Source organism: Miniopterus schreibersii, assembly GCF_964146895.1.
Source record: "Miniopterus schreibersii genome assembly, chromosome: 3".
Lineage (NCBI taxonomy): Eukaryota > Metazoa > Chordata > Mammalia > Chiroptera > Miniopteridae > Miniopterus > Miniopterus schreibersii.
This window is the reverse complement of record NC_138103.1, coordinates 436,881-570,182: the sequence shown is the minus strand read 5'-3', so window position 1 is coordinate 570,182 and position 133,302 is coordinate 436,881. Positions and strand designations below refer to the sequence as shown.

The 133,302-nt window shown below is 51.7% G+C and overlaps 5 protein-coding genes and 1 pseudogene across 27 annotated transcripts; 2 read left to right on the top strand and 4 right to left on the bottom strand.

Annotated features, from left to right (window-relative positions):
* Positions 1 to 26,623: 26,623 nt before the first annotated feature.
* AHSP (alpha hemoglobin stabilizing protein) lies at positions 26,624 to 27,656 on the bottom strand. Of its 2 annotated transcripts, none has more exons than XM_081131952.1 (3): positions 27,394 to 27,656; positions 27,199 to 27,277; positions 26,624 to 26,995 (listed from the first exon to the last, which is right to left on the bottom strand). In XM_081131952.1, the coding sequence occupies exons 2-3, from the start codon at positions 27,271 to 27,273 to the stop codon at positions 26,792 to 26,794; spliced, it is 279 nt and encodes a 92-aa protein (XP_080988078.1). In that variant the 5' UTR covers positions 27,274 to 27,277; positions 27,394 to 27,656; the 3' UTR covers positions 26,624 to 26,791. The 2 variants fall into 2 exon arrangements, with proteins under 2 accessions (XP_080988078.1, XP_080988079.1); XM_081131953.1 differs by having other exon boundaries at positions 26,632 to 26,995; positions 27,199 to 27,233; positions 27,394 to 27,513.
* Positions 27,657 to 33,029: 5,373 nt separating this feature from the next.
* On the top strand, positions 33,030 to 51,466 carry RUSF1 (RUS family member 1). 3 transcript variants are annotated; one of them, XM_081132477.1, is made up of 13 exons: positions 33,030 to 33,288; positions 33,372 to 33,486; positions 41,296 to 41,341; positions 42,977 to 43,009; positions 43,082 to 43,187; positions 45,645 to 45,746; positions 47,553 to 47,623; positions 47,702 to 47,886; positions 47,965 to 48,022; positions 48,434 to 48,504; positions 49,165 to 49,308; positions 49,410 to 49,487; positions 49,980 to 51,466. In XM_081132477.1, the coding sequence occupies exons 1-13, from the start codon at positions 33,046 to 33,048 to the stop codon at positions 50,075 to 50,077; spliced, it is 1,350 nt and encodes a 449-aa protein (XP_080988603.1). In that variant the 5' UTR covers positions 33,030 to 33,045; the 3' UTR covers positions 50,078 to 51,466. The 3 variants fall into 3 exon arrangements, with proteins under 3 accessions (XP_080988603.1, XP_080988605.1, XP_080988604.1); XM_081132479.1 differs by lacking the exon at positions 41,296 to 41,341 and having other exon boundaries at positions 33,043 to 33,288; XM_081132478.1 differs by lacking the exons at positions 33,030 to 33,288; positions 33,372 to 33,486; positions 41,296 to 41,341 and adding an exon at positions 42,070 to 42,130.
* On the top strand, positions 35,632 to 37,272 carry LOC308554797 (thioredoxin reductase-like selenoprotein T pseudogene; annotated as a pseudogene). The gene has a single exon. The product of its transcript is annotated as a thioredoxin reductase-like selenoprotein T pseudogene (transcript).
* On the bottom strand, positions 49,726 to 57,486 carry SLC5A2 (solute carrier family 5 member 2). 15 transcript variants are annotated; one of them, XM_081132462.1, is made up of 15 exons: positions 56,443 to 56,575; positions 56,074 to 56,143; positions 55,810 to 55,881; positions 55,629 to 55,733; positions 54,706 to 54,792; positions 54,315 to 54,420; positions 54,066 to 54,146; positions 53,715 to 53,944; positions 52,806 to 52,941; positions 52,466 to 52,573; positions 52,194 to 52,344; positions 51,909 to 52,077; positions 51,619 to 51,834; positions 50,708 to 50,837; positions 49,726 to 50,622 (listed from the first exon to the last, which is right to left on the bottom strand). In XM_081132462.1, the coding sequence occupies exons 3-15, from the start codon at positions 55,876 to 55,878 to the stop codon at positions 50,396 to 50,398; spliced, it is 1,815 nt and encodes a 604-aa protein (XP_080988588.1). In that variant the 5' UTR covers positions 55,879 to 55,881; positions 56,074 to 56,143; positions 56,443 to 56,575; the 3' UTR covers positions 49,726 to 50,395. The 15 variants fall into 15 exon arrangements, 13 of the variants coding, with proteins under 13 accessions (XP_080988588.1, XP_080988586.1, XP_080988585.1 ...); XM_081132460.1 differs by having other exon boundaries at positions 54,706 to 54,870; positions 56,443 to 56,574; XM_081132459.1 differs by lacking the exons at positions 56,074 to 56,143; positions 56,443 to 56,575 and adding an exon at positions 57,112 to 57,486 and having other exon boundaries at positions 54,706 to 54,870.
* Positions 57,487 to 58,519: 1,033 nt separating this feature from the next.
* On the bottom strand, positions 58,520 to 65,873 carry TGFB1I1 (transforming growth factor beta 1 induced transcript 1). 4 transcript variants are annotated; one of them, XM_081132454.1, is made up of 11 exons: positions 65,825 to 65,873; positions 63,647 to 63,762; positions 63,469 to 63,521; positions 63,225 to 63,386; positions 62,969 to 63,056; positions 62,747 to 62,852; positions 62,440 to 62,634; positions 61,283 to 61,456; positions 60,982 to 61,063; positions 60,648 to 60,796; positions 58,520 to 60,541 (listed from the first exon to the last, which is right to left on the bottom strand). In XM_081132454.1, exons 2-11 carry the CDS (start codon positions 63,760 to 63,762, stop codon positions 60,275 to 60,277), a joined length of 1,392 nt encoding a protein of 463 aa, XP_080988580.1. In that variant the 5' UTR covers positions 65,825 to 65,873; the 3' UTR covers positions 58,520 to 60,274. The 4 variants fall into 4 exon arrangements, with proteins under 4 accessions (XP_080988580.1, XP_080988581.1, XP_080988583.1 ...); XM_081132455.1 differs by having other exon boundaries at positions 63,225 to 63,367; XM_081132457.1 differs by lacking the exon at positions 65,825 to 65,873 and adding an exon at positions 64,763 to 65,063 and having other exon boundaries at positions 63,225 to 63,367.
* A 1,985-nt stretch (positions 65,874 to 67,858) lies between these two features.
* On the bottom strand, positions 67,859 to 74,444 carry ARMC5 (armadillo repeat containing 5). 2 transcript variants are annotated; one of them, XM_081132614.1, is made up of 6 exons: positions 73,942 to 74,444; positions 72,325 to 72,432; positions 71,437 to 72,223; positions 69,827 to 70,326; positions 69,058 to 69,190; positions 67,859 to 68,953 (listed from the first exon to the last, which is right to left on the bottom strand). In XM_081132614.1, the coding sequence occupies exons 1-6, from the start codon at positions 74,414 to 74,416 to the stop codon at positions 68,134 to 68,136; spliced, it is 2,823 nt and encodes a 940-aa protein (XP_080988740.1). In that variant the 5' UTR covers positions 74,417 to 74,444; the 3' UTR covers positions 67,859 to 68,133. The 2 variants fall into 2 exon arrangements, with proteins under 2 accessions (XP_080988740.1, XP_080988739.1); XM_081132613.1 differs by lacking the exon at positions 73,942 to 74,444 and adding an exon at positions 73,486 to 73,540.
* Between the last annotated feature and the right edge of the window lie 58,858 nt (positions 74,445 to 133,302).

Sequence of the window (133,302 nt, the reverse complement as noted above, 5' to 3'; positions counted from 1 at the left end):
TGTGTTTTTTCCGAGAAAGGGGGGTTCTGGGCTTTTCAGTTACACAGGTCGCTAGGCGAGATGGGAATGTCAACAAGGAATGAGGATCTTCCCGAGTCCTGTCTGCCTCCCGCAGGGGAGAATAGCCTAGAAGATGATGGGCCTCCTGCATGGCCCTAAGGAGGCACTGTGGGCCTGAGGGCCGCAGGGAGGCACCCAGCGTGGGGCTCGAACCCCCGCCCTGAGATGAGGAGTCTGCGCCCTACCGGCTGGGCTGCAGGGGAGCTGCCTTCGGGCCCAGAGGCATCCTCACCGCCAGCCGAGGCCTCTTTTCTCCGTCCAGTTCTCAGCCTCCCTGGGGGTGGGGGCGGGAAAGGGGGGCGCGGGGCTGGCTGGGGCGGGATGAGACAGAAAATGAGAAGGAAAGGAAAGAATTGAGTCCCAAGGGGGAAGAGAGACAGAGACCACCCTGGAACACCAGGTCCGTGACCCAGGACAAAACGGACTCGACAGAGCGGGAGGGCGGGCTAAGCCAAGAAAAACCTCACCAAGCCAGACAGACAGTCGGTCAGGACACAATTCCTTCCTGCGCTCCCGCGCCTGGTAGGCACGTCCAGGCGAACAAGGGGAAGGGCAGCTCCCGAAGGGACCCTCTCAGGTGCCCGTCCCCTGCCTCTCGGCGACCCGGGTCGGCCTTGACTAAGGTGCACGCGTCCAGGCCCCTGGTCAGCGGCGCTGAGTCCCCGTTATGTCGTTGTGGCCGACACGGAGGCGGGTCGGGGCGCTCAAGTCCCCAGCTAGAGCCCTGGGACCACAGACAGTCACTCTCACGCTCCTCAGAGGCTGGTGCACTGTCCTCCTTTTCCCAGAGTGTCCATTACACAGAAAACCAGAACCCGGTCAAAGACCAGGACCAGAACCAGGAGGGGGGATCAGCCCGCCCCCCGCGACCAGAACCAGGAGAGGCCAAGCCCCCCCCAACCAGGAGAAGCCAAGGCCCCCCCCAACCAGGAGAGGCCAAGCCCCCCCAACCAGGAGAGGCCAAGGCCCCCCCAACCAGGAGAGGCCAAGCCCCCCCCAACCAGGAGAGGCCAAGCCCCTCCCCCAACCAGGAGAAGCCAAGGCCCCCCCAACCAGGAGAGGCCAAGCCCCCCCCAACCAGGAGAGGCCAAGCCCCTCCCCCAACCAGGAGAAGCCAAGGCCCCCCCCAACCAGGAGAGGCCAAGCCCCCCCAACCAGGAGAAGCCAAGGCCCCCCCCAACCAGGAGAGGCCAAGCCCCCCCAACCAGGAGAGGCCAAGGCCCCCCCAACCAGGAGAGGCCAAGCCCCTCCCCCAACCAGGAGAGGCCAAGGCCCCCCCCAACCAGGAGAGGCCAAGGCCCCCCCCAACCAGGAGAGGCCAAGGCCCCCCCCCAACCAGGAGAGGCCAAGGCCCCCCCCAACCAGGAGAGGCCAAGCTCCCCCTGGCAACCAGGTTCCCCTGTCCCCGTCCTGACTTAAAGAGGAATGTCCCACAATTGGAATGGCCACGTCTGGCCCCAATTGGTGATAATCCAGAGACCAGTCTTACCAGGAAATAACCAGAGAATTTGAAATTAATTTAAAATTATTTCTTACCTCCGGAGGTGTTCTAAGGGACTCCAAACTGATATATAGGGCCATGGGGCGTCCACTCTCTAGTCGCAAGGGCAAAGTCCTCGTCGCGGGGCCCTGGAGCATCATCGGGGGTACCCCCCCCCCCACGGCGGGACGTCCCTGGCTCGCCGGCTCGCAGAGGCCCGGTGGCTTGGAGAAATTTTAGAATTAGATCTCGCTGGGGCCTCCAAACGTTATACCCAGGTTAGGCGGGACTAAGTCACACAGGGACCAAATCCAGTGTCTGGAGATTTATTTTGCGGGGGGCAGTGGCTGCCAGCGGGCCTGTGCCCTAAACAAACTCGCAGCCCCAACGGTCTTTGCAGGGAGAATATAAAGGCAGAAAAACAAACTACATTGTGTTGGGTGGAGGGGGAGCCTTGGGTCACGGGGAGGCAGGTGGGGACCAGCGGGGCAGCCGACAGAAGCTAAGAGAAGCGTCAGTCAACTTTGCACGGTTGTCTGTCCTCTGGCTTCGGGGGCGGCACTGCGCCCCACTGCGCCCCACTGCGCCCCACTGCGCCCCACTGCGCCCCACTGCGCCCCACTGCGCCGGGAAGGGGGGCGGCCGCTGTTGCTCCGCTTTATCTCACAGCAGCGGGTCAGGGTAGAAGGTGGGGCGCTGTGCCCCACGCGTGGCTAGTGAGTCCAGTATTGACAGAGCAGGGCTAGGAGGTCGTTTTGGCCCAAGCGCCACTTAACTGTGTCCACGCGGAGGGGCGAGGTCAAGACGCAGAAGGACGGAGGCAGAGAGAAGAGGGGCGCCCGCGCCCGCCCTGCAGGAGCCGCGAGGGGTCTAGGGGACCCGGGAGCTCAGCCCCCCGCGGGGCTGAGGACGGCGCGCGTGGCAGAGCCCCACGCAGGCGGGGGCGGGGCCTGGGAAGGGGCGCGTGGCAGAGCCCCACGCAGGCGGGGGCGGGGCGGGGCCTGGGAAGGGGCGCGTGGCAGAGCCCCACGCAGGCGGGGGCGGGGCGGGGCCTGGGAAGGGGCGCGTGGCAGAGCCCCACGCAGGCGGGGCCGGGGGCGGGGCCTGGGAAGGGGCGCGTGGCAGAGCCCCACGCAGGGGGGCGGGGCGGGGCCTGGGAAGGGGCCCGTGGCAGAGCCCCACGCAGGGGGGCGGGGCGGGGCCTGGGAAGGGGCCCGTGGCAGAGCCCCACGCAGGCGGGGGCGGGGCGGGGCCTGGGAAGGGGCCCGTGGCAGAGCCCCACGCAGGGGGGCGGGGCGGGGCCTGGGAAGGGGCGCGTGGCAGAGCCCCACGCAGGGGGGCGGGGCGGGGGCGGGGGAAGGTCTCCGCTGACCCGGGAGCCGCCAGGGCCACTGATTTCAGACTCGCCACACCCTCAGCCTCGAATTTATAAAGCTTTTTCTTGGAGGTGGGATGCTTTAATTTTGTTTCTTTTTTTTAACATAAAACGATTTTTTCTGATCGCTAAACTGGCGTGTGCCAACCTTCTCCGGCTCAGAGAAAACCTGAAGGTATAAATAGGAAAGAGAAAACCACCGGCAGTCCCATCCTCCACCCCAGCGCCGGGCACCCTGCGCGCGTCGCGAATGAGTGTTTCTGAAGATGTATCTGCCCGTTTACATCCTGTAGAATAGCCTCTGATATTATTTTCCTACAAAAGGTACTAATTTAAAAAAACAAAACAGCCAGGGAGGCGTGACCTCACCGGCTTCTCCCAGCAGCAGAGACGCACGTGGAACTTGCCCATGAGGCACCCTAACTCCTAAGCGCCGCTCCCCCACGTAGTCTTACACCCTTTCACAGGCGAGAACAAACGCTGAGACTCTGTCTACCTCATCCTGCCTCCGTTTGAACCTGCCTTTGCCAGTGGAGCTGGGTGACCATGGGCAAGGTGCTTGACAACTCTGGGCCTCAGCTTCCTCCCCATCAAAACCCAGTAAGAGAAGTACCCTGGGGCCGCAGCGGCGGGCGAGGAGCAGACGTCCCGCTGGGTGCCAGCTTGGCTAAGGTTCCTGACAGCAGCAGGACAGTGCCAAGGCTTCCTCAAAATCCCGCGCTTTCCACTATTGACCGGCTGCCCCGGGAGAGGCAGGCAGCGTCGGATGGGCTGGAGGCCGTCCCCTCGGTCCCTGTTGCCCCTGGTGGCCCACTCTGGCCCCAGCGCCTGCTCAGTCACAGAAGCTCCAGGTCCAGGTCCAGCCCCAGGGCGGTGCCAAGCCCAGAAAACTAGGCCTGGGAGGTCCCCACCCATGGAATCCCACCCTCTCTTTCATCTCTGCCTTTCTCCCCCACCCCGTCCAGCACCTAGCAAAAGGGCTTAGTGGACATCCATTAGGAGCTGCAGGTGCTCCAAGGTCCAGCTGTGTGACGAGGGGCCAGTCGTGTAACCTCTCTGTGCTTGCTTCCTCATCTGTAAAATATGAATAATAACAGTAACGACCTCGTGGAGACATTGTTAGAATTAAATATGTTAATATATATAAGGCTCACAACAGGGCCTGCACATGGGTAATGTTGCCCAAGTGTTTGCTGGCATTCTTCTCATTATAAAATGTACCCAGCACACATCTGGGCTACCCTCCAACAACAGCAAGCCTGCCTCTCCATTGTCCAGTGTCGATGTAAGAATGTCCAAACCTATAGAGAAAAAAAAAATGCCTTGCTGGTGAGGCCCAGTAATTGAGGTCCCACCTATGAATGAGGAGGTCACAGTTTGGTTCCCAGTCAGGGCACATGCCCGAGGTTGGGGGCTCGATGCCCAGTAGGGGGCATGCAGGAGGCAGCCAATCGATGATTCTCTCTCATCACTGATGTTTTTCTATTGCTCTCTCCCTCTCCCTTCTTCTCTCTGAAATCAATAAAAACATATTTTTAAAAATTTCTGAGTGTATTAGAGTTTATTTGAGCCAAACTGAGGGCATTCATGAAAGCAATATCTCAATGGATTGAGAAAACGCTATGGAGAATGGCAGCTTTGCAGTTCTTTTGTAGATTTAGAATCAAAGGAGAAAATGTAAGGAAGATCCATGGGCAGTAGATTTAAAAAGCAGGAGAGAGCAAAGCAGAGAAATCTCAGGGACTGGAAAAAAGCAAAACTGAGAGACACATGCTGATTTTACATTGGTGGGCACAGGTGGGTACATTTAACATTTACAGTGAGTAGAGATGGTATATACGCAACAAGAGAACAATGAAGTTTGGTGTATGTGCTCTAGTGAGGGTCCTCACGTCCCCGAGGGGTCTGGGAAAGAAGATCACTGCTCTGGCATAGCCAAGGTGTATTAACCTAGATGCGCAAGAGCAATGGACAGGGCTTACTTAAGGCAAAGATTAACCTTTCACTAAGGAAGCTATAGGCCTGGGGTGTTTACTACCCACCATGACCTTCCCAGTTACAAATTTATAATCAGATCATCCTGTGTGGTTAATTTCGGTCACTGAGCTTGTCAGGCCTTCCAGGTAGCCCCCTAAGCTCGCCAGGTTTGCTACATAACCTCTTTTTCATTCACACCAGAGACCCCAGGGAGGTACCCGATGCCCCAGTGAAAAAGCAGAACCTGAGAAGGCAGTTGGGCAGCCTCACTTGGGTGTCTACACAATGAACACAGAAAAGCTACAGTGGTATGGCAGGGCAGAAAGCAGTGACTGCCTCGTCTATGTCCCAGAAGGGGGCTCACTGCTTCCCTGTGTCCCAGAGGGGGCTCATCACCTCCCCCATCTCCCAGAGAAGACAGGTTCTTGGTTTCAGCAATCAAAACACTGCACACCCTGACTGCTTTGCAAACATAATTACCCTTATTATAAAACAGTAACATGAGTTATCATCTTAAATATAACCTTGAAAGTTTTCTTTAAAATATATGGAATTTAGTTACAAATACTGTTGGTGTCATTCAGCTCTAAATGGCAGGCAGGGGTTGCAGCATCCTGTTGACTGAACTACTGCTCTTGAAGACACAACACCTGTCAGGCTCTGTTTTGCTGGTTCTGGGCGTCTCTAACTATAATTGTACCCCATAGCATCCAGGGCCTCAGAAGCGCAAGTCAGACTGCATTTGCCACCTGATGTTGTAGTTTGAATCTGCAGATGGCAGAGCAGAGCCACTAACCCATCAATGGATGGTATTTGGTGGGCTCTGTGTTAGTTTCAGAGGCAGCCCGACCTTCCATCTAAGAATGTGCTGGACCAGCCTCTGTAAGAAGCTGTGTCTTGGATTAAGTGATGGTTTTGAGATAGGGTACATGACAAAACGGCTGGAACCAATAAGGGCTACAGGGGTTATCATGAAGACAGTAAGACCAACCCCCAATGGGTTTATGATTTAGAGCTGGCAGAAGACCTGCCCGGTACAACATGGAGACTGATTTCACCTTCTGGTAGCCCCAGCCTCATTATACACTCGTTATAACACATCAGCATACTAAACAGCACACCTAGACCACATGAATGGAAATGGAAAGCCCACAAAAGGACACAACCTGGCCGATGGGGTTCTTCGTTGTCCCTTTCCAAGAAAAATCCTGAATATTCCTCCCCTTTACTGAATGCCCTACCCCTAGATTAAATGAGTCTCAACAAAAGAAGTAAATCCCACAGGAGGGTCTGCTCTGTCTGTGGGATAGCCCCCTTTTGGTCTCACTGTTTCACTAATAAACTCACTTTCATTTTAAACTCTTTGCTGGCCTGTGTTTGATTCTTTCCTGTGTGAAGTGAAGAACCCACAGTGGGTCAAGGATCCTGGGGTTCCCAGACCCCTGGAATGCCTGTATCATCTCAACCCTCATCTCTGCTGCTCTTAAGCCTGCCTTTGCCATGGATGTTGGCAGAGCACTGCTCCCCCCTCCTCAGCCTTGGCCAACTGTCTGGACATTGGCTCTCCATCCAGTGCATCTATCATCTGGATCTCTGCTCTTTTCTCCCCCGCCTGTGAAAAAACCTATACATCAGCTGGTGCTCCCAGTCTGCTCTAGGCCTGGAGGCAGCAGGATTCGGCTTTTGCTACTCACCTTGGCTGATACCTGGAGGACTCTTACTGCACCCCCCAAGCCAGTATGAAAATATTGACACCAGCTGGGAGTATCAGCACTTTCAGATGTCAGCACTGACTTCATGGGGACCTCATAGCATCCACGCAACTCAGGAGTCTATGGCAGGATCCGCTGGCTGGGTGGGGCAAATACCATGGCTGCTTCTTTCCCTCCTGGTAGGAGTACTCACACCCAGCCTCTGTGGCATTATGGGACTGGAGCCCCTCCTTCCTGGGGGCCACTTCCCTGCTGCCCCTTCTTTGTTTAGATTGTAGGGCCTCAGAACAGGCCTTCCCAAAATGTGCTTGCGGGGAAAGTGAAAACACTTAGGCTTTCTCGCCCCCTTCTCCAGGCGAAGACCCCAGTTATGTAAACATGATATAGCAGTGTCCTAACAGATGCCGTGTTAGCTGACTAAGGTCTGACCCATCCTTGGCTGAGAGCCACTATCGTCTTAGTTCCTGTAAGACTGGCCTGGGACTTTCAGAGATGCTGTTTGTTCCCCGGGGTGCGGTTTATCCCCCGGCGTGCGGCTTGTCCCCATGTACTGTCTAGCCCTGCTGCCGGTTGAATCAAGGGCACGGCTCACTGTCCTTTGGCTCCACAGTTTTTCTCCCTTGTGTTGGGGTCCAGTGTGAGCCTCCCCAGCCTTAATCATTTGCATTACAGTGCCCCTTTGGCATGTGGATTATTTCGAGCTGAAGGCAATTAAGATCTGGTAGACTCACAAGAAACATTTATCTCTTCCTTAAAAGAATTTAAATTTGAGTTATAATAAGAGTTAGGACCAGAAATAACTTTTTCTGACCTATGTACAGGGCAGGGCAAACTTCTCATTGTTCTGAATGACCTTCCTCCCCTCTGAAGCTCCAAGGCCATCCTTAGCTCAGAACACCACATATACCTCATCTTTCCTTTCTGTCTGAACCTCTCGTGTGTGGGGCCTCATACTCCCGCATGTGTGTGGGGATCCCACGTGTACATATTAATTAAATTGAGTTATTTTTCTCCTGTTGATCTGTCTCATGCCAATTTAATTATTAAGTCAGCTGAAAGAACCTAGGAGGGTAGAGAAAGTTTCTTCTTTCCCCAGAGTTGGCACTGTGAGCAAGACACCTCACTGGCTGGACACTGCTCGCCCCAAAGCTGCTGCAGTAGAAAGATCCTGGGACCTCTCACATGAGCAAGCAAAGGTAAGAATTCTTGCCAAGTCACAATCCCAGATCTCTACCTTCAGAGTGGTATAAAAAATTTAATACAAATGGAGCTGGGGTCTGAGCTGCCATACTAGAGGAACTATCTTGCATGTGTCACACCACAAACTTTTGGAATGTTAAACCAGGGCAAAATAATCTCTAGATTGGGCCTAAAGCAACATTATGTCCCAAAGTACTATTTGCAAAGATAACAGAGCAGAGACACTATGACTACCAGACAGATGACTGCAGGACAAAAAAAAGTGTCACTACATTGTTATCTGCACCAATACACATGCCTTCCTGCTGTTGATGCAATTGTTCCCTTTCCCTTTCTCATAAATTCCTATTGTCTTTGTCTCCCAAACAGAATACTATTTGTGCTCCTGCCTGAATCAGTTCTTCTCAGTTATTTTTTTTAACTCTCAAATAAATGCTTGTTGCTTCTCATTTTCATCTTTTCTTTTTATTTTTTAAAATATTTTTATTTATTTTTTAGAGAGAGAGGAAGGGAAAGGGAGAGAGAGATAGAAACATCAATGATGAGAGTCACTGATCAGCTGCCTCCTGCACGCCCCCTACCAGGAATTGAGCCCGCAACTCAGACATGTACCTGGAGCGGGAATCGAACAGGTGATCTTTTGGTGCATTGGATGACTCAACCAACTGAGCCACACTGGCCAGGGCTCATCTTTTATTTTTAGATTATCAGTGGTGAGAGTCCTTTTTTGTCTTTTCTAAGTTTGATTAGCAGGAGAAAATGTTTGTGAAACTAGTTTCTTGGGCTTATTGGTGCTTTGTTGTTTGGCATGAGTGCTCATGGGTTTTGTTAGTTCTGTTTTTCTCTGTCTCTGTCTGGTGTGTCTCCTTTCATCTTGTTATATGTCCTGAGATCTTGACTTTTATGACAAGTCAGATATTTTCTCTGGTCGCCATCATCTACGAGGTGTACTTACTGGGGTGTATCCGGTGGCCTGCCAAATAGACTAGGTTTCCAAGGTCTTTGTCTGGCCATGTCAACCTTCAGGGGAGTTTGTCAGAAGGGCCATAGCTCATAAGGGGCCTTTGTCATCTCAGCCTTTATTACCTGTTAGTACTGGAAAAATTCCATTTCAATAGTGCCTGCCTGGTGCTGTGAATTAGCAGGTTTGTAGTTGGAGACGTATCACCATGTTTGTGGGATGCTGGAGCTACACCATCCTCACTGCCTGTGAAATGCAGTTTTTGCTTTGTCTTTCTGCTTCCTTGGTTAAACCATAAAGGGCTTATTGGTTCTAGTCTCTGTTGAGACCCTACTGGTCAGGGCCAGACAACGGACCCTTTGAACTGGGAAAACTTCTAACTTGAAAAGAAATTCTTTTTAGACAGCTCTCATTTTGTTTTAACAGTAACATTCCCTGAATAAAAGGGAAGACAAAAAGAGCAGAGGTCAAAGTCCACTCAGACCCCTTCCTGTTTGCTTTCAGACTTTTACAGATACTGTAAAAAGAAATTCAGGATATTGGGAGTAGAATTGTCCTGCACTTAAGAAGAAAAGAGAAAGAAAAACAATGACAAAATCTTACTAAAAGGCAATCTAGAGATTTTATGTCCTAAGAACTTGGCTTGGTAACTTTCAGTTGGAAGCTCCAAAGCACAGCCAACAGGAGTGTGGGCTAAACGCTGGTCATGATGAGGGCTCTTCCTGACGGCCGGCAGCCCTCAAGGAAATTATGAAGTTACAATGGCAATTTTGAGAAAAGGTTCCAATTAGATTAGAGTATTTAAGGATTGATGCAATTTTGAAAATGTAATGTTTAAACAAGCATATGTAGAGAAGTCATGTGAACTGGACCTGATATGGCAGGCCAGCAACACCTCCTCCCTCAGTCCTTTCCTTTGCCTGGAACAGGGAATGTTCTGGAAAGTAATGACCTTTGCACCCTCCTGAGACCATGGAATGGTTTTATACCACCAGAAATATTTACTGCTTCTCTTAACCGAAACCTGACAAGATATTTGAAAAAATTTAATGATGTTTGGAAAAAATTCAGCAAAATTGGAAGCTAAACATTCAAAGCCTGATAGAAGCTTTTTAAAAAATTCCTCTTCCCCTAAACTAAAATAAAACTATAAGCCCAGAGGGAAAGAAGCAAATTAGGGATTATGTACTTATACTGGTAGGTCAATGTATGATGTTGCTTAAGTTACAACCCCATTTTGAGAGCAGTTGTCCTTACCTTACAAATACTGGTGAAACCAGATATGCGGCTCCAGCAGCAGGTCAAAGCCAACCTATTGTTACCATCCGATTCCCAAGACTAAAGGTAAAAATGGGAGACGAAGGTTTTCTTTTTTAAAGCACAAACTGCTTCTCTGGCTCCAAGACTTCCTTGCCAAGTACAAATACAAGTCTTAATCATCTTCTCCACAAATATTAACAATAAAAAGCTTCAGCCATCTAATCAGGTAACCTTAATTTATTCCATCTGCCAGAAACACCGGTTGGAGCCAATATCTTTTTACATTATCACACCCTCCTTACAGCAGTAATTTAAAAACGAAGTCTGCCTGGCCAGCAGGGCTCAGCAGTTGAGCATTGACTTATGATCCAAGAGATCCAGGTTTGATTCCCACTCAGGGCACATGCTTGGGTTTTGGGCTCAGCTCCCAACAGGGGGCGTGCAGGAGGCAGCCGATCAATGACTCTCTCATCATTGATGTTTCTATCTCTCTATCTCTCCCTTCCTCTCTCAGAAATCAATAAAGATATATATATTTTTTAAAATGTTCATACTACCCAAAGTATGTTATAGATTCAATATGATTCCTATTAAAATACCAACTGCATATTTCACAGAACTAGAAAAATATTCCAAAAATTTACGTGGAACCAAAAAAGACCCCAAATAGCCACAATCATCTTGAGAAAGAAGAACAGAGTTGGAGGGATCACACTACCTCATATCAAACTGTACTACAAAGCCTGGTATTGGTACAACAACAGACATATAGCTTAATGGAACAGAACAGAGACCCCAGAAATGGACCCACGCCATTATGGTCAGTTAATATTTGACAAAGGAGATAAGAGCATACAATGGAGTAAAGACAGTCTCTTCAATAAATGGTGCTGGGAAAATTGGACAGATATATGCAAAAAATGAAACTAGACCACCAACTTACACCATACACAAGAATAAACTCAAAATGGATAAAAGACTTAAATGTAAGTCACGAAACCATAAAAATCCTGGAAGAAAACATAGGCAGTAAAGTCACAGACATCTCATGTAGTGGACTTTTCACTGATCCATCTCCTAGGGCAAGAGAAACAAAAGAAAAATTAAAAACATATGGGACTACATCAAACTAAAAAGCTTCTGCACAGCAAAAGAAAACAGCCTCAAAACACAAAGGAACCCCACGGTCTGGGAAAACATATTTGCCAAGGATGCATCTGATAAGGGGCTAATTTCCAAAGTGTACAAAGAACTCATACTACTCAGCAAGAGGAAGACAAACAACCCAATTAAGAAATGGGCAAAGCACCTGAATAGACACTTCTCCAAAGAGGACACACAGATGGCCAAGAGACACATGAGAAAATGCTCCACATCGATAATCATCAGAGATGCAAATTAAAACCACACTGAGGTATCACCTCACACCTGTCAGAATGACTCCATCAACAAGTCAACTGAACTACAAGTGCTGGCGAGGGTGTGGGGAAAGGGGAACCCTAGGGCACTGCTGCTGGGAATGCAGACTGGTGCAGCCACTAAGGAAAACAGTATGGAGGTTCCTCAAAAAGTTAGAAATGGAGCTGCCTTTTGACCCAGTGATCCCACTTCTAGGAATGTATCCTAAGAATCCTGAAACACTAATCAGAAAGAATATATGCACCCCTATGTTCATAGCAGCGCAGTTTACAATAGCTAAGATCTGGACACAGCCCAAGTGCCCATCAGTAGGTGAGTGGATAAAAAGCTGTGGGACATTCACACCGTGGATACTACGAGCTGTAAAGAAGAGGATCTCGTACCCTTTGGGACAGCGTGGAGGGACTTGGAGAAAATTAAGCGAGGCGGAGAAAGACAAACATCACATGATCTCACTTAAACGTGTAATCTAAAGAACTTAATGAACTGATGAACAGAATAGATTCAATGACATGGAAGCATGGATTAGACTGACAGATGTCAGAGGGATGGAGGAGGGCGGGTGGGTGGAGGGGGAGAGAGTAACCAAAGAATTCATATGCATATATGCACAACCCAAGGACACGGACAATGGTGGGGAGAGGGACTGGGGAGGAGGGTGGGGGAGGGAGGAAGGGATCAATGGGGAGAAAAAGGGACATCTGTAATATTTTGAACAATAATAAAAAAAGAAACATCAATGATGAGAGCCATTGATTGGTTGCCTCCTACACACCCCCTGCTGAGGATCAAGCCCACTACCCAGCATGTGCCCTAACTGGGAATTGAACCTCGATCTCCTAGATCTTAAGTCAATGGTCATCCACTGGGCCATGTCAACCAGGCCCAGCACCATTTATTGAAGAGACTGCCTTTACTCCGTTGTGTGTTTCTGGCTCCTCTGTCAAAATGTATCTGCCCATCTATATGCAGTTTTATGTACTGGCTCTCTATTCTGTTCCACTGACCTGTGTGTCTGTTTCTGTGCAGATACCTTGCTGTTTTTATTACCATAGCTCTGCAGTATCATTTGAAGTCAGGTAGCGTGATACCTCCAGCTTCCTTCTTTTTTCTCAGGATTGCTTTGGCTCTTCGGGGTCTTTTGTGGTTCCATACAAATCTGATGATTTCTCGTTCTATTTCTTTAAAAAATGACATTGGGATTTTGATGGGGATTGCACTAAATATGTATATTGCTTTGAGTAATATGGCCATTTTAACTATGTTGAGTCTTCCAATCCATGAACACGGGATATTTTTCCATTTTATTATGTCTTTTTCAATCTCTTTTAATAATGCTTTGTAATATCCAGTATATAGGTCTGTCGGGCTCTTTAAGTTTATTCCTAGGTACTTTATTCTTTTGGTTGCAATTGAAAAAGGAATGTTTTTTTCATTTCTTTTTCTGAAGTTCTGTTGTTAGTGTATAGGAAGGCAATGGATTTTTGTACGTTGGTTTTGTATCCTGCAGCTTTACTGTACTTGTTTATTGTTTCTAACAGTTTTTTCGTGCAATCTTTAGGGTTTTCTAAATACAGAATTGTGTTATCTGCAAAAAGTGGCAGTTTTTCTTCTTCTTTCCCTATGTGGATGCCTTTTATTTCTTTCTTTTGCCTGATTGCTCTGGCTGGGACTTCCAGAACTATGTTGAATAAGTGGTGAGAGTGGACATCCTTGTCTTGTTCCCGATCTTGGAGGAAAAGCTTTCAGGGTTTCACCATTGAGTATATTAGCTGAGGGCTTATCCTATGGGGCCTTTATTATGTTAAGGAACTTTCCTTCTATTCCTATTTTATTGAGTGTGTTCATCATAAATGGATGTTGTTATCTCATCAAATGCTTTTTCTGCATCTATTGATGAGTTCATATGATTTTATTCTTTCTTTTCTTAATGCAGTGTACTACATTGATTGATTCACAGATGTTGAACCACCCTGGAATGAACCCCACTTGATTGTGATGTATTATTTTTTGATGTATTGTGGTACATGATTTGCTAGTATTTTGTTTAGGATTTTTGCATCTGTAGTCATCAGATATATTGTTCTGTAGTGTTTTTTTGTGTTATCCTTGCCAGGTTTTGGTATCAGGTTATATTGGCCTCATAAATGTGTTAGGAAGTATCACCTCTTCCTCAATTTTTGGAAGAATTTGAGAAGGACAGATGTTAAATCTTCTTTGAATGTTTGGTAGAATTCACTGGTGAAGCCACCTGGTCCTGGACTTTTATTTTTTGGGAGGTTTTTGATAGTTGTCTCAATTTCCTCACTGCTGATCAGTTTATTTAGATTTTCCATTTCTTCATGATTCGGTCTAGGAAGGTTATATATTTCTAGGACCTTATACATTTCTTCTAGGTTATTGAAGTTGGTGGCATATAGTCTTTCATGATATTCTAGTATGATCCTTCGTATATCTGTGATGTCTGTGGTGACTTCTCCTCTCTCATTTCTGATTTTGAATATAGGGGTCTTTTCTCTTTTTTCCTCAGTGAGTCTAGCCAGGGATTTGGCAATTTTATTAATCTTTTCAAAGAACCAGCTCTTTGTTTTATTAATTTTTTGTGTAGTCTTTTTGTTCTCTATTTCATTCAATTCTGCTCTAATTTTTATGACTTCTTTTCTTCTGCTGGCTTTGGGCTGTTTTTGCTCTTTTCCTAATAGTACTTTAAGACGTAATGTTAGGTTGTTTACTTGGGATTTCTCTTGTTTCTTGAGATAAGCCTGTAATGATATTAAACTCCCCCTTATCACTGCTTTGGTTGCAACCCAGAAGTATTGATATGTTGTATTGTCATTCTCATTTATCTCTCTATATCTTTCGATCTTATCTTTTATTTCTTCTTTGACCCAGTCATTTTTTAGTAGTATGTTGTTTAATCTCCATGTATTTGTGGGTTTCTTTACTTCCTTTTTACAGCAGATTTCTAATTTCAACGCCTCGTGGTCAGAGAATATGCTTGGTATAATTTCATCTTGAATTTGTTGATGCTAATTCTGTTACCCAACATATGGTCTATACTTGGGAATGCTCCATGTGCCCTGGGGAAGAGCGTATAATCCGATGTTCTGGGACGAAAGGCTCTGTAAATTTCAACTATGTCCATTTGGTCTAGCGTTTCATTTAAGGCCAATATTTCTTTATTGATTTTCTGTTTCGTTGATCTGTCTAGAGCTGTCAATGGAATAGTAAGGTCCCCAACTATGATTGTCTTTTGATGTGTTTCTCCTTAGTTCTGTGAGTAGTTGCTTTATATGTTTTGGTGCTCCCTGGCTGGGTGCATGTATATTAAGGAGTGTTATGTTTTCTTGATGTAGTATCTTCTTGTCTTTGCAGCTTAGATGTGTCTCTTGTGGTCAGCATATGGTTGGGTTTTTGGTTTTGTTTTGTTTGCTTGTTTTGTTTTGTTTTTTGATGCACTCTGCTACTCTGTGCCTCTCTATTGGTGAATTCAGACTATTTACATTTAGGGTAATTAGTGATGCAAGAGGATTTCCTGTAGCCATTTTATCTTCTGTTTTCTGGTAGCTCTGTGCCTCCATTGGTTCTTCTCCTTTGTACTTCTGCCTGTTGTTTTGTTTGGTGGTGTTTCATACGTCTTTCCTCTGTGTCCTGTTGTCTTAAGCTATGTGCCCTGGTTTGGGGATTTTTGAGTGCGGTTACCATTAGGTTTATAAAAAATAAAGTTGCACATATACAATAGTTTTTTTTCTTTCAAGTTCATCTGATGTTGATGGTCCTTTTCTGGTTCAGGCCTTTACCCGCTCCCCTTTTATGTTTTTGTTGTCACAAATTACCCCTGTTAAGCTATATGTATTTTGGTGATCTTACTGGTAGTGTTGTGACCTTATGTTCTTTGTTTCAGATAGAATAACTCCCTTGAGTATTTCTTGCAATGGGGGTTTTCTGGTGATAAAATCTTTCAGCTTCTGTATGTCTGGGAAAGTCTTTATTTCTCCTTCATATTTAAAGGATAATTTTGCTGGATATATTATTCGTGGCTTGTAATTTCTCTTTCAGATGTTTGAATATTTGGTTCCAGTCTCTTCTGGCTTGTAGAGTTTCTGTTGGGAAGTTGGATAAAATTCTGATGGGTTTTTCTTTGCAAGTCACATCTTTTCCCTGGCTGCTTTGAGAATTTTTTCTGTGCCATTAATTTTTGACAGTTTCAATACAATGTGCCTTGGAGAGGACCTCTTTGGATTGAGGTAACTAGGTGTTCTGTTTGCTTCTTGGATTTGAGGATCTAGTTCTTTCCATAGGGTTGGGAAGTTCTCACCCAGTATTTGTTTGAATAGTCTCTCTGTTCCCTTCTGCCTCTCTTCTTCTTCTGGAATGCCTGTTATTCTAATATGCTTTTTCTGATGGCGTGAGATAGTTCTCTTAGAGCTTTTTTGTTTTTCTTTATCCTCAGGTCTCTCTTTTCTTCCCTCTGCATCATTTCTAGATTCCTATCTTCAGTATTACTAATTATTTCCCCCATCTGGCTGGCTCTGTCTTCTATGCTCAGTAGCTCATTGCTAATCTCCTTAATTGCATGCTTCATTTCCAGGACTTCTGATTTGTTCTTTTTCAAAGTTTCAATCTCTTTGTTAAAGCACTTGTTTTGTTCATTGGTTTGTTTTCTGAGTGCACTGAATTGCCTGTCAGTATTTTCTCACATCTTGTTGAGTATTTTCAGAACTGCAATCCTGAAATCTGTTACTTATATCACATATTTACATGTGTTCCAGCTTGTTTTCTGGGGCTTTTTTTTTTTTTTTTTCATTTTCTTTCTGATCATCCTCGTTACTGTGGTCGTTTATGGTATTTGCTCCTCTCCTTTGTCTAGGCATAAATGTCCCTTCTATAACAGCATTTTGCTGAAGAGATCTTTCTACTATTTTCCAGTAGATGAAGCTGTATGGCAAGATTTAAGAAAAAAAAATTTTTTTGCCTCTATGATCTCCCAGACTTGACCTCCACGGCTTCTGTTAGATAGTACAGCTATGCTCCTTGGGGGTGGGATTTGTTTTGCTCTCACTGTAATGGTGGCCCCAACCTTCGGCCTCTGTGGGGTCCCGTCCAAAGCACCAAATCTGGGGATCAGTCACAGAGGGAAACAGCAGTTCCACTGCAGTAGCTCTTGATTTACAGATAAAATATTCCTTGACCTGACATCGAAGGCAACGGGAGGTGAGTTATGAGAGCCCAAGGGGCAGCAGGGCTCTGTGGTTCCCTTTCTTTGTCAGAAACACCCCTGCCTGACAGTGGGACAGCCTCAAGGCAAAACCCCGTGCTCTGTCATATGTCTGCTGGCTCAGTCACTGTGCACTCCATGCACCCTGCTGGATTGGCCCCTGCAGCTCTCTGTTCCTCCCTGCCGGCTGAAGGAAGTGCCTGTTAGTGCAGGCTTCCTCTCTTCTCCCAGCCAGGCTGTGAGCTCCCAGTTGCAGGGCTGCATTTGAGGACCATCTTAACTTTTTTTTTTTTTTTTAAATATACCTTCATTGATTTTAGAGAGAGGAAAGGAGAGGGAGAGAGAGAGATAGAAACATCAATGATGAGAGAGTCATTGATTGGCTGCCTCCTGCATGCCCCCAACTGGGGATTGGCCCTCAACCAGGGCATGTGCCCTGACCAGGAATCGAACCCCGATGGCCTGGACCCTAGGTCAACGCTCAACTGCTGAGCCATGCCCAGCTGTGCCCTCCTTTCTTTCCTCCTGACTTATTCCTGGTTGCCCACCTTTAGATGTTTCAGTGGGCAGGTCTCTCAGGTGTGCCTCTGTGTTGACTAGGGAATTCTTTGTTGAATTATTGTTGGTTAATTTGTTGAAATTTCAGGGGGAGAGGCCACTCCTTGTGTAATATTTTGTAACTTCCAATGACACTGTTAATTTATAAAAGAGCTCTATTTACTTGGTTGAACAAACAAGCACTTATACAGGAATTCTCAAAAATATAATAGAAACTAACCCAAATGCTTTTCAGAATCATGTGATCTTGGAAAATATTTTATATTAAAGCTTGTTTGAATTTGGTTTGTTAAATAGGCATATCTTGAGGGTTATTAGCTTTAAGTATAATACTTTATTCTTTCTGGATTTCAAATAAATTTACGTTACCTCTGTTGTAAAATTTGTCAGCAAGAAAAATAACAGTATTATAAAGTTTTCATAAGTAATCTAAACATAATTGTTAAGAGCAAGTAAAGTCAATGTAAGAAGGATGAAGAGGTTCTGGGTGAACTTCCAGCAGCGATCATGGTTCTGATGCGCACATTTAAAATAGCTCTCCAAAATCTTTCGGTAATTTGAAGCCTTACAGTTTTACTAAATTAAGTTAAAAGATAGAAATTATTGAATATCTAAAGCATTTCCAAATAAGATAAAATAATGAAACATCAATTACTGAACATAGGTTTATTTACTTTTTGTTTCTTGTTATAGAAGAACTAATGGTATTTGGAACTAATGTCTTGTGCCACATTAAGAAATATTGTTATAAGGAAATATATATATATATATATTATGAAAGATGTTCATAAACTTGTCAGTCTAAAAGAATACTGATGAAGCACAGTTTACAATTGCTTACTTAGTTTTCACAGGAAATTAAGGAATCTAAGGGTTAAGGAAAGTAGAGTGCATATTTTGGCACTCTGTAAGGCAAAAGGTGTAAAGAATACACCTTTAAGGAAAATGAAGTAATTTTGTCCTGATTATTTCTGAATTGCGTAAGAGAACAAGAGACAAACTAAAATGAACACAGAAACTTGTAGAAAGAAAAAGAAATCCTGAGAAAGGAAATTTTATGTGTGGTCAAGCTGAATAAGGTTGAAATAAATATAATCAAGTAAATGAATATAAATATTAAAAGTAAGCTGTGGGATAGAGCATGGAAGGGTGGCGGGCTCGAGTCCCAGTCAAGGGCATGTACCTGCGTTGCAGGTTTGACCCAATTGATGTGTCTCTCTCACATCCATGTCTCTCTCTCTCTCCCCCTCCCCTTCCACACTCTCTAAAAATCAATGGAAAAAATGTCCTCAGGTGAGGCTAACAAACAACAACAAACAAACTAGAGTTTGGTTCTCTCTCTGCTAAAAGGGAGTCTGTATATTGGTCTGCTCCTGATATGATATTGTGAAAAGCTTTCTCCCTAGAAAACAAAGATTCTTTGTTTTATCAAAATAATTTTCTGTGTTTTATGTTGTCTTAATTGGGCTCTTGATTACTTAATAAAACTGAATCTTCTCAATTATAGCTAAAGTCTGAGTAACAATCATGTAACTTTCTGTATTTGTCTTTTTTTTTAGTTTCAGAGAGAGGAAGGGGGAGAGAGAGAGAGAGAGAGAGAGAGGGAAACATCAGTGATGGGAGTCACTGATCAGCTGCCTTCTGCACACCCCCTACTGGGAATCCAGCCCAAAACCCAGGCATGTGCCCTGACCTGGAATCTAACAGTGATCTCCTAGTCTGTGGGTGGACGCTCAACCACTGAGCCACACCGGTGAGCTGTTTTTGTCTTTGAAATCTTTTATTATCATTTTGGTTAAGTGGATAATTAAGTATTATTTCATAATAATATGTGATCTTTTTAGTCAAATGTCCAAACCTTTTGAGATGTTTGACAAACCTCCCAAAATCATATTCTAAATGAAGTCTTTTTGACCCAAAGATAACTTTGGGGGGCTCCAAAAGACCCCTGGAATGCCTCAGAAGATTTGTTCTCTCTCCTTATAAAAGAGAAATATTAAACTAATTAGGCTTATATGTTATGTTTAATTGCATGAGAAACATTGTCAAATAAGGGGTGATAATCTTCTAGGACATATTAAATTAGAATCTGGGTAAGGGTGATAGTGAAGCTGAAGGTCAGTGTGAGGTGAAGGTCATGGTCAAGCACACGTTCAGGATGATAGTCAAGGTCAGAGTGAGTGTGAGCATTAGGGTGTCTAAGTGAGGATCAGGGTCAGTGTCAGAGGCAGGCTGAGGGTTATGGAAAAGAGTCCGGTTGGAGCCATTGTCAGCAAGAGGGTAAAAATCAGAGTCAAGGTGAGGCTGAATGTGTTTCAGGATTAGGCTCAGGGTGGTGATCAGTGTGAGCATCAAGGTGAGGGTTAATGTCAGGGTCATGGTCAAAGTGAGAGTGAGGGTCAGTTAGGCTTCGGTGAAAGTCTGGTCAAGGCGGCAGATCAGGTTCAGGATGTGCATAGGTTCAATGATCAGTGAATGGTTTGGATAAAAGTAAGTGTGATGGTGAGGATCAGAGTCATGGTCAGGCTCAGAGTCACAGTGCATGTCATAGTGAGTGGCTCAGCGGCTGACCATCCACCTAGGATCCAGGAGATTGCAGTTTGATTCCTGGTCAGGGCACATGCCTGGGCTGCAGGTTCGATCCAGTACGGGGCATGCAGGAGGCAGCCGATTAATGACTCTCATCATCGATGTTTCTGTCTCTCCCCTTCTCCCTTTCTCTCTCTGAAATCAATAAAGACCTATATTAAAAAAATAAAATAAAATAAAACAAAGGAAAAAAAAAAGTACTAAAAGGGAAGTCATTTGTTATCTCTAGGATTAACTAGCCCTGGAAAGGGCAGTCTCTCCGAGGTCAGCAAGGCTCCAAAATGTCAAAGTATCATAAAGCACAGAAAATAAAAACTATGACTGCTCTGGCCAGTGTGGCTCAGCTGGTTGGAGCTTGGTCCCGGTCAGGACACATACCCAGGTTGTAGGTTCGATCCCTAGTCAGGGTGTGTACAGGAGGTGGCTGATTGATGTTTCTCTCTCTCCCTCCCTCTCTGTTCCTCTTTCTCTCTGGAATCAATAAAAACAATATCCTCTGGTGAGAATTAAAAAATATATATATGATTAATACAATGTGTCAGGCCTGGCCGGCGTGGCTCAGTGGTTGAGCATCGACCTAGGATCCAGGAGATCACCGTTCAATTCCTTGTCAGGGCACATGCCCAGGTTTTGGGCTCGATCTGCAGCAGGGGCATGCAGGAGGCAGCCGATCAATGACTCTCTCATCACTGATGTTTCTGTCTCTCTTTCCTTTTTCCTTCCTCTCTCTGAAATCGATAAAAACATATTTTTTTAAAAATACGGAGTGTCAGGGATGGTGAAGATTAGGTTCAGGGCAAGGTTCTCATGATAATGGTCAGGTTTAGGGTTAGGGTGGGAGTGAAGGTAAAGATAGCATCAGGGCACAAGTCAGATTTAGAGTAAGATTTAAACCAAGGTCAGGGTTAGGATAAAGGTTGATGCAGGTCAGGTTCAGGGTGAAACTGGGAGTCAGAGTAAACGTCCAGGTCAGAGTAAGGGTAATGGTGATTAAAAAGTTTAGGGTAAAGGTCAGGGTTAGAATCAAGGTGAGGGTAGATCAAGGACAAGGTAAGTATGAAGATGTGGTGAGACTGAGAGATCTGAGTAAGTCAGGGTGTTGGTCAGGGTCAAGTTGAAGGTCAGCTTCAAGGTGAAGATGAGAAACAGACAGAGTGTCTACACGAGGACCAGGTTTCAGTACCAGTGTGGTCATTAGGGTCAGAATTAAGGTAGAGTGATAATCAGGGTCCAGATAGTGGTCATTGTCAGTGTCAGTGTGAGGTACAATTTCAAGGTCAGGGTGAGCATGAGACATAGTGTACAGATGACTTGTTGTGGAATTGTGCACCTGAAACCTGTATAATTTTGTTAACCAATGTCACCCCAAAAAATTCAATAAAAAGGGGAAAGTTGTAAACCAGGGTGAGGTGAGAATTAGAACCAATGTCAGGGTTAGCCTCAGGGTCAGCGTCATGGCGATGGTCACATTCAGGGTCAGAGTTTGGATCATAGTGAGGGTAAGGAAGAGTGTGAGGGTCAGAGAGAGTGTCAAGTAAAGGTTAAGGTAAAGAGGAGGGTGAGAATCAGAATCAGCGCCAAAGTCAGATTTTCAATGGGAGAGTCAGCGTGAGGGTCACAGTCAGGGTCAGGGTCATTGTGAGGGGCTCCCATGTAAGTGAGGATAAGCATCTGAGTTGCTTGTGTCAGGGCGAGCAGTAGAGTCCAGTCAGGGTGATTATCAGTGTCAGAGATGTGATCAGTGTTAGAATCAGACTAAAGGTCTGAGTAAAGGTAAGTGTCAGGACTGGGTGATAGTGAAAGTCAGGTCAAGGTCAGTTCATGATGAGAGTCAGGTCAGTGTTAGGGTGAGGGTGAGGATGGTCAGTTTCACAGTGTGAATATGTGAGGCAAAAGTTCATAGACAAGATCAGGGTCTGAGTCTGAGTATGAGCCCATGTGAGTTGATTCTTGGTGAGGTAAGGTTCAAAACCAGGATCCAAGCTATGCTCAAGGACATAATGATGGTCAGGGTCAGTCTGAGTGTCAGAGTGAGGTTTCGGTTAGGTTGACAGATTAGGTTGGGAGTGTGGGTCAGGGTCAAAGTAAGTGTAAGGGTGAAGGTCATGTTCAGGGTCAAGTTCAGGACATGGTAAGAGACAGGGTGTGAATCAGAGTATGATTTCAGGTTCATTTAGGTCTGAATCGGGTACACTTAAGGATGAAGATCAGTGTCAGGTTTGGGGTTATGATCCATGCGAATTAGTGGGTCTTGGTGAATGTAAAGTTCATGCTTAAGGTGAGGTTGAGTCATTGTGAGGATCAGAATGGGGTCAGTATCAGACCCCATTCTGATGAAAAGTCAGGTGTGTGAGGCAAAACTTCATAATCATGCTCAGAAGGAGGGTCAGGGTCAGGATCAGGGAGGGGTGCCAACCTGGGCCAGGGTGATGGGATTGGTGTCAGGGTCAGGCTAAGAGTCTGGTTCAAGTTAACCATAAGTTTCAGATTCAAGGCAATTTCAAATACATAGTGAAGGTATGCGTGAGAGCCATTATAGAGTCAGGGTGAGGTCAAGGTCAAGGAGAAGGTTACGTGGAGAAGGTCAAGTAAGGGTAAGTGGAGAGTTAGGGTCAGGGTCATGTAAAGGTCAAGTTTATGGTCATGATGAGAGTTATGGTGAAGTTCAGGGCCAGGATAAAGATCAGGTTGAGTGCTGGTGTAGGGTTAGCTTCAGCTACAGGATCGGGGTAAGGATGAACTGGAAGGTGAAGGTGAGTGTGAGGGTCAGGGTGAGAATGAGATAGAGTGTCTGAGTGAGAATCGGGATTAAAGTCATGGTGATTGTCACGGTCATGGTGATTGACACAAGGTGAGAGTGAGGTTCAGGCATAGAATAGAAATAGCATCAGAATTAGAGTGAGAGTGAAGGTGTACTTCAGGGTCAGAGTCATGATCATGATCAGCATGCAGATAAAACTGAGGGTCAGTGTGGGGGTCATGGTGAGTGTGAGAGTACAGGTCAGTGTGAGCATTGACTAAGGGTCAGGTGGCATAGAGGCTCAGTGTGAGTGTGAAAGTGAGGGTCAGGGTAGAATTAGCATCAAAGTAAGGTGAAAGCCATAATGCAGTCACAATCAGGGTCTGTGTCAGGTTGAAAGTAATTTCAGTGTAATAGTCAAGGTCGGTTTGAGGGTTCAGGTTAAGGTGAATGTGTGGAAGCAGTTCAGGGTCAGGGTGAGGCTAAGAATCAGTCAGTGTCAGGATTAGCATCAAGAGGATAGTCAGGATGAGGGTCAGGGTCAGAGTCCTTATAAATTTCAGGGGCAGGGTGAAGTTCAGAGTCATGTACAATGTGAGGTTAAGGATCAGAATCTGAGTCAGACACAGGGTTAGGTTTAGGATCAGGGTACTTATATGTGTCAGGGTCAGTCAACTTCAGAGTCATTATTTTGTCAGAGTATCAGGGTCAAACCGAAGACCAAATTCAGTTCAAATTTTGAGGGGTGGTAAGTTTAGAGTCAGTGTCAGGGTCATATCAGAGTCAGATCAGTTTGAGGGTCAGGGTCATGGGAGGTGAAGATGAGCTTCAAGGACGGAGTAAGAATAAGGTTTAGAGCCCGACTCAGGGTCAAGATCAGGTTGCTTAGGGTCAGCATGCGGTTCAGAGTAATAACCAGTTTAAGGGTCAGTGTAAGGGTGAGTGTGAAGGTCTAGGTCAGAGTAAAGTTGAATATTAGTGCTGTATTGGTTTATATTCACACTGCGGTCCAGATAAGGGTCAGGGTATAGGTCAGGTGTACAGTGAAGTTGAAGGCGAGGGTCTGAGACAGGTAAGCTTTGGGGTCAAGGTCAGGGTATGGATGAGGGTCAGTACAACTGTCAGATTTTTAGTGACAGGATCAGATTGAGGTTGAGTGTCATGGTCTGGTTAGAGTCAGAATGAGGGATATAGTGGGCTTCAGAGTATATTTCATGTTCACAATCAGGGTCTGGGTGAAAGGCAGGTTCAGGGTAAGGGTAAGGTTGAGGGACAGGGTCAGTGTCAGGATGAAGGTCGTTATCGGGGGAGCTTGAGAATTAAGGTCAGAATCAGAGCCCTGGTGGTAGTAGTGTCACGATCAGCTTTAGGGTAAAAGTCAGAGTGTCAGGCTGATTATCAAGGTCAAGGTGAGGATCAGGTTCAGAATCAGAGTCAGGATGGCTTCAGGGTGTTAGTGAGGGACTTGGTCAGGGTCAACATGAGGGTGAAGATAAAGATCATGGTCACAGTTAGGGTCAGGGACATGCTAAGGGCCAGTTAGTGTCATGGTTAGTGTAGGGTTATAGTGCTGGTCAATTTCAGGGTAAGGGTCAAGATAAAATTCAGGTTGAGGTTGTCAAAGTCTGGGTCAAATTTGGGGTCAGGTAAGGTTCAGGGTCTAGGTCAGCATCAGGATCACTCTGAGGATGAGAATGAGAGCTGATGTCAGTGGGTCAGGTTATTAGGAGGGTAAAGGTGTCTATCATGGCTGGGATCCAAGTCAAGTGGGATGGGGTAAGGGTCAGGGTTTATACTATCACCTCTGAGGTTAAAGGTGAGGTTCAAGCTTAGCATCAGCCCTAGGGCCAAGGCCAATGTCAGGGTGAGGATAGGGCAAGGTGATGGCTGTAATAGTCCACCTTTGGTTTACAATCTTATTTCTAGTATTCATTCAGGTATTTTGACAGGTACTAATGTCAAAGTAAAAGAAGCATTATTCTTCCTGCTAACTCTGGTTAATTTTTCTGCAGAAACAGTAATGGATTTAGGGTACTCACTGGTCCAGTAATTTTTTTTAAATTTATGTTTATTGTTGAAAGTATTACAGATGTCCACATTGACCTCTTCTATCCCACACTGCCCCCCACCCCCACCCCCTTCACCACACTGTCGTCTGCGTCCATGGGCTGTGCATGATGTATATAAATTCTTTGATTAATCTCTCCCCACCCCCACCTGCCCTGAGATCCCTCAGTCTGTTCCCTGGGGCTATGTCTCTAAATCTATTCTGTTCATCAGTTTATTAAGTTCTTTAGGTTCCACGTATAATCGAGATCATGTTTGTCTTCCCCTGCCTGGCTTATCTCACTCAGCATAATACTCTCCAGGACCCTCCACACTGTCCCAAAGGGTAAGGGGTCCTTTTTAATTTTATTATTATGGACCATCAGATCCTGATGGTTTATACTATCACCTCTGAAAAATCAAAATACCCCAAATTTTACTGCTTTGTAGATTCAAGCCCAGATGCTCAGGGGATCAGAATATGAGAGCATGAAGTGAAGTTTAACAGGTTTCTGTTCTTAAGAAATTTTGTTTGTAATTTCTGTTTCGTGCCGCTGGTCAGAATGGGATTCGGATGCTGAGCTCGCGGTCTCGCCGCAGCGCGGGGCAGCCGCCCTCCCCGCGCCGCCGGGGAACCACCGCCCAGGCGCCCAAGGCTGCGTGATCCGAACTTGCGGGGAGTCTGATGTTTTACCCGCACCCGAGGTGCGTTTGCATCGGTTCTTGAGAGAGACCCGGACGTGAGAGGGCGGCCCCCGCACGCCCCGGGGGACCCCGCCGCCCCCGCACGCCCCGGGGGACCGCGGGGCCTGGGCGCCGGCCCCGACCCTTCCCGAGCTCCCTGCGTCCCGGCTGCACCGGGCACAGCGGTCAGGTCCGTTCGCAGAGATGTTGCTGACCACGGACCCTCCTAACAGGCCTGGGCCCCTGAACGGGCTGAGGCCTCCGGGGCGCGGCGGGGGGCCTGCCGCCTCCTGCCCGCCGCACTTCGGGGCGCCCCGGTCTCCCGGGAAGGCGGCCGCGCTCTCGCTGGGCCCGGGCCGCCGCGCCCCACGCTTGGGAGGACGGTTGGGGGCGCTGGGCTGGCTCCCTTTGGACCTTGAACCAGGCTACAGAGACCCCAAAACCGAAAGCCAGAGTGGGAGTGACAGATCCCGCATGCAGGCGCGCGGGGGGTCGGGCGGGAAAGCCCCTCGGCCCCAACCGCTCCCGCCCGGGACGGCCCCGCCCCCGCCCGCGGCCCCCCCCCGCCCGCGGGGCCCCCCTCCCCCAGTCCCGCCCGGCCCGCGGCCCGCAGGCCCCCGCCCCGCCCGGCCCGCAGGCTCCCGCCCCCCCCACCCCCCCCACCCCACCCCCCACCCCCCACCCCGGCTCCCCGGCAGGACGGCGGGTCCCCCCTCGTTCTAACAGCTTCATTAAGTTTTTAAAAAGCGCGTGAGCCTGGGCCGGCCCTGGTTGCGCCCCGAGACCTAAAATGAGCTCAGGGTCTGGAGGCCGCGGGGAGGCGCGGCCGCAGCGAGCGCGGGGCGGGAACGGCTGCCTCCCGCACGGGTCTGGGGCTAAGGAATGAGGGAGCCAGAGGTTTTCCCTTCTGAAAACAAGGGATGTAATAAAGTTTCCAAGACCCCCTCCACTCTGAGCCACAGGCGCGCTGCGGGGAAGTGTCGTGTGGGGTCGCTAGGGTCAGGGCTGGATCTTTGCTCAGGCTCCGTTGGGGCAGGAGCCGGGGCAGCTGAGGGGTGGATCTTGCTTGATGCCATCCAGCACGGAATGAACAGGACCGGGACTTCCAACAGTTGTCTTCCAGACAAGCGCTCACAGGCCGCAACTCCTGGAGAACTATCTCCCTCTTTTTCCAACCGCCCTCCCGGAGCACTTTCTCTTTAGTGCCTGTCTCCCTTGCCCCTCTTTTAGGCTATTCTAGTACCTGCCAGTGGTTACTTTATGAAATCTCCAAGATCCCATCTGGGAAGCAGGACTGAAGGGAGAGAGACCAACTCCTTCCACAAGTCAAGGACAGACAACCGTAGGAGAGCCAGGAAGACCAGCAAAGCCAGTGTTGGTCTTTATTGAGGCGTCAAGATAGAGCAACACCAAGGAGCTGAGCCCGAGGACTTGAAGGGTACAGAGGCGGGTTTCCTAGAGGTGCCGGCCTTGGTCCCCAGGCCAGGGGAAAAGCGGTGGGTGACTTGGTGCTCACAGGGACCTCAGGAAGGCCTTATACTTGTCCAGGAAGGGGATGGCCAGAGTATTCAGCTCTTTCTGAAGTTCCTCCAGAGCCCTGTCCTGCTCTTGCTGCTCTCCCATCATCTGCTGCCTATAATAGTCGATGTAGAATTTCACCCAGTCATTCACCACAGTCAACATGTCTTCTTCAGAGATAGGAGGCTCACTGAAGACCTGGGGGTTGGGGGTCAGCAGTGTGAGTCAGAACAACCCACAAACTCTGCCACCCTCTTTTTTCTGATCTGTATTTCCTACCTCTAGTTGTTTCTGTCACCTCCACCGTCACTCTCCCAGCCCCAGATTCTCCTCCCTTCTCTGCCCTCACCCACCACTCAACACACCAGGCCTGCCCTTTGAGACAGAGTACCTGGGCTTACCTGCTGATTCAGCAGAGCATTAAATTCCTTCATTCCTGTGGAAATGAGAGCTTTATTAGCTGGAAGAAGCGCCATCTGCCTGTTCAGAGAAAGAAAATGTAAGTACCCTTTCCCCCCATCCTTGGGTATTTCCCCCAATTCTCTCACTCTTCTTAAAGATTCCTGGTGCCCTGAGGGGTCACCTCCTTCCAATACCTTTCAGATCCTGCCCTGCTCTGAAATCACACAGGTTGGCTCCCACAGGTTGGCTCCCCTTGAGGTCCACCAGTGCTATTATGTCTCACCCACACGTTCAGGATATGGATGTCCCTCTGCGCCAAGCTAGATGCGGGGAAGGAGTTAAGTGTGGGGCTAAGAGGGAAACGCCCTGCATCTGGATCCTGAGGGAGGGTGATAGGTCAGCCAGGGAGGGGAAGGAGGGAGAGGCTTCCCTGAAGTTAGAATGATAGCAAGGCCACAAAAAACAGATAAGTGGAGAGACCTAGAAAACCAAACAGGGCCAGATCCTTGCCCTCTGCCCCGCATCCCAGTACCCAGGTTGCAATTGCTAACAAAACTAACATTAACTGACCCCCTGTTACATGACAGGTACTTTGAAGTCATCACAGCAATGTGATGGCAATTTTCTCCAAATTCATAGATGATGCATTAATAGCAGCCTACATTATATTTATCACGGATGCCAGGCACTGTTTCAAGCATCTGTTAAAGTGTCTATCCTTATATAGGCAGGTACTAGTAATGTCATAATTTGCATGTGAGCCATCTGTAAGACCTGGGGACTGAACTCTACCAGGCTGTGCTCTGCAAGAATGGTGACATAGTTGTCTTGTTCTCTAACATATTGTTAGAGAACAAAGAAGAGATACTCTTTTCTTCTTTTTAAATATTTTCCTAGTGTTCTCCATTTTTAGTAGATGTTTTTCAAATTTTGAAACACCACATACTACTTGAGATAAGTGAAACATTGCCAAACATGTACCCTGAAAAAGGTGATAATTTTTGCTCCCTTCCTCTACAAAGTAACCAGCATTAAAGACGTGTGTATTTCCTGTGACATCTTTCATTCAAAAGCCAACATTCATACTTCATAGGTACCTATACACTCACAGACATTTGTTTTTCCCTTTTTTATAGCATTTTCTTAACATACAGCAAAATTGACCTATTTTTGGTGTACAATTTATGACCTTTAATACATAGATTCATGTAACTACTACCACAATCAGGACACAGAGCATTTCCATCACCCCCAAAAACTTCTTCATGCTACCCCTTTGTAGGCACCTCCAGTCCCATCCCTAAACCCCACCAGGCATTGACCTGTTCTCCACCATGGAATCATATAGTATGTTACCTCTAAGACTGGCTTCTTTCTCTTAGAATAATGCCTTTAAGGGAGCTGTGGGACAACACGAAATGTAACAATATTCGCATCATAGGAGTACCAGAGGAGGTCAAAAGTAAGCAAGGGATAGAGAACCTATTTGAAAAAATAATGGCAGAAAAATTCCCTAACCTGGTGAAGGAAAATGTCACACAAGTTCAGGAGGCACAGAGCGTCCCAAACAAGAAGAACCCAAAGAGGCCCACGCCCAGACACATCATAATTAAAATGCCAAAAATTCAAGACAAAGAGAGAATCTTAAAGGCAGCAACAGAAAAACAATCTGTTACCGACAAAGGAGCTCCCATGAGGCTGTCATCTGACTTCTCATCAGAAACTCCACAGGCCAGAAGGGAATGGCATGAAGTATTCAAGGTAATGAAACAAGGATCTGAAACCAGGACTATTCTATCTGTCAAGGCTCTCATTCAAAATAGATGGTGAAATAAAGAGCTTCCCAGACAAAACAAAGCTAAAGGAGTTTATCACCACCAAACCAGCATTGCAGGAAATGTTAAAGGGCCTGCTGTAATAAGAAACAGAGAGAGAAACACAGGCAATAGAGAATTAAAGTGGCAATAAATAAGGACCTATCAATAACCTTGAGGACTTTAAGGGAGAGATCAGCAGCAATACTGTCATACTCGTGGACTTGAACACCCTACTGACTTCACTGGATAGATCTTCCAGATAAAAAGTCAACACTAACTCTACAACTTAAAGAATTAGAAAGCACCCCTGTGAAGCTGCCCAGACTAGGGCTTTTGTTTGTGGGGAGTTTTGGGTTTTTTTACTGCTTTGATTTCATCAGTTGTTATTGGCCTATTCAGGTTTTCTGATTCTTCCTGATTCAGTTTTACATGATCTCACTGATATGTGGAATCTAATAAACAAAATAGGCTGAGGAACAAAATAGATCCAGAGACATAGAAGCATGGAACAGACTGAGGGATCTCAGTGGGAAGGCGGGGGTGGGGGAGTAGGTGGGGAGAGATTAATCAAAGAGCTTATATGCATAACCGATGGACACAGACAATAGTGTGTGAAGACCTGGGAGTAAAGGGGGTCAATGGGGGAAAAAACAGGGATATCTGTAATACTTTCAACAAGATAAATTGAAAAAACAAAACAAAACCATATGATTTCACTCATGTGGAATAGAAAATAACCAATGAACAAACAAAATAAACAAACTCATAGACACAGATAACAGCATGGTGGTGACCAGAGGGGAAGGGGGTGGGGGTAGGATTAACAGAAAAGGGTCAGGTATAAGGTGATGGAAGGAGACTAGACCCTGGGTGGGAGCACACAATGCAGTATACAGATGACGTATCATATGAAACTCGTGTTATTAACTAACACTGCCCCAATAAATATAATTTAAAAGAGGAAAAGCCTTTGAAAGATTTGGAGGAGGATGTTGCAAACTTCTTCCATAAAAATAATAGGTAACCATGAAAGGTTTTAAGCAGGGGGTCGACTGGCTGAGTTTTAGAGAGAGAGAACGGGAGTGGGAGAGAGAGGGAGAAACATTGATTTTTTTCCCAATTATTCATGCATCATTAGTTGTTTCTTGTATGTGCTCTGACCGGGAATTGAACCTGCAACCTTGGTGTCTGGGGACGGTGCGCTAACCAACTGAGCTACCCGGCCGAGCCTTAAGTGGGGAGTTTTAAGCTGTGCGGAAAATGGACTGTAATATGTGTTGACCATGTAGGGGTTCAGAACCGTCCCAACTTAACTACCTAGTAGGGGCCCTGCCCGTAGTAAGAGATTATCAGAGATAACATTCTAACATATCTATAGGGCAGGGAAAACTAATTACTAAACATCGGCCCTTCCTGCAATAATCCTTTGAAGCCCCCAAGGTACTTTACCACATCCTTACTCAAAATGTCATAGATAGTACATTGTGGATGGAAAGGGGTGCTGTAATAAATCATGAATTCATCACTGGACAGGTTATAGTGGGTAGGCACACCCCAGGCATATAAGTTCTTTAGTGAAAGTTTAAGCAAACCTTGTCCATTGTTACAGTGCATCTAGGTTAACACACCTTGGAAATGCCAGATCACCCCATAAGGTTACTTTCCATCACTGGACTTGTCAGTTTTATTACAGAACCTCTCTTTTTTTTTTTTTTTCTTTGTCCACAGTAGCAAGTACTATGTGCCAAACAGTTTAAAAGCTTCAGACTCATATGGACAAAAAAGGGGTTCTATGGAAAGCAGCTTCACAGGGGGATCTGATCATAATTCCTAACTGGGCAGGTCATGGTGGGTAGTCACACTCCAGGCAAGCCCTGTTCATTCCTCCGGGCATCTAGGTTAACATACCTTTGAAATGACTCAGCCTGTAATCCAATTCCCACCTTGCTTTCTCCCACCCTCATGTAATCTTATGTTCCCTCCTTTTAAAAATGATTTTATTTTTATTTTGAGAGTACATTTGTTAAAGCTGGGAAGCGAGTGATACAAGAAAGGACTTAAGCGAGAGAGTAGGCGGGGCTGCTTTGGTTCTTTACAAATGTTATGGGAAAGGAGCCCAGGCTGGGCTGCTGTCAGCTCACTGGGAAGTCAGAGAGAAGGGGGCCTTGGGGACTGGTTCATGGGTTAGCCCAGGATGAGCTGCTGCTGCCCATTTCTCCCCTGGTTGCAAGTCTCAAGGGGACTCTTTGAGTTTAGGAGAAAGAAAGTTCACTCGAAAAAGAGATTTGAGTGGGTGCACCCCAAGGAGGGCGGGTCCTATGTTCCCTCCTTAATCCCAGGTGTATAAAAGAAGCTGCAAAATGACATTTTCTCTCAGTCTGTTGAGATCTTGCTTCTAGGAGTATCCTCTGTTTGGCTCAAATAACTTTTTTTAAAAAATATTTGTGCTGCTGAAGCCAGCAATCAAATAGACATGAGACGGATTAGCAAGAGAAAATAACCACATTTAATATATATATGTATGGAAATCCCACATACATGAGAAAGTCAGAGACGCCCACATGCAGGAGAGGTTCAGAGACACCCCCCCACACACACATGCAGGAGAGGTTCAGAGACACACCCCCACACACATGCAAGAGAGGTTCAGAGACACACCCCCACACACATGCAGGAGAGGTTCAGAGACACACCCCCACACACATGCAGGAGAGGTTCAGAGACACACCCCCACACACATGCAGGAGAGGTTCAGAGACACACCCCCACACACATGCAAGAGAGGTTCAGAGACACAGCCCCACACACATGCAAGAGAGGTTCGGAGACACACCCCCACACACATGCAAGAGAGGTTCAGAGACACAGCCCCACACACATGCAAGAGAGGTTCAGAGACACAGCCCCACACACATGCAGGAGAGGTTCGGAGACACACCCCCACACACATGCAAGAGAGGTTCAGAGACCCCCCCCCACACACATGCAGGAGAGGTTCGGAGACACACCCCCACACACATGCAAGAGAGGTTCAGAGACCCCCCCCCACACACACACACACACACAGGCGCGCGCGCGCGCGGGAGGGGCTCTGAGCCGGGAGGGGGACCTGGGAGTACAGGACGCCCCGAGCTGGGGACCGGTGAGGCGCCCCGGGGCTTTGCAGGAGAGGAGGCGCCGTGTATTAGGGGAAGTTTCCTGCCACACGGGAGGGTGGGAAGGGCGTCGCTGATCCTCTCGCGACGGGCAGGGCCCTGGATTCAGCTGGGGGGGGGGCTCCCGAGGCAGGAGCGAGCCGCCTCCGCGCAGCGGTGCCGGGCGCCGGGGCGCGTCCTCATAGGCCGGGGAGTCGGGCATTTCCCGAAGACGGGGTGCCTTTGGCGAGGGTCCCCGTCGGAGCCAGCACGCTGCGCTGAATGGGGGGGAGGGAGAGGGGCAGAAAGGTGAGCGGGGGAGAGAACCCCGTCTCGTTTTCCGACACTGTTCTGCAAGCCCGGGACGGTCTCCTCTCGGGGGCCCCTGGGTCCCTTCGGAAGCAGCGCTTCCCGCTGGGGAGGCCTCGGGGAGGCTGGCGGGAGGGCGCTCCTGGGCGCCTCGGCCGTGGGCAGGCGGGCCGCGCGGCGGCAGGCGGGGGAGACGCGGGGCCGCGCGGCGGCAGGCGGGGGAGACGCGGGGCCGCCCCGCGCGGAGCAGGGCCGCGGCCCGCGCCCAGGCCGCTGGAGGGGCGGGTTCCAGGCCGGGCACGCAGGCGGCACGTTCCGCTCCACGTGGAGGTTTCTCTCCCCCCTCTCCCTTCCTCTCTCTAAAATCAATAAAAATACTTAAAAAAACGAAAAGATAAACGTCCCGCGGCCCTAGGGTCCCCGTGGGCGCGCGGGCAGCAGCGGCCGGGGAGGCGGCGCGAGGCGGGCCGAGCCCCCCCCCCCCCGCCCCTCGCGGGAGGACGGGCCCCGCGGCCGCCGTAGCCGACCGGAAGCGGCGCCGTGCGCTGCCTGGGGGCGGGGCGCGGGGACGGCGGGCGGCGCGGGGATGGCCGGCCGCGCGGGCGCCTCGGCTCCGCTGTGCTCCGAGCGGTTCGGGTCCGGGCGCGCCCGCAGCTGCCGCGCCGCCGCCGACGGGAGCCTGCGGTGGGAGAGCGGGGCGCGGCGCTGGTGGGGGCGCCCCGGGGCCCCCGCGCCGCTGTCGCGCCTCCTGACGGTGCTGCTGCCCCAGGGCTTCCCCGAGAGCGTCAGCGCCGACTACCTGCCCTACCAGCTGTGGGACTCGGTGCAGGTCGGCGCGCGGGCGGGCGCGCGGGCGCGCGGGCGGCAGGGCTCGGGCCCGGCCGCGCCCCTCACCCGGCCCTCTCCCTCCAGGCCTTTGCCTCCAGCCTCTCGGGCTCCCTGGCCACCCACGCGGTCCTGCTGGGCATCGGGGTGGGAAATGCGGAGGCCTCGGTTTCAGCGGCCACGGCCACCTGGCTGGTGAAAGGTAAGCCGGGCGCCGCCCCGCGGCCGCGCCGTCCGCGCCCCTCGCCCCCCCGCCCCGAAGCCCGGCCCCTGCCCGCGGTTCTGGCCTCCGGCCCGGGCTGCGGGGCCGTCGCTGGGCCTGGGCCGGGAACCGAGTCTCTCTAGCGCCTGGAACGGCGCCGTGCGCCTGCTGAAGAGAGAAGGGAGCCCAGCTGAGTAACAGGGAAGGCTTTGCCCGCCTTTCCTGGGGGCATGAGCGCCCCTGCGGGGCCTCCCCGCGCCTGCCCCGCGCACGCCGGGCGGGCCCCAGTCGCGGGCGAGCCCCCGCGGGCCGCCCCTCGCCCCCGCGCTCTCTGGGAGTGCCGGCTGCCTGCGGCGTGGGAAATCGGTTAGTACTAGAAAGAAGGATTTGCACTTGGTCTTGAGTGGCGGACAGGAGGTTTTGGGAAGGATGAAAGGCATTTTAGATTTTCTGGAATACCCATCGGGATTACCTGTTAAATGTGTACAGCTTCTTGGAAAACCACTATAAAAAATAAAAGATACAGTTTGGTACCATGCCACCCAGAGAGTGAAGCAGAGAAGAAAAGGGACACTGCCATGTGCTCCACACCTGGAGAACCCATGGCTCTCTCCACTGTCGTTTGTACTTCACTAGTGCTCCCAGTGAGGATTTAAATGAGAGCCAAAGTAAGGCTCGGTCTGCTCCTAGCATCAGCCTGGCCACATCTCTGGTGAGCCTCCCTGGATCTTTTGGAGAATCAGGAGGCTTCTGCTTACATCCTTACCATTAAGACTGAGCAAACTGGCCAAGTGGAGTTACCTCTGGAAAGTTCTCTGATGGTGCATATCAGTGGAGAAGTGGTGGTCTGTGGCTTGCTGTCCTTGTTCCCAAGAATAATAGTTATGTGCCAGTCTTTAAATGTACTGACTTACCTTCATTTTATAGAGGAGGAAACTGAGGCACAGAAAAGTAACTTGCCCAGGGTCATGGCCAATAAGTTGTAGGGCATAGATTTAAACTCAGGAGGGGTAGTTCAGAGTACATTTTTGCTACCTATATGTCTTTAGATTAATAAAAAAAATAAGACCACTTTAAGATATAAAATATAACCATTTACTTTAGAGCCTGTTGTTATTTTTCTAAGGCCCTCTTAATTAGAAAGAATTTTATGGACTCATTTTCATCAAACATAGGAAATTTGTATGTAGAGCTTTATATCAGAAACTCCCTTGGAATTTTTTGATGCCATTTTAAGCTACAAATCTCTTAACGGAACATGTTACTTGTCATACGTAGCAATAGTAATATTGTTAGCAATTAATATTTTTACAGCCTACTGTATGCCAGGCATTTTGCACACTTCCATAGTACATCACTTAATCTCTATAGCAGCCACATTAGGTGGATGCCATTGTCAATACTTTTTTCAGAGGGGAACACTGAGGCACAGGAAGATTTAGTGACTTTCCTGAGATAACATAAGGTCAGGATTTGGACCCAGACCGATTGACCCTGTGTCCCACTCTTAGCACCACACTCCTTTGCCAGTTAAGATTTTAGAGTAGAGCTAAGTGCAATTTGTGGACAGCTGATCCCTTACTGGGAAAGCTCCTAGATCTTACAGCTCAACTAATTGTAAATGAGGCAGAAACAAGCAGGTAGAAATTAAATTTCCTAGTCTCTTGGACAGTGCTGACTTTTAGATAATAAGTAGGGTTTCATTGCATCCTACTGCCAACCTCCAGATTCTAACAGGAGCCTTGCAGACTGCTTCTGATGAAAGATAGAGCTGCCCCCCGTTCTGCTACGTGACCCTTGTATGCAGGACATACACCTGAGTGGTTATGAGTATGTAGTCAAGGGAAGAAAAATAAGAGTCTGGCTCAGTGAGCTCTCTCTCTCAAGCAGTAAAAGTAATCTTGCTATGTTCAGAGCCACTAAGTTGATCCAGTACAAGAATCTTAATGGAATAGTGAAAATTTTGTGTAGAATAAAATGTACTTGAAGAGGGTAAGGAGAGTGACAAAGGGAGGGTGCCTACACAGCCAGCCTGTGGGTATTACTTGCAGGGCAATACAGGAGACGGACCCGGAGAAGCAGGGCAGGCTGAATGGGAAACGTGTTGTACACATGCCTGTGAATGAGGTGGCCGTGGCTCAGCCCCAGCCAGTTGTGGTGGTAAGGGAAGACAGGTCCAGTGTTGCCATGTCTTCAGGTTCTTTCAGAAAAACTGGGAATTCCGATTTTCTGTAAAAGTCCCGTTTTTGTTCACCTGTCTTCAAGCTTCAGTGGCTTCGTCAGTGAAAGGAAATGATTCTTCTCAAACTCAGGACCGCTGTGAAGACTGAAAGGCATATATATTTCAGGTGTCCACCAGGATGCTTAGCAGTCTCCCTCAAGCCCAGGACTGGGTAAAAGATGTCTAATTAGAAGGCATCAATGCCTGAGGAGGGAGGCTGTGACAAAGGATCAGTATATCTGTTCCAGTGGAGAATGGGGAAGGCCAGTACATATGTATGTTGTGAGACGCTCCCAACCCTCCTTTCCACACCAGCTTCCCTTCTTGCATCTCCCACTTAAGGGTCCATGCCCTTAAGCTCAGACAAGTTGGGAATCCTCTGCCCTCTGTATCTGTCCTTTCCATTGCCCTCTTTGAGGTCTTTCCAGTTGTTGGGTTCTCAAAGGGTCCTTTGTGATCCCCCTGCTGAACTTAATGAGTGCTACTCTCAGTATAAGGTATAGTCTAAATCAGGAGTATACAGACTTTCTATAGAGGGCCAGACGGTAAATATTTTACACTTCACTTGTTGTATAGTTTCAGTCACAGCAACCTGATTCTGCCATTGTGTCACAAAAACACCCATAGACAATCTGTCGCTAACCTGCAAATAGAAGGCCTCTCAAAGTGAGAGGCAATAAGCATTTATTCAAAATCAATAAGAATAACTATTCGGGATTCTTGTCTCCCTCCCTGACCTTTGTGGATCATGCCTGCTGTGGGGAGCAGCTTATAGCTCCTGCGTGGCCTTGGGCTGGCTGCAGTCTTAGTTTGAGTGTGGGTGAAGTGTCTGGCTCCAATAAGATGAGACTTTCACTGCTGCTCCAGGTGATGGCTTGGTGTTGCTCCAGAGCGACATCTCTGCTAACCTGGGCGGCGTGTCTAGCAAGAGATTAAAGGTGCAGTAGGCCGTGGGGCTGCTGCTCGAGTTCCAGATTTGTGTTTCCTGAGGTTATAGGCGAGTGTTTGAGGAGTACATGCGGATTATTAGCCAGCAGTACCCAGACATCTGCAATGAAGGAGAGAATTACCTCCCTCAACCAATATATAGACACACAGCCTCTTTCCTGTCAGTCTTCAAACTAGTATTAATAGGCTTAATAGTTGTTTGCAAGGATCCTTTTGCTTTCTTTGGCATGCAAGTCCCTAGCATCTGGCAATGGGACCAAGAAAATAAGGTCTATGCATGTAGGATGGTTTTCTTCTTCAGCAACATGGTTGAGAACCAGTGCATGTCAACAGGTGCATTTGAGACACCTTTGAATGATATACCTGTGTCGTCTAAGCTGGAATCTGGTCACCTTCCATCCATGCAGCAGCTTGTTCAAATTCTTGCCAATGAAATGAAGCTCAATGTGTATATGGATTCAGTCCCGTATCATTGATCATAGCCCCACTTATCAGCACTGAAAACTCTTTTACATTAAGGATTTTTTGCAAGAGCAGCGTGACTGACAATATGAAGGCCTGTACTGAAGACAGCAAGCTGTTAGTACAGGCTTTAGTTCCTTTTTTATTGATTTATAGAGGGAGAAAGAAAAAAAAATCTCTCAGCTGCCTCCTGCATACCCCTTACCAGGGATTGAGCCCCCAACTGGGGCATGTGCCCTGACAGGGAATCAAACTGGCAACCTTTTGGTGCATGGCATGATTCCCAGTCAACTGAGCCACACTGGCCAGGGCAGACCGGATGGCAGACCAGTTGTATCTCTTGGAAAACCTCAATGCAAGACAGTTTTCCAGTGCTGGCACATTTCAGAATTCTGCACATTCGTGGAGTGCAATAATACTGCATAGTTATTTATTTCTCTCCCAAATCCACTCGGTGAATAGTTTTTTGAAAATGCAAGCATTATTACTTGTACCTTTTTCCTTAAATGAGTTAGAATTTGATTTTTTCTCAAAGATGTTTGTTAAATTTGTTGTAATTTTATATGAATTCTTTTTTATAGTTTAGAATTGATCTTTTTGGGAATACAGGTGAAGTTCTCAAACACTTTATAAGAGTCTATCAGACATCTCTGATTTGGTCACATCCAAGTTATATAGTTTCAAAATACTGCAGATTGTGAGCAATGCATTATACAAGATTTTAGGGGAGATTGTGTGTGTGCGCTCGTGCACGCGTGAGTACCAGAAAACTACTAAAAGAGCAACAGCTTTTTTTTTTTTTTTTAATTGATTTTGGAGGCAGAGAGAGAGAGAAACATCAATTGGCTGCCTCTGGCATGCGCCCTGATGGGATCGAACCTGCGACCCAGGCCTGTGGCCTCACTGGGAATTGAACTGGTGACACTGGTGCACAGGGTGATGCTCAGCCAAGTCTGCCACACCAGCCAGGGCAAAAGACCAACTGCTTTTTTTTTTTTTAATATGTTTTTATTGATTTTTGGAGAAAGAGAGAGAAACATTGATTGGATTGAACCCACAACCTGGGTATGTGCCCTGCCTGGGGATTGAACTTCTCGGTGCACAGGGTGGTGTTCAACCAGCTGAGCAACACTGTTATGTAGTTCAGGTGTCTTGCCTAGACCAGTCTAATAAGTTGATTAACTGGGCCTTTATACTTAACTCAGTAGAAACTTAAGCAGGTAAAAGTTAAATAAAACTTTGAATTTATTTCCCAACCTAACCTTTAACATTATATTTAACAGTGATCTGCTTAAATTTTTGTTTTTGACTTACAGAAAATTTCATAAGGTATACACTTTAGATTCACACACAAATAATAGATCATTTACCATTTTTAGGATAATTGAAACTCGCCTCACCATAACGTTTAGTTGACCTTTACAACATTAATAATAGATGAATGGAGATCACGTGTCTAATTTAACTTGCCTCACATATATTAGAATTTTATTATATTTGAGAAACAAAATTGAAAAATTTTTTATTCAGTGAATTTAATATATTTTCGGAGTTCTAAAAAGACTCTAAGAGTAATTTAGCAGAAATATGACCATAATGTAGAAAAATAGTCACATAGCAGCAGTCATAACATCCTTCGGTCTCCATATAGGAATAGAAGTGGGAGGTCCAGATTTGTTAGTAGAAGTAAAGGGGTTTAATGGGAAAGTGAGGAAATAATTCAGCATTGAGTCCACCGAACACTTAGCACAACCATATACTTTGTTTGTCACAGATTATTTGTTGAATGCATGTCTAGTATGATCATGATTGCACAGCCTCAGGTGGAACATGCTGCAGTCTCTGGCTGACAGGAAGTTAGTCTGCAGAAAACTGATTAAATGCCTTATCCTTTTAATGTAAGACTGCAGAACTGTTCATCGAAGTTCATATAGTGAGCTTAGTATTGACAAGAGGCAATTCAAGAGGCAAGTTAAGCTGGGAAGTTACATACAGGTTATTATTATAGCATTGATGACATTTTGTTATCTTTGACTAGGGCTAAAACCTTGTCAACTTGATTTGTACCAGCTCAGACTTCCTATCTTCTGCAAGTTCGGAACTCTGCTGAGTGTGTCCAGGGTCTTTCTTCAGCTGCTGGACATCCCACCAGTGACAGATAACTTACGTGGTGTTCCCGTGTATCTGACAGGTCAACCGTGAAGAACCTAAGATTTGATTCTGACTTTCCCATGTTCGCCTTAGGTGACTCAATTGTCTTTTAGAGAATAGCTTTAGGCGGCTTAGACCCTGGTAACACTCAGCTATTTTGTTGATACCCATCTCAATGTTGTTGTTTTATCTTTGGCCATATTTAAATCTAGGAATTAATGGAGTTTAGTGAAAAATTAGTGGGAAGCACGAATATAAAAAGGGAAAAGGGAAAGTTTAAATGCAGCTATTTAGAATATAGTTTTATTCTTAACACTTCAGAATTTATTAGTTGCTTACAAATTTATGTGGCTCTGTAGTTTATAAATGTCTGCGTACTATATTAATTAGAAAATCATAGACTATGACAGCAAGTTCGCTAATGTTATTGGGGTTTTTACCAAAGTTGCTATTGTGGAAGAAATTGTTAGATTAAAAAAACAATAACTTTTTGGGAAGCATTGATTCAGGCAGAAGCCCAGATCTAATTAGGAGACAAATGCAGTGGGTGTGAGAAAGGGAAGGGAACAAGTGCATCCATAGAAGGAAGGCATTTCCGTTAGTGCAGGTAACAACGTGGTGATGCTGGTTCTAGATGGTGGCTTTAATTTTCAGTCATGTAGCCATAGTATCGGCTTTCTTGTTATCTTTGCAAACAGTTCTTTGGGGCACAAGGCTGCTTTAGGCCCAGTCTAAAGCTTATTTTGCCCTGTTTTAACATTCCAGAGATTTGAGGCATGCAAGGCAGCTCCCCTGGGACGGCAGCCTCGGCCACATTGTAAAGCGGCTTGTTTTTTCTTTCCTTTTCTTTAACATTGTAAAGGAAAAGGCACAGCTGTGTTCCAATAAAACTTTATTTACAAAAACAGATTGGAAGCCCACAGACCAGTTAACTGATCCTTGAGCTAACACAGTGTTTTTCATACTGATTGCTGTTTGTTTTTACACTGAATTTGGAGCCTGTAACCATCATTTTTGGGGGGTCACTTTGGTATCCCCCATGTCTCAGTGCCTGGCACAGAGTAGGTAGCTAGTAAGCATTTGTTGTACAAACGAAGGTCTAGCTGATTCCAGAGACTTCTCTCACTCTCCCTAGCCTGAGGAGGCCTCTCCCTCAGCCCCACACCCCCAGTTCTCTGTCACCAATCTGCAGTTCAAATCCCTTTTATTTATTTGTATTCTAATAACCACCTGTGAACCTGCTGCCCAGCCTGAGAGCCAGAATATCCACAGTAACCTCTGAATTTTCCACACAGGATTTCCTGCTGCTTATAGTGGTTTTACCATATAGATTATACCTAAACACTGTATTATTTATTTTTATTTGTTTTAGAGCTTTGTGAAAAGTGTACTGTGCTGCGGCCTGGGCATTGTGGCTCAGTTAATGGGGCATCCTCACCCTGGGCACGGAGGGGTTGCTGGTTCGATTCCCAGTCAGGGCACATACCCGGGTTGCTGGCTCTATCCCTGGTAGTGGGGTGGCAGCAGATTGATGTTTTGCTCTCACATTGATGTTTCTCTCTCTCCCTCCCCCCTCTCTAAATTTCAATAAAAACATTTTTTGGGGTGGGGGGAGTATACTGTACTGTACACAGTCTCCATGACTGACTGTTTCATGTCAGGTTTTCCCAGGAGTCTGCCGTATTGATGTGAGTAGCTATAGTCCATTGGCTTTTCACAAAGAGCTGTCTAATATACCCCTGGGTGAATGTACCAGAATTCATTTGTGCATTATGTTGATGAGCATTTGCATTTTTCTCAGCTTTTGCTGTTGTGATCAATGCCACAAAGACAACTTCTGGTCCAATTATGTACACGGCATGTGGTTCTGGGTGCACACAGCAACTGCTAAATCCAGGCATTTCTGACTCTTCACACACCTATGTCTGCCTAAACTCCCAAGGACAGTGATGCCAGGTGCCAGGGTCTGCCAGGCCCCATTGGTCCAACGCTCTCCCTTGTTCCTCACCAATGCCTCTCTCCCCCAGATTCAACTGGCATGCTGGGTCGCATCATCTTTGCCTGGTGGAAGGGGTGAGTTTGTCTTCCAGGTCAGAGACTTCTGGCCACTCTCCCCAGATAGTGGTCATGTCTGTCTCAATCCTGGCTGCATTTTCAGCTCTTCCTCCCTCCTACCAGTTTCCAGGGTAGAGATTTAGCGTTTACATCGTTAGTGCTAAGGAGTCTTTAGATAGAGTGCTCAGTACAGGTGGCTCTCCCAGGGTCCCCTAGCAGTGAAGCCACATACCACATAGCCATTGCTGTCATCAGATTTGCCTTCAAGAACACTGATTTGCCACTTGCTGCCTATCATGGAACAACACAGAATCACAAAACCGTGAGTGTCCTTTGCTTGCTTGTTGAAAGAGAAGCCTGAATGAGACAGTGCTTAGCCCTAAAGGAATGACTCTACTCCAGAGGCTACTGTGGTGGTCCACACACTTAGTTGGACTTTGCTGAGCAAGTCATCAGGATCCCTATCTCACATGGAATCCGTGGCACCATTTGTCTGGAAGGGATTGAGGGTCTTGTGCTGACTGCTTCCTCCTCAGGTCAGTATTGGGCAACCTCGGGAGTGATCGAGTATCTTCTGTTAATTGTAGTTGTGAGGTACAGTGAGATAGTGTATGCTGAATGCTTAGCACATTGCATGGTGCATAATATGTGCTCAGTGAACATCAGCTGCTATTAACAACTCTGTTTCACAAGCTCTCTGTATGTCATCTCTAATTCTCATAACTTTTTAGAGTAGGATTGAATGTGTACATTTCACAGATGTGAAGCAAACCTAAGAGGGAAGTTACTCACCATGTCACATAACTTGTGAGTAGTGAGGTGGGGTTTGAGCCTCAAGCCTGTAGTCTTTTCGTGGTATCAGGCTGCTTTATGGGGCAGAGCCTTAGACCAGGCCCATGTGTTCCAGGCCTGCCTTTGCCATATATCCCCTCAGGAGTTCCCCATGTGTGTCCCATTGCCCACTCAGGAAAGCTCCTTTTCCCTCTAGGAGATTTCAGATGAAGGGTGAGGGCTAATGCTGCAAATTCTGAGCTGTACTGGGCGATGCAACGTCTCCTGCCATTGGGGAAGTGGTCCCAGGTTTGTGCATGGGTCAGGGAGTCACTGCCTGGCAGAAGAGGTGGCCATCGTGGAGGTGTGTAACAGAAATATCCTAGGCTTGGATGTCAGAACCTGGCTTTTCCTCTTGGCCTATCCCCTTACTCTCCATGTGATCCAAGGGAAGTCATCTCCCTTCTCTGGGCTAATTATCTGTAAAATGCAGGGGGATACACTAAATGTAGTGTTTACAAGTCCAAAATATGTGGACTTCTTGCTGGATACCCTCAGAGCAAAAGGAAGGGAGGAGATGGCAGGAACCCAGGGGTAGCCTCTCTCAGAAGGCCAAAGGCTGGGGAGCAGCCATAAGACGGTTTTATGCCTTCATGTGTCATGAGTTAATAAGGGGAAACACTAAATGACCACTGAAGGTCCTCCCAGCTAATGGTGGCATTTTAGGCAGCAGGGACTGGGTGTGGGGACAGACATCTGTCTGGAATGTGGGTTTTCCTGAGCCCTTCGGACTTTACCATGGCCTAAGGATGGCCTGCACTGCCTGCAGGACATGTTTTCTTCTTGAATTCAAATTGCTAACCAACCTCTCCTTTCCAACAGGAGCAAACTGGACTGTAATGCCAAGCAGTGGAGGTGAGGAGCTGGGACTAAGGGGAGGGGAGTCTTCTGTTATGAAGGTCTCTAACCTCTGACCCTTTCCCCCAGGCTTTTTGCTGACATCCTCAACGATGTAGCCATGTTCCTCGAGATTATGGCTCCCATATACCCAATCTGTTTCACCATGACCATCTGCATCAGTAACCTGGCCAAGGTACCCACCTCTGGGGCACCCCTATAGCCAAGATACTTGTCTTAATGGTGCTCTTTGTGTGGGCTCACTTTGGGGTCTACAGGTGAGCCCAGCCTGAGCACTGTGTTCAAGGCACTTCTAGAAGAGTGAAAAAGTTCAGATGTTCCTACTCAGACCCAACCATACTTTCTGATCCTTCTTCAGCCAGCCTCTGGTGACTCATAGTCTGCGGCAGTGTCTGGAGCCACAGTACTGGTGAGGGAGCTCCAGTGCCAACATCCTGAGACCAGCTCCCTGACTACCTTTCATTCTCTCAGTAAAATATTTATTGAGTGCCTACTGCATGTTTGGCACAGAATAGGGGCCCTCCCTTCTTTGGAAGAAAGCCACACCAAATTAAACAAATATTTATAGAATTACAGCTCCAGCTGTTCCAGGTGAGAAGTGTCGGGCAAAGGGCTCAGCAGGGAATGTGGCCCAGTGAGGAGATGGAGGACATCCCCCTGGGGCTGGGTCCTGAAGAATGGATTGAAGGTGCAGGGTGGGTGTTCTGAGTGGAAAGAACAGTGTGGGTCAGGGCCCAGAGGCAAGACAACACAGGCCGGATGGCGAGGCGAGGGGCAGGTGGGGTGAGCACGAGCGCTTCGTCCCGGCCAGGCTGGGCACCCTCCCAGTTGCTTTAGGCCTCAGCCAGGTGAGAACATGGAAGCCCAGCAAGGCTTGGGAAGGAGCTTAGCTGGGCTTCACAGGGGGTGCAGCTAAAGACAAAAGACTAAAGACTCCCAGACTAAAGACTCCTAAGAAGACATGCGAGACCCATCTCAAAGGCCCTCTTCCATTCACAGTCATGCTAGAGCAGTGCTGCTCCTGGACACTACTGGCATTTCAGACCCAGCACCTCTTTATGGTAGGGCACACGTGGCTTCCCTGGCCTCTGTGCTAAGGGTCACAAGCATCCCCTCAGCCCCAGGGAGGAGACTCAGGGAACATCTCTGCTGTGGCTGTGGATCAGGGATTGTGGCCTCTGCCATGTTTCAGAGTGCACTGGATTCCTCCTTAGGGGCCTGACTCTCTTCATGTAAGGGAATAGAACAGGGCCCTGAACTTCCTCCTCTCGCCCCACCAACCCTCTGGAATTCTGGTCTCAGTGACCAGCACCTCTGTCCCCCGGTACACTAACCAGAAGCCTGGCTGCCATCCGTGCCTTCTCCCCCCTCACCTGTCACCCTCAGCTAAATCTCCATTCAGTTCTGTTTTCCCTCCTGAATCTCTCCACCCATTAACTCCTCCATCTCCATGTCACCCAGCGGCTCCTCACTGCTGAAAAAGCACAGTTGCTTCCTAGGTGGTCTTCCTGTTTCTATTCTGACCCTCTTCAGTCCTCTGACAGCGCAATCATCCTTCTAATAGTGGAAATGAAGTCAGCTCATTTCCCTGCCCCATTGGTCTTAGGATAACGACTTTCTTACAAGGTTCGCGAGGTTACACGTGATCGGGACCCTGCCAGTCCCTGCAGCTCGTTCTGCACCTCCTTCCTCTTGCCTTTGAGCAGACTCTCCTCTGCCCACATGACAGCTGTTTACTTATCACCTATTGACGTAAGCTTCCCGAGGGCAGGGGTTGAGTCTGAATTGTACACTTCAATCTGCCTAACATCTAAAGGAGGTTTGGTCAGCCGGTGTGGCTCAGTGGTTCAGTACTGACCTGTGCACCAGGAGGTCACCAATTTGATTCCTGGTCAGGGCACATGCCTGGGTTGCGGGCTCGATTCCCAGTAGGGGGTGTGCAGGAGGCAGCCAGTCGATGTTTCTTTCTCATCAATGTTTCTATCCCTTATCCCTTTTCCCTTCAATTCTCTCTAAAATCAATAAAAAATTTTTTTTTAATAAAAAAAGATTTGATAAATAGGAGATGAATGAGGGTGATTAGTGACCATTTGCAATGAGCTTTAGATCTCAGAGGGAGAGATCCAGGTCCCTTTTGGAGGGCAGGGCCACCTGTGTGTGTTTTGAACTGTCCTAGAAGGCTTGGCTAGGCCTCCACTGGGACAGGAAGAGAGTGGATTTAGTTACAGGTGGGCAGAATGCAGGCATGAAATTGGACATCAGACTGGGCCTGGGAGCTTGGCCAGAGGGGTTGCAGCCAGAGTAGAAATTGGAGTGTGGGGAGTTCTGGGCTAAGAATGGTCTTTGGGCCTCCACCTTGGAGAAAGAAATTGAGTTTCCTGGGGCGAGGTCTGCAGGGTGCTATGGCAGGCAGAACTTGAGTATTCTCCTGGATCAAGGCTGGAAGTGGGCCTAGTGGAGGCACAGTGAGAACCAATACCAAGGACAGTGTTCAGGTTCTTGGTGTAGAGTCGCCTGAGGCCTGGTTTTCTCAAGATGGTTTGAGCCATTTACTTGGCTCACCCACAGAAGTGCCTGTGTTTTCACAGCTCAGGGCCATTCTGACCTTCACTCTTCCTCTGTCCCCACCTAGTGCATTGTGAGCGTGGCTGGCGGGGCTACTCGGGCTGCACTGACCATGCACCAGGCCCGGAGAAACAACATGGCTGACGTGGCAGCCAAGGATGGCAGCCAGGTGAGCGACCAGGATTGGAGGGGCCGGGGGTGGATGACACACCTGAGTGCTCCTGGGGGTAGGGCGGGAGACACGCAGGAAGAAATGTGGGTGCTCTCTGCTCTCACTCTCAGGACGGGTGATCAGGTGTGAGGGCACAGGCTCGGGGGGCAGTAAGTCCAGACTGACCATCCCCGCCCTGCCCACTGCCTATGCAGGGAGAATGAGCCCTGGCCCTGGCCCTCTCTAGGCTGTGATGATCCCCACTCAGGGAGAGAGATACGCTGATCATGTGAGGCCCCACAGTTTAAAGCACTTAGCAAGTCAGAAATTGCTTAGCATGTGAGGTGCCTGGGGTCACTGACTGGCCAGAGGCATCCACTCAGCAGTTTAGCAGGCCTTCTGACCCACCTTCTGAGCAAGGGAGCCTGTAGTAGGGGTGGTGACCCCCCAACAGGTTGAACCCTGCAGGTATTGGGTCCCCCTAGGCCCCATGCCGAGTGCTTATGTGCACTGCATCATTTATTGTCCACCGGCCTTGTGAGGTCCACACTGTATCCCTGTGTTACAGCTGGGGAAAGTGAGGTCTAGGGGTCAGAAGTGCACCATGGTTTTCTTTGACAAGGAAGCGATTTAGGAACCTCTCTTCTCTCCAGTCCTACTTTCTGGCCTTCCCTTAAATTGTTTTGCTCGATTTCTAAATAGAACATTTTTTTTTATTATTATTAAAGTAACTTCTTTCAATAATAATATTAACACAAACTAGATCTGTTAAGCATTAACCATGTATTTCATTTGTCTGAACTCATCAGACCCCTATAGTGGTCTTCTCCCTGGGCCTCAGGATCTGGTGAACTGGGTCTTCCCCAGTATCTCCTGTAGGTTGTAAGGGGAGAAGAAATGAGTACAGCCCAAGCCTTGCTCTTCAGGGTCTCCCAGGGGTCGTTCCTGCTCTCTCCTCCACTTGCTTTCAAACCCCTCAGCCCTCCCCCACCCCCAAGCTGTATTTTCCAAGGCTCCAGGGCTTACTCCATCCACAGAGGCAATAATACTTGACAGGGGCAACCTGGGACAGGTTCAGTCCTATAGCAACACCTGCTTTCTGCTGGTGTGGCTTGGGTATCACTTTATGTGGTTGCTGGATGTGACTGTTCCCACCCAGGAAAAAGGAGGCTTCTGGTCTCCAGTTTACTGTCACACCCACCCCCTTGCCAAGATGGCTGGGTAAGAAAAGCTCTCTAGCCTCAGGCCCCCTCCGTACCAGGATCAGCTCTCCTGGAGACCCTAGTAGTAAGGGGCACTGATCCAGACTCCTCCTCTGTCGTGATGAGTTGGGAGCACACGAGCTGGGGTCTTTTCCCCTAGGGTAAGCTCAGTCAGGCCATCAGAGGGATTTAATAGCATTGATTCTCGAGATAAGAGGTTTAGATCATGTGCCTTTCTTCCTAGGTCATTCCTTGACCCCTTTGCAAGTGTCTGCCGGTAATTGCATACCCAAGAGACTGGGGGGAATTCAGCCTTTTTTAACTACCAAAAAAATACTTCCCCACACTTGGGACATTTGCTTGCCTAAGCATAGGGCTACTCAGGTGACTCTTGCAAAACAAAGACAGGGTTTCAAGGGCATTGTTGCTGCCTAGGCAGAGAAGCAGCTGGTATCTTTTAAATGATGGCGCACTCACCAACAATACTAAAAATTTACCAGCCACCCTCATCAGCATGTGGACCCCAGGTGGTTCTGGGGCAGGGAGCAATGTTGTGAAAAGCACTCTGGGATATTCAGTCTGGCCTGGATATCCAACTCCCCACCCCTCTGCCGTTTTCCAGGAGACGCTGGTAAACCTGGCTGGTCTCCTGGTCAGCCTCTTGATGCTTCCCCTGGTGTCAGATTGCCCTAGGTAAGCCGAGGCAGGCGCGGGGCGGAGGTGCCCGGCTGGCCCTCTGCACCTGCTGACCACCTTGTGCTCTCATTCCAGCTTCAGCCTCAGTTGTTTCTTCCTCCTCACTGCCCTCCACATCTACGCCAACTACCGGGCAGTCCGAGCCCTTGTCATAGAGACCTTGAACGAAGGCCGGCTCTGGCTGGTCCTGAAGCACTTCCTTCAGAGGGGAGAGGTACTTGACCCCACTTCAGCCAATCAGATGGAGCCACTATGGACAGGTGACCAACCCTTTGGTCTCAAGTTTTATGTCTCAGTCTGTTCCCCTGCCTGGAATTCCTGACTTCAACTTCCCACAGGTTTCTGGCCATCTCTGTCTCTGTCCTTGGGGGTCCCCCTACATTGCTTGGTTTCCAGGTAAGTAGCCCAGTGTCCCACTCATCACTACTGGCCCCCCACTCCCCACACATGCCCCTTGTTCCAATTACACACCAGCCTGCCTTGACCAGGCCCCACCTCTGCTCTAGGTTCCTTATTTCTGAACAGACTTGGGGTCAGTGTGGGTGCTTGGGTGCAGCCAGTGTGTAACATAGAGTAGATAGGATGTATTTGTTGGATAAAGGAAGAGTGGATGGATGGGGCAAATGAACGACTAGATGCAGAAAGAAAGGAAGGTGGCAGTGGGGTGCGTGGGTAATGGCTAAGGGGTGGTGGGAAGTGGGTGAAGGACAGATAATATGGGCAGTTGTGGTTCGCAGGTGGCTCTTCATTGACCGGATAGTTACCCTGCCTTTGCTCCCTCCTCCCCCACTGCACTCTCTCCTTCAGTGTCTTTGAGCTGCAGCAACTGGTTGAGGGACACCAAGAACCTTACCTTCTTCACTGGGACCAGTCACAAAGTAAGTGTGTTGTGTTCCCCCAGCCTTAGACTCACCCCCGGTGTCAGCCTCTCATTCCTCCAGCTCCAGCCCACAAGGCCTGGGCAAGCCCTGGACAGTTTGGAGTCTGCCTGGTGCCCTGCAGGGAGCTCTGGACTAAGACTCGATGCATTCAAACTATAGCTGCGTGCTCCAGTGATCCTCCCTATAGCCCTCTGTAAAATGGAGCCAGCAGGACCTGCCTTATTACCCACAGTGTTTTTTGAGGATCAGATTAGGTGATGTGTAAAAGCACTTTGTACATTGCGACACATTGACTTGAATAAGGCTATGACCTTTAGTTACCTCAGGGGAACCACTTTTCTCTCCCATCTAGAGCCACTTGAGGAAAAAAGTACTAGAGTTGACTGCTATGCTGGTCGTGTATTATTCTCACTAGCCACTAAAAACATGCAAAATATACCCGCCTCTGAGCTGCTGTGAAGTTGTATTTGGAAATTGGGCATTTCAATTTGACCAGAACATTGGGGAGCAACAGGAGGTGATGTTAGAAATGGGTGAGAGATAGCCTTTCATGCCCGAACGAGGCCTCTGGGCACAGACAGTGATGAAGCAGGGTGCTGGGTTCAAGAGTGTTCGGGGGTGGCCCTCCCTGGTACCAGTCTGTCTCTGGGTCTTCAGATCAGGTACAGGTTGTTCTGAGCCAGGTGGCAGGCCCTGAGGCTGTCCTAAGAGCTGCCACACACGGGCTGGTGCTTGGAGCCCTGCGGGAAGATGGGCCCCTCCCAAGAGAGCTGGAAGAACTGAGGAACCGAATATGGGCAGGTAAGAGCCTTACTACCTAGAATGTTGATGACTCGAAGTGGGGTGGAGAGAGGATGTTCAGCTTGGGGACCCAAGAACTCCTGTTTCTGCACCCCATCCAGGTCCTAACAAAGAGAGCTGGGTCATCATCAAGGAGACACACCAGGTGTTAGACAAGCTATTCCCAAAGTTCTTGAAAGGTAACATCTTTCAGGCTCCTCTGAGGCCTTTTCCCCAGGAGCCCTGCCTGCCCCTGTCCCCTCCACCTGGGAGTTGGTAGACTTGAGTTCTCCCTGTGAGCTTAAGTCTGGGTCTCAGTTTCCCTGCCTGCAGGATGGAGGGGTTAGGATGGTCCCTGAGGCTGTCAGTGTTGAGTCCCTGTAATTAATCCCAGTTGGCATTGAAGAACTGGGAGTGAAGGGAAGCTCACAAATGACTGATGCTAATCTTTTATTCAGCACTTATTCCCTCCCATCCCTTCCCCATGTTTGAGCTCAGTGAATTCTTGCTGCAAACAGAAGAGGTGTTAGCCTCATTTCATTCCAGAGATCACCCAGCAGAGGCAGGGGAAGCCAGAGCAGGGCATAAAGCCTGTACCCAGCCTGTGCCACTCCTTACCCCTCTCCGGGGGGTCAGCCCAGACTCCTCCCCTAGCAGTCCCCTAGTACCATTCTCCCATGACCTCTCCCCAGGACTGCAGGATGTGGGCTGGAAGACTGAGAGGCACCAGCTGGAGGTGGATGAGTGGAGGGCCACATGGCTCCTGTCTTCAGAAAAGAAGGTCTTGTGAGCAGCCCAGATGGAGGGCCAGATCCTGGGCTAAGAGCCTGAAGCAAGAACACTTTGGCTATAGCAGGATGTGGGAAAGGCAGCTTTATTTTTGCATGGGGGAACTGCCATGGTGGGTTGGCCAAGGCCTCACAGGAGGTAACTGCCAGTCAGATGGATTGGGCCCCAGGAAGAGACAAGGTAGAGAGAAGGGGAACCACAGTCTTCCTCCTCCCCTTCTGCCCCACTCCCTTCTCACCACTGCAGGAGTCCCCACACACACATTGTGAGGCTGAGCCCTGCACAGGCTGTGGCTCGTGGTGCCCCCACACAGTTGGCCTCAGGCATAAAAACCCCAGAGGAATATGGCCACGGCCATCATGAGCAGGGCATTGAAGTTGACCACGCGAGCCCAGTGCGGGTCCTCACTGATGTCCTCCAGCTGCCTGGCTGCTGCATCCACCTCCTCCTGGGTAGGTGGTGGGGTACCACTGGCCCCAGCCCTGCTCATCCCACAGAACCAGAGCAGGCACTGGTGGAACAGGCCTGGTGCCAGGGATTGGGGCTCTGGGAAAAATGGAAGCCTTACAGTTAGTTTGAGGGGACTTGGCTCCCCCAGCTCCCCGGCCCTACCTCCTGGGCAGTGCCTCACCCTCCATCTCCACTGCATGCTCCGGATGCCCATTCTGTACAGGGGGTGAGGCTGGCCCTTCCAGCTCATCAGTATCCAGGTCTTCCCGCTCCTCCTTGCTGTGCCGGAGACTGAAAACCAGGCGGTGGAGCTGGAGAAGGTGGGAGACGGGACCAAATGGGAGTTCTCTTCTCCCACCCAAGACCTTGATGTCTTGTCCACACTGGCACTTCCTAGCCTCCCTCTTCCCAGCCTGTACGCTGAGCCCAGGCTCAGCTCACTCAAACATGACCCATAGCTGCCCTTTGCCCTCAGGCTAAACTCAAGCTCCTCAGCTAGGTGTTTAAAGCTCTTCGCCCTGCTTTATCACCCCAACTCTCTTGTCCACTCAATTGTGTGCTTTAGACTCCAGTATAGTTCTGCTAACAGTGTCCCTTCCTGCTGGTATTTGCTCCTGTTTCCTCCTGTTGCCTTTCCCCCACTTTTCCACCGTGGAATCCTGTCCATCCTTTGGGCCCAGCTCTTTGATCTGGCTCCCCAATCAGCCCTGACCTGGGGCACTTGCCCTGCAGCAGAGCAAGACCAAACACTTTTGTGGACTTTCAGGAAAGTGCTCTGTCCTTCTCAGCCACCAATCATAGCCTGTGTTTTGAGTCCCAAGGCCATTCCAAGGACTTTGGGGGCTTTAATAACAATCTTCAAGTCACATCCCCCAAACCACCTCAGATAAATGTCTTTAAATAAAAACATTGTGATTGCTTTGCAAATGCAACTTCAAACTGGACTCCCAGCCTCTCCTCACCAGCCCTCAATACAGGAAGGCTGGTCCTCTCCACAGGATGTTTGTGGGAGCGGATTGGCCAACTGGGTGGCGAGGGCTGCATTGGCCCACGTGGTCCATCTTTGGTGCCTGCCCCGAAGCTGACACTCACGTGCTTGTGCGGGATGGGTGCTGTGCACAGTGAGACCACCAGGGTGAGGAGGCCGGAGCTGACGAAGAGCACGATCGCAAAGTAGAGGTAATGCACCCCGCAGAGGAGGGCGGGGCACGCGGAGGGCCGGACGCAGCTGCCGGCGCCGAAGGAGAACTCGGGAACAAGGCGCGCCAGGCCCATCAGCAGGCCCCCGATCAGTCCCCAGAAGGCGCCCTGCGGGGTTGGGGAGCGTCAGCCGTGCCTGATGTCCAAACCTTGCCCCACGCTTCCTGTGCACGCACGCTCACCTTCTCGTTGACCCGGGGCACGAAGAGCGCCAGCACAAAGACCGCGGACACGGGCGGCGCCAGGTAGCTGGACACGGCCTGGATGTAGTCGAAGAGCTGCCCGCCCTGCGCCGCCTGCACCACGGGCAGCCAGGCCACCGACACTGCCACGATGAACACCACCCAGAGCCTGTGTTGGGCGGCCGTCAGGCTTCAGGACCCCATCTCGCCCGCCCTTACCAGGGCTCCCTGTCCCTCTCCCGGGCTGATTCATGGGGCGGGGCGGGGGGCTCAGGCCGCACCCACCGTCCTACTAGCAGCAGCTCGCGGTCACCTGCGCGAGGCCGCAGGCGCGTGTAGATGTCCATGGTGAAAAGGGTGCTGCTGCTGTTAAAGATCGAGGCCAGCGAGGACATCAGCGCGGCCAGCATGACCGCCAGCATGAGTCCACGCAGACCTGTGGGCCAGTGGGGCCAGTGAGTCCCGGGACAGCAGGGTGTCCGAGGAGGAGGCGGGCCTGGCGACCGGGGGTTCTCCCGGCGTCGGCCCCGAGGCCCGCCCCGCCTGCGCGCCCTCACCGTTAGGCATGAGCTTCACGACGAGCCGCGGGTAGGCGATGTTGGAGCAGCCCACCTCGGTGCCGCAGACGCGCTTGCACACCTCGGGCACCACGCACGCCACTTCGTCTGCGGGGCAAGGGCACACACCTGGGATGGGACCTGGTCTGGCAACTCGGATCCCTGAAGTGGGGGCTGGAAATTCTAATGGAGGTGGGACCCCTGGTGGGGGTGGGACTGGGTGACCAGACTCCCAAGTCTTAGGACCGCGACAGATGCAGGAAGCAGGCACCCGATCCATACACAAGCAGGGGCCTGGGTGGGGTACAGGACCCTGCCCAGGACGGGGTGCATTCATTACCCGGATAAAGAATGCGGCTGATCATGCCTGGCATGACCATGAGGAACATAGGCAGCAGCTTCAAGTAGCCACACAGAATGCAGCCCGCCTTGATGTGGGTCAGGTTCTTCCCGGCCAGGCAGCGCTGCACGATGACCTGTGACGGGGGCGCTAGCTGCTCGCCAACTCGGCCCGGCCCCGCCTCCTCCGCCCCGCTCCTCCCCCGGCCCCGCCCCGCCCCGCCTCCTGGTCCCGCCCCGTCAACTCGGCCCCGCCCCTCCGCCCCGCCCCGTCTCCTCGGCCCCGCCCCTCCGCCCCGCCCCGTCTCCTCGGCCCCGCCCCGCCTCCTGGTCCCGCCCCTTCTCCCGGCCCCGCCCCGCCTCCTCGGCCCCGCCCCTCCTCCCGGCCCCGCCCCGCCTCCTGGTCCCGCCCCGTCTCCTCGGCCCCGCCCCTTCTCCCGGCCCCGCCCCGTCTCCCCGGCCCCGCCCCGCCTCCTCGGCCCCGCCCCTCCTCCCGGCCCCGCCCCGCCTCCTGGTCCCGCCCCGTCTCCCCGGCCCCGCCCCGCCTCCCGGCCCCGCCCCGTCTCCCCGGCCCCGCCCCGCCTCCTCGGCCCCGCCCCTTCTCCCGGCCCCGCCCCGCCTCCTGGTCCCGCCCCGTCTCCCAGGCCCCGCCTCCTCGGCCCCGCCCCGCCTCGCGCTCCAGCTCCGGCTCCGGCTCCGGCTCCGGCTCCGGCTCCGGCTCCGGCTCCGGGCTCGGCGCGCCGCAGCTCCGCCCCGCACAGGGCCCCGCGCGTCCGACCGGCTTCCTCGGGCTCAGCTCCACCCGCACGGGTCCCGCCTCCTCAGCGCAGCTTCACCAGACGGTCTCGGGCTCCCCCCGTCTCCGCCCTCGCCCACCCTGGTTCTGATCCCACCCAAACCCTGCGCGCACCTGGTCACTGCACCAGTACCAGCCTGAGACGATGGTGAGCCCCAGGAGCAGCGCGGGCCACGGCAGGTCCCCGGTGACGGGGTCCCGGAGCAGGTGGTAGGAGTCAGGCCGGGGTTGGTAGCAGGAGCTGGAGATGTTGCCCACGGCCGGGTCCTCGGACACAGTCAGCGACGTCATTGCACCCAAGTATTTGTCGAAAAGCCCGGAATACCCGCCCACCTCGTGGAAGGCTGTGCGGGCAAAACCGTCAGGGGCGGCACCCGCGCCGAGGCCCTCCCGGGGACCCGCAGGCCCGAGACACGGGGCGTCCCGGCTGCCAGAGCGAGACCCCGCGCCGCCCCGCGGGCCTACCGTAACCCATGAGGACGAAGGCCCCTCCGAGGATGACGAAGGTCTGCACGGTGTCCGTGTACATCAGCGCGGCCAGCCCGCCTGCAAGCGGCCCGCGTCAGCGGCGCGCGGACACCTGCTCCCGGCACAGCCGCGCGGTGCGGGGACGCGGAAAGGCGCCTCTTCCCGGAGGACGCGTCTCGGGCGGCGGCGGGGCGCGCGCTCCCGCCCTCCCCTCCCAGCCCGCCCCTTCCCGAGGCCGCGCGGCACCTGTCACGGTGTAGACCATGGTGATGCCCAGGAGCGCGATGACCGAGGCGTAGATGTTCCAGCCCAGAGCCTGCTGGATGAACACCGCCCCGGAGAACATGTCCACCTCGGGGAGGGGCGGGCACGCAGGTCAGGACCGGCACCCAGCGCCACCTCCCGCCCGGCCCCAGGCCTCGGTGCCGCGCCTCAAAGGCTCCCTCACATTCGGGCGGCCTGGCCTTCCCAGGCCTCGCCCACGTGGCCGGGGCCCCAGAAGCCCGTGACTCCAGCCCCCCGCCGTTAGGTCCTGCGCCCGCCGCCCCTTGGTCCCGCCCCTCCAGGGCCTCCCGGGACCTGGGTCCGGGACCGCGCCCCCCCAGGGCCCGCCCGCCCGCCCGCCCCGGGTGCACACCGAGATCTTGGTGAAGATGTACAGGAACAGCGAGAGCACCGACAGGTAGAGGCGGATGCGGCGGCCGCCGAAGCGCTTGCGCAGGTACTGCGGCATCGTGATGACGCCCGCGGTCAGGTACACGGGCGCGAAGAGCCAGCCCAGCAGCAGCACCACGAACAGCGCCTGCGGGCCGGGGCCTCAGCGCCGCCGCCGCCCCCCCCAGCCCGGAGGGCCAGGGCCTCCCCCCGGGCTACTCTAACGGCCAGAGGACTCAAATGAGAGGACGACCCTGGGCGCCGTCTGGGCATTAAGGGACATGGTCTTGACACCTTTTTGGGCCCTTAACTAGAGCCTTCCTTGCCCTCCCAGGCCACCCTGGCCAGTCCCTCCCAAGATGGCCCCTACCCCCCAAGCATCTGCCAGGAAGGGCTCCTTCTGCTCTCCTCCACCCACGGAAACCATCAAGGCTCAGCTCAGAGGCCTCCTCCTCCAGGAAGCCCTGAGCTCAAGGCTGCAATCTCTCCAGCTTTCCAAGGTGAGTCTCAGTCCCAGAGCCTTGTCTCCCTCCCACTTCTGCAGTGGGCCCAGAGATCCTCACAGGCCACAACTTCAGAGAGCATCAGAACAACTACTTCACTATCTTTGAGTCTGTTCACCCCACTTTGGAGAGTAGTAGGTCAAGGCCACAGGAGGTAGTGGCTGGTCCAGGCTCACACAGCAAGGCAGAAGCAGGACCGGCCCCTACTCTGAAAGTGGTCATTTCCTACATCCCTCTGCCTCCATGCTGGACATGTGACCCTTGCTTGAAGCCCAACCACACCCCACAATCAGGAAATTCCATGTCCAGTCTCACACCCCTTCTGCCTAGAGCCTCCATAGGTGTGACCCTTCCAGGGGTTCCCACTGGGGGGGTGGGGGTTATTGGCAAAAGGGGGCCTCACATTCCACTCAAATCCAGCCACAGCCAAGCCGCTTGCAGCACCAGTTCCTGCCAGGCCCACAAAGTGGCCACTGCCGATGTTGCTGGCAAAGAGAGAGGCCCCGACCTGGGTGGCCAGAGGTATAGGTGAGCCAAGATGCTTCTCTAGGCCCCCTCCCACTCCACAGCCCAGGCTCTCTCACCGGCCACCACACCATGCTTCGTCCGGCCAGGAAGTAGCCGCCCACAGTGCCTCTGTTGGTTCTGCACATGGACTGGGGGACAGGAGTTGGGGAAGACCTGGGTTCAGGTCACGTCTTTGGACCTCATTAGCTTCCTCAACACATTCCTCAGCCTTGTTTCAGGCTGAAGATTAACCCGTGCTCTGCTCCCCGATGGTTCATACCCCACCCCCACAACCTCTTCCCAGGCCCCCAGAGCCACCCATGCCCTGATCTGGTGCCCACCTACTGAAGCCTGAGTGTAGCTAGATTAGGCCTGACTTTCCTGGGGTCCTTGGATTAGGCCTGTGGGCTTCTGATCAGCCATAACATAGACAGGGGATAGAGGCCTCATTTAGAACGCTGTTCCTGAGGAAAACACTAGCCCAATCCAAAGGTGGAAGACAAAGAATGAGTATTGACCAGGCCCCCCTAAGGCTATCAAAAGACTTACTTGGAGGGGTGGGGAGAAGACTTACTTGCACTCTCCCCCAGCTCCTGGTTTCTCCCTCAAAGATCTAGGCATCCTGCCCCTACTGTCACCTGCAGTATCCCTGAGACTTTCCTCCCATGCCCCAGAAACCTTACTCCAGGAGCACCCCCTCAACTTCTCACCCACAAGCCGACACCAATGACAAGCAGGAAATAAGCAGCAATGACCAGGATGTCAGCAGGGTTGTCGATTAAGACCCTCTGCTCCCCCAGCTCTGGTGCCAAGCTTGCCTCTGTGTGTTCCTCCATTCTGTCCAGGATCTGCCCCTCAAGGGACCAGCTCCTGGATTCTCCCAGGGGGGAGATTAATGGTTACCTCAGGTGCAGTGAGCTGACAAATCGGCCTTGTCCCCTCTCCCTGGCTTTGTTTAGCTGAATCAGGTCATATCAAGACTGAAGGCTGGTCCTGGGGAGGTGGGCCCTTTCAAGTTCAGGAACACTCTTTCCTGGGCCTTAGCCCCTACCCCCTTCCCAGTGCCTCAGGCTCAAAATCACTTCAGTCCCTAAAAATGCCTACTTTTCAGCCTTGACCTAAGGAGCCTGGTTGGGCCAGCCCCCTGGTTCTGACTAATCCAGAGGGATCATTTTCAAGCCATAATCTGACATTGTCACTCCCCTGCTCTGAAACACTTCATAGCTCTCCATCACACTCAGGAGGAAGTGGAAGTGTCTCAGCCTGATGTTCAAGACCTGCCATGCGCCAACTCCTGCCCACCCTCTCCCTGTCGCCCAAACCAAATCTAGAGTTTCCTTCCTACTCCTTTGCCCTGCCCAACTTGTATATTTTCATACCTCCAAACTTGTACAAGTTGTGCCTTCTGCTCAGAGTGCCTCCCTGCCTCTCCAATGGCCAACTTCTACTTAGTCTTCAGTATCCAACCCACGTTACTTCTTTAGGAAAGACTTCTTTGACTTTTCTGATACAGTTCCCAGCACGTTGTGGGCCCTTATCTGGGTCCAGCTCTGTCTCCCCAACAGGCTAGAGCCTCCCCAAGAGCTGGAAATGATCTGGTTCATTCCTGGAGTTCTATTGCTCAGCACAGGGCTGGATACAAGAAAGAAGGGGGTGATGAGTAGCTGTGCCTCTGCCTTTCTTCTAGAATTGACCAGACTTGGATGTCTGACTATGGCAGTTGGGTTCATGCCTGAGATGCAGTAGAGAGAACACTATTTCAGAGGAATGTAGTGAGTTTAGGGAATGCCTTAGAAAGCATACCCCCCAGTGAGGATTAGAGAGCATGAACCTTACTGGGGAGGTGACCTCTGTGAAGGCTGTGGAGTGAGGAGGCAAGACAGGAAAGGAGACAGGCTGGTGAAGGGCATGTCCACTGCCAGGCACCGCTGTGCACACCTGGAATCCAGCCCCAGTGGGGAGCCCCTAAGACTCTGTGGAGAGCAGACCTCAGGACTGACCTTCAAGTGGCCAGGAAGGTGGGGTGTTTCTTCTCCAATTCTTGTATCTAACTAGTTGGAGATTACAGAACCGCCCCACTTCCAGCCCTGTGGGTACAAGAGCACACTCCCTTCCCCAGAGAGCACCCTCCCACAGAAGCTCCGGAAGCAGCCGGGAGACCGGGCATCGGGCATCTGTCTGCAGATGACTTCCCAGGTGGGCCAAGCAGATATGGGCAGGGCACCCACAGTGTCTCTTCAAGGGGTGATGAATTTGAAGTGCCTGAGAGAAATGCAGGGCCAGTACCAGAGGACGCATGGCGGCCACTGTCCTCACTGTGGCCTTCAAAGCCCTTCATGACATGGCGCGTTTCCTCTGGGATCTCGTCGCCTGCTACCCTCCATCCAGCCACACTGGCCTCCTTTCCTTTCTTCCAAGAGGCCAAGCTCTTCCTACCCCTGGCCTTTCCATTCGCTACTTCCTCTACCTGGAATGCTCTCCTCAGGCTCTTCGCCTGGCTGGCTCTTTCTCAACCAGGCTTCAGCTTAGGTATTATCTTTTCACAGAGGTCTTTTCATTCTGGCTAAAGTACTCCCCTCCCCTCTCTAAGTACTCTATTTTTTTCCTCCTCACTTTCCCACCTTTCCTTTCTTCCTCCTTCCTTCATTAACAAACATTTATTGAGCACTTACCACATGCCAGATACCACTCTGGACACTGGAGAGACAATGTCACCTGACCAATAAATATGTTACCTGACAGGCTCTCAGGAGCTTGCATTCTAGTTTCAGAAACAGACACAAACAACCAAGAAGTAAACATGTATTCACAATAGTGATGCTGCTATGCAGGGCTAGGGGGGTGCTGTGGGTAGAAACAGGGGGGATGAACCAATTTTACCTAGGCTTGTCAGGGAAGCCTCCTTACTTCATCACAACTGTCACGTGTCACCTTTCCCCCCTATTAGATTTCAGCTCCGTGAAGGCAAGGTGCACATCTGCTCGGTTCCCTCAGGTCTCCCCAGCACCTGGTACAGAGCCTGGCACAATAAGTACCAATAAACACTTGGTGGAGGAATGAATGGGGACTGGAGATGGCCAATTTGGGGCCAATCCTCAAAACAGGAGGTGCTTACAAGGCAGAGGATGGATAGCATTGTTCAGGGAGACTATGTGGAAGGGGAAGAGCAGGAGGCCTGGAAAGACCAGGGAGAGGAGCCTCAGAGAGGAAAGGATCTGGGGGTCTGCCTGAGGCAAGGACAGATAACACTTCACCTGTCTCTTGCTTACACAATACTCTCTTTGGCTGCTAGCTCCTCCTTAAGCTGGAAGGGGCTCTGAGGGTCCATCCTTTCTATCCTCAAAGTCTCCCCTATAATTTGGACCCAGGAGTCCATGCCCCCTCCCTAGGGAACTGCAGAGCTCAGGAAGGCCCCTGGGGCTTGGGGATTCAGATGGAGTCTGAACTTCTCCACACCTAAAACTTCCTGGCCCCACCCTTCTCTGTTGAGGCTTAGCTCAGGTGTCACCTCCTTCAGGAAGCCTTCCTTGACTCCCAGTTAGAAGCCTCCTTCTGGCTCCTCCAGCCCCCAGTGCTTCCCTCAGCCACTGCCTTGACCACACCAAGTGTCGCCCTCGGCCTAGAGATATTATGAGTCAATACTAGTAAGCGGAAAGCTATGCCTTAGTGCCCAGACCCAAAGGGTGGGCATACATTGGCACTTCTGGATGGAGTCCTATCTCTGAAGGTCTTATCGGGAAGGGGAAAAATCTGGAAACCAGACAACATGGCAGGGGTTGGCGGAATTGGGGAAGGAACAGACTAAGTGCTTATTTCAAAAATACAGAGAGCTCAAGGGGGCGTGGAGGGGGTGGAGGCGGGAAGGCTGCGGGGGCTGGAGCGCCCATGCGGCTCCGCCGCTCTCCGCCCGCCCCGTCCGGCCGCTGCCGGTGCTGCACCGGGCTCGCGGGTCGTGCACTGGGCTGCGCCCCGCTCCGGCCGCAGGGGCGCCTGGAGCCCGCCGCCGCGAGAACCGGTGCGAAGGGCGGCGCGGGGCGCGAGGCCGTCGGGCGCACGCGGCACCGCGGCGGGGCTGCGGCTTCGTCCAGGTGGGAAAAGTGCACGGAGCGGAGAGGGAGCGGGGGGGGGGGGGGGGGGCACCGTCGGCCCGGCCTCCGATCAGCCCAGCTGCGGTCGGGGCTCCCTCAAGGGCGGGAATCCAGTGAAGGACTCGCGAGGGGCCGCAGTCGGCGTGCGCCGCACTTTGGGGGCGCCGGGCCTTGTGACTGGCGGGGCATTTTCTGAATTTGCCCGCGGAGAACCGAGAGTGAAGTACCTTAGGGGCGGGTCTCCAGCGGGTGGTGCTCACAGGGCGGGCCCGGGGGCAGCCTGGGGAGGGCGCAGCGCCGGGTTCGGGGGCGGGCCCGGGGGCAGCCTGGGGAGGGCGCAGCGCCGGGTTCGGGGGCGGGCCCGGGGGCAGCCTGGGGAGGGCGCAGCGCCGGGTTCGGGGCGGCCGGGGGCAGCCTGGGGAGGGCGCAGCGCCGGGTTCGGGGCGGCCGGGGCTCAGCCGAAGAGCTTGAGGAAGCAGGGCTGGCAGTAGGGCTTCCCCGCGCGCTCCTGGAAGGAGCCCTTGGTGAGCGCGCGCAGGCAGAAGGTGCAGGTGAAGTGGTCCGGGTGGAAGCGGCGGCCCAGGGCCGACACGCAGCGGCCGGTCACCGGGAGGCCACACGTGGCGCACAGCGAGCCACGCCGCGCGTGGAAATGGTTCTCGCACAGCGGGCGGCCCTCGTGCTCGAAAAAGCTCCCTGCCGAGAAGGGCGCGAAGCATTCCTGGGGAAGGGCGGCCACAGCAGGAGGGGTCAGCGCCCAGGCCGCCCGCCCCACGCCCCACCCGAGGCGAAGCCTCGCCCCCGCGCCCGGCCCGCCCCCAGCGCACCCTGCAGACGAAGCAGTCGGGGTGCCAGAGCGCGCCCAGCGCCGAGATGTAGTTGTCCAGGATGGGGCCCTGGCAGCCCTGGCAGCGCGGGGCGAACAGCTGCAGGAAGTCCCGGCGGCAGTAGGGGCGGCCCTCGCGCTCGTGGAAGCCTAGGAGCGCACGGCCTGAGGACGCGGCGGGGACCGGGGCGCAGGGGCGAGCGCCGAGGGGCGGGGCGGGGCCGAGCGGGAGGATGGGTGGGACCCGGGCCGAGGGGCGGGGCCGAAGGGAGCGGGAGGGCGCGCCCCGGACTCCCGAGGGCGCAGCGGGCGGGGCGGGTGTGAGGCGCGCTCACCCTCATCTCCGAAGGGCTCCCCGCAACTGACGCAGCAGAAATGCTCTGGGTGCCAGTGGGTGCCCAAGGCAGTAACCATCTTCTGTAGGAAATGAAAGTGGACACTCGTTATGACCCTGAAGCCGGCGAGTGAAGGCCCGGGAAACCTACGGAGGAGCCTGGGAATCAGAGAGGGGGGTGGAGGCCGAAGGACATGGCAGAGGCCCAGGGGCAGGGCCACGGGGGGGGAGGGCAGTCGGAGGGGGAAGCTCAGCTCCCAGGCCCCGGTGGACACCCCTCGGCGTGGCCAGGCAGGGCTCACGTGTCGGATGGGCTGACTGCAGAGGCCGCACCGCGGGGAGAAGCGCTCAAAGTAGCACTCGGGGCAGAAGGGGGCCCCCTCCTTCTCGAAGAAGCTGCTGCCTCCCAGGGCGGCGGAACAGCCGCTACAAACGAAGTGCTCCGGGTGCCAAGCATGTCCCAGCGCAGTCACCACCTGCGAGTTGGGGTGAGGCCAGGGTCAGAGTGGCCCTCGGGCTACCATGCCCCCGTGAGCTGAGGTTTACACTGCACTTTTCAGGTCACTCAGTCTGTAAGTGACATTCGTTCAGCGAGGTCTTCCGGCACAGAGTGCCTAAGGCCCAGGGAACTTTTTAGTCTTTTAAAATCAGAAAAAAAATGAGCTAGAAGAAAATGATTTCACATGTAATATTAATATATTCATCTGTATGCTAACACAGTCATAAAATATAATTTTTAATATTTTTTAACGGAGGAAGGGACCTATGAAGGCAAAGGCACTTAAGGCCCATGAAAGTCATAATGCCACCTGATTTGCTCAGATTGGAAATTCTGGGGTGGAAGCAGGGCACTTTATTTACCAGAAGGATCTACATCAACCACTTGGCACAGTTATTGTCAACAATATCTGCTCAGTCAATAAGCTAAGAACCAGAGCTCCCTAACCAGACTGTGGTGGGGGAAAAACAGTCTTGTGCTGGGTGGAGCCGAGTGGGCTTTTGTGAAGATTAAATGAGATGAAGATTTGTGAAGGAGCTGGTAGCACAGTGCCTTACTCATAGGAGGACCACAACAAATGGTAACTGGATTGGAATTCTCACCCTCCCACTTACTTGCTGTGTGATTCAGAGCTTCAGTTTCCTCATTCATAAAATATGAATAACAATAGCCCGGCGGTGGCTCAGTGGTTGAGCATTGGCCTAAGACCCAGGAGATCGAGGTTCGATCCCCAGCAGGGGGCATGCAGGACGCAGCCCGTCAATGGCTCTCATCACTGATGTTTCTCTCTCTCCCTCTCCCTTCCTCTCTCTGAAATCAACAGACATATTTTTAAAAACCATAACAATAATACCAACTTTCTAGAGTTATTTATTAATTAAAGGGAACAGCACAAAGGCTGGCTCTCAGTGAAGATGGGTCTATAGGTCTCTATTTCGCTACTCACAGAGCTTCACTTACTTGCCCAGCAATGGGTTTATTGCAGGAGCCACAGAGGCCCTTGGCCTGGGTGGGAATGCCACGGCGGCTGAGGTCGGACTGCAGCAGCCCCAGCATGGTGTCTAGGCTGCCCTTGCTAGTTGGCCCTGGTGGGGTTGGGGAGCCCTCATTCACTGAGTTTGGCACCGGTGGCTGGGTTGGCCCAGAAGCTGGAAGCTGTAACAGGGAGGACATGAGTTGAATCAGCAAGGACAGATGTGGAAAGGTCTAAAATGGGTTAGGGAGCCACAAAACCACATTGCTCCCCCCGCCCCCCTGCCTGACTCACATGGTTCTGGACTCGGAAGTCAGAGAGTGAGGCCATCAGTCTATCCAGCTCCAGGGTGGCCGAGGTGGCTGAAGGTTTTGGGAGAACAGGGGATGGGCTGGGAGGGCTATGAAGAACAACTCGTGTAAGCTCAGAGCCTCCCAGAGTAACGTTCCCTCCACTAACTCAAGCATCCAAGACCAATCACCTCTCTCTCACCCCTGCCAACTGTGCCAAACTCACGGGCTGGGCCTTTTCTTGTCCTCAGATTGGTCCTCCTTCTGCTCCTCTGCAGTCTCCTTGCTAGATGGGAACTGAGACATTATTTCATCTGCAGAGAGGAGAGAAGGGCACTAGACATAGGGCCATACTCTACCCACCCTCCCACTTAAGGCTTTGTGTCCTTTTACTGCTATTCTGGGACATCTATGCCCCTTAATCTCTGCCCTTCCCTCCCCTTCCCCCATCCAGTCAAGGCCCTTTTCAGAAACCGTGGTACCTGTGATGTTGAACTGAGTAGCATTAAGTTCCTGAAGCAACCGGTCTAGCTCACAGAGCCCTGTGCCCAGGACACCACTGGAAGAGGAGAAGGGGGGAGCCGCAGGGGCCGCAGGCTTTGGGGACTGAGGCTTGCATACGGTACTGGGAAACAGGGTGGGAGCTTGGGTTCAGGGTGGGGAATCCGAGACTCTTCGCCTGAGTCTCAATTGGCTTCCCCATCCCTCAGTTTCCAGGCCTCTTACCTGTATAGGTGGTCCTTGTCCCCAGAGGCTCCTGAAGACTCCCCAGACCCCACCTACAGAGAGATGGACACGTGTGTGGGGTGTCAGAGCTGTACTTTGCCCCACTCGGGCCCAGATTCCCCTAGCCTTGGCCAGACTGGCCCTAGTGGTTGCCCCAGTCCACAGCATCTGATCTCACCTGTGGCTGGTGGCCGTAGGGCAGGGGAGACGTGAGGGGCTCTGGGGGTCGCTCTTTTGGAGCCCCTGCCCTTGGCATGTGTGAGGTGGTAGTCTCCAGGTCAGAGAGCAGGGCATCTGCAGGGAGAGGCCCATCAGGGTGAGAGGTTGAGAGGTCAGTTAGGGGGAGACAGGGCCTTAAGATAGGTATCAGAGAATAAGGGTTCCACGTGGGCAGTGCTTGAGGACAGAAGCCAGTATTAAGAGCAGAGGTCAAGAATCAGAAACAGGAGGCCAGACCGAGGCAGAGAAGTGGAAGGGCAGTAAGGAATACTTATGACCAGAACATCCCAAATGGTCATCCTGGGAGTCATACACAAACCCAGACGCCTGATTTTTTTTATTGTCAAAATCTTTCCTAATGCAGTCAAAATTAGACCTTTACTGGAGCCAAAACTGGCTCCACCCCAAATTGCTCAATTGGCTACATGCCTGGCACCCAGCTTTCAGACTGGATACTCTCCTGCCGCGCCCCCTGGTTCCCCCGGACCCGCGCAGGCCCACCTCCGGGGGGCCCGGGTCCCACACCACGCACCCACTGGGGAGTCTTCGGGACCTGCTTTCTGATTGGCTCATTCTCCACAGAACCAGTGCCCGTTGCCCCTGCTGGGCAGCACCCCCTAGTGGCGGGTGCTGGAACCCCTTCTGTCGCCCAGCGCGAGGGCTCGGCTCGCGGCGGGTTCCGGCAGACGCGGCACGGCGCGCCCCTCCCGCCCCCTCCCCCCGCCCCCCCGCCCCCCGTCCCCCCCGCTGCCCCGGGCGCCGCGGCGGAGCCCTCCCCCTCCCGGCCTCTCCCGGGGCCCCTCCAAACGTAGGGACCCTCAGCTCCTTCCGCCCCGAACCGGCAGGTCCCGTGTTCTCCAGAACGTGGAGTCCCGGGCTCCCCTCCCGCCGCCTTTCCCCGTCCCGCACCGCGCCCCCGCCCCTCCCGCCCGAGCCCAGGCGCCCGGGCAGCGCGCGGGCCGGCGGCGCGCGGGCGCGAGTCGGAGGGGAGGCGGGAGCGGCGCGGAGCGGGAGGCGGGGGCGGGCTGCGGGCGCGGGGGCGGCGGGGGCGGGAGCGGGGCCCGGGCCCACTCACCCAGGTCCTCCATGGCGGGGCGCGGGGCGCGGGCGGGGGCGCGTCCGGCGCGGGCGCGGGCGGCGGGGCGGGGAGCACGTCCGGGAGCTGCAGCCCGGCCGTGACCATGTAAGGAAGCCGCGATCCGCTGGGATGGGGCTGGAGGGAAAGGTGGGGGCAGTGGGGGCAAGGAGCGGGAGAATCCTGGGTGGGGGCGTGTGAGGAGGGCGGGCCGCGGTCCACGCAGGCCCAGCGCCCTCCCGCCCCGGGGAGGCGGCCACACCCCAGCTTCGGCCTCGGCGGCACGGCCGACGGGGAGAAGTTCTGCGGGCCGCGCCCGGGACCCTGCGCCCGGGGCCTCCCAGACAGACCGAGGCTCCCCGCAGACGCCTCTCGAAGCCGGCACCCCAGCCTCAGACAGAGCCCCTCCCGTCAAGCCTTTCCTGAGAGACCTGCTCCGGGCAGAGTTTGGGGGCTGGGGCCAGAAATGATGTTCTGAAATCAGCCAGGCGCCGGGTCAGGGCCCTTCCCTTGGAGGCCCTGACAGCGCCGTGCGGAGACCGGGCCGGCGCCGGACACAAAGGGCGCGCGGTGCGGAGACCCGGCCGGCGCCGGACACAAGGGGCGCGCGGTGCGGAGACCCGGCCGGCGCCGGACACAAGGGGCGCGCGGTGCGGAGACCCGGCCGGCGCCGGACACAAGGGGCGCGCGGTGCGGAGACCCGGCCGGCGCCGGACACAAGGGGCGCGCGGTGCGGAGACCCGGCCGGCGCCGGACACAAGGGGCGCGCGGTGCGGAGACCCGGCCGGCGCCGGACACAAGGGGCGCGCCGTGCGGCGGGGCCCCTCCCGGGCTGGGGACAGGCCTGCAGCTGCACTGACACCCGCGCACGACCCCGTGCGGACTCGGGAGACTCGCGGGCAGCCAGGCCCCAGCCGGCCGTCAGGACGAAGCCCCTCCGAGGAAGGGCCAGACCTGCGCGCGGAGAAGCGCCTCCCGCGCCGCGGGTGGGCGCGAGAAAGGCCGGGCTCCCGCCGCCGGAGGAACCAGAGGCCCTCCCGGACTCGGGGCCGGGCCGCTCACCCCAGAAATTAAGGCTGAAAGGCGACACCAGGGGCGGAAGGCGACGCTGCAGACGCTGCGGACGGACGGACAGCCGCGCCGCCCGACGGCGAGTCCCACCCGCGCGGAGGCCAGGCGGGCACCTCAGTCTCCAGCGCTCGCAACGTGCGTGTCGACTGTACCACGAAGCGTCACCGCAGATTATTCCACACGGAAACACAGGCTCCGAGCTGGATGTGTGATTTTTATTTATTTATTTTGTTAATCTTCACCCAAGGATGTTTTTTCCATTGATTTTTAGGAAAGTGGGAGGGAGGGAGAGAAAGGGAGGCCGCAGTGTGAGAGGGACGGCGACTGCCTGCCTCCCACGCGGGACCAGGCCTGGGGATGCAGCCTGCCCGGGGCTGGAATCCCACCCGGGGCCCTTCAGTCCGAGGGCTGGCGCTCTAACCACTGAGCAAAACAGGCTACGGCTGTACTTTTTAATTAAAACGTAACTTTTTACAGTGCACACCTTTTAAAAAAAATTAAAAATTCCTGGCTGGGTGTGGCTCAGCGGTTGAGCATCGACTGGGATCCAGGAGATCACGGCTCAATTCCCAGTCAGGGCACATGCCCAGGTTGCAGGCGTGCAGGAGGCAGCCGATCAATGACGACTTTCTCATCATTGATGTCCCCCCCTCCCTTCCTCTCTCTGAAATCAATATATATTTTAAAAATATTTTTGTTGACTTCAGAGAGAAACGGAGAGGGAGAGATAGAATCATCAGTGATGAGAGAGTCATGGATCAGCTGCCTTCTGCACAAACCCAAGCATGTGCCCTGACCAGGAATCAAACCGTGATCTCCTGGATCCTAGGTTGATGCTCAACTGCTGAGCCATGCTGGGTGGGCAGTGTGCACACGTTTTTGGATGTGGAACCGAGGTATACAACGTTCTGTTGTAAATGGAGTAAATGCTTAAAACAAGGCTAATGAGGGAAGAATAGGGTACAATCCTTGTTTAAGGCTGTAATTCAGAAAAAATATAAGAAGAATCATAGTGCCATAGATGGTTCTCAATTGTGTAGTTATAATTGCTAATCCTCTCTTATAATATAACCCTGATGTTGAGCTGAGATCGGTACAAGAACTGATCTTAATTTCATGTTTTTCCTATAAGGCAGGAGGCCGTGTTAATTAAACTAAATCGGGAAAACCAGAACAAAACAAGAGAACAGCAAATCAGAACCACCTGGGAGGGGGTTGAAACTACTGATGCCTAGGGCACCCTCCCTCAGCCCAAATCAATCTGAAAGGGCTCAGGCATCAATATTTGTAAATATCTTTCAAAAGCTCTCTGGGTGGTTCTAACGCACAGCCTAATCCGACCTGGACAAACACTTACAGAGGCAGAGAGACAGCAGTGACAGCCTTAGCTCCCCAGAGGTAGCTGGCAGACTTAGTCCAGGCATTTGTCTCCAAGTTAGGCTGCACCTGAGTGGTCAGTATCTGGGAGTCAAGTGATGGAGGCCCTGCACTGGAGACCAAATCCTCACCTACATGCCAGCCCAGGGCTTTGGCTCTCTCTGGGCATGAGTACGACAGGGCCTCAGGGATTCCAGGAACACAGCAGGTCTTCCTTCAGGCAAACAGCAGGAGGACACTTGGCCCATGACATGAAAAAGGGCGCAGAGATTGAAGGCCCAAGATGGGGGATGGACACTCAGAAAACAGTAATGCCAAGGCCTTTGCCATACATCGCCAAACTCACCTCATTCCTTCAGCACAGCCCTCTCAGCCCTGACCAAGGTCTGTGTCCAGCTGAGTGGTTATCTGAGCAATGAGGTCACGTGAGCAAGAAGCAGACTTCCCTTGGGGCTCAAAACCACATCCTAGGGAGAAGCCTGGGAACTCTATTCCAGGGCTCCAGGAACCACTGCATATTACTCACTAAACTCCTACATGTAAAGGATGGCCTGTACCGAGATACAGAGACCTGGAACAAGACCCTGCTTGATGGGTGAAGGGGTGAGGGGATGCCCACAGGAAAGTAAGCAAAGACACAAACGCAATAGGAATATCCAACTCCAAAGTTTTAATCCCAACTCCAGAAGACTGGGTGAGACCAGGGGCCTGGGGCCCTGAGCTTTTCTCCATCTCACAGGCCTCATGCCCAGACCCTGGCCTTGGTGTCTCACTCCTGACTCTTCAGCCCATCATCCTGGAGTCCAGTTCCATCCTCTTGTGAGTCCTCAATGGTGACTCCCTCTGCCTAGCCTCCTCTCTGTGCCACTCTGAAGGAGGCCGCCTTCTTGCCAATTCGTCCTTGGGTCCCCTCTGAGGGGATATCAACAACCTAGCCTGGGACCCTTGTTCCCCACTTCAACTCCCATCACCACAGCCAGTAATGCCTCAGTCAGGGGACCTGCTTCCTCACCTGCTGCCTCCACAAGCCCCACTAAGGCCAGGGCCCTCTTCCGTGGGCACTGCCCTGGCCCCAGTGTCCAGCGTGCACAGTGGGCAGCCAGCCGGGGCCGGCCCAGGCGGAATACCTCACCCACTGACTCTGGGCCACCTTGGGGTCCCAGGTGGATACTGCCCACCGCCTCTTCTAGCTCCTCCTCCAGCCCAGGTAGCAGGAAACGGCCAGCAGCCTCCAGAGCCTCCTCAGCCTCTGAGCCCAGCAGGGCCTGGCCTGGTGGGGGAATGGGCCCCAGGGCTGCCCCACAGCCCCGGCAACCATGCAAGTGATGCAGAATAGGCCAGGCTGCGCTGGGTGACAGGCCTCGAAGAGGTACCAGGTCCATCTGGGCTTCGGCAAAGCTGCCAGCTAGCAAGGCCCGGAAGAAAGGGGAGGCAGCAGATGAGGCAGCTCGCTGGGCAGGGAGCTGTAGGCCCGAGTCCAGTAGGAAGTGTAGATCAGGGGCTGGGGTGGGAGCTGGACCCAGCAGAGGTTCATAGAGGCAAGGGGAGGGTGGGTCTAGGTCCGAGGGGGTTGCAGGAGGGAGGGCTGGGCTCATAGTGGGAGACATCAGGCCTTGGAGGCAGGAAAGGGAGTCTGCAGCAAAGAAGAAGAAGAGTGGATGTGGTGCTGGCCGAGTTAGTGCCGAGAGGAGGAGACGGAGGCCGCCCTGGTCCAGAAGTAGCCGGCGCCACAGAGAAGGCTTCCTTTGGGGAGAAAGGGAATCTTTCAGAAGGTGGAAAAGAGTGGGACTGGGGAATAGCAACCTTGTTCCCCTGACCCATGTAAGGCACCACCACATCCCCCTCACCTGCAGATGAAGGGCAGGGTCACTGCACAGGCCACACGGTCCTCAGGACTCCCAGAAAGTAGGAGGTGAGTGAGGGCACCCACTCCAAAGGGCGATTCAGCCTGCACAGTCAGGTTCTGCAGCAGCATCTCACCTGCAGGGATGGGCAGAGTGGGTCAGGTTGGGAGCTGGTGTCCAAGATTGGGGTGGGATGGGCAACACAGACTTCTGGGCCCCTGAAAGGGAGGTAGGTAAAAGCTCAGGGCAAGAAATCAGGGCACAGGAAGGAAGGATGGCTGCAGACCCTGGATGGATGGGGCCCAGATACTAGGAATTGGAAGTCAAGGGCAGCAACAGGAAGTGGGGTGGTCAGGGAGTAAGTCAGGGCTCTCAGGACTGAAACAGGACACAGGAGGCAGGGAAGTCCCTGGTAGTGCTGGAAATGATGGTGGGTGCCTTAGACTGGGTTCGCAAGTCAGTGACAGTGCAGAACCAAAAGTAGATTGGGGAAGGAAATGCCGATAGGCACAATTCCAAATTGTTGGGGCTAAGCCTGGTTTGGGGGTATCTGGGCCCCAAGGCTTGGGCAAAGTGTGGAGCAGAACTCTGCAGGCTGGGATGGTGGAGTAGGATGGAGCCAGATGGAGCCCTCCCTTCCTCATTCCTGGTAGCTGGGGTCGTTTGGGTGGTGGGCTGAGAGGGCAGTGAGAGAGGGAGGCATGGTGAGGTGAGGTTCTGGGCTCACTGAAGGCATAAGTGGAAGACTGGGCAGAAAGGAACAGGGACATACCTAGCTCCCGGTGCTGGCTGCGCAGACTGAGGGGCCGGGCACGCAGTGTGGGCCAGTCGTCTGGGGCTACACCAAGCACCAGCCAGGCGCGCAGCAGTGCTGCCCCGTAGCTGCGCACAAAGGCCTCGAGGCAGGAGGGGTTGCAGGTGAGGCGCGCCAGGATGCGCAGTGCCCGTGGGCTTGGTGGGCCCGGCGCACCGGTCACGTAGGCCAGCAGGCCACACAGGGCTGGGCCAGTCACCAGCGCCCCACTTGGGTCTGGAGCCTGGGAGAAGCGGGAAAGCAGCAGCAGCGCTGGCCCCTCGCGGCCCCAAGGCTCTTCGGGGGCGGCAGGGCTGCGGCCTCGAGGCGTCCGCACCAAGGCTGGGCCCCGGGCAGGTCTAGCGGGGCTGGCTGGCTGGGCCGGCTCTGGAGGCAGAGGCAGTGGACAGCGCTCGGGAGACCAGTCCGGAGAGATGTCTCCTGGGCCTGCGGCATAGCCCTCAGATATCAGCCAGGACCTGTGGAGGAGAGAGTGGAGACTGGACCCAGAGCCAAGGCGACAGAAGCCTAGGAGAGGAAGTGGCCAGTGGGGAGAAAGGCAAGAAAGAGAGGAGGGGGAAAACCCGAATTCATTCAGCAATGACTGGTGCCTGTTACGGGCCAAGCCCCATTTTAGGTGTGGAGTCAATGAAGTGATGTGTACAAGGGAGGAAGAAAAGGAAGAGAGGAGAGAGGGGAGGGAGAGGCTGACATTTAAAAGCAGTGGTGATGGAAGCCCCACTGAGAAGGTCAGGTCCAGTCAGGGCAGACAAGAGGAAGAGTGCTCTAGGCAGAGGGACAGCAACAAAGAGACACTGAGATGGTACAGACACGTCATGTTAAAAGACTAGCTAGGAGGCCAGTGTGCAAGAGTGGAGTAGACACCAGGGGAGCGGTCGGGTATGAAGTCAGAGTACACAAGAGGCCGACATTTATGGAGTGCTGCTGAGTCCCAGGTAAGGTGCAAAGTGCCCTCATTTAATCTTTTTTTTTTTTTTTTTTTTAAATATATCTTTATTGATTTCAGAGGGAGGAAAGGAGAGGGAGAGAGAGAGACAGAAACATCAATGATGAGAGAGTCATTGATCGAGCCCACAACCTGGGCATGTGCCCTGACCAGGAATCGAACCCTGATCGCCTGGATCCAAGTTCAACACTCAACCGCTGAGCCATGCCCGGCCAGGCCCTCATTTAATCTTTACAGCAACTCTATGGGGAAGGTGTGCATTATTACCCTCCATTTACATACCAGGAACTAGAGCCCTGGAGAAGTTAACTTCCCCATGATCATTCAGCTTAAAGTGGTGGTACCAAAATAAGAGCTTAGGCTCCAGAGCACACCATCACAACCAGTGCACATACTACGTTCCAGTGAACCTGTCTGGACCCCAAAGTTCAGAGGTCCGGGGGTGGAGTCAAGGTCAAAGAAGGTGTGTTTGATGGGGACTGGAAAGTGGTCATGTCTGGGGAAAACAAGGAATCAGGTGTCAGAATCAATAAAAGTCTTACTGAGACAGAATAGGATGAGGGTGGCGAAGAGAGCCAGAGCAGACACAAACCCCCAACCCAAAGCTCAGGTAGGGACTCACCTGAGGCTTCGGAAGCTTCCAGCTTTTACCCGCTCAGGGGTCTGCTCCTCAGGAAAGTCCCAGGAAGCAGCTTCTTTCCCCTCTTCTTCCTCATCACCAGCCTCACCACACAGCTGCCCAGCCAAGAGAGGTACAAGACCCAGAGCCTGTAGCCGGCCCAGGGCCCCTGTATCATAGAGGAAGCCCACAAGAGCAGCCACGACACGAGGGTGCCAGGCGCTGGCACGGGGATCCCGCAACAGACCCATCAGCAGCTCTAAACCACCGGCATCCCGCAGCCGGGCTCGGTTGATGGCCTCCCGGCAAAGTAGGCACACAGCCCGTACCAGGGGCTGCTGGGAGGCTGGGCCAGCCCCACTGGGGCCCCGGCGCCTCTGGAGCTCACCCAGTAGCACCTCCACACCGCCAGCATTGCCTAGTGCAGGCCGTACCAGACCCTGGGCACACAGATTGGCAAGGATCAGGATAGCTGCCTCACGTACTGCCTTTTTGGGATGGGAGGCCAGGCTGACCAGTGGCCCTAGTCCCCCACCCAGACTTAGCTGCTCAGCACAGGCCCGGGAGCAGCCTCGGCTCAGTTCCAGGAGGGCACGGACTAGGGCCAAGGTCAGTGCAGGGTCTGGGGCAGCTGCCAGAAGCTCAGCCAGTGGGCGCACTGCTCCCTGCTGTGCCAGGGCCAGGCGGTGCTGGGGTGAGTCTGCCAGGTTGCGGAGGGCACGGACCACACTTTGCAGGCACTGTGAGTCCTGGCAGGCTGTCAGGCTCTCAATGAGTAGGGGAACAGCACCTGGAGAGGGAATGGGAGGACACAGAGTGAGCAAAGGCAAGCACCCAAGTCCCTCTCCCACCCCCAAGCCCTAGCCAACTCCACCCTCATAGCCTTCTCACCAGCAGAATGGATGTCCCCACAGCTCTCAGGTTCCATGGCTAAGTTGCCCAGAGCACGGGCTGTTCGGTTCTGGATGCTGTCTGTCTTCATACACTGAAGAATAGTCACTGAAAGAAAGTTTGGCCTCTTGAGGGTTCTATCCTTTCTTGTCTCTCTCATTAATTACCTCAAGACTGTAGCCTGAGAGTCAGGGAAGGCCTCCAGAAGAAACTAACACTTGTTGGGTCTGGAAGATTAAATAGGTATATATTTACTAGAAGGATGATGGGGCTGTTACAGGGCATTGCAAGTTTGGAATCAGGCTTTGCAAAGGTCCAGAGGTGAGACTCAGTGTCTGCTATGACCTCATGAAGGGCCTTGAATACCAGGACAAGGAATCAGAGCTTGAATGTGAGGGCACTGGGAGCCACACTGGGCTTTAAGAATGGGAGTGGTGTGTCCAGCTGGAGTGGCTTAGTTGGTTGATCGTAGTCCCATGAACCGAAAGGTCAATAGTTCGATTCCTGGTCAGGGCCCATGCCAGGGTTGTGGGCTCAATCCCGAGTAGGGAGTGTGCAGGAGGCAGCCGATTGGTGTTTCTCTCTCACATTGATGTTTCTCTATCTAAAATTAATAAAAACATATTAAGAAAAAGAATGGGAGTGGTGTGAAAGGACCTGCAGTCAGGAGGGAGAATGGATTATAGGGAAGAATAAGGCAGGGGAAGCACTGAGGAAGTTGTTAAAATGGTCTAGGTGAGAAAGGACAGTGGCCTGAACCAAGTCAGCTACCAGCACAACCCAGAACATGGGCACAGGTCTCTGGGCACATAATGGAAGAAGGAGAGAAGTGGATGGATTCCGGAGATATTTAAAAGGCATATAGTGACTGGTGGGGGTTATACACTAATAACAAAACCTTTAATTCATTGAAGACTAACTAATTGCCAGACCTCTTGTCAAACACATTTTGGTCCAGATGCATTTTATGTAAATTTAAAATATATTGATGTTTCACTTTATCAAAAATTTTTGTCAAAACTGGCGTAATTTCCTACAGGCTGTGTAAAGTGTTCATTCACAATGTTGCCACTAGGAGGCGCCAACTTAGCTGGGAAACAGAGAAGCTCGCTGCTTTTCGTTAGGGTTTGCTCTTAACTGTCGGTTTTTAACTTGAAGTACCCAGTTCATGCTTAGCGCATCCGCGTTCCGTGTCTGTATTTCATTTCCTCCCAACTCCAGTTCTGCAAGGTAGTAGTATTATCCCATTTTACAGCAAGAAATCCTAGCCGCGAGGGGTCTGGCTGACTGCAGAGTCCACTTTCTGGACCACTTCTAAGCTCTAGCTCACGGCCTAGGGCCGGACATCCGGGAGACACTGTCCGCTATGGACCTCGTCAACGGAGGGTCGGAGTCAGCTAAAAGTCACCAAGTAACCCCTCTGGCTTCACAGCCAGACGCGAGGGAGCACCGCTCCAGTACACTCTCTATTCAAAGCAGTAACGTAACGCGGCGAGAGAGCCCGCGGCGTGGGCCCGCGCCGTCCGAACGCGCGTTCCTGCGGGACTCCACAAGGAACCGGGACGCCGCCCGCCCGCAGGGGGGCGCGGCGTCCTCCCGGACGGGGCGGGCACTCACCCAGCGGGAGGATGCCTCCGAGCCTGCGCACGTCGGCCCGGCACGCCCCTTCCGTGCAGCAGTTGGCGAGGATGCTGAGCGCCAAGTCCAGGGTCTTGCGCAGGCGCGCGGGCGGCGAGGGCGTGGACGAGGACGCCGAGGGGGCGGGGCCCGGCGAAGGGGTGGGGCCGGCAGGAGCCGCCCGCTCGCCCGACGAAGGGGCGGAGCCGGGGCCGGCCAGGCGCGGGGCGGGCGCCGCCGCAGACGCGCGCTGCAGCAGCGCCAGGAGGGGGCGGAGCCCGCCGCGCGCCCGGAAGCGCTCGATGCCCCCGGCCGCCTTGACGTGGCGCGTGCGGAGGGCTAGGAGCGCGCGGCCCAGGGGCGTCTCGCCGGCAGCTGCGTCCTTTGCCCCACCCAGGCCCTCCCCGGCCGCCGCCGCGAGCTGCGCGAGGCAGAACGAGAGCGAGTCCGTAGGGGTTGGCTTCGCAGCCGCCATCTTGGCCCAGGCCTAAGGCTCCGCCCCTGCGGCGGCCGGGCCCGGGAGCGGAACTGGAAGACGGACGTCGCCGGCTCCGCCTCTCTGACGCTTTTTAGGGGGCGCCGCCGCCGGCGGGAGCACGTCGGAAGCTGTAGTCCCGGCGGCGCCCGGACTCTTGCACCGTCGCGGGGAGCGCTCCGCGGGCAGTGGTTACCTGGTCGTCGCGCGGCCCGCCGTCCACGCCCAGGGCCCGCGCGGCTCGGGGGCGTGGGGCGCGCTCTCCCCGGGGAGGCTGCCGCCGGTCCGGAGCTGCCCGCGCGGCCCAGGACCGGGCGCCGGGCTGCCCTGAGCAGCGACCCTTTTCCTTCGGCTCCTTCGCCGCCCCCGCGGAGGCCTCGGCAGGGAGCCGGAGGAGGCCCCAGCGTCCTGCACGCGGCGCCCCGCGGGGCGGGCCGACCCGCCGCCGCGCCGCCGCCTCCTGGCGCAGCTCGGTGCCGCGCGTTTCCACTGTCCTCCGCTGGGGGGAGGGGGAAGCCCTGCTGTTCTGCGGGACCTGCGGGCGACCCCCAGGGTTTGTGTTTGAATTTTGGAGCCTTTATTAGCTGGGCAGCTACGGTTGCCCCGTCTCACCCGTGTGAGAGCCGAACTGCAGCCCCGACCCTCAGTTCTTCCCTCACTTTATGATCAGTAACCACAAAGGCACTGCGCTAAAGGGGCTTCTAATAATTTGATAATTTGTCAGGCTGTCAGCTTTTGGTACAGGAAACAAGGGGGGACCTTTAGCAACACAAAAGGGACGATTTAAACACAATGTGTTACAATGAGTAATGGGGTTATGCTGGTTTGTTCTTCCAGTGGGAACTCCTGGGGTGGGTGGGGTGTGTGTGTGTGAGATTATTGGGCTGGCTTGGTCGGGCCTTGTCCTGTACAGTAGGGATCTTGCTCTACCTTTACTGTTAGTTCCTTAGGTGTTCTTCTGGCCATGGCGGCCAGAACAGTCCCCACTGGGTTTTTGGGGGGATCAAATCCTTGATTCCTCTTCTTCTGAGCCTACAATGCGCTGGTACTGAGTATGGAGAACCATGAGTTTTCCTGCCTGAATCCTTTCCTGCACAAAATTGAGTAGGCATTTAGCGACGCATGGCCCAAAAATCAAGAATAATATAAGGAGTACTAATGGACCAGCGACTGCCGAAAGGAGGGTAGTTAACCATGGGGACCAGTTGAACAAGTTCTCAAATCAGTTTTCTCTGTCCCTACGCCTTTCCTCCCGATCCAGGAGTCGCTTCCTTAGCTGGCTTAAACTCTCCTTTATGACACCAGAGTGACTGGTGTAGAAACAGCAGGTCTCACCCAGCGCTAGACAGAGCCCTCCCTGTTTGAGGAATAGGAGGTCAGTCCCCTTCTATTCTGTAGCACAACTTCTGCTAGCGAGCCTACAGACTCCTCAAGCTGAGATACTGACCTTTCTAGGGTGGCGAGGTCTTGGTCAATCTGACGTCCTAGCTCACGGTAGTTTTGGTGTCCAGTTACTAGTGCAGCTGTACCCACCGCTGTCGATCCAGCTAGGCCGAGCCCCATGAGCACCGGCACAAGGATAGGGGCTCTCTTAACCCTCCTCGGCTCTAACCTAAGGTGCTCCCGCCCTCCCTCTCCAGAGTAATAATACGCGTGAGGTAAAATATGGGTTAGGGTGCATATGCCAGGGTGGTATATAGACTAGGGCAGGAGGGAAAGCGCAGGAGGTCAAACCGTTACTACATGCCCACCAAGTACCTTCTGGGGCAACTAGGTAAACAAGGGTCCCGTCACCATCAGTATAGTTAACGGAAGGTACAGGACTGGGCACAGGGTGAAAAATGAAGGGGGAAATTCTCCGGATATATACAAGCCCCTGCTCCTTGGAGGTCCTCTAAGGTAAGTTGAGGCTTATATCCCCAGGTACACAACCCTGGGGGTAGAGTGCTTGTTACAGAGTAGTTATGAATTTGTGAGCTCTCATGTCCTATGGAGATATTAGCCCCAGTGCCAATATAGTGGGGAGGTTCGGGTTTAGGCATAACCAACAATCCTGGGTTATATTTGGGGAAGTCTTATTCAAAAACATAAACATAGCCTTTAGAGTCCTCCTGAGTCCACGGTGTGGGAGCTCCAGGGGCGGCGGTGAGATGTCCTCTGGAGTCCTCGGTGCCGCATCCCCTCCTGTGTTGGGGGCTGCTGTGCGATTCCTCAGTCCTGGTGTAGAGACGTTCCCTGGAGATGGTGAGGTCATGAGTCTCCTTGGTTCCTCTGGTTGGAAGACTGGTCATAGGGGACCCATGGGGTTAGGGGCCCTCGTTACCCTCAGCTGCTGAATGGTGAATGGGACCTCTGGATCTCGTCCAGACACATAGAGGCATAGCCCCCAAGTCTTACCTCCTTCCCAGTAGCTTGCTTGCCACTTCAGGGGGGTCAGAGTAATTGGATTACAGTCCCCCTGAGTACAGTTAACCTTTGGGGCTCCTCCCCGTATTACCCTGACTAGACGGAGGGTTGGGTCTATGGTTTTCCATGGGGCTAGGGTCTCACAGCCCCAGGCAGCACAATAAAAATCTTCCTCTCCGCCACATCCGGGGGCCTTCCCTAGGACGTATGTAATGCTGAGTGTGCCATAGCTGTACCTTGAGCCCCGGAGTCCCACACCCATAAGTTCAAGCCCCAGTCCACCGGGTATCACCCCCAGAGGTGTATCCTGTTAGCCCGGCTCTTGTCTGGTCGTTTCCCCAATTTTCTCCGAACAGCTTACAAAGGTCTGAGGTCAGTGTCGGAGGCCCGGCAGTAGTAACCTTAGCAACTGAGGCCCCATCAAGGGTGCGGGTTACCTCCCATTCATAGACTGGGGCATAATGGGGACTTTGGGGGCTCCCAGTAACTTGGGTGTATATAAGGGCTACTAGACATTTTAGGAGGAGGGGGGTCCTGAACTGGGGTCCCAAATTAATCTGACTTTTAGGGGGTCCCGAGTAAGTTTTATGGTCCATCTTCCCTCGGGCTCGCTAGCCCTTTTAATATGAGTCTGGTGGATCCAGTGCTTCTCTCTGTCTACCTTGACAGCAGTCGGTGTGCTCAGGGTAACCTGGAAGGGACTCTCCCACCTGGGCTCTAACGACCTGGGTTCGTGCCTCTTTACCCAGCCCAGGTCTCCAGGGGAGCAGGCAGGTACGGGGCTTGTGTCTGAAGGGTGGCCCTCTTGGTGTATGTCTCGAACGATGCGCCTCGCGGCGGCAGAGCTAGCCTGGGTGCCTATAGGGATCTAAGGAGACGTTGGTTAGAAAACTTTGCCATTTTCTCTTCCCTCAACCAGGGAAGGAGTGGCGGCGGCCGGCCGAACATAATCTCAAAAGGAGTTAGCTCCTTAACATATGGGGTACACTGAGCCCTGAGGAGGGTGAAGGGGAGGAGACTTACCCAGTTTTCGCCAGTCTCTAACTTTAGCTTAGCCAGTATTTCCTTTAAAGTCCGATTCATCCTTTCTACCTGCCCTGAGCTTTGTGGTCTGTAAACACAATGTAATTTCCACTTAATCCCAAGAGCCTTTGCTAATAGTCAGGTAATCTTGGCGATGAATGCCGGGCCATTGTCGGACCCCATGTACAACAGCACGCCAAACGGGGGTAGAATTTTAGAGAGGAGTTTCCTTGTTACTATTTGTGCTGTTTCAGTTTTGGTCGGATATGCTTCTGGCCAGCCCGAGAAGGTGTCCACAAATACTAGGAGGTAACGGTAGCCCCCATTCCTCCAGGGATTTCGGTGAAATCTACTTCCCAGTGTTCTTCCAGTTCGGTGCCCCGAAACCGGATCCCAGGAGGGGCCGACACTGGGGGCCCTGGATTTACTTGCGCACAAGCCCGGCAGCGCCTGGCGGTGTCCTTGGCCCTCTTGTGTAGTCCCAGGATGTAGTATTCTCTCCCTAAGAGCTCTACCATCTTCGTTCCTCCTAGGTGGGTGCTCTGATGGGTTTGCTGGAGTATAGTTTGCCCGACAACTGCTGGAACTAGCAGTCTCCCATCTGGCAGTTGTAGCCACCCTCCTTCTATCCTCCTTGCGTCAAGCTGGGTGGCTACTTTCTGCTCTTCCGGGGAATACGTGGGGCCCGACTCCAAAGTTTGTGCCGGCATGGTCACCAAAATTTCTGGAGGCCCCACTGGTCTTTTTGCCACCTCCCGGGGCCGTCTGGTCCGCGCAATGGTCACCCCTCGCGGTGGGGGAGCCGTCTTTCTGGTGTCCTCTGCAGTGCATTACAGCCACATCTCTGGGGCCCCAAATGGCTGACAAGAGGCTTAGGGTTTCTGGGCCATTCTTTATATTCTTCCCCGCCGAGGTTAAAAGTCCTCTTTCCTTATAGAGAGCTCAATGTATGTGAACAGTGGCAAAAGCATACCTGCCGTCTGTGTAAATGTTAACCCTCTTGTTTCTTCCCCACCTCAGGGCCTGGGTGAGGGCTGTAAGTTCAGCCTTCTGTGCTGACGTCCCCTGGCCAGCGCACCTCCTTCTGCGTGACCACTGCGGCCCCTGCATACCAGACACCTTGTTCAATGAAACTGCTGCCATCCATGAGCAGAGTTTCGTCTGGGCTGGAAAGGGGCTGGTCAGTCAGATCTGCCCGCAGCGAAATCAGGGCTGTCAAGGTTTCCTCACAATCGTGCAACGGCTCTGTTCCCCTGGTCCCATCCTCGGGAAGGAGAGTGGCAGGGTTCAGGGCCACTGTCCCCAGGAAACTCACTCTGGCAGGGTCTAGCAGTTGCACTTGGTACTGGGTAATGCATGCTTTGGACATCCAGCGCTCTGGGGGGCTGTGTAGCAGGCTCTCAACATTATGGGGAGCTATTACTTGCAGGTTTTGTCCAAAAGTCAACTTGGAAGCCTCCTTGACTAAGATCGCGGTGGCGGCGATGGCCTTCAGGCAGCCGGGCCACCCTGCCGCTACTGGGTCTAGCCTTTTGGACAAATAAGCTACTGGCCTCCTCCAGGGTCCCAAAGTTTGAGTTAGGACCCCTTTTGCTACTCCTTTGGTTTCTGCCACATGTAGTGTGAATGGTTTATCTAGATTGGGCAGAGCCAGGGCGGGGGCGCTGGCCAGAGCGCGCTTGAGCATCTGGAAAGCCTCGTCCTCCACCTCGGTCCAAATTAAGTCGGACCCTGGGCCTCCTGTAGCTGCATAAAGGGGTTTGGCAATCTCAGCGAACCCCAATACCCAGAGCCTGCAGTACTCTACTGCGCCAAGGAACTCACTTGCCTCTTTGTCCTAGAGGTAGGTATGGACAGGATGGCCTGGATCCTTCCAGCTGAGAGAGTCCGTTTTCCTTCCTTTATTCAATACCCTAAGTACGTGACCTCAGTAGAGCAAAGCTGGGCCTTTTTCGCAGAGACCTGATATCCTAACTGGTCTAGGGCCACGAGCAGATCTCATGTTGCTTGTTTACACGCCTGTAGGTCCTTTGTGATGAGTAAGAGGTCATCAACATACTGGAGTAGGGTAACCTCAGGGTGTTGGAGCCGGAATTCCCTCAGATCCTGATTTAGGGCCTCGTCAAACAGAGTAGGGGAGTTCTTTTATTTCTTCTTCTTTTTTTAAAATCTTTATTGTTGAGTATTACAGGTATCCCATTTTTCCCCCCAATTGACCCCCTCCACTTTGCTCCCACCCCCTCCCCAGGCCTTCACCCCGTTATTAACTGTGTCCATGGGTTATGCATATACGCATATAACTTCTTGGGTTAATCTCTTCCCACCCACCCACCCACCCCCCTTCCCTCTTTCCTCTGAAAGATGGTCGTCTGTTGCATGCGTCAGTGTCTCTGGATCTATTTAGTTCATCAGATTCTTTTGTTAGCTTCTTCTTAAAGAAAATCCGTCAACATTTCCTGTAGTGCTGGTCTGGTGGTGGTGAAGTTTAGCTTTTTCTTATCTGAGAAGCTCTTTATTTGACCTTTAATTCTAAATGATAGCTTTGCTGGGTAGAGCAATCTTGGTTGTAGTTCCATGTTTTTCATCACTTTGAATATTTCTTGCCACTCCCTTCTGGCCTGCAGAGTTTCTGTTGAGAAATCAGCTGACAGTTGTATGGGGGCTCCCTTGTAGGTAACTAAATGCTTTTCTCTTGCTGCTTTTAAGATTCTCTCTTTGTCTTTAACCTTTGGCATTTTAATTATGATGTGTCTTGCTGTGGGCCTCTTTGGGTTCCTCTTGTTTGGGGCCCTCTGTGCTTCCTTGACTTGTAAGCCTATTTCTTTTCCCAGGTAGGGGAAGTTTTCTGTCTTTATTTCTTCAAATAGGTTTTCAATTTCTTGCTCTCTTTTGTCTCCTTCTGGCACCCCAGTAATATGAATTTTGGGCCTCTTGAAGTTGTCCCAGAGGCTCCTTATACTATCTTCATATTTTTGGATTCTTTTTTTCTTTTTGCTCTTCTGGTTGGGTGTTTTTTGTTTCTTCATGTTCCAAACTGCTGATTCAATTCTCAGAGTCCTCTATTCTACTGTTGATTCCATGTAAATTATTCTTCATTTCAGTTCCTGTAGCCTTCATTTCTGATTGGTACTTTATTATGTTATTGATTTTCTCAGTTATTTCCCTAATAGTCTGCTTAAACATCCTTATAAATAAAATTCTGAACTCTGTATCTGTTAGCTTGCTTGGATCTATTTTATTCAGTTCCTCTTCTAGAGATTTCTTCTGTTCTTTCCTTTGTGACATGTTTCTTTGCCTCCACATTTTGGCTGCTTCCAGGTGTTTGTTTCTATGTATTAGGTAGAGCTGCTATGTCTCCTGGAATTTGTAGAGTGGCATTGTGTAGTAGGTGTCCTGTAGGGTCCAGTGGCTCAGCCTCCCCATTCACCTGAGCTGGGCCTTTTAGACGCTCCCCTGTGTGGGCTGTGTGTACTGTCCTGTTGTAGTTGAGCCTTGGTTGCTGTTGGTGCCATTGGGAGGAATTGACCCCCAAGCCAATTGGCTGTGAGGACCAGCTGCAGTTACAGCCAAAGAGCTGGTGTGCTGGAGACACCCCTATGGAGTGGGATTTACTTCATTGTGGCTTTGGTGTTCACCAAGTGCGCCCCTTGAGTTTCACTCGTGGATGTGGTAGGGTTGTAATCCAGCGTGGTCAAGTCTGACCACCAGGTGCACTGTCTCTGGGGCCTCCTGGGAGGTGCAAAGTCAGCCTATGCCAGTACCTAGCCCAGGGCCACCCAGCCTGAGCTGCACAGCAAACCATAGATGGCTGCTACTTGTGCTGGGCTTGGAGGTGTCCAGGAGAGGCCAAGCTATGAGCCAGTGCAGGCTGCCGCTAGTGCCAGGCCTGGGGCCACTTATCAAGCCGTATGGGGCAGCTGCTGCTTGTTTGAGAGATTTTAGGAAAGTCCTAAGCATGAGGCTCTTGAGGGCACTTGCATAGAAAAGTCAGTGGAAATGGCCTGGATGAGCTGCAGGTGGGGAGGGGCGGGGCCTCTGGGAATCACGGGGCGGGGCCAAAGGTGCGAGTCAGGTGCTGGCGATTCAAATATGGTGCCTGCCTGCCGGCCGTGTGCGGGGAGGACTCACCAAAGGAGCCATGGCCTCTGCCAGCTCTTCTGCCTGGGAGGAAGCCGCCCCTCCACCTCTCACCCTGACTTCAGGCAGGTTAGTCCCTCCCCGAGTGTCCCGGGTCCTTTCAGGCTGCTGCCCGGCGCTGGGCTCAGAGGGAGTGTCCGAGTGAGTCCGTGCCGGGCCCTTTAGAGGAGCTGCCGGGGCTCCTGCAGCCTCCGCGACCCTCAGCGACAGTCCCCGCTGGTTTCACAGCCCGGAGTTGTGGGGACGTCTCTTCCCGGCCCTGGAGCCCTGGGCTGGGGGCCTGCTGTGGGGCTGGGACCCCTCACTCCTCCGGGAAACCCTCACTGCTGAGATTCCCTCCCGGGTTTAAACCGCGGCGCCGAGTGTGGGCCTTCAGTGAGTCTCCAATTCAGTCCTGATCCGCCCGCGTCTCTGCCCCTCCTACTGATCTCGGTGCTTCTTCAGTTCCCTGGTTGTAGGGCTTCTGTTCAGCCAGATTTCAGGAGGTCCTGAGTGATGGTTGTTCTGTATTTTAGTTGCCATTTTGATGTGGTTGTGGGAGGCGGGTGCAGCTGTACCCCTGCCGCCATCTTGTTTCTCTCTCCGTTGGTTGATTCTTGTGTGTCCAGAGTAGGGGAGTTCTTAAACCCGTGGGGTAATCGAGTCCATGTCAGCTGTCCTGATTCCCCTGTCTCTGGGTCAGTCCACTCAAAGGTTGAAAATTGGTTGGCTCTGGGCTGCCAGGGGAAGGGAGAAGAGCGCATCTTTTAGGTCTAAGACGGTGTAGTAGCAGAGCCCAGGTCCAAGTCGACTCAGTATAAGGGTGAGGGACTGTTGAGTGTGTCATCTCTACTCTTTTGTTTACTTCTCTTAAGTCCTGGACTGGCCTGAAGTCCTCCGTGCCTGGTTTCTGAACAGGGAGAAGGGGGGGATTCCAAGCCGATTGGCAGGGGACTAGAATTCCCGCCTCCCAGAGTCTCTGGATGTGCTTGGCGATCCCAACCTTCGCCTTTTGACCATCGGGTATTGTCTAATGCGGACAGGGACTGCCGCACTAGTTAGTTGGACAACGATGGGAGACCTGTGGGCTGCCAGCCCAGGAGGGTTCCTTTCTGCCCATACTCCCAGGATCTCCTGCCTCAACTGCTGCAGAAGCGGGTCGGAGGCACAGGAAGCTGGGGTGTCTCATGCAAACGGTATTCTTCCTTGAGCGGGCATGTTAGGAGGAGGACTGGGGTGGCATGGGATGTTGGTCCCCCAAATGTCACTCATGGTTCCCCTTTCACAAAAGTGATGGTGGCCTGCAGTTTGCTGAGAAGGTCCCTACCAAGGAGGGGATACAGGCATTCTGGCATGACGAGGAAGGAGTGGATAACAGTCTTAGTCCCCAGGTTAGAAATACGGGCTTGGGTCCAGGGGTAGGATTTTACTCGTCCTGTGGCTCCCTGAATCAGGACTGTCCCTTTCGACACCAGCCCCAACCGGTTGCTGTAAGACTGAAAAAGTGGCACCTGTATTGATCAGGAAGTCTACAGGTTTGCCTCCTATCTCTAACGTTACCCAGGGCTCCTGGGGGCCATCAGAGCCCTGACATCCTCAGTTCATCTCTTCTACCAGTACAGGGACGGGTCTGCCTATCTTCCTCTTGGGGCATTCCCGCTTCCAGTGCCCTTCCTCCTTGCTATATGCACATTGGTTTTTGCCCAGCCTCGGTTTCGCTTCTCTCCTATTTTTGTTCCCCTCCTTCCTGCCTGACCTCTCTTGGGCTCCCCTGTTCTCTTGCATTGCCAACAGGACCTTCGCCATTTGAGTGTTCAGGTTGGCGGCTTGATCCTCCTGATTATTAAAAACCTTCTGGGCTATTTCGACCAGTTCTGAGAGCGGCTTTCCCTCAAAGCCTTCTAACTTCTGTAATTTGTTTCTAATGTCTGGGGCCGACTGGGACGCAAAAGCTGTGTTAATCGCTTGGCGGTTATTTGCAGCCTCTGGGTCTATGGGGGTGTAGACCCGATATGCCTCATATGATCTTTCAAGAAATGCCGCTGGGCTTTCATTCGGTCCTTGGACCATATTGGTGACGTTCGAGAGGTTTGTGGGCTTCCTGGCCGCAGCCCAGAGGCCCCTCAAGAGAGTCTGGCAAAACCTGTCTAGAGCCTCCCTTCCCTGTTCCGAATTTGGATCCCAAGTGGGCTGGCCCCTGGGAAACACAGCCTCTAGCCTGGCAGGGTCAGTGGCTGGCTGGCCATCTAGTCCCAGGACTAATTCCCGGCCCTCCGCCCTTATCCTCTCTCTCTCCTCCAAAGTAAAAAGGGTTTGCAAGAGTTGTTGGCAATCATCCCAAGTTGGCTGGTGTGTGAAAAAGACTAACTCAAGGAGGGAGATCAGGCCCTGGGGGTCCTGAGAAGAAGAGGGATTCTGCTGTTTCCAGTTATAGAGGTCACTGGTGGAAAAAGGGACATAAACCATAAAGGGAATTCCAGCAGGCCCGCCTGCCCCTGCAGGCCCGGCCTGTCATAGGGGGAGAATTGGGGCCACCTGATCTAAATTATCTCCCTCTGTCACCAGGACTCCAGGCCCATAGGAAGAACCCTCCCTAGTGTGGGGAGGGTTCAAGGGGTCTCTAGGTGTCGGGGTTGAGGGTCCCATGGAGTCTGGGGAGGGAGGGCACTGGGGACCAGCGGCTGGTGGGGGAGGAACATAGGGAGGCGGCTGGACAAGGGGAAAGTTGTCTCCTCCCTCGTCCTGCAGAATGGGAGGTTTCTTTTCTTTCTCTCTGCCCTTTGGTCCTGCTAATAGGACTGTCTGTCTCTGTCCCATTTTCTTTTCAGAATTCTGGCACTTTTTTAGCCAACGGGGTCTATCAATGAGAATATCAACCCATAACTGAAAGTAGGGGATTTGGTCGGGATGGCCAGGATTCCCATAGACCTTATTGTGTACTTTATAGGCAATAACCAGATCAAAGGTTCCACTCGTCAGCCACCCCACCCCAAATGTTGGCCATTCACGGTCACAGAATTTTTCAAGATCAAAGGCATTTACTTCAAACCCATAGTCGGCTGCCCGCTGTTGGAAATCTTTAAAATTATTGAGAAAACATTGTAACGGTGCACACAGAGATGACTGTCCCTGACCCATTTTGATAAACACAATCACAACAGAAAACAGACCAGACAGGTGCCCCTAAGGCGGCACACACCAGAGACCCCGGCTGCCATTGCTGCCAAGCGTCTGGACCTGGAGGTTCCACTGCGTCCAGCCCTCTGACGGTCCTCCCGAGGAACGTTCGGAACAGAAGACAGCACGTGCTTACCCCCCCTTGGGGGCTCCAGACGGCTGTCACGGTTGGATCACAAATTTAGGAGGAGATACTCCACCTCCCTGGAACCCAGGACAGAGACTGGAGCATCCTCACCTCGGGTGTCTGCCGGCCCGTGGCAGGAATGATCTTGCTGGGGCCTCCAAATGTTCTGGGGTGACCCATGACAGACGACCACCAGGGTTTGTGTTTGAACTTTTGGAGCCTTTATTAGATGGCCAGCGGCTACAGTTGCAGCGTCTCACCCATGTAAGATCCGGACTGCAGCCCTGACTCTTAGTTCTTTCCACATTTTATACTCAGTAACTACAAAGGCAACTACTTAAAGGGGCTTCTAATAATTTGATAATTTGTTAGGTTGTCAGCTTTTGTAACATGAAACAAGGGGGGAACTTTAGCAACATAAAAGGGATGATTTAAACACAATGTCTTACCGTGAGTAATGGGGTTATGCTTGACTGGAGTGTGAGTGGTTTGTTTTGTTTTTCTATAGGAACTCAGGGAGCGGTAATTACTGGGCTGGCTTGTCGGGCCTTGTCCTGTACAATAGGGATCTTTTTCTACCTTTACTGTTAGTTCCTTAGGTGTTCTTCTGGCCATGGCGGCCAGAACAGTGATAGCCAGAACACTTCCAGGACCAACTGCTCTGCAGCCCAAAGCCTCCAAGTGCCAGGGGTGCGGGCTGACCGCAGCCTGCTCCCTGACCTCCTCAGCAGGGCGCCCTGCGGGCGACGAGCCTGCCGTCTGGGGTGTGTCAAGAGCTCCAACAGGGTGTCGGGCCTGATTCCGCAGCCCCAGCACAGAGGCGAGACGCAGAGCACCTGCCTGAGCACGGCCGCCGCTCCACCCCGACTACTCCCGCATCCAGCAGTGCCCAGCAAGTGCCCAGAGAGCTAGGAGGACTTGGGCCACCGCTAGGATCCAGCTAAGTATCAGTGGGTGCACCAGGGCTGCGTAAGACTTTCAGCATTCCCTCTAACCTGCTCCATCAGCAGCGCAGCACAGGCGAGGACCTGCCTGGTGCGGTGACAGCTTTGGGTGCAGCTCTTATCTGCTCCAGCACAGTTCACACTGTGAGTGTGCAAGAACTTTAGCAAGAGCTGACTGCATATAGCACCAGCACACCCACACTGGAGAATGGCCCTTCGTGTGTCCTGAGTGTGGCCCTGGCTTTAGTGAGCACAGCCAGTTCACTGAGTACTAGGGCATCTACTTGGGTGAATGACCCTATGCCTGTCCAGAGTGTGACAAAACCTTCTGCTACAAGCTCCTTAAGCACCAAAGCTCACACTTGGTGGGCTGAGAAACCCTGTAAGTGCCCCAATTACAGTAAGCACTTTGTAGATAGTCCCAATCTGCTACAGCACCAGTACGCTCACATACGCCAGAAGAAGCCTTACACTTGCAGTGAGTGTGGCAACAGCCTCAGCCAGAGCTCCCACTTGCTTTTCCACCAGGTGGCCCATAGCAGCTAGAAGCCCCACATCTGCCTGCAGTGTGGCAAGGGCTTTGCACATAGATCCAACCTGGGCCAGCACCAGCAGACACACCCTACCAACATTCCTGGCTTCAGTTTCAGCCCAAACTTCAGCTCTGACTTTGGTCTAGTCCTCAAGGAGCCTGAGGTAATCAGCATATCTAGGCAAACCTCTTTTCTGCTCTTGTAGGGCTGTTGATTTGTGGGCTGAATTAGGAAGGAATTCCCAGGCTGGAGGAACCATAACAGCAGAGCTGGGATCACTGCCTTCAAAGAACCTTCCCAGAAAAGAGGGTTTAGGTCTGCTCTGTGAGGCTCCAGAGGCAGAACACCAGCAGGAAGGAGAGTTTTTGGATGGCAGGTGCTGTCCTACACTGTCCCAGCTGCTTCCAGCTCTAGCACACCTTTGGCAGCTGCTAACCAGATCCCTTCACAGGCCTAGGAAATGCCAGAGCTAATCACAACAAGAGGAACAACTACCTCATCCCAAAGAGATGGGGCCAGAGGCCTGGCATGCCCTGTGAGGAATGCAGTAGGGAAGGGAAACGCGGGTCCTAACCTCCAGAGGGTACCATAAAGAACGCTGTGTTCTGGCAGAAGGACCTGAGAATTTGAACTTGAGACCACTATGTGAGTTCTGGGGTGTATGATTCCTTTGAAAGAGAACTTTTTACAGGGTGAAGCTAGAACTGATGGGGCCCAAGGTGGGCAAAGGACCAGGAGACCTGTCTGTTGAGTTCAGGGGGTGCTTTGTGGCATTTCTAGGCAGAGTTGAAAGGACCAAGGATTGTTATCTGCCCCTTTTCCTTTAGTTTCTTCCCTCGCAGGTTCCCCAGGTTCTTTCTCTACTCCCTCAGTAGAGGAAAATATGGTGAAGATTCACTTGTGCCCAGACACTGGGGTCTGAACATGGCCCTTTTGCCTGAGCATTGGGGAGGACTGCCCAAACAAACATTTCTATTGGTAAAAACTAGAGTTATGTGGGAGCCAGATGGAGGTCTTCCCAAAGCACTACATAATCTGTTCAGAGCAGAGTCCACGCTGTGAGGCCCTTCTCACTCCTCATAGCTGCCTGTGTTCCTGGGAGAAGCACAGGCTTTTTGAGGTTGATGAAGCCCAATGCCCAACCCTGTAGGACTTCCCTTCCACTATTAGCCCCATGCTTCTGGCACTCTGTCTCCAGATTTTGCCTTCTTTTTTTTTCAGACTTGCTTCATCTAGAATTTTACCCACAGAGAATAGGGCTGAAGGGAAGTAATGTGAAGTAACCCCTCTCTCAGTTTCTACCACAGTGTCCAGGCTTGTCTCTTCCTAGTCGTGTGACCTTGGAGAGGTCTACCTCTTCGGAGCTTTAATTTCTTTATCTGTAAAACACAGATTGATGGTGGCTATCTCACAAGTTGTGGTGAGGGTTCTGTGGGATCACCTACATGAAACACTGGGGTCAAGGGAGTGGCTCTATAAACCTCAGTTCTTCTTTCTTCCTCCCTCGAGTGTAGAGCTCTTTCAACTTGTGGTGTCAGTCAACAAGCATCATGCCGACTCCCATGCTAGCTCCTCCCTAAGGTTACAGAAATGAACGAGACAGCACCAGTCCTGGGGTAGCTTGGTGTTGTGCAGGAGAGGGACTCAGGACCAGTAACAACAGAATGCCTGATGCTGGTAGTGGAGGAAGGGCCTCACCTTGAGCAAGTTTGGGAGGCTACATCAAAGTGACATCTAATGGATACCACTTGTCTCCTCAAGCTGGGAGCAACAGTGCTCCTGAGAATGGAGCCAGCGATGAAGGGAAGAGTTCTCACCATGTTCCCCATCAACACTACTCCATAGAGCACAAGCCAGGGTCTGAGTTGGAGGCCTGAGCCCCGCACATACATAGTAGGCAAATAGTCGTTATGATCAGGTCCTGTTTATCCTGCTTACTACTAGTGGCTTTCAGGCTAAGCCTCAGCTTCCTCAGAGCCATATAGTGTACTGTACTTTGCAAAATCTGTAGCTGCATAGTGATTAGATACGTGGTGGAGGTGGGTGTGAAGGAGGGTTTGTTTGTAAAACCCCTTTCAGAGAACTAGAAGCTAATTTCTCACATTAAGGCAGGTGTTCTTGGGCCCCATCTCCTCTCAAATTGCAGAAACAGGTCCTGCCCAGAGCAGGGAGGCAGGCCAGACCCTGGAAACAGGAGGGATGGGCATAAGCAAACAGGTGTTTATCCAGCTTTCACTGTGCCCTGAGCTGGGAGGAGAGGCAGCCTCACTGCCCAAGTATATAACCATTGCTTAGGCCAGAGATGGGAAACACTTGTTTTGGTCTTTATAGTTTGTGTATGTGAATGATTGAGCCAACATTGAAATTGGGAGCTTTCACATCATCTATATTTCTAGTTTGGTGGGGTTTGTTTGTTTGTTTTTAGTGGAGAGGGGAGGATCAGAATATTTAGTAATGCTGGATCTTTACAGCAACAACTTGACCAGGGATGAGTAGTTGCCCTGGACATGAACAATCCCCACTTGCCTAACCCCTACAGAAAGGCATTTGGGGGTTAGAATCCCCATCCTACACAGTCATGAGTGAGTGAGAAAGACCCTTTCATGCAATGGAACTGGTGTCTGTCTTTCCTCAATCCTTCCTGCCCCCACCCGGCCATTTTACTCCTCCCTCCTATCCCTCCTCAGTGACTGACCTGCTCTCCTTTCCTATACTTCCCATCTCCCCCCAGGCATGTAACTTTCTAATTTTAAAGCTCCTTTCCCTCTCTGAAAGGAAGCAGGAGCAGAGCATACAGATCCGGCTAGGCAAGGCTAAACCCTGTATGCCTTGATCAGAGGTCAGAGGCCCTGACCCTGAGCCTCAAGAAGATAGTCCTTGGCAGACATTCCTCATAGGGCTACTGTGAGAAGCAAACAAGTGTGGAGGGGCTCTGAAAACCCATTGTCTCCCCTGGGCTGGCCCGGCTTCTGCCTAGTTCAGTGAGATTGATTCCAATACAGTCCAGTTCTGTTTCTGATCTCACCCTGTCCTGGGACCCAGGATCCCCCTTCTGAGCCCAGTGGGCCACACACAGGCCACACTATGGAGCAGGTGTGGCCATGATCTGGCAGCTGGAGTCCTGTTCATTTGTATGCTCAACTGAGGCATGGCAAGTTCTTTGGGAGAAGTACTAGGAACACTGAAATAGGACTCTCACCCCAAGCCAAACTTGCTCCCCCCCTCCCCAGGACATACTCCAGGGGCAGGCACAGAGAGCCTTGAGGAAGGTCTGATTACTGCCTGGGTGATCTCAGATTCTTCACCCTAGGTTCTGGGGTCCACTTCCCAAGGGTGTGGCAGAAGAGAGGGAGCATGTTCTAGGAAGGGCTGAGGAGGGTGAACCACCTCAGGACTGCCCAATTCCTATACCAGTCCAGCCTCAGGGCTGAAGGCCCCAGGGCTATTAACTTCAGGGTGTGGGGATGGCTGAACCACGTGGGCAGGGGCAGAGACTAGGGGAACATTTGGGAGCAGGTTGGAGTGTGTGTGTGTGTGTGTGGGGGGTGGCCAGGATATTCTTCTACTTGTTTATATGTTCCTCTATCTCTTTTTGCAACGTCCTGTATTTTTCTGAGTACAGGTCTTTTACCTCCTTGGTTAAGTTTATTCCTAAGTATCTTAATGTTTTGTTGCAATGGAAAATAGGATTGCTTTTTTTAGTTTCTCTTTATGGGAGTACATTATTGGTGTATAAAAATTCCATTGATTTCTGGGTGTTAATTTTGTATTCAGCTACCTTGCCAACTTTATCAAATCTAGTAATTTTTTGGTGGAGTCTTTAGGGTCTTCTATGTATAATATCACATCACCTGCAAATAATGACAGTTTTGCCTCCTCCTTTCCAATTTGGATACCTTTTATGTTTTCTTCCTGTCTGATGGCTGTGGCTAGGACTTCCAGTACTATGTAGAATAAGAGTGGTGAAAGTGGGCACCCCTAGCTTGTTTCTGTTCTTAGGGGAAATGATATTCATTTTTGCCCATTGAGTATGATGTTGGCTGTGGGTTTGTCATATATGGCCTTTATTATGTTGAGGGATGATCCCTCTATTCCCACTTTGCTGAGAGTTTTTATCCTAAATAGGTGCTGGATTTTGTCGAATGCTTTTTCTGTGTCTTTAATGATCATTAATATGATCATGTGATTTTTGTCTTTCAATTTGTTTATGTGATGTATCACATTTATTGATTTGTGAATATTGTCCCAGCCTTGCATCCGGGAATAAATCCCACTTGGTTAAGTGCCGGAGCCCGCGGGCAAAGTCGAACGGTCCTGAGGAAGCGGTGAGGATGAAGAAAATACAGACAAAAAAGATGGGATTGGGAGGACTGCAGCTCGTGACTGCTGCCGGCTGCCAGCCCCGAGTTTATTTTCCCAGCTCAATTTATACAGACACTGTTGATTTTGCTAAATAGCACCCCGCCCCGTATTCCTTTACCTTGCCCGATACAGAGTAGTTCCTTAAAGGCTGTATGAATGCTCTTTAGAGTAAACATCCTGCCTCCTGCAGGAGCTCAGACCTTGGTAACTATCTTTGTCTTGGCTTCTAATGGGAACTTTTGGGGAGGAATAAGTCCTAGGCTAGGTATGTGGCTTGACTGCCCTTTGATCCTTCAGGCTGGGGCCAACATCCTGATAAGCCTTTCTGGAATTTAAGGCCGCAAGCTAAATTAGTATCGCCTTGGTGCCTCAAGGTCTGGGTCAGAGAGCAGGAGAGCACATCTGCAGCTCACCCAGGCACCGTGCCTGGGGCCACAGCAGCTCACCCACATCTCCCTGGGAGCAGGGGAGCACATCTGCAGCTCACCCAGGCAGCTCCTCCGTGCCTGGGGCCACAGCGGCTCCCCACAGTTAAGGTGTATGATCTTTTTAATATATTGCTGGATCCGATTTGTTAATATTTTGTTGAGGATTTTAGCATCTATGTTCATCAGGGATATTGGCCTGTAATTCCCTTTGTAGTGTCTTTATCTGGTTTTGGAATTAGGCTAATGCTGGCCTCATAAAAACAGCTTGGAAGTCTTTCTTCCTCTTGGGTTTTTTGGAATAGTTTGAGGAGGGTAGGTGTTAGTTCTTCCTTGAATGTTTGGTAAAACTCCCTTGTGAAGCCATCTAGACCAGGGCTTTTGTTTGCTGGGAGTTTTTTGATTACTGCTTCAACTTCATCAGCAGTTACTGGCCTATTCAGGTTTTCTGACTCTTTCTGATTCAGCTTTGGAAGGTTGTATTTTTCTAGGGATTTGTCCATTTCATCCAGGCTGTCCAGCTTGGTGGCATATAGTTGTTCTTAGTATTTTCTTACAATCCTTTGCATTTCTGTTGGGTCAGTTGTTACTTCACCTCTTTCGTTTCTGATTTTGTTTATTTGGGTCCTCTGTCTGTTTCTTGATGAATCTGGCTAAAGGTTCATCAATCTTGTTTATCTTTGCAAAGAACCTCCTATTGGTTTCATTGATCTTTTGTATTTTTTTTTTTTTTAGTCTCTATGTCATTTATTTCTGCTCTGATCTTTATTGTTTCCTTCCTTCTACTTACTCTGGGCTTTTCTTGTTGCTCTTTTTCTAAGTCTTTAAGTTGTAGGGTTCTGTAGTTTTTAAAAAATTGTTCTTGCTTTTTGAGTTAGACCTGTAGTGCTATGAACTTCCCTCTCAGGACTGCTTTAATCACGTCCCATAGATTTTGGGTTGTTGTGTGATCATTTTCATTTGTTTCCAGGAAGTTTTAAAATTTCTTCCTTGGTCTCTTTGGCAACTGATTCATTGTTTAACAACATGCTATTTAGCCTCCATGTGTTTGAATGTTTTTTAGTATTTTTTTTGTAGTTGATTTCTAATTTCATGCTATTGTGGTCTGAGAAGATGCTTGATATGATTTCAATCTTCTTGAACTTGTAGAGACTTGTTTTGTGTGCTAGCATGTGGTCTATCTTTGAGAATGTTACATGTGCACTTGAGAAGAATGTATATTCTGCAGCTTTGGGGTGGGATGTTTGTAAGTGTCAATGAAGTCCATCTGATCTAGTGTGTCATTTAGGTTCACTGTTTCCTTGTTGATGTTTTGTCTGGAAGACCTATCCAGTGAAGGCAGTGGGGTATTAAATTCCCCTACTATGACTGTATTGCTGTCGATCTCTCCCTTAAAGTCCTCCAGAAGCTTTAAAAAATAAATTCAGGTGCTCATATATTGGGTGCATATATGTTTATCAGGGTTATATCCTCTTGTTGCAGTATTATGTAGTGACCTTTCTTGTCTCTCATTATGGTTTTTATTTTGAAGTCTATTTTGTAAGATATGAGTATTGCTACCCCAGCTTTACATTTTTTTTTTTCATTTTCATTTGCATGACAAATTTTTTCTATACATTAACTCTCATCCTGTGTGTTTTGTTCTGAGGTAGGTCTCTTGTAGACAGCATATATTTGGGTGCTGTTTTCTTATGCACTCAGTCACCCTATGTCTTTTTATTGGAGCATTTAATCCATTTACATTTAAGGTTATTATTGATAAAACTTATCTATTGCCATTTTAATTCTTTATGCCTCTATTTCTTTCATTCTCTCAATATCTACTTTTTAAAAAATATATCTTTATTGATTTCAGAGAGAGGAAGAGGAAGAGAGAGAGAGAGAAACATCAATGATGAGAGAGTCATTGATGGGCTGCCTCCTGCACGCCCCTGACTGGGGATTGAGCCCACAACCCGGGCATGTGCCCTGACTGGGAATCGAACCCTGATCGCCTGGATCCTAGGTCGATGCTCAACCACTGAGCCACGCCCCGCTGGGCTCAATTTCTACTTCTAATTACAGCAGTCCCTTTAACATTTCCTGCAATGCTGGTTCTGGTGATAAACTCCTTTAGCCTTTTTTTTTTTTTGTCTGGAAAGCTCTTTATTTCACCATCTGTTTTGTATGATAGCTTTGCTAGGTAGAGTAGTCTTAGTTTCAGGTCCTTGCTTTGCATTACCTTGAATACTTCATGCCATTCCCTTCTGGCCTGTAGAGCTTCTGATGAGAAGTCAGCTGACAGCCTTATGGGAGCTCCTGTGTAGGTAAGAGATTGCTTTTCTCTTGCTGCCTTTAAGATTCTCTCTTTGTCTTGAATTTTGGGCATTTTAATTAAGAATGTATCAGAGTGTGGGCCTCTTTGGCTTCTTCTTGCTTGGGACTCTCTGTGCCTCCTGAACTTGTGTGACTTTTTCCTTGACCAGGTTAGGGAAGTTTTCTGCCATTATTTCTTCAAACCAGTTCTCTAACCTTGCTTATTCTCTTCTGCTTCTGGCACTCCTATGATGAGAATGTTGGAATGTTTCCTGTTGTCCCACAACTCCCTTAGACTGTCCTCCTGTTTTTAAATTGATTTTCTTTTTGGATCTCTGAGTGATTTTTTTCTACCCTGTCTTTTAATTTGCTGATCCGATCCCCAGCTTCCTTTAATCTGCTGTTTATTCCTTCCAGTGTGTTATTTCTGCTATGTCATTCTTCATTTCATTGATAGTTTTCCTATTTTTTCTCATCATCCTTATAATTGGTATTCTGAACTCTATATCTGATATAGGAAGCAGCTATTGCGATAGTTGGGCAGTAACGCGGGAGGCAGCCACTATCGCGAGAGTTCTGCAGAATCTCGAGACAGTGGCTATCGCAAGAGTTTGGCAGTATCACGAGCGGCAGCCACTGTCGCAAGAGTTGGGTAGTATGGAGAGAGGAAGCCGCTGTCTCGAGTGGGGGCGGTATCATGAGAGGCAGCCGCTGCTGTGAATGAGGTCAGAATCGCAAGAGGCAGCCGCTATTGCCAGAGGTTGTCAGTATCACGAGAGGAAACCCCTTTCGCAAGAATTTGGAAGTATTGTGTGAGGCAGCCTCTATCACCAGAATAGAGCAGTATCACGAGAGGCCGCTGCTATCGCCAGAGTTAGAAAATATCGTGAGAGGCAGCAGCTATCGCGAGTTGGGAAGTATCGCAAGAGGCAGTCGCTATCGCCAGAGTTAGAAAATATTGCGAGAAAAAACGGCTATCGCCAGAGATGACCAGTATCATGAGAGGCAGCAGCTATCGCCAGAGTTGGGAAGTATCGCGAGAGGCAGCCGATTTTGCGAGCGATGCGCAGTGTCGTAGGAGGTAACCGCTATCCCCACAGTTGAGCAGTATGTCGAGAAGCAGCCGCTATCACTATATTTGGCCAGTATCGCAAGAGGAAGCCATTATTGTGAGAGTTGTGCAGATTCGCGAGAGGCAGCCGCTATTGCGAAAGCTTGTCAGTTTCACGAGAGGAAGTCCCTTTTGCGAGAATTTGGAAGTATTGTGTGAGGCAGCCACTATTGCCAGAGTTAGGATATGTCACGAGTGGCAGCAGCTATGGCCAGAGATGAGCAGTATTGCGAAAGGTAGCTGCTAACTCCAGAGTTGGGAAGCATTGCGAGAGGCAGCCACTATCGCAATAGTTGGGCAGTGTCGCGAGAGTCAGTTGCTATCTCCAGCGTTGGTCAGTATCGCGAGAGGCAGCCACTATTGCGAGAGCTGAGCAGGATCTCCGGAGACAGCAGCTATCGCCAGAGTTGGGAAGTATTGCCAGAGGCAGCTGGTATCGCCAGAGTTCATTAGTATAGCGAGCGGCAGCTGATATCGTAAGAGTTGGACGGTATTGTAAGAGGCAAGAGCTATTGCCAGAGTTGAGCAGTATGGGAAGACGCAGCCACTATTGCGAGAGTTGAGCAGTATCCCTTGAGGCAGCGACTGTCGAGCGAATTGGAACGTTTCCCGAGAGGCTGCCGCTATCGGTAGATTTGGGCAGTATTGCAAGAGGCAGCAGCTATCTCCAGAGTTGGGAATTATCCCGAGATGCGGCCACTATCACAAGTGTTGGGCAATATCGAGAGAGGAAGGTCAGTTCTGGAGAATTTGGAAGTATCGCGAGTGGCAGCCGCTATCACGACAGCTGGGCAGTGTCACGGGAAGCAACTGCTATCGCCAAAGTTGAGCAGTATCTCGAGAACCCGCCACTATTGCGAGAGTTGAGGTGTATCACGAGAGGCAGCCGCTATTGCCAGCTTCAGCAGTATCACGAGGCAGCAGATTTCGTGAGAGTTGGGCAGTATCGCGAGTGCCAACAGCTATCGCTAGAGCTGAGCAGTATCGCGAGAGGCAGCCTCTATCGCCAAAGTTGGGCATATCACAAAGGCAGGGGCTATCGCCAGGTTGGGAATATCAGGAGAGGCAGCCGCTTTCGCCAGAGTGGAGCAGTACTGGGGAGGCACCGATCTCACGAGAGTTGGGCACCATCTCGAGAAGCAGCCGCTATTGTGAAAGTGGGGCTGTATCGGGAGAGACCCCTGCAGCCCCGAGGTCTGGGCAGTGTCGCGAGAGCAGCCGCAGTCGCCAGAGCTGGGCAGGATGAGAGGGAGCAGCTACTGCGCGAGTCCAGCAGTTTCGCGAGAGGCAGCGGATGTCGCGAGAGTTGGGAAGCACCGGGAGCGGCCGCCGCTGTCGCGAGTGCTGAGGAATCACGGGAGGCCGCGGTTTTCCCGAGAGTGCTGCGGGATCGGGAGAGGAGCCCCGCCTCGAGAGTTTGTCAGCTGGTGAGAGGAAGCCCCTTTCAGGAGAATTTGCAAGTCTCGCGAGAGGCAGCTGCCGCGGTCCAGCCGCAGCGGGAGTCAGGGGGCCCTGAGGTGGGCAAGGCCTCGGCGCCGGGAGGCAGCAGCCTCCACGACTGGGAGGTGGGTGACACTGCTCCACTTTATCGAGAATCAACATAATCTTCTATACTTTCCTTTCTGGCTACGATTACATTTCTGTGACTAGCAAAGCAGGGAATACTACTCATAGGATAAACTACGAGTTTCCATTTCATCAGAACGGAACAATTTTGACTTTTATTTTTTAGAATAGAGGAGAAAGGAAAAACCAGTGACCTTTAGAGTGATAGATGTGGCTTTGTTTGCAGCAGGAATATATTGGCTTCTGAGACAGAAATTTTATATAATATTTACCTGGGGTTACTACTGACTTTTCTTGTGGTTATATTTTAACTATGGAACTATTCATAAGCTATTATATTCTTCTTGCCATTTTCTTCTAAGAAAAGAGTGCCTTTTGCCTTACTATGGATTAACTGCTAAGAATGCTTTTCTTTCGTTCCTTTGGGAGCGAGCACTGACTTCACTGCTGCCTTGCCAAGCGTTTCATGAAGGGCAGGTTCTCACACTGACCATGCCTTCCGTTTACATTAACTATTCTGATTCCATTCTCATTGTAAGCCCCTCTATAAGGCAGAGGAGGGTCTGGTGGCCTTTCCACACTGTTAGCCCCTTCAGGGGATGCCACAATCTGCCATTTATTCTGTGTGCTACCCAGGGTGGTCCTTGTACAGCAGGCAAGTGGCAATGGACTTTTTCTTGTCCTCGAATAATCCTGCAGTCATAGGCAGGGCACTGGAGGCTAGGCGGCTGCGTGAGCTCAGCTTTCTCTAGTTCCTCCATAAATTCCTTATTGGGGGCGCCAGGGGGAGTTTTCCTAGCTTCTCCTAATAACAGTTTGTTAAAGCATCCGGCACATGTGGTAAAGACTGCACTTGGGGAAATCGGGATTTCTTCAGAAGTGATTTTTAGGGACACATCATTATTTGCCATTCCCAGGTTAGTTATTGATTTTACGACCCCAAATCCCCGTCAAGGAGGAGAAGAGCTATTCCCATTAAGCCAATTACTCCCATCGACATTCCACGTCCTCTGCCCAGAAGACACCTTCCGTGAAGCTTCCTCTCCACGTCCGGACTTTGTCAGATGACGTGGTTGGAAGAGGACATGGCATCTCCCCCTTTTTTATTTTTTAATTTAAATAATTCAGGCTGGGTATGGAGATTTTTGATTGAAGATAATATGACTCTGAAGATGACTGGGAAGATAACGATATAAGATTATTTTAATTAGCACCGTTACTCCTATGTGAACTAGATTAGACCACCACATAGTAGGGTCAACTGTATTTCTTAAGGATTGCCATAAACTTTGTGCAATGGACTCACCCATGGGTAGGTCTAATTTTGCTTGACTTAAATCCTTAATTTTTTCCTGCAGGGAATGTAAATCCGGAGCTAATTCAGTGTTATGCCAAATACCTTGTAGATGTACTTTTACCTTGTCCCAAGGCTCAGTGGTATTATCATAAGGATAGGGAGTTATACAGATCCACTTATACTGCGAGTGACAACGAGCAGTCATTTGAGTTTGAATGTTCTGAATTTGATTTCCTATATAAAGTACTGTATCTTCTAATGCATTCATTCTTGTTTCTAATTTTTTATCTAATCTTTCCTGTAGAGAGAGAGCTACAGATACATTATGTGATAAATCATTGACATGATTAGCGGTATGAATCTCCTGGACTAATACAGTGGTAGATATAGCTAAGGAGGCAAGTATACTAATTAAAGCTGTGATTCCTAAGATTAAGGCTGCAACAAAGCGCTTTGGTCTTGATAGTTCATTCAATCTATTTAAAACTTTTAATCGTGGATCATCAAACCATTCCTCTGTTAATGTGACAGGTATAAGAACATAAGGGGGTTGATGTACTATTACAAATATAGTATAATTCTTCGGAAGGGCTGAGTGGATACAATTTGTTAACCAGCACCCATTACATTTTATAAGATGACTCTTTTAAAGATATTTGCATTATATCTGAGTTTCCAATTAAAATAGCATGTGGGTGTTGACACATGCACGTACTGAGAGAGTCTCTGACTTATTTTTATAAGGTCTTTTGATTATAACCATATTCGTGGCTGCTAATAATCTAAATAAATCGGGATTATCTTCCTGTAGACCTGATCTTGTCATAGGATAGGGCAGTGGTGGCATCCTTCTCTTGCTGTGCAGGCTGGATGAGCCGATCCAGGATCCATATGGGGGAGTCTGCATCCTGTGGGAACACACAAGCATATCCTCGCCCCGATGTTAAGAGAACATCGGGCCCTTTCCATTGTCCTGTTAGTAAGTCTTTCCATTTTACCATAATGTTAGGATTTTGTTTCTGTTCCCAATGTCTCATCATAAGAGTAAGGCCTTCATCATTAACATTCAGGTGATTAATTACAAACAGAGCATACCCCTTGCTGTAATTTGGAGACCTGATTTTTTAATGTCTGATGAGCCCTTTCTACAATTGCTTGTCCCTGTGGATTATAAGGAATTCCTGTGTTATGCTTAATCTGAAATGTATTGCAAAACTCTTTGAAAGCCTTTGATGTATATACCGGAGCATTATCAGTCTTTAAATTCTTTGGTGTCCCTATATGTGCAAAGGTTTGAATCATATGTTGTGCCACATCCTTGAACGCTTCTCCTGCTCTGGCAGAAGCAAATATTACATGTGAGAATGCATCTACAGTAACATGAACAAATGACAATTTTCCAAATTCGGGTAGATGAGTCACATCCATTTGCCATAATACATTAGGCTTCAACCCCCGAGGATTGACTCCCATCTGAGGACAGGGGAGAAAAGTTACACAAGCCGGACTCTGCTTAACTATTTGACGAGCTTGTTCCCTTGTAATGTGGAATTGCTGCCTGAGGGTTGAAGCATTTTGGTGATGATGAGTGTGAGAGGCTGATACCTCCTCTATTGCTGTCATCATTACAGATTTAGTTGATTTATCAGCTAATTCATTCCCTTTTGTTAAAGGGCCTCCTAAATTAGAGTGCCCATGAATGTGTTTAATAAAAAATGAATGAACTCTTGGATGGATTAAATTTTGTAACTCCCGAAACTGCTTACTTACTGTGGAATTGGAGGAAATCAATGCTGTCTTGATAGCTAGAAATAATTGAGCAATATATGCTGAATCTGAATCTAGATTAAATGGAGCCTGTACCTGCTGAAAGGCAGTAATTACAGCAGCTAATTCAGCTCTCTGGGCTGAGGTTTCCTTGTCTGTTGACTAATAGATTTGTCTTCCATGATTGTCACCGCCATCCCATTTGAGGATCCATCTGTAAATATTAATTCTGAGGGGGGAGGCAAAGGCTTTGCAGAGTATCGAGTAGGAAAAGGAACAGAGGTGTTTTTCATGAAATGTAATAATGGGTGTAGAGGCAGGTGAAATAATTTATCCCCCGCAAATCCAGCCAATGCTATCGCCCATTGGTCCTCTACCACAAATAATTGATCACATTGCTCTCTAGTATAGGGAATAATAATTTCCTGCACACCCAACCCAAAGAGCTCCTTACTAGGGATTCTTCCCTTAGTAATTAGTAGTGCAACTAGCTGAGGATATGATGAGATTACTTTCCTAGGGGTCGAGGGTAGATGCAACCATTCTAAGGGTAGCCCCTGCCACAAGCAGGCAGTAGGAGTGTATTGGGTTTTTAAAATAATTAACTGCCAGGGCTTAGTGTAGTCTACCTGGGATAACTTCTTCTCAGTTAATGCCTTGTCTGCTTGTTGTAGGGCCTTTTTTCCTTCTGTTGTCAGTACTCTAACTGAGGTCGGAGATGGATTCCCCTTTAGTATATCAAAAAGGGATTTCAAGTCCTGTGTTGTTAGTTTTAAGAACGGCCTTAGCCAATTGATGTCCCCTAAGAATTTTTGGAAATCATTTAAAGTCTTTAACTGATCATGTCTAATGGCCACTTGTTGAGTGTGTACTAGAGGAGAACTAATTATTCGTCCTAGATAATTAAACAGAGGGCTTGTTTGAATTATATCCAGCTCTACACCCAATCCATACTTACTTAATTCTAGGACCATATTCTCTAACAGTTCCTGCAAAATTGCCTTGTGTTTGTGTGCTATTAAGGTATCATCTATATAGTGAATAATATATGCAGCTGGAAATTGTGTTCTGACCTTTGTAATGCTATATCAACAAACTTTTGACATAGTATAGGACTATTTTTCATTGCTTGAGGTAATACTTTCCACTGATATCTTTGATAAGTCATGACACGTGAAAGTATAAACAGATAATGGTTTTGAGAGACGGTACTTATTTTAAATTTTGGCTTGGATCTTCAGTGACAGTGTCCTCATACGCCCTGTTTTCACAACTGCACCCTAGCCTAGCAACTGCTTTGTCTCCTGTGGTGTGGAAAGGAAGCCCTGATTAGTTCTTTGTAGAATTAGTGAGGACACCACCCACCTGGATGCAGGAGCTGGGCGTCATTACATCGTACATTCTGTTCTGTCCCTTTTACAAGGGCAGTTCCCTTTCCTTTATTTGGGGTACAGGATGGAAACCGATCTGTAAGAGACTGCAGAAGAACGGATGCCCAAGGCCGTTAGCCCTGCACGCGCATCCCCTACACCGCAGGCCTGTAAAGCTGCTGGGCCCTCGCTACATGGTTCCCGTTGGGCTGCAGATTTGCACACAGATTCCTCAGGGAGAGAGTACACATGTGGCACCTCGCGGTGCTCTGGACTGACCGGGGATTCGGGCGTCCTTCCGCACAGAGAACTTCGGAGCAGCGGTCTGAGCGCGCGTGCTGGCAGAGGTCATGGTGACCCAGCGGACACGATGGTTTCTGCAGGTACGCAGTGAGCAGGAGCACTTGTATCACAGCCTTTAAAAGCCCGTTGACTCTCCTAGAGGAACCTTCAAGATTTGTCGTCTTATTGAGGCTGGCTGTGTTTTCTTCTGTGTTTTTTCTGTTTTATTACAATTATTTTCATGATTATCATGCAAGAGTTATTGCCCTTAAGCCAAAAGTCAGTTGTTTAATCAGCTATTATTAAAATAACATTGTTTTAGGAATATACACTAACCTGAGACATTAAAAAACTTTACAACTAAAACCCAACACAAAATAACCTACATTAGCTATCCAGTCACTGTGTAGATGTTCTGTTTTTTTTGTTCTTTGTTTTTTTTAATGGTGTCTCATTGAGCTTCAGAGTATTATGTTTACTTTCCTCAAGGTCTAGACCTCTTAAGGGGACTTTGAAATTTAAGATCAGAATGTGAGTTCCTTGACTGACACCTATAAGAGGTTTATAGGACCTTTTTGGTTGCGATTACTGTTTTCAATAAGATTGCATAAAATGAAGTTTATGTTTATCAGATGTTAAAATAGAGGTCATAGTAGTTCATGGAGAAATGACTTTCTGATTATTTTACCTTGTTGAAATTTGTCCCAGTTTCTGGCCACCAGAATACAGGGTGGGGCAAAAGTAGGCTTACAGTTGATTGTATGGAAAATACTACAATAATTAATAAATAATACTACAAGAATAAACTGTGTTTCTGGCACTCACAACTGTAAGCCTATTTGTCCCACCCTGTTATGTGAAAAGACCCCTGTTATTTTCCAAGGGAAATGATTCCTCTTCTGTCCCCACTGATTATTAACTAAGTCATTGACACAGGGATTCGGGCCTTCCCTCCTCCACTGCCCACGACCCTGTTTTCACCTGTTTCCACAGCCCAGTGACACAAGTACATGCACCGTTTCTGCTTATGTTGATGGAGTGGCTGTGGGAGCGTTAAAGAAAATGCTCATCAGAGGACATTCTTACAGACCCTAGTAGACATTGTACCCCTGCTGGTTGGAAAGTATCTTCATTTCTGGTTGGATTGGATTGTTTAGGAAATGTTAATGGCTTACAGTTCTGGGAAATTTATAGTGTGGCTCGGGTGAATTCTGTGGTTTGAAAAAAATAAATATTTTGTATTGATTCCCAAATGTCATTTTATTGTTGTGACTATGTACTAAATGCAATAAGACTGTGGCTATTCTCTTAGAAGGGTATGTTTTGTTAAACAGATGGCAGTTTAATTGCTCTCCTTAGGCCTGCTTGTCAATGCAATCCAGGGGAGATTGTTCCCATGTGAAGTTGTGGGAGCTGCGGCTGGAACGGAAAGCTAATGAATGAGTGGAAGGTCCAGGCAGACAGGAGGCTTTGCCATCCCCCGGCACAGCCAGAGTAAGGGGGAAGCAGCGAAGCCTAGTCCCCGGAGGTGCTTGCTTGTTGGAAAGCGCGGTGGAGCGTAGATCAGGGCGTCCTGCGCATCAGCTCCGACAGGTCCAAGCAAAGCAAAGTGGTAGGTGAAGCTCACTGACCGGGTTCAAAGCCACCGACTCCGGCTCTGACCTTTAACTCTCGGAGGCTTTAGGTGTAAGCTCTCGCTCTAAAACACTGTGGTTCATGAAGTCGGTCCTGCACAGATGTCCTTGGCCTCGCTGTGCGCTGCCTGGTCCGCCGGAGCTGTGCTCCAGCGCAGAGCACGACGTTCTGCTCGCAGCGCGCCCGCCGCCTCCCGCGGGGACCGCGCAGCGCGCCTGCCCTGCCTGGCCCGCGGCCGCGCCCACCGCCCCTCTGCGCCGGCGCGAGCTGCGTCACTGTGCGCGCACGCGGCATACACACACTGCACAGATCCGCGTGGCTCTTCTACTTTCAAACACTGGGTGCATTGTGGACTTTTGATCAGAACTTCTGACTTGGGTTTTTTTGCGTTGATTATACTGTGCTTTTTCAAAAAGAAGCCTTTGTGTTTTCTTGCTATGAGATGGTTTCCCCTGAGGTTTCTTGAAATCTTACTTTACAGTTTTTGTTTCTGTCGCTGTGCCTTGGCAAGTGTCCTTTCCCAGTGTCCTCAGAATGCTGGTTCTCACCCTCCTGTGTAACCTCGGCTGTGTGGTAAGGTGCCTGCTTTATGGCGACCACACAGCCGGATTCGGTGGCTCCATCTTCTTCTCTGCATTTAAATCACCTGACATTTTCCTTTAGTTCCCCCCCCCCCCATAGGGGGCTGTTTAAGTCCTCTCTCTTCAATTAGCAAATGTTTTTAATTGAGCGTAAAATTTCCCTACTAGAGCCAGTTCTTAGTATATATTTATGTATGTTATTTTTTCTATTGGCCTATTTCTCAATAATCCAAAATTCTAAAGCATTTGAATTTCAAAAAACATAATAGTAGAAAGAATAACATACATAGAATCTGAGAACAAATTTAAGTTTCAACTAGTTATGTATATTCTTGGGTAGGTTATTTTTCTGGCCTAGGTTTCTCCATATTAATTTTAAGCCCCGCCCCCAGATTGCTAGTAATAGGACCTTTATGTATGTATGGCAATGGGCTTAATTTTCCAGAAGGATATAACAGTTATAAACTTACTAATTATGCACCTTAGTAACTAATAATATACCTCAAAATATATACATATAAAGAAAAAAATGGCCACAACTACAAGGAAAAATAGAGAAATCTACCAACATAACAGGTATTTTTAACTCACCTCCCTCATAATTAATAGATCATGCAGAAGACAAAGTTAATGATCATTAAAAGCACAGAAGATTTAAACAGCACAGCTATTAAATTTGATCTGATGACTATATATGTATATGTAATATGTGTCTTCCTTTCCACCCTCCAATAAGAAAATAAGCATTTTTGCAAACCAAATCTAACATTGTATTTAAAGTATAACAAATGACCAAATTGGATTTATCTCAGGAATACAAATTGGCTAATATTAGGAAATCAATTAATATGACTCATTTATTAATAGATTAGCATTGTCTATGAAAATCCAAAGAACCTACAAGGCAAATTAGAACATTTAAGAGTTTATCAAAGTTGCTAGAACAAAATCAGTATGCAAATGGCAATTACATTTTCATGCACCAGCTACAAGCAATAATGGCTTTAAAAAATTTTAAACATAATTAAATAAAATTTATAGCAGGAACAAAAATATAAAGTATCTAATTTTAATAAAAAGTATAAGCCTTTTAATGAGAAAATGATTATTTTAAAAAACCACCTTTACTCACCTAAATGTATGGAGAGACTATGCTGGATAAGAAGATGTAGGTTTCAACTGTGTCAACAAATTGGTTAATAAGTTAATGCAATTTCAATAAATAATCGCAGCGGTTTTCATTGCGGTACTTCACAAGCTGACCCTAAGATATAAGTGGAAGAACAAAGGGCCAAGGATGCCCGAGACATTCCTGAAAACAATGAAGGGGAACTAGCACTACCAGACTGTAAAGCTTAACATCAAACGGTGATTAAAATGTAGAAATGGTACAGAGGTGGCACATAGGTGAATGGACAGGAGGGTCGCTCGAGGCCTGATCACTCGTGCACAGGACCTTGCTTTTTAAAAGAGCAGCCTCGTTGCAGGTCAGTGGGGGGAGGATGGGCGTCAGCTCTGCACAGAGGACCATTGTCCCCCCCCCCCCTCCCAGGTTGGACTGGAGAGCGATGGAGGAAAGTTAAAGTTATAAAACCTTACGAGGCAATAGAGAGGCATTTTTTTATGACTTTGGGTAAGGTAAGGGTTTTGGAAACAAGAAAGTACAAATCGTTACTTCAAAGGTGATGATTGGGCTACACTGATAGTGAGTACTTTGTTGACCAAACATGACATAGAGTGAAAAAATAAGCCCAAACTGGTGAAAGCACCTGAACGCAAGTCTAACAAAAGCAATTTGGGAGGGAAACGAGCAAGAAACAAGCAGGCATTTCGTAGACAAGGAAATGGCCCATAAACATGAAAAGATGTTCAGCTTCATAAAATGCACATTGAAATGCATATTAAAACCATAAAAAACATTTCCTAGGCACCAAATAGGCAGCAGCTAAAATGTCAGAAAATGCCAACAGCTGGAGAGAGTACGCCAACAGGGACTTTCACCGCCGCTGTTGGCGTGTAAATTGGCATTACCACTTTGGAAGACGGTATTATCCAGCGAGGCTGGGCGCGGGTAGATCTTCCAGCCCAGGGTTTATGCTGTTAGAGAAACTCGTGTGGGTGCGTACACCCAGGACACAGGTGCAGGGAATGGTCCCAACCCCGTGGTTTGCAGAACCAGAAAGGGGCAGGAGAAAGCCAAGTGCCCGCCTACAGTGGAGCAGCCCGCGCAGCGGGGAGCTCTGCTCGCAGCAAGGGGGCGTCTCAAGTCCTGCTGAGTTACAGGAGCGTGGCAGGAAGATACAAAGTGCAAAACCAGGAAAAACTCTATTGTTTCGGGGGCCATAAATAGCAAAACTAGAGAAAAGAATTAACATTCAAGATCCTGCTTCCCTTGGAACGAGCGGAGAGGAGCACAGGGCCTGATGAGCACTTGGAAACTGGGAACATTGCGACGTCAGCTCTTGAGTTAATACTGTAAATTCAGTGCAAAGCCAACCCAAATGCTGAGTATTTTAATATAAATTAAAAATCCATGATGTACATCTGAAACTAATGTGATATGTCAATTATACCTCAAAAAATTAGGAAAAAACCTAAATGTTCAACAGTAGGGATGGATTTATAGTGTGCCCGTATAACGGGGGCATTAAAAATGGTCTTGTAGAAGATTGCGGAACGATGGGAAAATGTAGTAAGTGAAAAGCAAAAATATATCTGAACCCATTGGGTGAATGTTATGAAAGGAATGCACAAAACGGCTTTTTTAAAAAAAACAGATAATTGTTATTTTCTTTGTGTTTATTTTAAGTAAATATATATGTGGAAGCGTAGACATGAAAGTCGGAAACTCTTCATTGAAAGGGGAAATAGAAGGAGCTTGCTGTACCAAAAAGCGAATAATGTTTTTTAAAAGTACAATTTTTTACACTGGTGTAAAAATAGACAAGTGAATGGAAAATTGTTTTAAAAATAGACCCAAATACTTCCAAGAGTACATTAAAGGTGGCTTTTTGAGATAATTCTGGCCATGATGGATGGTTCAATAAAAGGTGTTAGTCTAACTGGAGAAAATTGAATTGATTTCCTGTTACACTACTCACCAAAGTCAATTAAGTTATTAAAACTAGAATACAATATAGTTAATACCTTCTTGGGGCTGGAGAAGCTGTTGCAGGGCACAGACAAGGGCAAGCAACAGCCGCGTGGACCCGCCGCCCGCCCCGCCCGGCGTGCGCGCGAACAGAGGCCTTTTACGCGAATGCCCGTGTCCTGTCCTGGCACGCGGGAGACAAACATAGAAAAAAGATGAAGTAAAAGTGCTTTAGAACATTTTTGTGTGTATTTGTGGGTAAAAAACACGTTTTGCTCTAAAAATTTTTCTTTTCGTGAGAGCCATGTGGTTAAAAACGCCTCGCTATATGAGCAACTCCTGGTTTTAACACTTGATGATAGAAACAGCGTCATGCCTGCTTCCAAGGTAAGCTGATTTTCGTGGCTGTCGTGGCTGAAAAAGCTGCTTCATTACCATATATGGATCCAAATGATTGCTTTGCTGAAAAACAACTCATTTTTCAATTCCATCCACTAGTCTCAAAAAGTGTGTCCGAATCTTTATAATAAATGTCCGTCTTTCTCCCAGCAGCTTCCCTGGCTCGGTGACCGGGAGCGCGCGTGCTGACTGTCGGCAGCAGATGGGCCCAGAACCTCCCGAAGCTCACGGGGCTTCGCTTCCCAACCTTAAGTGCGCACTTAGGGAATTCGTAGAGGCAACGACTTGGGCAGCAGTTTCACAGAGCTTGAAGCGTGGCCAGCCATTGTCAAAATGCACTGAACATGAATTTCTTTTGGAAAAATAGCTCCTTACTCACTGTCCGGCTCCCATCTCTACCTGGAAGGGTCAGATAAAGTCTGTTTTGTTTTTTTTACCTCCCAGATTGCATGACTTACCACAACCACAAGAAAGGTTGGCACGTTGCAAACGTCTGTCTTTTTATAAAAAAATATATATCGTTTAGTTTGACAGTGCTTCTAAGAATGTTGAGGTAGCCAGCAAACCGCTGTTGGGTTTAATTTTCCCACCTCATAAACTCTTGCTAAGAGGCCCTTGTGTAGGGTAATAAAATGGTAAGTCCGTGCCTGGGGCGGGGAGGGGCACCAACTACAGTATTCTGAAAGCATGGACCAGGGTGGGCCCTCTGCAGTGTGGAGCTCTCCCAGTGCTTTTAGGACACCTCAGGTTTTCCCCCTGCTACCTGACCACGTACGCGTGCAGTGTGCATGTACTGGCCAAGCTTCTTTACTCAAGAACAGGTGTAACTCTTGTTTTCTTCCTGCACCTCTGTGGATCTTGTTTGCTCTGGAGACCACTAGCCTAAACATTAGGGGGATTTACTATCTCACAGAAGGTCCAGGGTTGAAAAATACAGCTTCTCATTGACCTTAAGGAGCCAGGTTTCTTCCAGCCTTCTGCTCCGCCAGTGCACAGGAAGATCAGGCTTTTGGGGCACAGGGAGAGAGGTGCCCCCAGCACTGTCAAGAGTGGGTTCTTTGAACAAGGCCAGAGGCTCCCAAAGCTAACACGAATGCTCTGCCAGTACATTCAGAAAGCACAGTTGAGTGGCTAATCATTGTATGTGGTTTAGAGGGGGAGAGATGTAGGCCAAGGTCAAACATACTCAGGGGAGGCTGAACCCTGTTGTAGGGAGAGCTCATCCTAGAATTTGTACCTCTGATGGAGGCCCAGCTTTCAGGGGGTACAGGTCCTGTTTCCTGTAACTCACAGTGCCTTCCTCCCTGAGTGCTCTCACCCTCCCCAGTCAGGGGTCCCTCCTGTCCCCCCAAGACCAGTGAGCCCTGCTGTGGTTGGTGCGCAGTCACCACATCTTGGTGGCTGCTCAGCCCTGGGGAGGCTGCTTCCTGCTGGCCCAGTTAGGGTGAAGCAACTATCCAGCTGGCTGGGGATGGGAACGGAGCTTTGTAATGGAGCCCTCAGAGCCCTCTGCACTCAGGACTTATTAATATAGATTAATGGGCATAGACAGGACTCTTGATTTCCTTAAATAAATGGATTTTATTTTATTTATTTATTTTTTAAAAATATATCTTTATTGATTTCAGAGAGAGGAAAGGAGAGGGAGAGAGAGACAGAAACATCAATGATAAGAGAGTCACTGATCCGCTGCAGCCCGCAACCCAGGCATGTGCCCTGACAGGGAATCGAACCCTGATCGCCTGGATCCTAGGTCAATGCTTAACCGCTGAGCCACACCCGGCCGGGCAAATAAATGGATTTTAAATGGTTACTGGGGCAACCAGGCCTGGCTCCATTCATAATCCAAGGGATGGAGATAACTTGATAGGCTCTTGCCCTATACTTTGCAATCTATGAGTTCATGGGGTGGAGAGACCGGGATGGCATGAGGAGGGGTGTCATTCCTGGGCCCCCAGCTGGGACAGCAGATTCAGAGACTCTGGGAGTAAGGCCAGCGATCTGTGTTGTAACAAGCCCTCCAGGCGATTCAGGGGCGGGCTAGAGCCTGAGAGGTAGCTCACAGGGCCCTTGGCTTTGAGCAGCTCCTGCTCTGTCCCGGCCCCACGCAACTCCCCTCCAGCCCAGCAGCCTTCCTCTGCCCTGGCTGCCCTGGGATCTGTGCCTGCACAGGGCCCTCTGCTCTGGACCTGCACGACCTGAGAGTAGGCCAAGAAGCAAGTGGCCAGTAGGGGCCGCCCTGCCTCTGTCCCCCTGCTGCTGGCCCTCCTTGTGGTCGGGTGTCATTAATCTGCAATCTGCGGGGGCTGCTTCTCAGACTGTTACCCTCCCAGTAATGAGCCCCATGGACAGTGGTGTGGACACGGATGGTGCTACCCACTTGTTTTGAAAGGGATACATCTCCCCAGCTGATGGCTTGTGACTGGCTGTCAGCCTCAGGCGACAGGCATCAGTGAGAGCATCTGCCACAGCCTGGAGCTCCCAGGTCCCCAAGAGAAGGAAAGGGGAGGGAGACGATGGAGAGAGGCAAGCCGCAGACCAGCTGCGGAGGCGAAGGCACAGGTGTGCGCTCAAGGCCCTGGCTACATGCTAGCATCACTTGGGGAGCCTGAAGCCCGAGGGAGCCCAGGCCATGGAAATCAGACCCTCGGTGTGGCACTTGGGCACTGATGGTTTTTAAAAGCTCCTTGGGTGATTTTCTCTCTCTCCAGCTTTATGGAGATATAGTTGACATTTAACATTGTGTAATTTAAGGTGTACAACCAGTTGATTGGATGCGTGCGTACACTGCAAAGGGGTTACCCCAATAAGGTTAGTTAACACTTAGTTACCATTTGGTGGTGATGGTGGTGAGAACATTTAAGACCCTTCTTAGCAACTTGCACGGATACAGTACAGTATTGTTAGTGACAGTCATCTTGCCGTACACTAGGTCCCAGAAGTTACTCACCTTATAACTGAAAGCCTGTACCTTTGCCCTGTATCTCCTCCTTTCCCCCAGCCCCTGACATCCACCAACGTGCACTCTGTTTCTATGAGTTTGGCTTTTTTAGATTCCACTTATGGAATCAGACAGTATTTGTCTTTCCCTGACTCACTGTCACTTAGCGTAATGCCCTCAAGATTCATCCAGGCTGTCACACATGATAGGATTTCCTGCCCTTTTTAATGGCCGAGTAATATTCCGTTGGGTATTTTCATTCCCCATTCTTCCACTGACGGACACTTAGGCTGTTCCTGTATCCTGGCTGTTGTGAGTAATGCTGCCATGGACATCTCTTAGGGATAGTGACTCCACGACTCCAGTGTGTGGCCAAGACTGGAAACCATTGCTCTAAAGGAGCCCTTCTCACACCTGAAGGGCACTAGGAGTACCTGGGAGATCTTGTTTAAAATGCAGATCCTGACTCAGTGAGTCCGGAAAGGGGCCTTAGCATCTGTACTCTGTCCTCACAGAACAACTTGCCAAATGAGCAATTTGTCTACATTATCAGATTTCCGGTGTGATTTGGTCAGTGTAATAGCTTATTAAGGGAAAGTTCACTTTTGCTTAAGATACTTCATCAGCAGAAAGTTACCAGCATTTCATTAGAGAATTTTAAAACCTAGGCTAATTTTTCATGTATGATATTTTCAATCCGGATAATTTTCTATTTTACAAAATGATTCTCAGTGAATGGGCTGCATTCGATGTCCATGGAGGAGTCTCGGCCAGCCTGAGAGAGGCACAGCAGAGCTAGGTCTTTGGGTGAGCATTCTTACTGTCCCAGAGCCCCCCAATTTTTCAGGCTGGGCCTTCACTTGTTTTACATTTTAAGAATCTGCTGCTAAATGTTTGAAAACTGGATTTAATTTTATTTTATCTAAATGCTGCCTTTGACAGTTGAGAAACACAAGGCTCAGAGAAGTTAAGCAACTTGCCTGAGGTTGCACAGCCAGACCATCAGGCCAGGTAGATGCTCCAGGCCTTACCTTGTCAGACCTTGCAGGCAGAGCCTGCTTGATGTCCTGTGCCACCTGAGAGTTGAAAATGAGTGCGGGGACTCCTCCCTCCTATGACCACTGACCGGATCAGTGTCAGATGTGGGCGACACTGGAGCGGCATCCGGGGGAAGTGCTGCTGTTCCCGCCCCAGTGAGGGCTCCCCTGCCACCCAGGACCTCCTCTGCTTTGCCTGCCTGGCCGGGCTCCGCTGTGTCACTCCGGCCAGCAGGTGCGCTGGGTTCGCAGTTTGCCGCCCCGGCTTCCTGCGTGGCAGTTTCCTGAGCTCTCCAGTCCTGGTCTGCGGGGCCGCATCGGGACCTGCCGCAGACACGCGGGCGTGAAGCTAGACGGTCCCTGCGGAGAGCGCAGGGCGTGAAGCTGGACGGTCCCTGCGGAGGGCGCAGGGCCTGAAGCTGGACGGTCCCTGCGGAGGGCGCAGGGCGTGAAGCTAGACGGTCCCTGCGGAGGGCTCAGGGCGTGAAGCTAGACGGTCCCTGCGGAGGGCGCAGGGCGTGAAGCTGGACGGTCCCTGCGGAGGGCGCAGGGCGTGAAGCTGGACGGTCCGTGCGGAGGGCGCAGGGCGTGAAGCTGGACGGTCCGTGCGGAGGGCGCAGGGCGTGAAGCTGGACGGTCCGCGCGGAGGGCGCAGGGCGTGAAGCTAGACGGTCCGCGCGGAGGGCGCAGGGCGTGAAGCTGGACGGTCCGCGCGGAGGGCGCAGGGCGTGAAGCTGGACGGTCCGCGCGGAGGGCGCAGGGCGTGAAGCTGGACGGTCCCTGCGGAGGGCGCAGGGCGTGAAGCTGGACGGTCCCTGCGGAGGGCGCAGGGCGTGAAGCTGGACGGTCCCTGCGGAGGGCGCAGGGCGTGAAGCTGGACGGTCCGTGCGGAGGGCGCAGGGCGTGAAGCTGGACGGTCCCTGCGGAGGGCGCAGGGCGTGAAGCTGGACGGTCCGTGCGGAGGGCGCAGGGCGTGAAGCTAGACGGTCCCTGCGGAGGGCTCAGGGCGTGAAGCTGGACGGTCCCTGCGGAGGGCGCAGGGCGTGAAGCTAGACGGTCCGTGGGGAGGGCTCAGGGCGTGAAGCTAGACGGTCCGTGGGGAGGGCGCAGGGCGGTGCCGGCACACGGTGGCCCTTTGGTGGTTCCTCGTGGGTGCGCTGTCTTTGGGGAGGAGGGGAGAGGGGGGGTTGCCGTCTGGGCCACACCCCAGGCCTGAGGGACTCAGCCGGAGGGGCAGCAGGAGGTCTGTGCCCCAGCTGTCCGGCCGGCCCTGCTCTGCCGCCCGGGGGACCCTCCAGGGGCCGCGGCTCCTGCTCCCGCGGGGGCCCGGCGCGGGCACGAGGCTCGGAACGCGCGTGGGGGAGCTCGGCGGTCGCGCTGCGCGGGGCGGGCTTCTTCCACAGCTCGGGTGAGAGGCGCGGCCTCTCCTGCCTTTTCGCCAGAAGCGGGATTTTCCTGCTTCTGAGAATCCTGCGCTGGGGGAGGCGGCGGAGCTGCGGGCGGCCCCGGGGGGGGGGGGCGCGCTCCCAGCCCGATGGAGAAGCCGACCCGTCTGACCCAGCCCCTCCCTGGGCCCGGGGCGCGGTGACCTCCCCGCGGGTCCCGAGGCGGCGCCTCTGGGCAGCGCCTGACACGGTCTGGGGGGGGGGGGAACCCAAGCAGCCCCGCCCCCGCAGGCTGCCCGGTGAGAGGGGGGCCCAAGCAGCCCCGCCCCCGCAGGCTGCCCCGTGAGAGGGGGACCCAAGCAGCCCCGCCCCTGCAGGCTGCCCCGTGAGAGGGGGACCCAAGCAGCCCCGCCCCTGCAGGCTGCCCCGTGAGAGGGGGGCCCAAGCAGCCCCACCCCCGCAGGCTGCCCCGTGAGAGGGGGGGCCCAAGCAGCCCCGCCCCCGCAGGCTGCCCCGTGAGAGGGGGGGCCCAAGCAGCCCCGCCCCTGCAGGCTGCCCCGCGAGAGGGGGGCCCAAGCAGCCCCACCCCCGCAGGCTGCCCCGTGAGAGGGGGGGCCCAAGCAGCCCCGCCCCTGCAGGCTGCCCCGTGAGAGGGGGACCCAAGCAGCCCCGCCCCCGCAGGCTGCCCCGCGAGGGGGCCCAAGCAGCCCCGCCCCCGCAGGCTGCCCCGTGAGAGGGGGGCCCAAGCAGCCCCGCCCCCGCAGGCTGCCCCGCGAGAGGGGGACCCAAGCAGCCCCGCCCCCGCAGGCTGCCCCGCGAGGGGGTCTTGCCCGGGTGGGGTGACTGCCCCTCCCTGCTCCGACCATGGGCCGTCGGGCCGTGGGCTCTGCGGGAGGCTGCCTCTGGCCACCCCGGGTCCCGTCTCAGCTGGGCGCGGGGCGGCTCTCAGGAGCCCCCGCCCCGAGTCACAGAGGCCGCGCTTGGACCCGTGGAAAGCCTGGATGCAGAAACATTTCGCATAAGCTGGGGCGGGCGCTGAAATGCGAGGGCGCCCTCGCAGGGACCGAGGCCTGCGCACTGTTTACTGAAAGGGAGTTTGTAAGCGGCGGGTGGCGCCGGGGTCTGCTCGCTGCCTGAGGCGCCTGGGCCGCGGCTCCCACCGCAGACGTTTATCACCTGCGCTCGCCGAGGCTGGACGGTCGGGGTCCAGGTGCCCGGGGTTGGCTCTGGCGAGGCCCCTCCTCCTGGCCTGCAAACGGCTGCCGTCTGGCTGGGTCCTCACAGGCCTTCCTTCTGCATGGGGCGGGGGTTCTGCTTGGGGGGGATGTAGGGAGACGTACTTTCTGATGTCTCCTTATAAGGACACCAGTCCTATCAGAGCACCACCCCCTGACCTCATCTAGCCCCAATTACTTCTTTAGAGGCCTGTGTTCAAATATAGCCACATTGGGGGTTAGGGCTGCAACATGTGACTTGGGGACACAAGCACCCCGCCCATAGCAAACCCTGACCAGGACCTTGGGCTCCAACCAGCCCCTCTTTGTATAGGTTGGGTCACTTGGGTGAAGTGACATGACACATCTTTGAGGTCCTCAGTTTCCCCTCCTGTGCCCTGGGGGAGATTGTACCTTTGCCTCCCACCTTCTAGAACTGGCATGAGGACGAACACGACGACTGGAAGGTGGTAAGGGCCCCGAAACGGGAAAGGAGACCTCACCCAAGGTTAGGAGGGGGCATTTACAGAGATGCCCAGTGCTCAGGGTATCAGGTGCGGCATCTGCAGTGACCGTGGCACAAACACAAATGCCCAAAGGCTGGGGTGGCCCTGTCAGGGGAGTGGAAGTGGGTGGGAGCAGGATGGGAGGTTGCCATGGTGACGAGACACCAAGAGCCCCACTCCGCTCCAGCCAGGGAAGTCAACGGCTTCTTTGGACTTTCTAAATTATCAGAATGAGATGGAAATTGACTTGTTCTGCTGGTAAGTAGCTGATTAAAGCCCTTGAAACACTAGCAAACCAAACAGGTCCCATTTGGTCCACAGTCCAGCGGTTTCTGACCGAGGCTGTCAGAGTTGCTAGTGGGCTGGGCAGGACTGGGCTTGGAAAGGATGCAGGAGCTGGAGAGAGATGGGGGGTGCGACTGGTATCTAGTGGGTGGAGGCCCGAGATGCTGCTAAACATCCTACAATGCACAGAGTAGCCCCACAGCAAAGGATGCTGGTAGTGCTGAGGCTGAGAAACCCTGATGTGTGTTGGGCAGGATGAATCTTTCTTGTTCAGGGCTGTCCTGTGCACTGTGGGTCAGGCACACACACACAGGCACACACACGCACACCACACACGTTCTTAACTGGAAGTCAGGAGGCAGGGGATGGTCTCCCAATGCCAGACTGATGCCCCCTCTCCATCTGAAATCCATTCAGGCCAGTTCCAAGCCTCCCGCTCCTCATTCAGAAGGCAGTTTTCAGATGGAAGATGTTTCTCCAAGTTTAACCCGCTCCCTGCCTGCTCCCGGCCTCTCTGGGAGAAAAGCGCAGCCTTAAATATCGATAATTATCATGCTGACAAGATTACTGGGTGTGTATCTCTGATGTTCTAACCATGCAAGATCAACTGGGCTCTTCAACAGAGAAACAAGCTCATTTCATTTACTCTGAAAGCTTCCCACTTTGAGCCCCACTTCCTCTCCCGCACCGGGCTCCCCACCTGGACAATATGCCTTCTCACTCCAGAGAGGGGAGGCCAGAGAGGCAGGGACACAGGCCTGTTGTCTCGGGCTCAGGGTCCTTAACAGCTTCCGGGGCTATTTGTCCATGAACCAGTGCTCCTGGGATTGGATCTGCAATTTATTATTTGATTAGTCTCTCCAAGGGCATCTTAATGTGCCCTTCGCAAGCACATACTCTAGCCAGATGGTGTGAGAAATTACACCTGTGGGGCTGCAGTAGTGAGACAATTATTCCGGCCACGTCCAAGATCCTGGCAACAAGTCTGGAGCTTGGTCACGGCCTTAATTTCCATCTGGGATGAGACCGCATGGAGAATCTGAGAAGCCACGGCTTTTAGGTAACTGGTTTACGGAGGGAGCACTCTCTGTGCATTTCCCAGACTCCCTGCTGGCCTGGCTCCAGGGTAAACACTTGCACTCATCACCATCAGATGCACTTGCCGGGACTTGAATTCAGAACCGAGGTAAGCAGGGCAGGGTTGCTGCACCTGTTTGGCTGGGGGGGCTCCAGCGGCACAGAGCGGCCCCAGAGCCGCAGTGCCAGGGGCACCGTCTTGACCCCCGACCCCAGAGCTGTGGCCCCTGAGCCAGCGCTGGCTTCTCACTCGGTTCCCTGGTTACAGAAGAGCAGCCTCCTTCCCTCGGTGGGCCAGTCTGTTTGGTTTTTATTTTGTTTTTAAATTTTATTTATTTATTTAAATATGTCTTTATTGATTTCAGAGAGAGGAAAGGAGAGGGAGAGAGAGAGAGATAGAAACATCAATGATGAGTCATTGATCGAGCCTGCAACCCGGGCATGTGCCCTGACCGGGAATCGAACCCCGATTGCCTGGATCCTAGGTCGAAGCTCACCTGCTGAGCCACGCCCCGCCGGGCTGTTTTTGTTTTTTTTTTAACTTGAATTTCTTCTCAGCCTAGACATTTTTTATTCCTCCATCCCTTCCGACGACTCTGTAAGCACCTAGTTCCTGGAACTAAATTCATTTCTGCTTAAACCAGCTAGAGTAGTTACTATTACCTGCAACTGAACCCCGACTAATAGGGCCCCTGAGGGAAAAGAGCTTTTGACCCCCGATTTATTCCTTACTTTCTCTGAGAGCACATCCTGACTTCAGTTTCATTCGCTTATTGAATCAGCCAAAACCTGTATCAAGCATCTACTAGGTGCTTATCATGGTGCTGAACGTGGGGGATACAATAATAGTGAAATAAGACGGTACCAACCGGCACCCCTCCTCCAGCCTTTGGGAACCCCAGCGTCCTGTCTTCCAAACTAGAAACCATGCATATGCCGTCGTCTCTTCTCTTTTCTCTGCGTTCAGATCCCCACGGCCCTGCGATAGGTTCTGCCTTCATAGTGAGCTTTATAAGTTGATTCCACAGGCCCCCAAGGCCCTGTCCTATCCGAGCATATCCCTGTGCAGACGAAATAACGGACAAAGAGGAAGGAGGTTGTTACCCAAGAAGGTCACCTGTGTTCCGAGGCTTCCAAAGGGCAGCATTAGCATTTGCCTTGAAAAGCCCAGTGATTTGGATCTAAGAGAGTTGCCTCTTTTTTCCCCAAGACGAAGGGCCTTATCAGCCCAGGGGACAGAAACAGCTGCTTCCCCTGCAGCCCAGTGGGAATCACGTCTGCGAAGGTTTAAACCAAACAGACCATTTCTTGTTGTATAAGTGATGTTGTATAAAAGTGTTGAGATCAGCTGTGCTCCAAGAGAGGGAGTGAAAAAAACCAAAACCCAACCCAACCCAGAATATCTTTGACTTTAAAATGATCAGGGCCACGGACTAATTTCTAATTTCCCTGATACCAACTGGCACAGTAAGTTGGTACTGGACTTGCAGCCAGCTGACACCTCACAGCTTCCCACCCTTTCCCCATCACCTGCCGCCAGGCTAATTCACATCAGATCAATTTGCTCAATGGCCATTGTCAACTCACCACATTAACTAAAAAAAAAAGTAAAATAAAACTGGGTAGTTTTAACTTACTGGTTTTCCCTTTGTCTTCATAGACGTATTTTAGGGAATGTTCAGTTTATCTTTGCTCTCCCTGTTGCCGAAGCCAGAGACCCACGGGGAGGGCGAGAGAGAGGGGAGGCCCAGAGGGAAGGAGGGAAGATGGGGAAGCATGAATATATTCATGGGAATGTGCATAAGACTATAGCCTTAAGATGACATATTCATTGAATGTAATTAACCCACTCAAAAATATATTCAGGAAAAAGATACACGCAGAGTATTCTTGAGTAGAAAGAATTCTGCTTGCTATACATTCTAATTTTGAATAGTAATATGTTAATGAAAAATATATTTGTAAGAACCCTCATATTCAAGATAATCTTAGGAATATATTTTCTTGGGCCCCTCAGTCTCCCTTTCTGTGCCCCCTAAGTCTTGTTAACAGCTATTTTTTGTTTCTTTAATTCAAATGACCTCAGTGCCTTCAACTTGGTCTTGAACGCCTCCTTGTCACATACACACTAGTTTGCCTTGTGTCTGCTTTGATGGAACAGCCACCTTCTTAAACTGACACCCTATACTGCCCATCATAATCACCGTTAATTGTCTAAATTTGTGTTCATTTTCTTAATAACTACCCGACTGCGAGTTCAGGCTGGGCTTGCAGCCGATGAACCCCCTCACTCCTTTCCCAAGAAACTTGCCCCTCGCCTGGGGAAAAGATTCTCTACCCAGACCTGGGGCCCTTAAAAACTAGAGATCAGGCTCCATCCTTGTGTTCCAAGCCCTTATCTTTGAGTGGGAAGAAAAGGCCTGAGACCTGACACTGTTTGAAAATGAGAGTTTGCACCACTGATGTTTTAAATGCTTAGGAAGCGTCAGGTACTTTTATATAGTTTGGTGATCGTTCTAAAATTCGTAGGATGTGCTTGCTCCCACTTTTCTGTAAATCTTGCAGCAGCGTATCTCGATGGCTCGAATCTGTGTGTGTGATCACCGCACCTGCTCATTCCCCTATTTATTAAATCACACCTGCCTTTGTCGGGGCTCTCCATGGCAAATTCTGTGACTTAATTAGATTTTTATTTCACCATAGAAAAGGGAAACATATTATGTTTCCAGACAGTGTTTGCACTTGAACTTGAAAGCACTTCCCATCATAGTCTCGAATCCAAATGTGCTCTCCACCTGCGTATTTCATTTTTACTTTTGTTGCTGACGGCACAATTAGCCTTTAAATACTGTTTTAATCTTCATCATAATTACATTGCTCTTCACCCTGGAGCCTTAAATTCTTGATTGTGTGCTAAAAAGTGACAAAGTTTCAAGAAATAAAAAATGCATCTAATGTTTTACAAAGGATCCCATGGCGGTTGGAGGAATTATGCATGGAATGAGTCAGATGGAGGGGGCTGAGTGCTGAGGCAGGCGGCTGACACGGGGCCTGAGATGCCTAAGCTGGTGGGTCTGGTTTCCCCGCAGACGCTGGGCCCTTAAGGGAGGGTGGAAAGAATCTGAGACTCTGAGCTTCCAGCCTCTGCCCCTCAGGTTCCTTGTCTGTAAAATGTGGATGGTCACAGCTAATGTTTACTGAGCACTTCCTCTGTGCCAGGTGCTATTCTTTCTTTTCTTTTTTTAAATTTAAATGTTTTTATTGATTTTAGAGGGAGAGGAAGGGAGAGGGAGAGAGAAACATCGATTGGCTCCCTCCTGCACACATGGGGATCGAACCAGCAACCTGGGAAGGTGCTCTGACCAGAAATTGAACCTGTGGCCTTTCAGTGCACATGATGATGCTCCAACCAACTGAGCCACATTGGCCAGGGCCCAGGTGCTATTCTAAGCACTTTGGTCATTCATTCTTATTACTTTGTCTGTTTTAGAGACAGGAAAACAGAGGCCACAGCCCATAATCACATATCAAGTTAGTAGTGGAGACTGGATTTGAACCCAGCAGACTGGCTCCATAATCCACACTGTTAACCCCAAGCTGTATGTGTAGCATGAGAGCTTTTGGTCTCCCACTTTAGGAAGGAATTAAATGTGCCTCTATTTGTGCCAGGTGAGCTGCTTTGTAAGCTCAGAAGCTTTTCAGTGTCCTTAGAAGCACCCAACACCCTGATGTCTGGTGTCCTCACGAGGAGGAAGGGGGCAAGGAGGCCGATGGTCCGGGGTGTGCATCCGGGCTCTGCCCCTTCAGCCATAGAATCTTCAGGAAATTACCCGATTTCTCTGAGCCTCAGCTTCTAAGTCTGTAAAATGGGCATGACACTCTCACTTATTTCTCAAGGCTGCTGCGAGGTGGAAGCAAGGCAAGGAATGCCGGGAGCACCGAGAAGAGCTGGGAAGGGCTGAGATGGTGCAAGCATTTGCCGAGGGCTGACCGTGTGCAGGGATCTGCATGGAGCCCATTGCATGGGGTATGTGATTTAGACCCCCAGGAGCACCAGAAAGTGAGGACTGTTACGAACCTGATTTTAGAGGAAACAGGCTCAGAGAGGTAGGTGACTCACCCAGCATCACACAGCCAGGAGTGGTCAGAACATTTGGGCCCCTGACCTTAGCCCCTGCCTGGCATGCTGCTCCCACCACAGACCTTCACGGGCAGTGGTTTTGAAAGGTCTCCACCCCCACCCCACCCCACCCCGGCCATGAAGCCTTCTGGACGACCACCTCTGGGCGCCCAGCCAGTCCCCTCAGTGCCCTCGAACCTGTGCTTTGACCTCTACGAGCTTATTCCCGAGCGTACCGGGTCTCAGTCTTCCTTCCCCCAGGCCGCCTTGTGTCCTCCATGAGATCTGAGCTTGGGGAGCAGTCGTGTTTGAGGGGCGGCGGTGAGACCGGGTGCACCCTCCATTCCCCGATTCCCGTCCCTGGCGCTGGCGCGGAACCCGCCTGGCTCGGGCGGTTGGCGTTTGCGATTTGAGTGACTGAGCTCAGGGAGGGCAGCTGCGGACACCAGGCCTGGCTGGGGCACGGGAATAATTGACCGGGGCAGGCCGGAGGCTTAGGCGGCAGAAAACAGAAAGCGAGGCCGCCCTCCCAGCATGAATTCAGAGGAGGGAGCGTTCAGGCCGCCCGAGGCTGCTGCGGTGGCCGTGGGGGTGGCCGTGGGGGTGGCCGTGGGGGTGGCCGTGGGGGTGTCAGTGGGGGTGGCAGTGGGGGTGGCCGTGGGGGTGGCCGTGGGGGTGTCAGTGGGGGTGGCCGTGGGGGTGTCAGTGGGGGTGTCAGTGGGGGTGGCCGTGGGGGTGGCCGTGGGGGTGGCCGTGGGGGTGTCAGTGGGGGTGGCCGTGGGGGTGTCAGTGGGGGTGGCCGTGGGGGTGTCAGTGGGGGTGGCAGTGGGGGTGGCCGTGGGGGTGGCCGTGGGGGTGGCCGTGGGGGTGGCAGTGGGGGTGGCTGTGGGGGTGGCCGTGGGGGTGGCAGTGGGGGTGGCCGTGGGGGTGGCCGTGGGGGTGTCAGTGGGGGTGGCCGTGGGGGTGTCAGTGGGGGTGGCCGTGGGGGTGTCAGTGGGGGTGTCAGTGGGGGTGGCCGTGGGGGTGGCCGTGGGGGTGGCCGTGGGGGTGTCAGTGGGGGTGGCCGTGGGGGTGTCAGTGGGGGTGGCAGTGGGGGTGGCCGTGGGGGTGGCCGTGGGGGTGGCCGTGGGGGTGGCAGTGGGGGTGGCTGTGGGGGTGGCCGTGGGGGTGGCAGTGGGGGTGGCCGTGGGGGTGGCCGTGGGGGTGTCAGTGGGGGTGGCCGTGGGGGTGTCAGTGGGGGTGGCAGTGGGGGTGGCCGTGGGGGTGGCCGTGGGGGTGTCAGTGGGGGTGGCAGTGGGGGTGGCCGTGGGGGTGTCAGTGGGGGTGGCGGTGGCGGTGGCCGTGGGCGTGGCGGGAGGGAGGGGCTGCCCGAGACCACCCCCGGCCCAGGCCCCCCCTGCCCAGCGCCGGCTCCCCACGGGCCTCAGGGCGGCCAGGCCCCCGCCCTGGGCTCCGGGTCCGACCCCCCACGGGTGTCTGCTGCAGCCCCCGGGCCACTTCGAAGGAAAAGGCAGAAGGCGCACGGACAGTGCACAGATCGGTGCTCCTCCCGCGAGTCAATGCTCCGCCTCTAAGGAATCCCGGGGCGGCCCCGCGCGAGCCTGTGGCGCAGACACGGCGCCTCTCGCTCGTCTCCGGGGAAACCTCTCGGCGGCCTGCTGCCCGGACCCGCCCCGCCCCGCCCGGGACCCGCCCCGCCCCGCCCGGACCCGCCCCGCCCCGCCCGGGACCCGCCCCGCCCCGCCCCGCCCGGACCCGCCCCGCCCCGCCCCGCCCCGCCCCGCCCCGCCCGGGACCCGCCCCGCCCCGGGGCCCTCTCGCTGCGGCGGGTCCTGGGCTCCGGGTCCCCGTGTCTGGGCCGCGCACCAGTCGCAGCCGCTGCGGGCAGGAGGCGGGATCGGAGCCGCGGGTCTCCGGGCGTCAGGCGGCGGATCAACCGCGAGGAGGCGGCGCCGACTGAGCCGGAGCTGGGCCCGGGCGGGGCCACAGGCTGGGGGGCGGGGCGCAGGGCGGCTCCTTCCTCCGGGTTTTGTAGAATGAAGAGGAGTTTAAAGGCCGCGGGGCTGCGGAGGCCCTTCCCGCGGGGCCACCCCGGGCGCCGGCCGGGAGCGAACCAGCCGCCGGGCCGCGCTCGGCTCCGTCCCGTCCCCGCGTGTGCAGCCGCCTGGTCCCCTGTCCCCGTCCCCGTGTGTGCAGCCTGGTCCCCTGTCCCCGTCCCCGTGTGTGCAGCCGCCTGGTCCCCTGTCCCCGTCCCCGTGTGTGCAGCATCCTGGTCCCCTGTCCCCGTCCCCGTGTGTGCAGCCTGGTCCCCTGTCCCCGTCCCCGTGTGTGCAGCATCCTGGTCCCCTGTCCCCGTCACTGTGTGTGCAGCCGCCTGGTCCCCTGTCCCCGTCCCCGTGTGTGCAGCCTGGTCCCCTGTCCCCGTCACTGTGTGTGCAGCTGCCTGGTCCCCTGTCCCCGTCCCCGTGTGTGCAGCATCCTGGTCCCCTGTCCCCGTCCCGTGTGTGCAGCCTGGTCCCCTGTCCCCGTCCCCGTGTGTGCAGCCGCCTGGTCCCCTGTCCCCGTCCCCGTGTGTGCAGCCTGGTCCCCTGTCCCCGTCCCCGTGTGTGCAGCATCCTGGTCCCCTGTCCCCGTCCCCGTGTGTGCAGCATCCTGGTCCCCTGTCCCCGTCCCCGTGTGTGCAGCCTGGTCCCCTGTCCCCGTCCCCGTGTGTGCAGCATCCTGGTCCCCTGTCCCCGTCCCCGTGTGTGCAGCCTGGTCCCCTGTCCCCGTCACTGTGTGTGCAGCCGCCTGGTCCCCTGTCCCCGTCCCCGTGTGTGCAGCCTGGTCCCCTGTCCCCGTCCCCGTGTGTGCAGCCTGGTCCTCTGTCCCCGTCCCCGTGTGTGCAGCCTGGTCCCCTGTCCCCGTCCCCGTGTGTGCAGCCTGGTCCCCTGTCCCCGTCCCCGTGTGTGCAGCCTGGTCCTCTGTCCCCGTCCCCGTGTGTGCAGCCTGGTCCCCTGTCCCCGTCCCCGTGTGTGTAGCCTGGTCCTCTGTCCCCGTCCCCGTGTGTGCAGCCTGGTCCCCTGTCCCCGTCCCCATGTGTGCAGCATCCTGGTCCCCTGTCCCCGTCCCCGTGTGTGCAGCCTGGTCCCCTGTCCCCGTCCCCGTGTGTGCAGCCGCCTGGTCCCCTGTCCCCGTCCCCATGTGTGCAGCCTGGTCCTCTGTCCCCGTCCCCATGTGTGCAGCATCCTGGTCCCCTGTCCCCGTCCCCGTGTGTGCAGCCTGGTCCCCTGTCCCCGTCACTGTGTGTGCAGCCTGGTCCCCTGTCCCCGTCCCCGTGTGTGCAGCCTGGTCCCCTGTCCCCGTCACTGTGTGTGCAGCATCCTGGTCCCCTGTCCCCGTCACTGTGTGTGCAGCCGCCTGGTCCCCTGTCCCCGTCCCGTGTGTGCAGCCTGGTCCCCTGTCCCCGTCCCCGTGTGTGCAGCCTGGTCCCCTGTCCCCGTCCCCGTGTGTGCAGCCGCCTGGTCCCCTGTCCCCGTCACTGTGTGTGCAGCATCCTGGTCCCCTGTCCCCGTCACTGTGTGTGCAGCCGCCTGGTCCCCTGTCCCCGTCCCGTGTGTGCAGCCTGGTCCCCTGTCCCCGTCCCCGTGTGTGCAGCCGCCTGGTCCCCTGTCCCCGTCCCCGTGTGTGCAGCCTGGTCCCCTGTCCCCGTCCCCGTGTGTGCAGCCTGGTCCTCTGTCCCCGTCCCCGTGTGTGCAGCCTGGTCCCCTGTCCCCGTCCCCGTGTGTGCAGCCTGGTCCCCTGTCCCCGTCCCCGTGTGTGCAGCCTGGTCCCCTGTCCCCGTCCCCGTGTGTGCAGCCTGGTCCTCTGTCCCCGTCCCCGTGTGTGCAGCCTGGTCCTCTGTCCCCGTCCCCGTGTGTGCAGCCACCTGGTCCCCTGTCCCCATCCCCCTGTGTGCAGCAGCCTGGTCCCCTGTCCCCGTCCCCGTGTGTGCAGCCGCCTGGTCCCCTGTCCCCGTCCCCGTGTGTGCAGCCTGGTCCCCTGTCCCCGTCCCCGTGTGTGCAGCCTGGTCCTCTGTCCCCGTCCCCGTGTGTGCAGCCGCCTGGTCCCCTGTCCTGGATGAAGAGACATGTGCGCAGGGGCTGGGGACGCAGGTGGAGCCTGTTGCTCTTTCAGGTGGTCATCGGGGTCACAAAACACCCCCCGCCCGGAGGAAGAAGCAGAGAGTCCCCGAGACCCGGGCCAGGCCTCGCTGTGCTGAGGAGCAGGTGCCCCGGCCCCTCACTCCCCTGGCCTGGGTCTCCTCACCTGTAAAAACCCCCTTTGCCCTCAAGTTCCGCGCCCGGCCGTCCCCCGGCCTCAGGAAGAGCCTGGGCGCCCTGGATGGAACCCACAGCTGAGCTCTGCGAGCGGAGCAGCCTCCGGTGGCCTGGTGGCCTGGGAGTGACACCCTTCCCCTGAACGAAAGGATCGGGCTGCTTCTGATGCCTGGGGTCCAGCCTGCGAGGACCGGGTCCCGGGAATAGCCCTGCTCTCGCCCCATGCCCAGCTGGGTGCCAGACTCAGCGCTCTTTTGTTTTATCTCAGTGTAATTTTAATTTGCATCTCTCAAAATCTCAATAGACAGTCTAGATGTGGATGAATGTGAAGGAAATGTGTAAAAATACACCAGCTCTTTTGACCCTGAAAGATGTTCCTGTTTCTCTGCAGATATAACATTGTAGTTTCTGAGTACAGGAAAAATCAATTATTTATTAATTTGGATATTTTCTAAATTGGGCACAGACTCAGCACTTTCTGAATTCAGCCAACCTTCCCCCAATATCGAAAGCCAAATGCCCCTGTGAAAGTATGGGGTTTGCCAGAGGTTGGCAGGAGGGAGAGAAGAGGTCACTTTGTCCAACAGGAAAGCTGTACTGAACTTCCCTTAGTGCTGAGGGCGCCCAAAGCCCGGCTGTGGCCACGGGATCTTGTTAAAATATAGATTGTGGTTCCTGAGGTCTGGGGTAGGGCAGTGATTCTGATTTCTTTAAAAAAAAAAATATATTTTTATTGATTTCAGAGAGAGGAAAGGAGAGGGAGAGAGAGAGAGAGAGAAACATCAATGATGAGAGAGTCATTGATTGGCTGCCTCCTGCACGTCTCCTGCTGGGGATCGAGCCCGCAACCTGGATATGTGCCTTGACCGGGAATCGAACCCTGATCACCTGGATCCTAGGTCGACTCTCAACCGCTGAGCCACGCCCGGCTGGGCGCGATTCTGATTTCTAACAAACTCCCCCCAAGGCCGATGCTGCCAGCCGGAGGACCAAGCTTTGAGTAGCAAGTCCCTGAAACATTTAAATCCATTTTTGATAGGCAGTAAATAGTATTGAAAAAATAAAATGAAGACATGAAATCAAGACGGTCTCAAGGCCTAATACGTCACCAGGATTGTCAGCAGCTTAAGCATTTTATTTACGACCATACATTTCCTAGGAAAACACCTTGTTGCCTTGTGTCCTGTGTGTGTCCTTTTTGGTTGCTGTCTATGAAGATATTGCATAAGAAACATCTCAGGGAGCTCTCTAGCTATGTTTAATTTTGTGGGTTTGATGTAGAAAAAAGAAACCCCACTGCAGCCTTTAATTATGTTTTTGAAATTTGTGATATGAAAGGAAAGTAGCTGGGGGAATAGTAAACAGACTAGTACAAGGTTTTTAAGTCTTGCCTGCAAAAGCCTCATGGAGCCAGCAGGGTGTTCACATAACCGGAAAAGGCCCCAAGGGCGGGATGAGGAACTGTTTTGAATGGATCTGGTGAATCGTAGGAATCAAACAAAAGCCAACTTACTGAACTCCGAAGCCTGCCAGCAATTACACAGGCCGACTTTGCTCGTGCTGTTTAAAGCTTGAGAGCGGAATCCTTGGGGAGAGCACACGTGGACTGAATTATTTCCCCCAGGGATCCTTCCCTTAGCGAAGCGTGAACCCACGGGCCCAAGGTTACTTCCTAGATGTGTCAGAAGGCCAGCCCCTGGAGAGAAAAACCAAAGCCAGGCTTAAAGGATGGCAGGTGCATCAGATAGAAGGGGGGCCGCCTTTTATTAAGGAGACAGGTGTTGCCAGGCAGGTGTGTGGATAGGTAATGTCATCCAGGTGGGTGCAGAAACTGATGTCATCCAGGTGGGTGCAGAAACTGACGTCATCCGGTGGGTGCAGAAACTGATGTCATCCAGGTGGGTGCAGAAACTGATGTCATCCGGTGGGTGCAGAAACTGATGTCATCCAGGTGGGTGCAGAAACTGATGTCATCCGGTGTGTGCAGAAACTGATGTCATCCAGGTGGGTGCAGAAACTGATGTCATCCGGTGTGTGCAGAAACTGATGTCATCCGGTGTGTGCAGAAACTGACGTCATCCAGGTGGGTGCAGAAACTGATGTCATCCGGTGTGTGCAGAAACTGATGTCATCCAGGTGGGTGCAGAAACTGATGTCATCCGGTGTGTGCAGAAACTGATGTCATCCGGTGTGTGCAGAAACTGATGTCATCCAGGTGGGTGCAGAAACTGATGTCATCCAGGTGGGTGCAGAAACTGACGTCATCCAGGTGTGTGCAGAAACTGATGTCATCCAGGTGGGTGCAGAAACTGATGTCATCCGGTGTGTGCAGAAACTGACGTCATCCAGGTGTGTGCAGAAACTGATGTCATCCAGGTGGGTGCAGAAACTGACGTCATCCAGGTGGGTGCAGAAACTGACGTCATCCAGGTGTGTGCAGAAACTGATGTCATCCGGTGTGTGCAGAAACTGATGTCATCCAGGTGGGTGCAGAAACTGATGTCATCCAGGTGGGTGCAGAAACTGACGTCATCCAGGTGGGTGCAGAAACTGACGTCATCCAGGTGGGTGCAGAAACTGACGTCATCCAGGTGGGTGCAGAAACTGACGTCATCCAGGTGTGTGCAGAAACTGACGTCATGCAGGTGTGTAGATAGTTGACTCTCTCGGGATCAGTCTTGGACTCCTGAACTGTCAGAGCTTGTAGAGACCTTCAGGATGCTCCCTCCCGCTGGCCCCCCGACCTGCTTACAGATGAAGAACAGAGGTCCTGAGCTGGACAGGGCTTGCTCTGGTGCCTGGGCTGTGGCTGTCGGCATGGGAATTGCACCGGGGGCCTGATTGCAGGCCTGGGAACGTCAGTGGCTCCCCAGGGCCTCTTGCCGCTGCCCCCTCCTCACCCCAGCTCACTCCTGCAACGCCCCAGCTGGCGAGGTCCCGGCCTCTCCCAAAGACTCCACCTGACCCAGGGGGTGGGTGGCTGAGATTTTGTCCTTAGACATTTTATTAACCATGGGATCATGAGCTTAAGTGAAGACACCGGCGGGCACCTAATTTTAAAAACATTAAAACAGAGGTCCCTCTCCAGGTGGAAAGCAGTGTCTGCCTGACACACACACTTTATACAGGTCGTTCCGGGTGAGCCAGTGCCCCCTCCCAGGCCATGAGAATTCATCCTTCCCAGCAGCTGCCATGAGGCCCTGGTTGGCACTGAGCTCTGTGAGGACAGTGGCGGTCTGCTGTGCCCGTGGAGCTCTGGACAAGTGTGCCCACCGGGAGGAAGGGGGACAGGCAGGTGTGGGGTCAGATGAGGAGGTAGCCCGATGTCCCTTCCAGTCGGTGGGATGGAGTCCACCTGGCCAGCGGCCACAAGGGGCAGAGCAGTGCAGACCCAGGTGCCTTCCCACGTCCTTGACAGAGAACAAGCCTCACCAGGCTCTTTGTCCATGGCTCCCCCTCCCCCCTCTGCTGGTTAAGCCCCTCTCTGACCCTGGCCTGGTGCAGTAACTTACTCATCAGGTCTTAATAAGTAAGTAATAAAGGCTGTGTCCTTCCCCTCTGGTCCCCTGAGTGGCTTTTTCGGACTAGTGAAGGACAGCATGGTGCTCCCGGGATTGGAGCCCTTAGGCCACAGCAGGGAAGACCCAGTTGGGGGGCCGTGGCGGCCAGTCCCAACATCCATGAAGAATGCTGCTTGGTTCAAGGGCAGTGTTCCCATCCACACTCACCTGACCATCATAAGCACTCACGCCGATGTAATGAGCTCTTACAATTCATTCAGCAAAGAGAGTCCCCTGCAGTGTGAATTGGGCCACATCTTGTGACTCAGAAATTTCTCTTTGCTGAATGGACCCCTGAGAAATCCTCCCCAAAGAGGCATATGGAAAAGTGTTTATTTTATTTTTATTTTTCTGAATTTGAATCCTGAGTTTTTACAAAATAGATGATTATTGAGCAGCATTAGAATGTTATGGTCACTGGAAACATCACCACTGATAATATATATGCTTCACTCTTAATCCAAATACTGGAATAGCATATGGATCTTTTGCTACAGATTTATTGAGATATAATTGACATATTGTATAATCGTGAGGTGTTGATTTGACACACTTGTATATTGCAGAATGATTCCCACCATAGCACCTCCGTCATACCACATAACTACCATTTATTTTATTTGTGGTGAGAACATTTCAGATCCACACTCTTAAGCAACTTTCAAGTATATAATACAGTATTATTAACCATGATCACCATGCTGTCCGTTAGATCCCTAGAATTTGTCATCTTAGGGCTGGAAGTTTATAGTCTTTGACCTATATCTGGAACATCTTTATTTTGGTAAAGCCTATAATAGCAAAAAGTTGCAAATAACTTAAATGTCCATCAATACTACTTTTCCGTGGCTTCAGGCATATATATGTTAACACACAGGGAAAGAACAAGTGTAACCTCAGAGAGAGGGACTGAGATGGAGGGTGGAGGTCAAAGGGAGCTTTAGGCTCATCTGTTTCATGTCTATAAAACATGAGAATGTGTTCATGTGCTATTTATGTCACTAAAAATAACTTGAAAAAGACAGAATATAGGAAAAGCACTGAGCTCCTACAGTACAACTGTCTTCCCATATTTATCATGTAAGGGCAGGGGACGGGCTGAGACCCAGTGTGGCTCCTCTGGTGGCAGGCCAGGCTGGGTTTGGTGGCTGCATCTCAGTCACGGTGGGGCCTAGTGGCAGACTGTAGGACACGGTCCTCACACTTGAGTACGCATCAGAACGACCCACAGTGCCTGTGAGATTTTCATTTCCCCAGCTCTCGCTTTCAGCAGTGCTGATTTAATAGGTCTGTCTTGTGGTCCATCAATCTGCAGTTTTTAAAATAAGCACCAGAAGTGATGCTGACATAGGTGGCCTTTGAGCCACAGTGGACGAGAGGCATACAATCCATGTTATTCGCGTTCTGCAGAGACACTGCTCTCGGTGTCCTCAAGGATGAATGTTGGGCTGTTTCCCTGGTGACAAAGGCCCACTAGCTAAGAAAAAGCACAGGGAGACCACACCTTCCTAGACATCTGAACTGTCAAACTGCCGTCCCTGGATGTCGTGCACGTACACACACGTGTAAATCACTGGGAAAACACAAGGACCATTCCAGTTTTGCATTTTGTTAAAAACTAAACAGGAAGAGGCCCTAGCTCACAAGACAGTAGCACCAGAATGGTGTCTAGAGAACAACTCAGAGGGGGGACCTAGAGAGACGTGGTTTGGGTCCGTCTCTGTGTTTGGTCAGGAGGCAACCGGAATGAGGGGCTTCTACAAGGTCCAGTTTTCTATCTAGATGTGACCACAAAGAGCCCTTACTGCTAAATGCCCTAATGCAAACACAAGATGATTGTAACCAGCCATAAAAGCCATTTCCAGTTGATTATGAAACAGGATTGGAATTAAAAATAGGAAAGCAAATTGCCTGCCTTTGGAAAAGAATGTTATAGAAATGGCTTTCGAGTGTTTTGTTTTGTTTTATTTATTTATTTATTTAATCATTTATTTATTTATATTTTCTACTCCTGATAGACTAAGCTGAGATATGCCATCCCTGCTGCTCATGTCTGAGCATCGACAAGAATCCAATCAAAAGTTAAAAAATAGAATGTGCTAAGATCTTGAATTGAGTCGATTGGTCAAGCCTTGTGTCTCTTAGTGCTTCTTTTTGGGGTACAGAATGTGACCTGGCTGGGTCCTGAAGAGGAATGCGGTGAGACCCAGGGATGTATGCAATGAGGCTGCCTGTGGCGAGAGGCCCTGGATAGGCCAAGGTCAGGGACTAAAGCTGCCCTAGAGTTTTGGGGGTGGGGGGAAGCAACTCAGCCAGCCTGGGTCTCCCCTCAGCCCTGGATAATCCTATCAAAACAGGCCACACTGTCAGCATCACTCATGGACCACTTGGGATATTATTAAAGGCATGCATTTCAAAATTAAACCACAGAAAGGAGGAGAAGGGAGCTGTGCCATGCAGCAAGCCTGCCTAGTTACTCCACCCCAGGACCTGACAGGGATGCAGGAATCACCGCGAGCCCCACCCTGGGAAAAGCAGGGCTGGGGAAAGAGGGAGGTGGGTTCCTCACACAAAGCCGCAGCCTGTAGAACATTCTGATGATTAGAGCACTCACTTTTCAGTCATTTCCTGCCACCTGAACACTCATAGAGATTCATAATGGCTCTATATTGTTGTGTATGTTCTACATAACCATAGGAAGGAGTCACATTTAAACAACATGTGCAGTGTTGATACAGTTGAGTAGAAAATGTTATGAATACTTTAACGACTCTTGTGAATTAAAATAAATATGCTCTATAAGGGTAAACACAATTCTGATTTGCTGAGGCAATTAGTAAATTTCCCAGTGGTCGTTAATGCGCCCTTTCACAGCAGGTGGTGGCAGGGGCATTTTCCATGGGCCTACGTCACAGTGACCCACGTGGGCTTCCTTCTTACTCGCTGAAGTGCACATTTCCAGCCAATAATGTTTGGTTGTTGTTTTCTGTCCTTGATTTTTTACACAATATCTCACCCGGGGCGTTGCATGACTGGTAAACAGTAATATACTGAAGGAGAGAATTTAGACCGAAAAACGGTGAACTCTCCTCACCACAGACAATCTTCTGGAGGAATGTTCAAGTGGAAGGGTTTAGGGACTTGCTCCCCTGAAAGCCTCTTGACAAGAGACAGTGACATAAGGCAGGACAAAGGAGCATCCAAGAGTGGTCGCCATTACTAGGTGCCACTATGTGCAGTTCCATCACATATGGGATCTTCTCAACATCCTCCAGAGGTGGGTATTTTTATGAATTTCTTATATTCTCCAAAACGGGGGTTCTTGCAGAATAAAATGCCCAAGGCCCACATTGAGTGATGGCGGAGCCCCTACACAAGCTCAAGAGCTGTGTCTGTTCCTTACTTGGGCTTTGGGCTTTGGGCCCAGTGATCGCCTCTGTTTGGCAGTCAGCTTGGGCTTATCTTAGGGTTTTCTTAAACATCATCTTTTCCCATTTGCCCCGCTGCTCTTTCAGGAAGCGATGAGTAGACAACCTGATAAATGCAGGGTTTTTGGAAATACAATTCTGGGGTTCAGATGTCTGAAGAGAGCTGACTGTGAAGGCTGGTAGCGCTTTCAAGCAGAGGACTTTGTGAACTTTTAAAAAATATATGTTTTTATTGATTTCAGAGAGAGGACGGGAGAGGGAGAGAGATAGAAACATCGATGAGAGAGAGTCATTGACCAGCTGACTCCTGCACGCCCCCTGCTGGGGATCGGAACCTGAAACCCAGGCATGTGCCCTGACCCGGAATCGAACTGTGACCTCCTGGGTCATAGGTTGATGCTCAACCGCTGAGCCATGCTGGCCAGGCGACTTTGTGAACTTTAAGAGTGCTGAATTGGTGTAAGGCACTGGTTCTCAGCCAGGGGTGATTTGGCCCCCCACTCTCACCCTCAGGGGGATACTTGGCAATTTTTAGAAACATTTTTGGTTGTCACAATTGGGTATGTGCACTCCTGGCATCTAGAGGGTAGAGGCCAGGGATGCTGCTAAACATTCTACAATGCACGGGACAGCCCCACATGACAGAATTACCCTGCCCCCCATGTCACTAGTGTGGAGGGTGAGAAACCCTGGTATGAGGGGCTGCTACATTTCTTATATATTTGGAAGCTAGTTTTTTCGGGGCTTTAGCTAAATTGATTATAACTTGGAGGGCGTGGGTTTAGAATGGATACAGGTGCATAAAATTGATTGCTTTTGTTCCAGTGTTGACTTTTCCTCCTCTATGAGTGAATCATTTGAATTTGGAGGGTGAAATAATTTTACTTCTATCAGCCCTAACAGAGATATCTGCATCCAGAAGACAAAGAACAAGGGCTTGCTGGAGAGGGGCGAGGGAGCTCCGCCCTCTGGAAAAAGGCAGTAAGATGTGAGGGGGTGAGATAGCTTCAGAGGAGTGTCGAGTAAGAAACATCTAAACCTGTAGAGAATTTTTATGGGTTTATCTGAGCCAAACTGATGACAATAGGTAGGAAGCAAAATCTCAAAAGATTGAGAAAATGCTCCAGAGAATGGCAGTTTATTTTATACATTACAATCAAAGGAGGAGACATAAGAGGGTTACATGAAGTCCACTGGTGGTATATTAGGGACCAGGGAGAAAGCAAAGCTGGGAAATCTCTAGGGTTGGATAAAGAGTAGAATGGAGAGACGCGTGCTTCTTTTACATTGGTGGGAGTGGGACAGTTACCAATGAACACTTACAGCACTTAGAGGTGTATTCGGGGGACAAGATAGCAATGAGGGGTTCCGTGGTCAAGCCCTCTGGTGTGGTCTGGGCCCTCAGGGGTCTGGAAAAAGAGATTACTCTCATATTTTAAAGGTATGTTATCTTTGATGCAAAAAGACAATTGAAGGGCTAATTTAAGGTAACGATTCATCTTTGTAAAGGAAGCTACCGACCTGGGGTGTGACTGCCCGCCATAATCCACTTTCAGTTAGGAATTTCCCTGTGCAGACCACGCTATGCAATTACTTGCAGTCTCTGAGTTTGTAGGGTTTGCCTTGCAGGCCTGTGCTGAGTTGTCAGGTTTAGTATGGGGCCCCTTTTTGCCCACAGAAGGGAGGTTACAAAGTCCCCTCCCCTCCCCTCCCCTCCCCTCCCTTCCCCTCCCACTGTGGTCCAGGCTAATTTGCATTTCAAGGACCACTTAATACAACTAAAATTTTATGTAACTTTTAAGCTTCTCAAACGTTTGTTACTTCTGTTTTCCAAGTGGAAATCCTGCAATTACTAGTATGGACATATTTCACTCTAAAATGAGGTGAGGAGGCCTGGGGGGTGTTCGTACCAGGGGAGAGGGTAGGGTCCGGGCCCAGGAACTTAGATTCTGCCCTGGGAGAGCCACGCAGATGAGGGACAGGGCCTGGCGGCTGAGAAAGAGCGGGAAGGGCTGTTGGGGAAAGGGGGGCCGGGTGTTAAGGTGTCTGTGCAGTGTAGCTGGCGTGAGGGCTGTGTTTTCTGACCTAGAGAGGGGACAGAGTCACACCCTCCGACGCCCAGGGGCCCCTGCTCACTGGCCTGCACTCCACCTGCTGCGCTTGGAGGCGCAGCCGCAGCCCCAGGAACCGGGCTGGCCCCTTTTCCCAATGCTTCGCGCCCAGACAGGGGTCGGAACCCCCCGCAGCACCGGGCTCCCGAAGCCCGGCCCGGGAGCTGTCCGCGGTGCTGACCCCTGGGCTGGGGGAGCCGCAGCCCCAGGAACCGGGCTGGCCCCTTTTCCCAATGCTTCGCGCCCAGACAGGGGTCGGAACCCCCCGCAGCACCGGGCTCCCGAAGCCCGGCCCGGGAGCTGTCCGCGGTGCTGACCCCTGGGCTGGGGGGAGCCGCAGCCCCAGGAACCGGGCTGGCCCCTTTTCCCAATGCTTCGCGCCCAGAGAGGGGTCGGAACCCCCCGCAGCACCGAGCT

What these genes read in the sequence shown, in the direction of transcription:
- AHSP (XM_081131952.1), bottom strand. Translation starts at nt 27,273, where the DNA reads ATGGCGCTTCTTCCAGCTAATAAAGCTCTCATTTCCACAGGAATGAAG. An exon ending in ATGCTCTGCTGAATCAGCAG is followed by an intron (nt 26,996 to 27,198) that starts GTAAGCCCAGGT and finishes CCCAACCCCCAG; the next exon opens with GTCTTCAGTGAGCCTCCTAT.
- RUSF1 (XM_081132477.1), top strand. Translation starts at nt 33,046, where the DNA reads ATGGCCGGCCGCGCGGGCGCCTCGGCTCCGCTGTGCTCCGAGCGGTTC. An exon ending in GGCCACCTGGCTGGTGAAAG is followed by an intron (nt 33,487 to 41,295) that starts GTAAGCCGGGCG and finishes TCTCTCCCCCAG; the next exon opens with ATTCAACTGGCATGCTGGGT. An exon ending in TGTAATGCCAAGCAGTGGAG is followed by an intron (nt 43,010 to 43,081) that starts GTGAGGAGCTGG and finishes CCTTTCCCCCAG; the next exon opens with GCTTTTTGCTGACATCCTCA.
- SLC5A2 (XM_081132458.1), bottom strand. Translation starts at nt 56,568, where the DNA reads ATGGAGGAACACACAGAGGCAAGCTTGGCACCAGAGCTGGGGGAGCAG. An exon ending in TGGCTGGATTTGAGTGGAAT is followed by an intron (nt 54,871 to 55,628) that starts GTGAGGCCCCCT and finishes CCCGGCCCGCAG; the next exon opens with GCGCTGTTCGTGGTGCTGCT. An exon ending in CATGGTCTACACCGTGACAG is followed by an intron (nt 54,147 to 54,314) that starts GTGCCGCGCGGC and finishes GGCCGCTTGCAG; the next exon opens with GCGGGCTGGCCGCGCTGATG.
- TGFB1I1 (XM_081132454.1), bottom strand. Translation starts at nt 63,762, where the DNA reads ATGCCCTGCTCTCTGACCTGGAGACTACCACCTCACACATGCCAAGGG. An exon ending in GACAAGAAAAGGCCCAGCCC is followed by an intron (nt 62,853 to 62,968) that starts GTGAGTTTGGCA and finishes TGTTCTTCATAG; the next exon opens with CCCTCCCAGCCCATCCCCTG. An exon ending in GGAGCCCTTCGGAGATGAGG is followed by an intron (nt 60,797 to 60,981) that starts GTGAGCGCGCCT and finishes GTGCGCTCCTAG; the next exon opens with GCTTCCACGAGCGCGAGGGC.
- ARMC5 (XM_081132614.1), bottom strand. Translation starts at nt 74,416, where the DNA reads ATGGCGGCTGCGAAGCCAACCCCTACGGACTCGCTCTCGTTCTGCCTC. An exon ending in GGAAGCTTCCGAAGCCTCAG is followed by an intron (nt 70,327 to 71,436) that starts GTGAGTCCCTAC and finishes TCTCCTCCACAG; the next exon opens with GTCCTGGCTGATATCTGAGG. An exon ending in CAGCCAGCACCGGGAGCTAG is followed by an intron (nt 69,191 to 69,826) that starts GTATGTCCCTGT and finishes CCATCCCTGCAG; the next exon opens with GTGAGATGCTGCTGCAGAAC.